Source organism: Lates calcarifer, linkage group LG21 (genome assembly GCF_001640805.2).
Source record: "Lates calcarifer isolate ASB-BC8 linkage group LG21, TLL_Latcal_v3, whole genome shotgun sequence".
Taxonomy (NCBI): domain Eukaryota; kingdom Metazoa; phylum Chordata; class Actinopteri; family Centropomidae; genus Lates; species Lates calcarifer.
In genome coordinates, this window is record NC_066853.1 from 25,025,418 (window position 1) to 25,169,596 (window position 144,179).

The 144,179-nt window shown below is 39.2% G+C and overlaps 4 protein-coding genes across 6 annotated transcripts; 1 reads left to right on the forward strand and 3 right to left on the reverse strand.

The window, feature by feature from the left end:
• Positions 1-944: 944 nt before the first annotated feature.
• Positions 945-13,456, reverse strand: si:ch211-213d14.1 (protein POU2AF2). The gene is made up of 5 exons (XM_018700228.2): positions 13,271-13,456; positions 12,208-12,308; positions 6,180-6,219; positions 5,633-5,937; positions 945-2,953 (listed from the first exon to the last, which is right to left on the reverse strand). Exons 1-5 carry the CDS (start codon positions 13,278-13,280, stop codon positions 2,519-2,521), a joined length of 891 nt encoding a protein of 296 aa, XP_018555744.1. The 5' UTR covers positions 13,281-13,456; the 3' UTR covers positions 945-2,518.
• Positions 13,457-51,868: 38,412 nt separating this feature from the next.
• On the reverse strand, positions 51,869-72,530 carry zbtb44 (zinc finger and BTB domain containing 44). Of its 3 annotated transcripts, none has more exons than XM_018701791.2 (6): positions 72,066-72,487; positions 67,194-68,294; positions 66,541-66,625; positions 65,861-66,012; positions 63,486-63,786; positions 51,869-56,464 (listed from the first exon to the last, which is right to left on the reverse strand). In XM_018701791.2, the coding sequence occupies exons 2-6, from the start codon at positions 68,254-68,256 to the stop codon at positions 56,035-56,037; spliced, it is 2,031 nt and encodes a 676-aa protein (XP_018557307.1). In that variant the 5' UTR covers positions 68,257-68,294; positions 72,066-72,487; the 3' UTR covers positions 51,869-56,034. The 3 variants fall into 3 exon arrangements, with proteins under 3 accessions (XP_018557307.1, XP_050934874.1, XP_018557317.1); XM_018701801.2 differs by having other exon boundaries at positions 56,303-56,464; positions 63,703-63,786; positions 72,066-72,483; XM_051078917.1 differs by lacking the exon at positions 67,194-68,294 and having other exon boundaries at positions 72,066-72,530.
• Positions 72,531-76,615: 4,085 nt separating this feature from the next.
• On the reverse strand, positions 76,616-94,179 carry LOC108900626 (A disintegrin and metalloproteinase with thrombospondin motifs 8). The gene is made up of 9 exons (XM_018701781.2): positions 93,123-94,179; positions 91,109-91,348; positions 86,234-86,366; positions 85,863-86,030; positions 84,690-84,982; positions 82,305-82,491; positions 81,392-81,564; positions 79,710-79,885; positions 76,616-79,050 (listed from the first exon to the last, which is right to left on the reverse strand). The coding sequence occupies exons 1-9, from the start codon at positions 93,861-93,863 to the stop codon at positions 78,306-78,308; spliced, it is 2,856 nt and encodes a 951-aa protein (XP_018557297.1). The 5' UTR covers positions 93,864-94,179; the 3' UTR covers positions 76,616-78,305.
• Positions 94,180-94,939: 760 nt separating this feature from the next.
• LOC108900611 (A disintegrin and metalloproteinase with thrombospondin motifs 15) lies at positions 94,940-112,682 on the forward strand. The gene is made up of 8 exons (XM_018701767.2): positions 94,940-96,718; positions 98,768-98,900; positions 100,788-100,955; positions 103,484-103,767; positions 103,859-104,036; positions 104,859-105,034; positions 105,957-106,132; positions 108,673-112,682. Exons 1-8 carry the CDS (start codon positions 95,747-95,749, stop codon positions 109,448-109,450), a joined length of 2,865 nt encoding a protein of 954 aa, XP_018557283.1. The 5' UTR covers positions 94,940-95,746; the 3' UTR covers positions 109,451-112,682.
• Positions 112,683-144,179: the final 31,497 nt, after the last annotated feature.

The following is a 144,179-nucleotide window of genomic DNA, read 5'->3' on the forward strand; positions in this document are numbered from 1 at the left end:
CTGAAGGCTGCAGGGAGACCACTCTGCAGCCCCACGCTTCTCTAACATAATCTTTTAGAAAGCTTTTACGATTAAAAAGACAAAAAAGAGAAAAATATATATATATATCCATATATATATAATAAGGAAGATTTTATTGGCAAAACAAGATGTTTATTGCTATTTCAAAACACCTTTTTAATTCAGAGCTGAATCACTTCCATTCAAATGTATCACAGCTGATTAAAAATAAAATATATCTGTCTTAATAATTTACAGAGGGTTGCGCATCAGACAGTACAGTGTAATATATTAACACCAGCCTGAACAAAATGTTGTAATAAACTTACAGTATTTTTTTTAGAATGTGGGCCGCACACTATAAGAGATTCATTGATTAGAAACTACAGCAAAAAAAAAAAAAAAACAAAAAAAAAAAAAAAAAAAACATTTTATATATTTTAAATGTGTCACATTCAGCCAGCTGTCTGGAGCAATGTAGTCTCCCGAGCTGGTCAACGTTATTCATTTAATCCTAGTGTTAGTATTGTTGTTATTATCATGACTATTGTAATTATTATTACCACAACTATATGACTATCATTATTAGTTGCAGTAGTAGTGGTAGTCTCACCACACCATAAAGAAGATGGAACATTTTGACCAGTGTTACATGTTTGTGTTGAATATTCGCCCCTTCAGAAGCTCTTTGTGGTCATCTCAAGCACTTTACACAATGTTCCCCCTTCACTACAAGACACACATCAAGACTTCGTCATCTCTGTTCTCTCGTCTCCATTACAAGCTTTTACTTCCTCTCCTTGCAGCTCAGCGGCTCCACTCCCGCTGCAGCAGCGGTACAGGGGCGCCCCCTAGTGGTTTAAATCAGGCGGGGTTTTCCCCTGCAGCCCTTCATAGCAGCATGACTTCAACCTGGACAGTTTAATGTGATGAACTGACCAATATTTAAGTCTTCTTCCATGTTTGCTACAACTTTTATTTCTTCATCAAACATAAAATTTCTATTAAATTTAGAACAGTGGCATTTTATAGAAACACACACAAATACAGTATGTATAAAACTATGGAATGATATACAATACAAAGACTGTTAATTGGTATTTGCCTTAACTTTGCAGATGATTTCGAGGTAAGAAAAAAATGTAATGGAAATGAAAAACATTACAGTCACTGACAAAGACAGTTCTAGACATGCTGAACATGACAGAAGTGTGTGTTTAGACAATAAAGGCGATCCAATCAGATTTTTTCTCAGTTATTTGATTGAAAAATCTTGATGAAAAAGAGGGAAAGTCTTATGAGCAACACTTTATTTTAACCCCCATTTTAAACATTTATAAACAACTTATGCAAACAGCTGTGAAATGGAATAAACCTACTACACTGTAAGACACTATGGAGTAGTTGTAAACATATTTCTAAGTGTTAAGGATACTTATAGCCTAAGTGTTTATTAATGTCTTTGTTAACAGTGAAGCATTCAAAACTGATGTGTAAGGAATTACTGAATGTTACATATAGATTCATAGTTGTTTTAAAATTTATCTGTGAAGGATTTATACATATATATGTGTAATTAATAAATTCATTGATGCATGCTGTATTTTAAGTCAGTATGTAGTACAATTGGAAATTCATCAAAATTCTAAATATATAACAGGATGTTATAAAGATTTAGAATTATAAAGATTTTTAAAATTCACCTAATGCAATCTATGATAAAACATGTGTTATAGTGTGTTATAAACCATCTGTATTTGTTTATATAGTACTTTTTGATTTATAAATGAAGGAGGTTAAAGTGAAGTGTTACCATAAACTACCAGCTACAGCAGGCCCAAATATATGTTGGTAACCCCTGCGATACAGTGTCAGCTGGGATTAGCTTCAGCAGAGGTTACATCTGGTCTGCTGTAGTTGGTAATTTATGGGTTATTTGGACAGTAAATACACTAAAGTTCAGCTGCACACCAATCTGAAATAAACACAAATATGTAGACATATACACATTACATTTTACTATATGATAATTTTTGTTTTTTCAAAATCAGTTGCACTACTCCACAAATTTACTAAAATACACACTGGTGACTGCAGAAGTACCCCTGGTGGTACAAGGACCATGTAAGTTTAAAGGTCTTTTTTTGTTTTTTACATGTTCATGTTTAAATTTTTTTTTATAGCAAACACAAATTCTCATCATCCTATCATGATTTTTTATCTGATCAAGTCCATATTCTGCACTTTTCACTTTCCCCACTCTTTTACACATAAACCAAACAAAAAGACACTTTTATCTTTTCTTTTCATTTTTTCTTACAAATAGGTAGGAATTTCCTAACAGATCAGGGTGTAATATGGACAGCTTGATGCTTTGTAAATGCATTAAAATTGTCCTATCAACAAAACACCTCCCAGAATTTTCTCTGTACTGTCATGTGCTTGTTGAGTTCATTGTATAACTGTCTGTGAAACCTCCATCTTCATCCAAATCTTGAAACTCCGGCCCATCAGCCAGTCAGTAGGCCCTCCTGATCTCATAAGACGACCAGGAGCTCACCCCATCCTCCTTTGCCCAGGATGCTTGAGCCTCACCATTGGGTGGGAGGCTGCTGTGGCTGTCGGCCTCCTCTGTCACCATCTTGGACACCAGGTCACTGGCAGGGCCGCTCATGTATGGGGGACAGGCAAAGGAGGAGGAGGGGACAGGGTAGGAGCTGCTGGAGGTTAAGGGGTGGTAGTGGGCATCCTCCAGGGGGTGCAGAGTATAGGGCTGGCTGCTGGAGACAGAGCCCATGGAGGAGCCTCGGCTGGTGGATCGGTACTGAGAGGGGCTACCTGGGGGCTCTGGACTGGGCATAGAAGGTGGGATGCTGACAGAGGCCAGGCTGTCTGGACAGAGACCCTCCACCTGGGTTACTGGCTCTGGAACTGACTGTTCCCATGTGTCCCTCTGACGCAGAAAGGCAAGAGAGGAGGAGATGAATCATCCATTCATGTCACAGTGCCAGGTTAATATCAGAACAGGAGCTCTTTTGTAATTATGTCACACCATTTATATTTGCCCTCAACTTGTTTACACCATTCACTGATTCCCTATATTTCCCAGAATGCCAGCTGCTAGCAGTATCATGCCAGTAGTTTTGGATATATTTGTCCATATTTTTAGCATTGAAACATTTACTGTGGCAGTTAAAGGGCCAAGCTGTTTTCCTCAGATTGAGTTGGTAGACAAAAACAGAGCTAAAAGCTAAAAGTGAATATTACATCAGGTGACCTGAAACATAAATAAGAAACAGTTAACTAACTAACTTAAAAGGTATGTCAGTGGTATGCCCACAAATTCTTTCCAGTATTCAGTGCTCAAGTGGATAAAAAATCAGTTATCACAGGTTTAAAAAGTCACATCAAGTCAATTTGGTTTTTATTTATATAGTGCCAAATCACAACAGAGGTTGTAAAAAAGAATGGCCCAAATCAGATATCCTGACTATCATTCACTAGTAGCCCCTGGATCAGGCTGTGGTGGATTCTACAGTGCCCATCACACAACTTAACAGAGTCTTTCATTCCCCCTTATTTCATGTAAAATGGCCACATCTGTTAAACTCCACACCTCCAGTTGCAATGCAAGGTTTCTACTGAAAATTCTCGAGCTCAAGCTGAGATAAGACAAATAACCTGATTAGTAAAATGTGTGCCCTTTTAAATGAGAAAATTATAACATATTATAAACTATCTACTACTCTACTATTGTTTCGATTTTTTTTTTTTCCAAACAAATCCTTTAATGGCTTCCAGGCACAATGAAACACAACAATTTTAAAAATCTCTAATCAAACAGGGGTTGGAGCACACTTTCTCAAACTCTAGTTCCTAGTGTGCTGACAACACATATGGCTATGCACCTACTCAAAGTCTGTAAATTATAAGACACATTTTCAGCACAGCATGCTGAGAATCCACACGTGTCAAACACTTCCTCTACATACTGTAAGTGTGCCTGTGAGGAGCCAAACAGAAAATCATTGTGCCTGTCCATTACTTATACCACTTATCCTGTGAGGGTTGCAAGAGAGCTGGAGCAAATCCCAGCTGGGACAACCTGGACAGGTTTCCAGTCTATCACAGAGCTGTCATAGAGAAACAAACACACCTACGGGCAATCTAGAGTCATCAATTAGCCTAACCTGCATGTCTTTGGACTGTGGGAGGAAGCTGGAGAACATGGAGGAAACCCACACAGACACAAGGAAAACATGCAAACTCCACACAGACTCCACACAGAAAAGCTAACCACCGCACTATTGTGCCTCCCTAAATGCAAAATGAAACACAAAAAATATTTTAAAAATACTCAAATGAACCAAATGGACTAAGTAATGTGAGGGAGTGCAATACAAATAGTTTTTAACAGTAAAAAAGAAAAAAAAAACTAGAGTGGTGAGCTGTAGTCAAATGATGGCAGATTTGCATTTCAGAAGTAAACTATCTGAAGTTTCAAAACTGACCTCCATTTCTTACTGGGAACTCTGAACTCCATTGCTTTTCTCTACAAGCCAGTGTTGTGTAAAACTTTTGGAGCCCTTCCCAGCATGCACTACATTTAAAGGATAGGTTCACAGTTTTTCAAACCTAACTATAGTCAGGTTCCCATGTGCACTTAAACAGGTTTTCTTCCTGTTCATATGGCTCATGAAGAGATTCCTTCCTAAAGCACATTCGGTTTGCTGGGTGCTGGGAGACAAAATCCAGAGTCTTTGTTCTCTGCAAAAATGTATTCAGTGTTACAGTGTTTCCAGTATAAAATTGCCTCTTTCTGCATCAAGCTGCAGAGGAGGGATACTAACACAAAGAAAAGATTTCTGTACTAAAAGGACAGAAACTTTGGAAGATACCCACTCCATTTGTCTTATTTGGCTGGCTGAAGCCTCATAAACCTAAGATAAACTCAGGACAGATTGGGATCACATTGGGTCGGCAAGGGAACTCTTGATATCCAGTATGGACAGGACACATGTTTACAGCAAGCAAAAGCAGTTTCAATATTAATATGGGCACCTGACTATTGTTTTAAGAAAGGGGCAGACCCGGTGGACTGCTAACACAGAAAGACATTAACATTTATTCCTGGTCAAATGGACAATTAATGTCTCTAGTCAAACTGATTTGAATATCTCTGTGGACTACGCATGTTTTATCTTCATCCAAAAAACTCATATAACCTGCAGTTCCTCTTATTTACTGTGGGGCTCTCACTTAGCACACACACTCCTCACTTACTATACTCTCATGTGGTAAATGAAAAAACAGGTCTACTGTTAACACAGTTATCTCTATATATGTGATCAAACCGAATGTTATTTCATGGTGAACATGAACACATAAATGTATGCACTTGGTGATTAGTCTGTGATCTATTGCAATAAACTTACAGGATGTGTAAGGTTAAAAATGTAAGAATGGAAATGGATTTACCCCTTGCCAAATTCAGTATCTCAAGTATCTAAATCTAAAGAACTATCAATATCTATTAGAGGATAGAGAGGGGCGGTGGTAGGTTAACAAGGGGCATGCATTTTGGCCCACTGGTAATGTCATAAAAAGCACAAATTCTGATCCTGAAACCTACCAGAAACAGATGTGAGGACTCTCCACTGAAGGGAGGCAGCAGGGATGAGAGGGCTGACGAGGGCAGGAAGGATCCTCCAGAGCTGGAGAAGGTGGCAGCGCTGCGATAATCACCAAAGGCCTCTGGGTAGTAGCTGTCAATGAGGGACGAGTAGCTGGTCATTGTAGAGGGCTCACAGCCCAGAGGTTTACCCGTGAGGGTGGAGGAATACATGTCAGGGGAGAACTGCTTGGTGGACGGACAGAAGTCTGTGTCGGAGATGAAGGGACGTCTCATGCTGTAATAACTGGGAAGCATGTGAGACCCTGCAGAGAACAATATAAATCATATGTTCATCTTTGTCTTGGCATAGGTGGATGAAACCACACTTCTCTGTCTAACCACAGTGCTTACACACCTCACATTATTAAAATGTGCAGACAAGTGAGTCAAAATGCTAATTCAGGTCCTCTAAGTCTGATACTGCTGGCTGAAACTGTGTTGACAGATTTATCTTGCGTGCAGTGAAGCATGGATATGTTGTTTCACTTTATTTGCAGAGTCTCACCTGGCATCTGGACAAATGAAGGTGGAGTGGTTGATCCTCCCTGTGACAGAGAAGTTAGATTTAGAGTGAGCCATGTAGACTGGATGGAATCATGTGTGAAAGTGTAGAGTGACAGGAATATCAGAAGAATACTATTTATTTTTCTCTCATATGTTGAAGGTTTGTGCTTTTGTTGTCTTTAGTCATGAGTTTATAGTCCATCATTTTCCCTAATAACATTTATATTTCATGTTAAGTTTTATTTCATAATATGACTTTATGTTTCAGAGTCACCTTGTGTAATAAAACAATGACAACATTATTCTGAATCAACCAGATACAGGCTGCTACTTATAAAGTAGCATGAGTTAAAAGTGGCTTTGGGATAACTGAGACTATGAAAAAAAAAACAGACTTTTGAAAAAGGGCATTTTGAATTTTTGCATTTTCTAACAAAAAAAATATTTAGAATGCTTGAAATACATGGTTTTATTTCATAAGTTGAATTTGAAAACTATTCCACAAATTATTGTTTCATTTATATATTTTACACAATTTATTCATATGTCTTTTTATTTAATAATTACTTATTTATTGATTCAATACTGAACACTTTGGGCTCCATCAGTGTCTCCCTCAATGTACAATGTAAATAAATCCCACTTTGATTGCAGTTATACTCATACTTCCTGTACATACAACATGTACATGTGGCTACAGAATGCAACACAGATGATTACACAAACTCACATGTGTTCCCTTCATATAGTCATATACACAGCTGCTATAAAGCATATTAAGCATACTATATACTCAGTTTTGGACAAAATAAAGAAAAGATTAGGCTGTCTGAAAAATCAAAAAGTCATTGAGGGTGCCCCCAGTCAAAAATAAATAACTTTTTTTTTTTTTTTTGCTGATTTGTTCAATTCAAATTGACAACACTGGGCTATTGCTTATAGTGTAATAACCATAAAGTGCAAGAAAGAGTATTCGCCCTACTTATTTGTGAATTTCATTTTCCTATTTAGTTTAGCTTTTCCTGTGACCAATTTCCTCAAATTAAATTTGAGTCCCAGAAATATATCATTAAAATGTTCATAAAGAAATATGTATATACTCTGTATACTCTGGTAATGTCATGGCAGCGCAGTATTATGAGGTATAAACAGCCCTCTAAGACAAAGTCTATAAAAATCTGTTAACAGTATGTAATGGAGAGGTCACTGGTTTATTCTAGCCATGAAAACTTTTTACAAGATTTTAAGAACTGGGGTCTTGATACTCACACAAGGACGCAAGTTGCATGTTTGTTTTTTTTACATTTTTAGAAACCCACATGCATTCAGCTAAAGTGTACACTGCTTCTTTCAAAAGTTCAAAAGTCAAATGTCTGAAAACCAATATTATTATACACTTATCTGGAGTTTCTCAAGTTGACTCAGTGACATGCAAATTATTATCCTGTTAAAAATGAAAGTTTGGACTTAAATGGAAGAATCCCTCACTTTTACCTCTACTGATAAGAAAACGTATCCATTGTATTTCTCATGATTTGAAAATACTGACACATTGAAATAAGCTTCAGAGTTCATTTAAACTGAGTAATGAGTAGATATTAGATGACTGCAGTGCAGAGAAAGAGCTGAGCACACACCTTCACTTTGGAATGAATGTCATGATGAATAACACCTTTTTCACATGGTCACTTAAAGCTGATCTTAAATGTTGCTGTCATACTTCCCTATAAGCTTTAAGCTTATAGTTTTATTGCTCACACCCAATGGTGACCTGTTTTACTGCTAAGTTTGCTCTTAAATGCATAATTAAGTCTAATTAATTAAATTTTGATAATTGCAGGACCAAAACACAAAGTAACACTAAGACACTGATATTTGTTTAATAATTATTCCTAATATTTAATTCTTACAAATATATACATCATTTATTATTAACAATTTGATTCTGACTCTAGACTCTTGAAAATATGTTTAAAATTCATCCTAACAACTTGATGAACTGGATTCTTTCAGGAAAAATTGTAATGCTAAAAACAGGCACACAGTCCAGAAGAGCTTGAGGAACTATACTAGAATGCATGTTTTTGTCTGACTTTATTGTTTTCTTCTCCACTCTCACTTCCATAGAGTGTGTATCAGCTGGTTACTAATGAAATATCTAACTCTACCACTCTATGTTTTATTTTTCCCTGACATATTAGCTTTTTTTGGAAACTTGTCATTTGGAAATCCATCCTCTCTTCTAATTCATCCTTCTTGTACTATCTTGGATAAAGAATATAATTAATAGTTAACATTAAGATGATTATGTTCTTATTTTTCATCTTAAAAACTTGTTGACCAACAAGATTAACAGTCTGTTTCTATTCTAAAAGCAGATACAGATTCATGCAGTGACAGAGGGAGCAGAGTGCAGAGACCTGCAGCACAGAGACACACAGACAAGGTTTGACAGGATAGGCTTGTTTGCATATTGCTAGCATGAAAGAGTTGATATTAAGCCTGTGTTGGCTGGAAGGCAAGCAAATTTTGAGGGCAGAATTTGAATGTGATTTGCCAGTGCCAAGACTTCCTCATGTGGCCTAGGTATGGCTCAGTGCATCTCTGAAGGCTGCGTATGGAAATCAGCTCACTCAAGCTCAGACAGTCAGACAGTGTGCGTGTTTGTGTTTGTGTATGTGTTTGTGGTAGAAGTGGGGTTGTAGGGTAATGATGGTGGATTTATCAAACATTAATAATAACATAAAACTCTTCCTTCTTGTGCAAAATGCTCTGCATATTCTTACATTTCCACCACCTGTTACATGCTGATATTTCAAAAATAACCACACCTACTTCAAACATTTATTATGTGAACATATATGCATGTTTTGTAAAAATATTTCCACATTAAACATGCATTTGTTTCCTTTTTCTTTCTTGGTCTACTGCTTCAAATGCAACACCTTACTTACTCAATTCGCAATTTGTATATAACATCTAAATTTTTCAGGACTTTGTTTTCAAATTACACATTTTTTTTGTTCCCATTCTTTTTTGTATTTTTATCGGGCCACAATTTCCCTACACAAATCATTAAAGCTCAGAATTCCGAGTGCTTGATCTTTATTGGTTAACGCACCTAAAGATGTATCACAAATAGGCTGATCAGTTTTAAAAAAATGTCCCAGACTTGAGTTTTCTACATCACACACCATTTCTCGCTGTCCTAAATCATTTATGTAATACCAGCATGTTTGGGCAATCCACCTTAATAGAAATGTTTTCAGTAAAGAGAGGCAGATGAAGTGAAATGAAGTAGGATCTTTATACTTTCACCCTGGCTCTCCCTGTTCCAACATGAGGAGCCTCACTCTGTGGTCAGAGTTTGCTCTTCTCTCTCAATGGCCTTTTATTCTCCGAAATAAAAGAGAGGCATTAACTAACATAAAGATGTGGATGGCTTCGGTTATTGTGTGCCTCTGTGCATCATTAGGTCTTCATGCGTCATTTATAAACATACAAGTAAACCTTGCATTGAAAAGATGCTGAATTGCAGACCAGATACCTGCGTACAACCCAGTATGTGAACAGAATACTTCATACTTTATCACAAAAAATACTTTATATATATATTTTACCCTATAAACCAATATGAGATTCTTTGAACTTATTTAAAATGTAAATGTGGTGTAAAGAACAGTTATTAAGTCAGCACACTGACTCCTGTAGCCATAGATATCTAAAGTAATCCATTATGAGCTACCATCATCAGCTAAGGCAAACTAAGGCCTCAACTGTACACCCATGCAGACGTGCACAGCTGTGGACAGTAGTGGTATGTAGTTGTTGTTACACTTATTTCTGTCTGCTTAGAGTCTACTCAAAGAAGTGCACGTGCAGTTGGTGCCCTTGTAACACAGTGGACATGCAGACACAACAAATTTGAGGCTACACAAACATCCACACAGAGCCTTGCCTACACCCTCTGATGACAAAATGTATGTCACACAGACCAGAGCAGATCCTGACAGGGCCTTGCTTACTTGTGGATACGGAAAATATAACACTAGTTTAACTATAACAGCACAGCCCCAAAGTGCATTGAAATGATCAAGGTGTGTTTCATTGCTTATTAATTACATTTTAATTTGTAAAAGGAATATTTTGTTATTTTTTCCTTTTGAAAATTACATAGTGTGAATTACAGTACTCCTGTTTTCAAGAGTAAAGCAGAGGCTAGTTGCTTTAGCTGTTGTTATTGTCTGTGGACTCACTGACCCCTGACAGAGACACTTGTGTCCTCTCCAACCTACTGCTTCTTCCACATGCAGAAACATGTTTGAAAATGGAGTTCATCTGCTCAAAACGAGACCTGGCTACGATGTTTTGCTTTTGCATGGTTCTGGCTTCAGGAGATGCTGCCAAATCATAGCAAACAGCTTAAAAACAGCAACTCAGCCTCACTTATCAGCAGTGATACAAGTTCTCAGATTTGCTCACATGAAGAGGCGGACTTAAAGGATAGAGCTTGCATTTTTTCCAATTTTGTCAACCAGTCCCATGAAAACACCAAAAGCCTATTTGCTCCTAATGAAACAGGTCAGAAATATGCTTTCATTTACAATAAGCTGCTTTCATTCAGTCATGAATATTCAGTAATATGCAGTCATGAAAACAGTATATTCATACAGAAATATTTCAAATTGAAACCAGTTTTTCAGGGCCTTCAATAGTTACACATCAGGCTTTGGATACAGATACAAAACTTCTCAGTATGATCAATTCATTGTTGCTCTTGGTCTTTTCATGAGATTTACTAACAATTAGAAATCTGTAGAATACTGACAGCATTAATCACTTAATGTCAAAGAATGTTTGGTACAAGTGCAAATCTGGACCTAAACTCTAAACAGAAAACTTAATTTGAAAAATCAACATCTGAGATCCTAAGGCTGGCTGACGTGCTAGTTTGAAGTAGCTACCTGCACTCTGAAATGGCCAACTTTTCAATTTTTCACAAAGTTTGTGTTTAAATCTGTCACCAGCCCTGCAGGAATGACCGTCCTCCCACTCACAACTCTGCTACAGTACACTGGCCCAGTGGCTGTGATCACCTTGCTGCCTGCACTGAAATTACTGAACTCTACATAAAATCCTGAGCTGGAAGCACTGTATTAGAGAAGGGTATTTTTTTTTACTTTCTTTGTTACTTTCTTTGTTACATCCAGTGTTTTTTTTCTCCTTTGCCTTTCACACAGTCCCCTCATTACCTGAGTTGTTAGCAGCCTGAATATCTGTAGAGTCAACATGCCGATGCTAAACAGAAACCAAACAGTGAATACTTCCCTGTAAAAGCCTTTTGACAGTCAGTTTGTGGAAAATAAAGAGCCAGTCTTGCTTGTGCATGCAGAAGTCTAATGCAGAGTCTGATTTCTCTGACTGTGTGTGTGCGTGTGTGTGTGTCTGTGTGTGACTGTGTGTTGGCATGTGTTTGTGAGACAACAATAGGAGGTTTGTCTGTGGCCTGTACACAGCAGAGGACAATGTCAGCTGGCAGGTGTGCGTGGATCAAACTTTGCATAGGCAGCCTCCTACACGGCCCTTTTTCTGTCTGTCTATGCTCCATGTCCACCTCAATCCTCCTACCACACCCCTGCCTCCACCTCGGGGCAGTTTTTGGGAGATCATGGCCGTCGCCATTGCGCGCATTGTGTCAGTGTTCTTTTGTGAGGTCAGGATGGGACTTGGCGCTTTGTGTCTCTCTCTACACACACCATGCTCAGCTATTTACAGATTGGCTTTGCAAGCACTCGAGGGAAGCAGAGACAGGGGAGAGGTACAGGTGGTCAATGGAGTACCCATGGATCGTTAGTCCACAAAACAAGCCAAAATGTAAACAAGGAGAAGAGATTTTTAAAAGGCAACCTCTTAATTGTTCCCCCAACAGAATGTCAACTGTGGCTTTACTGTTTGGTTTGGGAGAAAAAATGAAGTGGGAAGAGACAGGACAGGACAAAGCAGAGCAGTTTAGAGGAGGTTATGCTTACACTGTATCTGGGCCCATTTGTCTGTCTGGATCGCTTCTCTGCCAGCAGGTCTTTGACTGTATGCTTGACTCGAACGCCTTGGTACACTCTCTTAGAATATTCTAGGCAGAACAGAAAAAAAACAGCTTGTGAATACATATTTGATGAACATTTAATACAAATCCAGAAACAGTTTGACTTGTAACACAACTTCATACAAATTTTCATCCATCCCCACAAATGTGTGTTCATTTGAATGTTTCACAGTTTTATGCATATAGGTGAAGGACTCTTTGGGATTGGTGTGTAAATGTCATGGAAATTGCCTTTGGTTTGGTCAATGCAAATGGACTGCTAAAAAGACGCAATTTACAGCAAACATTCTCACACTGTGAAGGAAGACTGGAGGGGTTATGATGGTTTTAAAAATTAGTAAATAAAGATTAGAAATACTGCATGCACGAATCATAATTGCAGCTAATTTTGGTGTTATATTAGATGTCACAAATCTCAAATGTGTGCTGGTGTGATTTGGTGACATTCCTGGGAAGCAGAAGCATAAACTCAATGAAAATGCAAACTTTATTATGCAAACGGATATTGCATGCAAAAAACTTTATGTAAAAGATCCCAGCTTTTTGAATGGATCTTTTAGATAAGCCCCTACTTTGCTCAGCCAGTGAGATTCTTGAAAATATGAAATGTAAAAAACAAAACACAATACAAAAAGTAAATATCATCCTGTAAGGTATTATTCCATTTTCAAATATATGTAATGGATGCTATTAATTATTACACACATTTAAATTAATGTACTTCTTATGGGAAACTATTGGTTTGATAGGAAACTATTGGTTTGATAGACACAACTGTCACCAAATAATTGTCAAAATACAAATTACATTGTCATACACATGGTAAAAGTAGCCATTAAACTTCTTCCCATGCACTTTATTCATTAAATTGAAAAAGACAAAAATAGGATTAATAGTTAAAAAACTTTTTGAAGCTAACTCTCTATTAGAGATTACATGTATGTACAAAAATAATAATGACAGTCTGTATATGAATGAGAGTGTCTCACCTGTGTCCATGATGCTGTTGAGCAGTCTGATACACACACATACACACACACAGGCCTCTCTGTTCTCCCTCTGCTGTATTTGCCTACAGTAGTTAAATCCCAGTGTGCAGCACCATACTGAGTGGTGTGGCGTGCCACTATGGGAGCTTTAACCACGCTGACAGGAGGGCAGGGACACATGGAACATGCCACCTCACACTGCAGTCATGAGGAGGCAGCTTTTCAAAATGACCTTTATCTATTTGTTTAAATGCAAATATTTGGTAGGGACGTTTTTTAGACTATTTGCATCTGCAGTCAAGATTAGAGTTGGAAGCATCAGGAGCATGGAAGAGAGACTGGGAGGCAGTATGTCACTCCTCCCTGAGGCCCCTCTCATCATCCAAATTTATAAGGATATATTGTCTCCGCATTTTGATTTGTAGCTGCAGGAGTTTTCTTATGGCTGGTTTGTGGGATAGAGTCTGTTTTTGTTTCAGTTTGAGCTGTGGCAGCTTTGAAATAGATACAATTTTAAGAGGTAACAGTTCAGAATGTACCAAACCATCTTCTTGTATGTGAAATTAGTTTGCATCATCAGGTCCAACAGTTGATAAAAGACTTTGATGCCTGCTGCCAAAAATAATTGTTAAAAGAGAGAGAGATTTTTGCATAAAAGGACATTATTATATGGCATTTTCTACTCAAATTGATCTGCCGAAATTTGGATAAAACACTTTGAGCAAACAAAATACAAATGAATCATCATAACCTTGGGTTGAAAGGAGAGGGAAGAGGAACTGGGGTCATGCTTTCCTAAACAATTTGTGGCTGGTGTTATAACAAAGCTCCCATCTGACGCCTATAGGTCGCTGAAATGTGGGTAGTGTCAATGAAAATTTACATATCAGCATCACACAGTATGGGAAACCCATACTGTGTGATGCTGGTATGATAAAGATTGACCTTGGTTACATTTTGACATGCATGATTTCATAATGACACTGACACCACTGAGATAAACTAGCTAAACATTAAGTGGCACAGTTTATGCCTGCTTTGTTTTGCATGCAGTTTGGTGTGATACTTTTAAAAAGGAATCTTAAAACTGTGTTTCCACATCACAGTGATCATGCATGTTTAATATTCTCTCAGTTAAAAGACTGCAAATTTTACAAGCTGACTTTATGAGTTGAATCTCAATGGTGGTCACCCTATTCGAATTTAAAAAGGTAAATAGTGACCTATTGCAGCCACAAACTAGAACAGCACCACCAAGCTCAGGAGCTGACAGCATACACACTGGATAACAGATTATTCACATGTACATTCAGCTTTCTATTACTATGACAGACTTATACAGACTATGCTGGCACGTGATGAGAGTGCAATAGTACACAGGAACAGCAAGTGGAGAGGCAATGCTTAGTGATAATGAGAACATTTTAATAAAGCCAGCTTATTTGTCAAGCATCAGAGCACTTAAAAACCTTTTATTCTGTTAACAGAAGAAGCAGAATTCAAACTTCAAGTTAAAAAAAAAAGAAATAAAAGGAAAAAAAGTTGGGTAGTGATAGTGTGAGAGAGATAGATCTGTGAAATGTTTTCATGTTTTCACCTGACCATTTATCCAGTGCCTCCACATGGTCAGCTGAGGTTGTACTGTACAGAGAGTAGTACAGGCACTCAGCAGGCAGTTTCTTACCTTGTACTTCTGACTAACTTAGAATATGGTTTCAGTACATCATAAAAGCATGCAAAGAATAGAATTTTAAAGTATGAACCTCTGGCTTCACAAATGCCATAGTTAATATCATTACCTTAAGTAGATGCTTCACTTGCTGATACATTTGGTCTTTTGTGTCATCAAAATAATGCAGACCTAGAGGAACATTCTTTAACATTCACTCTTATTTCAGGCTGGTATGTCACAAAATTTACAAATGTTGTCTTGATGTTGTAGTTGCAGCCATATATTACTAAACCAGTGGATGTTGGTGGAAGCACAAGCTGTTTAACTGAGTTAAAGGGGAACTCCAACAATTTTACACATCATAGTCTGTTTACAGGTCTTGGGCAGTACATCTGCATGTGTGAAGTGGTATAAAGGCTTTTGTGTCTTGAGAGGGAATTGTGAGAAAATTGCCTCAAGACTTGAGTCAATGCGAGCTGGGTCTGAAGACTACAAGTTTGAAAATGAAAACAATCTGGGGTGTGGAGTTAGAAAGAAGTGAGCTCACCACACTTCTCTAGGTTGCAATGTTGGCAATGTAGTTAGGTTTTGACAAGGAAGAAGAATGCATAGAATTTTAAAAACAACAAAACGGTATCTCTGGTTCTGCTTCACTGACTATGATCCTTTCTTTAACTGTCCATCGAGAGTTAGACAATGTTATAGTAGTGCAATGTTAAATCAGTGGAATTAGTTGTTTTATTCTCTCTGCCTCCAGAGTGTGTAGCGAGTATAGGGACATAACAGTTATTTTATTGGGCTAAATAACTTTCCAATATGTAGACACAATACAAGGTGCATCTATTCCTTTACATTTTAGCAAGACTTAGAATTTTCATCACTGGGCAATTAGCATCTCTGTAAGACTATGAGGCATGTCGTAGATGCTTGCATCTGCATGTTAACATGCTGAGGCAGGTATAGTGTTTACTATGGCCATGTTAGTCAGCTAACATTTGCTAATTACACCAAACACTAATAAGCAACATTTGTTAATTAGTACAAACACATTAGGCTAATGGGAATGTCATTTGTTTTGTAGGAGTGTTTCTGCAACCAGACACTACAGTAGACTGCTGTCTGTATACTGTAGGCAGCAATTTAAAAGAATTGCATTTGCCATGCTTATTTTTGCTGTAAGTAGCTAACTTAGCTCTTAATATTTTTTTTTATTTGTTAGGGACCATTCTTTTAAACATAAATGTTGTCATTTGATGTATTGTACCAGTTAGCCTCAGGCTAATTTACATCTGCAGTCACAGTGACCTGCAGGGCTATATGGGGATGCTCACTGTTTTACTTGATTCTTCCCAACAGCACTGAGAAGTGTCCATAGTTCATCAAAGTAAAAGGCCAGGAAGAGAAGCCCATTCTCAAACTTGTAAAGTGTTCAGAGTTTGCCACACACAATGCATCCTGGTAGATGTTAAAGTGAGGCAGACACTGGCTGAGAGAAGACTTATTTTCTATTAATGGCACTTAAGTTGTTAAATTTCATTGGGCTATATAGTCATCTATGGTGAAATTTTCCATGAGCCCAAATGGCTTACACATTTTTATGTATCTGGATGTTGTCTTGTTTTAAAATACTACATACAGTGATACAAAAGATTAATCAGTAACAATTTAAGTTAGGTTCAGTTAATAATTAAAATGACCTATTAAGCACAAAGGATGCTAACTGTTCTCTAAATATTAATTCTAGCTTCATGGTATATTACTATATTAATTAAGCACAAGAGAAAATAACTGTGAGAGAAAATAATTGTTGGTTGCAGCCCTTGATATATAGACACACAGAGGGAGAGATAAGGACTTAATGAGCCTCTGGGCACAGACATGTTAAAATGCCCCCTCTACTGAGCAGCCTCAGTTATTTCGTGTCTCTGCCAGCAACATTTTTCAGGTTAACCATAACTCTCAAGTGCTGCTGTTAAGTGAAGACTAAACCTATTTCGCCCATGCTGGAGATAAAGACAGGTTGTATAATCCCTTCCCAAAGCTTTCTGTGACAGCGGATTTACATATTTTAACAATACTATAGGACACTACAGAGAATATTATGACAAAACATCAAAGAAAATATGAGATACATATTATACTGTCCTAAAACAGACCTACTCCTCTGTCAAACCTGTACGTTCCTTTACTACTATAAGGTTAATATAGCCTTATTGTAGCCTGCATTATGTGCTATGAAGCTCTATTGTGTTGGGGGAAAAAATTACACAAAAATCTAATTAAATTTTGATCAGGACATACCTACTTTTGACTGAGCTCTTTGACTTTCCAACTTGAAATGTAAACAGTCATCCTATAAAGAGGCCCATTCATTAATCCATCAATGGAAGCACGTAGATGAAGTCCATGAATCCAGTATACTCACATTCACTGTAAGGACTTGTCTCTCACCCATTGTCAGCTGGGATTATTTTGTTAAATTATGTATTTATCATCTAAGTCAAAAATTTACTTTCACACTGATGCTTTCAACCTGACACTTCAAATTTATGTTATAATACCTTTGTTTATCCATTTGTGTGAATTGTGAAAAGGTTCGATCCCTAAAATGAAAATAACCCAACTGTGATTATTAAAGAATCCAAGTATCGGTATTTGTGGACTTTAATAAAGCTACATTAATCCAGTTAGATTTTACAATGGGGAAATAGGGGGGAGTTTAACAGGAACAGACATAATAAACACTTTCCATCCAGCACAGTGTTTCCAAATCAACATGGCACATCTGAGTAAGGCCTGGTGCTTACAGTGAATTACAAGAGCTGACTTCCTTGTCAATAGCAGTACTGTGGCTCCCTGTACTTTTGTAATGAGATGATGTTACGTGTGCCGACTGCTGTGTGGAGTTTTTATCAGTTAATGACTAAGAGATAAGCGGGATGCACAGCTCTCCTCTGCAACGGACATCTGGGACAGAAGAGGAAGGAAAACATCCAACTGTACTGTACAGTGTTTCATTCTGCCAATGAAAAGATGGGGCAGAACAATTCGACTGTCCAGATGTGTTGTTATGTCTCAATTATGTCTAATTCTGTGTGTGCAGTTAATGCAACACAACAGTGATTACACCTTGAAAGCTTTTCCATGTGATCTTTGTAAATAAGGTTCAGTTTCTCTGCTAGCTTTTTCTAGGGAAATTCCTTTGGTGAACAGTAACTGATTTATCTCCTGTTTACAGTTTGGTATACTGACACAACATTGACTGTGTTGTACGTAGCCAGTATGTAGAAAAAAATATGCCCAATCTCAGCTGACACTGGGCAAGAGGCGGGGTACACACCCTGGACAGGACATCAGTCTATCACAGGGTTGACATATAAAGGCAAACAACCATTCACACTCACATTTACACCTACAGGAAATTTAGTTAATCTAAGCTGCATGTCTTTGGACTGTGGGAGGAAGCTGGAGAACATGAAGAAAACCCACGTGGGTACTGGGAGAGCATGCAAACTCCAAACCAGAGTTTGAGCCCAGAATCTTCTTATTGTGAGGCGACAGTGCTAACCACTGCACCACTGTGCAAACCAGGTTATTTAAATAAGCATAAGAATCTTGAATTGCGTCACATATTCATGGTAACTGACAACAAGAAATTCCATTTCATCAGAAGTTGAGTGGTCAAAGTGAAACTGTAATGGCCTGTGGTGGACGACTGCTTTTTACAGATTATTTCAAGATCCATTTTTGCAAATAGAATTTTGCATCGTTAGAGCCCTTGTCAAATTAGTGCTTGAAAAGAAATGGACACATTTTTAAATTAGGAGTGATGACAATATAGTTTCATTTATTTAAATGTGTATGAAACATGAAAGCTTCACTGGGGGTGTATACTAACAGGCACTATAATTAACTGATTAGAATTTTATTTGATGATTTTTTTTGCCTCCATATACACTATGATATACTTTGGTCATTATCATTGCACACAAGATGTTTATTTGTATTGTTTGAAACTGACATGAATAAACCTAAGAAAGAAACAAAAGATGTTTGTTATGTATTAGGTTTAATGATAATTTTTACAATGCCATGGTTCTCACCAGAGTAATGTCTTGTGTATCCATCAACAAATGTTGCGTGTTTGTAAGCTGACCTCTGGTGGAATCTGTTAGTCATGACAGCTGAACTACTCTGCTTTTTATCCACTGGAGGGCAGTAAAAGACAACTCAAATCAGAAAAGAGTTTGACTGTGACACAGCAGTGAGCCTTAGATGTACAGATGGACTGGAAATACCTTAACATGTAATACATCAAAGCAGTTCAGAAAGAATAATTTTTTTCTAGAAATGTAGAAACACAAGGATAAAGAAACACATTAGATCATACAGTCGATAAGAGATAAGAGATTGACAAGCAGACAGATAGGAGGAGCAGAAATACATTCTCTCTCATCTCTCTGTCATCTGGGCTTGTTCAAACAGCTTTTACTTATCATACTATACTGCTGAGTCATGATTTATCACAGGCTTGGTCTGATCACACATCTCCTCCACTGCTGTTAGTCTCCACTGTCAACAAAGAACAGACTGTGCTCACGTCAGGCTGATATATCAGCCTGAGCTTTTTATTGGAAACTGGATATGAGCCAGTCACTGTCTACTCACTTCTCTCAATGTTACTGCTGCTGCTGCTATACCACTACTATTACTGCTGCTTCTAAGACTACTGTCATCATTATAACATCTCCACTACCAATAATGATCACAATGATGGTCCACACAATGATTTTTAGGGGTGTTAAGAATCAGCAACAAACACTGAATACAAAAGTGTTAGAAAGTATCAAAGTAACCTACATTTACAGTTAAAAGAAAAACTTCAACTTAAGAAGAATGTTGATTTGTTTATTCAATAGTACAGAGAGACATCAAACTTTTTACTCCAGTTGTTTGGTAATTAGTTAGGCCTACTTTGCATATATTTTTTATTTCAGCTCCATCTCCAGTATATATGAGCACCTTATAAAATATGATTCACTATTCTAGATTACACTATTCAGCAATATATTAAGCAGACTGAGGAATGGTTCAACATACTGTGAAATATGTGGGGGCAGTCAGCTTAGCTTAGCATAAATATTGGAAAGGGGGAATCAGCTAGCCTGGCCATGTCTGGAGGTAAAAACAATCCGCCTACAGTCCCATCACCTCAACAGCTCACAAAGTAACACTTTATATTCTGTTTGTTTAATTTGTACAAAAACAGAAATGTATAAATGACAAGTTGTAGTTATGCAGAGCTAACAGCTGCAGCCTCATGATTAAAAGAGAGATATGAGAGAGGTTTTGGTTTTTTTTATCTAACTCTTGGTAAGAAAGTGAATAATGTTTTTTTAAATCACTAGTTTATTAGATTGCACTGGTAGAGAGAGATGACAGAAAATGAGGGAGAGAGGGACATAACCAAAGTCCCCATCGTACTTGTTATTACAAGCGACACCTTTCACATTCAGATGATCCATTGTTAATATAAAAATATTGATTAAAGTAAAATTGTGAATACAAAGTTTTTAGTTGTAACTGAGTATTCTTACATTGTGGACCTGCTACTTTTATCTAAAAACCTCTACCACTCCATATAAATATTGATTGGACAGATACAACATTTCTATCTAAAAATATTCATCTTAACCCTCTGAAAGCCATATAATTTGAGTACTAGACGGTCTACATTCTTTTCTCTCTTGTTAGAAAGAGACAATCCGGTGTCCTCCCTTTTCCACTGCTACCTCTGACATAAGAAATAGTTGATTTTGAGGAACAACAGTCCTGCCCACTCCAAAAGTCTGACTTCATTCTTTCTGAAAAAGACAGAATATCTATGTAAATGACTTACATTCATTGATTTCTATGATAACTTTTTAAGCAACACTCAAGATAAAGTCAGTTTATTGTGTGTCTTTTCAGACTCTGTGACCTGTCAAGTCAGGTTAGAAATAGCTATCATTTACAGATCACATTTAATGCCAAACTGGCAGAACCTTTTAAACTTAGAGCTCATTTTGGATTTTCAGCCTCATAAAAAATCCCAAACTACAATTTTCTCTGTCACCATCATGAAAAACACGTTTCTTATCACAGGACATGGTCTTGGACCGCTGAATGGAATTTTCCAGAGGACAGAGTATTCTGTCTCGGACAGAGAAGGAAGCTGTATTGGAGAGGATTCTTTGTGGGTTCCCATGTGTATCATGCACATATAGGGATTATTCTCATAAAACTAAATTCCAGCTTGTAAAGCTTTGGTATGTGTCTGAGCCCCAGCCATTTGCTTTTTCTTGGAAATTATAGTGCTTCGTCACACTCGAGAGAAATACTTTACATTTTTCAAAGAGTCTGGAAGATATATTTTGCTGAGTGGGGTAATATAAATGTTTATTCAAGCCCTGCCTGCACAGATATTCACATCACTGCAACACAGGGAGGATAACTCACATGAATCTCACATTATTATTTCCAAACCCAATCATTTGGGGAAACTCTAGAAATCTACATCATATTGCATCTCTGCATTAATTATCTAAACTTATGGCCGGTAAAATGGCCAGTTTCTCTAGATATGGGGAAGAGTAATAATCCATATTGAGCTACTGAGCCAAAGACATAAATCAGTGAGCCATGATAAGCTGACATCACGCTTTTCAATCTATAACACATTTTGACACACTGCAGTAAAGTGGAAATGTACTGATTAAACCAAAAACAATTGAATTAAATTAAAGCAAAAGAAGAGCTCTGGCATACTCTTAAATTAAAGTGGTGATGTATTACAGTACCCAATTCTTGGACAGGCACATGGAAACATATTAAGAAGGGAATCTAACCCTTTTCTCTGGCACTTTATAAACAGTTTCTCTTTTTAAATGTGCAGGAGTGAGAGTGAGCAGGACACGTTATTTAGGCAGAGGAGGAGGAAGCAAGAGATGGAAATGAGGTAAACCAGACTGCTGGAGAGAACCTTATCAACCTGGTAAGCTAACACTGACAACACTGGTAACACTGCACATTACCTTTACATTTAAAGGGACTACATGATGAAGACATGATAAACTACTCTTTGTTTTTAGTTTTATTTCCTCCACAGAAGTCATCATAGCAACAAGATGCGCAGGAGTAAACAGAATAATGTAAACTCTTCATGGAAAAGGATTTGAACTCTGAGGCAATCACAATAGCAAGACGGCTGCATGAGGTAATGAACACACGTGGGGGTTTATCTCCTGTGCTCCAAGTACAGGTGCAGCAGTAAAAAAAAAAGAAAGAAAAAGAAAAGAAAAAAAACTGCATGTCATTTGACCTAATATGACCCCATCTTTGCAATAGTGTTTTCAATAGGGATTTAGTTACTATACAAGGGACATCAATGAGCCCATTCCCATCACAAGAACACACTTGGACAAGCCTGCCTGCTGTTTTGTCAGTATTGGTTTAACAAGGGAGTGACAAGGGAGAAAGGACTAACTGCTTGGTTGGGCAAACACATGTCTGGTTAACCTTTCTTCCAATAAAAAGCAACTCACAGTTGCTTCCCTATGCTATGGTATTGGAAGCATCCAGGACTGTCTCCCACAGAGTGAATGGGGATGGGAGACAATCAAAAACATGGCTGAGTTAAACCTAGTTTAAGATTATAGTTGCTTTTTAAACTAGATTCACATAAACTGACTTTCTCTGAGCAGTCACAGATTTAGTATATACGCTTTTGCTTTAAGATGTGGTCAGATGACATACCAAATCTAGTTTGTTGCAAGCATACTGAATCCTCAAGACAGTTTGTAAACCTACCAGCCATCAACAGAACTGACAGGAACAACCAACTCAGTGCATTAATGCCTTTATTTGATGTTTGACAGGGATGAGAGACATGAGATATACAGGGTGGCAAGGTCATGAAATATGGATGCTGCAGTAATTATAACTTGTCTTAAACCACTAGGCCACAGTCTTGATGTCTCTGAGAGTTTTTAAATATGAAGAAAATGCAGTGGAGATCATTTTCCCCTGGAGTTTATATATATATGTTGTGACGGAGGAATACCTGCTTCTCTTCCTGTGCCATCATTTTAAGGTTTTGGTACCGTCCTCAAGAACTGGTTATTTTTTGTGCATCCATTGCTATGTCTGTTTTTCCAAATTACAGGCCTTTGTGATCAGTTCCAGCTTTTTTAAACATCCTTGGGCAAGAGAAGTGCTGTGTGCACATGCTCTTACTAATGAGAACTAACATAGCTGGTACTCTGTTTTAAATTAGTCCACGACTCCTTAGTCAAGAGGTAACCTGTTGCAAATTTATAGTTCCACTACGCATTATAGTTTATATTTATGTATGACTAGGTTAAGCAAGTTAGCCATAACAAAATAATAATAGTATAATGTCACAGGCTTTGTATTTGTCAGCTTGTTTTGGGAATTTTCTGCCCTCTGTAACAAAACTTATTTAATGCAGGAGCACATCCAAAACCCACTCTTTATTCAATATTAACCCAATGCAAAAAAATGACCCCTAGTAATTATATTATTTATTCTCACTTTGCTCATCTCATTAAATTCCTGTGGCCAAGCTGGATCATCCGATACTCATACATCCAGTTTGGCCTAATTAGGGGATTAAAAGTAGAGGCAAATGTTTATATTCACCCCTCTAGTCTGGATCACAGTGTACTATACCAGCCAGGCCCGGCTCACAGAGAGAAGCTTCCATCAGTTCACAGACAGGCCAATGTGCTGTCAGGCCCAGAGGTCAGCATGTGGTGCGGCTAGACATCAGCAGACAGTGCAAGTTCATCAGAAAGACGTAAGCAGAATTAATGTCAGAACTGTAGGAATGTGTAAGAGCGAGAGGTTATGTGTTGGGTGTTTGCATAAAAAAGGGGGCAAGAGTGGGAGGGAAACATAGAGAGGTAGAAAGTGCAGTAAACAGTTCACTCACACACCATAAATCTTACCTTTTCACTTGATGTGTGAATACACACTGCTTTCTCCCAGTTCCTATGGCAAAACAGTTTTCACAGCTTCAGTCTCCTTGAATGGAATTACACACCCTTGGCGAAGGCCTTTGAAGTTCTGAGTCACACACACACAACACATACACACACACAGTGCGATGAGGACAGACAGTAGCATGAATAGTGGGTGCATTAATCCGTCAGGCCACCCAGTGTCCAGTGTTTTAGTAGAGCCTGAAAACAAAGCCAACCCTGATCTGTTAACCAGGACTTGTTTCCACTCGGTGGAAAAGATCTGAAGCAGCACTGAAGAAGTCCTACTAATGAGCTGATCACAAGGTCCCAGTAAACCTTGGTTCAGTCGATGTCTTGCTCTCTGCCACAGGGTCTCTTTTGATGGTGCCACTGAGGGGCACTAAAATCAGAAGTTTTTCAAATTCTACACACATAATATGCATAATATGAAGGGTGTCAATAACAGTGATGAACCAACACAGAACTGGACTGGATTTATAATCATCAGTTGGACACAAACACAACATCAAATGGATGCTGTTGTAGCTCTGTACCTGCGGGATGAGTAAATAATAGTTTGCTAACAGACTTACTTTTATTGGCTAACACAGTAACCATGCTCTCCCCAACCTACTAACCACAGAATGTAAAACAGGGTGCAAGCAATGAAAGAAAGACAATGTATGTTGTCTGCTGCTATTTTCAAGATTAGTCCAGAGTTTTATATTCATTTTTATCTATCCTCTATCCTGGAGATCTTTGAAACTACTAATATTGATAAACCACACTGCTCAAAAAACTTAAAGTAACACTTTGAAAACACATCAGATCTTAATGGGAAAAAAACATACTGGATATTTATACTGCTATGGACTGGGTAATGTGTTAGGAACAAAAAGATGCCACATCTTTTGATGGAAATTAAAATTATCAACCTACAGAGGACTGAATTTAAGGCACCCGAAAATCAAAGTGAAAAAAATGATGCGGCAGGCTTGTCCATTTTGCTGAACAGCAACTCCAAATGGTACTTAGTAGTCTGTATGGCCCCCACGTGCTTGTATGCATGCCTGACGACGTCTGGACATGCTCCTAATGAGACGACGGATGGTGTCCTGGGGTATCTCCTCCCAGATCTGGACCAGGGCATCACTGAGCTCCTGGACAGTCTGAGGTGCAACCTGGCAGTGTCGGATGGACCGAAACATAAAGTCTCAGAGGTTTTCTGTTTGATTTAGGTCAGGCAAGTGTGGGGGCCAGTCATTGGTATCAATTCTTTGATTCTCCAGGAACTGCCTGCATACTTTCGCCACATGAGGCCAGGCATTGTCGTGCACCAGGAGGAACTCAGGACCCACTGCACCAGCATAGGGTCTGACAATGGGTCCAAGGATTTCATCCTGATACCTAATGGCAGGGTGCCGTTGTCTAGCCTGTAGAGGTCTGTGCGTCCCTCCATGGATATGGACATGCTGAACGATGTTACAGGCAGCATAACGTTCTCCTTGGCTTCTCCAAACCCTTTCACGTCTGTCACGTGTGCTCAGTGTGAACCTGCTCTCATCTGTGAAAAGCACAGGGTGCCAGTGGCGAACCTGCCAATTCTGGTGTTCTATAGCAGTGCTCATCCTGTTCCTCCTTGCAGAAAGGAGCAGATACCAGTCCTGCTGATGGGTTAAGGACCTTCTACAGCCCTGTCCAGCTCTCCTAGAGTAACTGCCTGTCTCCTGGAATCCATGCTCTTGAGACTTTGCTAGGAGACACAGCAAATCTTCTGGCAATAGCACGTATTGATGTGTCATCCTGGAGGAGTTGGACTGCCTGTGCAACCTCTTTAGGGTCCAGGTATCGCCTCACTCTACTAGTAGTGACACTGACACTAGCCAAATGGAAAACTAGTGAAAAACAGTCAGAAAAGATGAGGAGGGAAAAAATGTCAGTGGCCTCCACCTGTAAAACCATTCCTCTAGTGCACTCGTTGTTAATTTCATTAACACCAAAGCAGCTGAAACTGATTAACACCCCCCTCTGCTACTTAACTGACCAGATAGATCAGTATCCCAGAAGTTTAAATGACTTGATGCTATACTCTGATCCTTTAATTTTTTTGAGCAATTTTTTTTTTTACTTGAGCTAATACAAGAAATAGGTCTTTAAGTCTTGATTTCACTTTTGAATTGAATACGTAAGCGCTGGAACACTTGAGGCAATATTAGACCTAATAGTCTGTCGTCAGCAGCTTTGCATCTGTAGATGAGGTTTTGTTCATTTGATGCTATGCAGAGCAGCTGGCCAGAAGAGAAATAAAATGTGGAAAGCAATGACATATGAAGTGAGGCCTGCAAGATTGAAAAAGAATATGTCCAAACCAAACTGATGTACAACGTGTGGTCCATTTGAGAAGCTTTGTGCCATGGGCACTCTGAGGCCTTATGTTGATTTCCAGATGTGTCCTCAGGCCCTGACTTATGTAAGGTAAGGAGTCTGCACAGTGGGGGCAGGTGTTGGCTGTCTGCTCTCTTGATTGAAGAAGTTCAAATGTTGTTTCAGTCTCAGTACACTAAGTATTTCTCTTTTCACTGCAGCAGGCATCATTAACCTTCTCCTTATTCTTTCCTCTTGTGCACAAGCTTGGATGTTTGCTTTCCAAACTGACCTCATGAATGAAAACATGTAGGCCCTTGATGACTGTATTTCTTAACGTTTTGGCTGTCTGAAGCAGCAAGCAACTTCAATTCATTTGTTGCGCGAAAGCACAGAAAGGTGGGCCTGTTAGCTTAAATCACTCCTTTATGTAAATTGTCATTTCCCAGATATGTGAGTTTGGTTTACTCCCTGTGTGGACCTGCAAGTGGTCCTAAACAGGTGTTTCTGTGGTACAATGATGTAACTACTTGATTCCTCAGTTCTCTGTCAGTTGGTGTCATTGACGCATTGATTTCTTAAAATCATATTGTATGTATCGTATTGTTGCAAAGTTTATTGTTATTGACACACTACCAATACACTGCTCAGAGTAGAGGGACGAACAGCTACTTTCTGGAATTGTGAGCGAACAGTAAAAACTTTGAAATAGCCTCAAAGTAAATGTTAATAAGCTACTTAATTCAAAGTGATATTGTTCTATGTGAGCTTTCCCATCTGTAGATAAGACAGAGGTGGTCTTCCACTTCAGAGACCCAGGCAATTATTTATTTTTCCAAAAGATGAACAGGTTTATTTAGACACCTAATAAAAGATTTTGACCTATAGATGACACGGAGATATTATCACCTCTGTTAATATGGTGAACATATTTACTGAATATTTACTATCTCCTTTTAGCTTTGTTTTTGGTCTCCATCCATCGTCAGCTAAGAAAAATATCTAGCTCTTTAGCTATAATTGCTAGATGCTGTCTTTGTTTTGGGTGGGCTGTGCAGTAGAATGATTTTCACTGAAAACTGCCTGCTTCAGCCAGAAATTTGGTTGATGTGAGCAGTGAAAGTGAATCAAACAAAGAAAACAATAAGCTGAATCAGGATAAAATGCTAGAGAGCTGTTGGCCATTGGGAAATTTAAGAATTTTAGGTTGGTCTTGTGAGGGCTTTAAAGTATTCAGCACTTCTTATGGAAACATGGATAGAGACAGAAACCCTATGGCCAGCAGTGCAGAGAAGGTGTACGTCGAAAAGAAAAAGGCTTTGCTGGCTGAGGCTGCAATGTGTGCTAAGGTAACTGATTTTTTGATCAGTCTGCAGATGATGATGAGGACAGTGGCAAAGAGGTAGAAACATCAAAGAGTGAGAGAGAATGAAGCAGGTTCTTGCCATGTTTACATGCTATTTGCTGTGAACTAGGTAACTTAAGTAACAAAAGAACACAATGTTCTTTTCAAATATGTTAAATTAGGGTTTTAATGCTAGTGTCCTGCTGCAGGTTTGACCATTCCCTAGGGTTTCCTAGGGTTTAGACAGATATAATACAGATATAATAAAAATATAATGCTATAATATTGACTTATTATTGCCTCCTGCAGCGTAAGCCTCTTCCACTCCACTTTGAAGCCCAAATTAGTAATTTACTGTGATTTATATGATTATATAAAGAAATAAGGTCTTGCCAGAAAGAAAATCCCCCAAAGTTTCTTGAGAAAGTGTCATTAACACTCTATATGATATACAAACAGAGCAGCAGGTCTTTGAAGTCAGAAAAAAAAAAGATTTTATAAAAAAAAAAAACAGAAAATGGTTCAAATTTGATGAAGATATCACAAAGTATGACAATTCTACAGGGTTTTTTTTCATGAACAGTTCCAGGCATATTTCCAAAAACCTCTCCAAATGGACACATGGTAACTATGATGAATTGGGAGCTGTTAGTGTTGTTCAGTGCCTTTTTCCATTAGTTTTGATAGATGGCACAAGAGATTAAGGAGTTTGTCTATGGTTTCATTCTCTCAATAAAGTTCCCTGATGCAAGTTCAAGCAACATGGCCTCGTGCTCTTCTTTCTAATATTAGATTATATGATTTACAATAGTGGAAATGTAATTATAACTGCGGGAAGTTCTTACAGAAGTGGCAATAAGTGTAGTACACTCAGTTGCAGGTCATTGCCAGACTGCAGCGCTCTGCTGGTGCAGTCCATGCAGGCTAGCTGAACAGCAATGTTAGCATCAGTTGTTTGTGACTGCTGCAAATCAGCCAGATAGGACAAAGCTGACATACACAGGTAGGGAGACTGTCCCAGTCGGAGTCATACCAGATACATACTAGATTCAAAGTGAAAACAGGGCACATCTCCCCCCTTATGTTGTAAAGGGAAATGCACTCCCACTTTTTGGTGGTGAATGGCTAAAGAAAGTGTGGCTGAATTTGAGTACAATAAAAACTGTGCACCACATTAAAGACCTACATAGAGGAATTTCGGTTTTTGCATACCTGTGTTTTGCCTTATAAAGTCATTTTAATAGTATCATCAAGTATTACACATGCCAGAATAAGCACAACCTCAGCTAATCATAAATGTCACTCAATAAGGACCCCTGCACACTACAATAGGGGATATAAGCATATAATTCAAAACAGCAAAACATTTATGTTGAATTTTTAGATATTGTCTTCAAAAAGAGCACTGTAAATCATAATACTGAAACCATGATATAAACAAAATTAGACATTAGATTGCATACACTTCTTCAGATTGTGCTAGATGTGATTTAAAGCTTCTAGCTTCTTCTGTCCATTCTTTTGAGAAATGTCCAGGAGGATTTTTCTTTTTTGCAGGAGTTTTTTTTTTCCTACTTGCACATTCTTTAACATAACATGAATCATGGTTGTTCCTGTCCAGAATCACACACACAGGGGCACCTGACATGCCTGACAACAGTATATTTTAATAGGGCTCATAATCACAGACTGTATGTAAATCCTAGCCTCTGAATCAGTGAATATTTTATATTATAATATTTTAGGAACAGGAATATTGATGTCATCAACTCAGATGGTGGATGAAAACTGATCAATATACACACAGTTGGAGTGCAACAATGCCTCAGGCTATAGGTGAAACAATCCAAATCTTTTTCAACTTTACTGATAAGTTTATCGATTGACATAAATGACATGGACAAACAGACCAGGAACACTGAGGGGTTTTGAAGCAGTACTGAACAGACCAGGACACCTAAGTTCTATCAAGCTTGGGTGGTTCCCTGTATACTCAAACCCAAGGTTGAGACTGAGTTATAGAGACCCCAGCAATTAGGAGTGATTTTCCCAGTACAGTTCATTGAGAAGGCCAAACCTATGTGGGACAAAGAAAAAAGTGTCAATCAATCCTACTTTCTACTGAACAATACATTATCCCATGCATAGAAGATATTTTTGCCTCCTGGATGGGCAGCAATTTATCAAACTAGATCTCTCACAGACCAACTTGCAATGTGCAACCAATGCACACTGTTGAATGAATGACATTCTAGTGACAGGGCATTATGATGCAGAGCACCTAAGAAACCTTGAGCTTGAGAAATTAGTTTTTCAAGAGCTCACTGGAGTACTTGGGACATGTTTATTTATCATTCAGGCCTCCACAACTCAGGACTATTGCAAAGACACCTGTCCTGACTAATGAACAATGGCTTCAGAAAGTATTCAGTCCTCTTCACTTTTTGGTAAATTTATTGTGTTAATGATTTTGTTTTAAATGTATAAAATAAATCTAGGACTTGACTGGAGTCCATCTGGCAAAACATTGCATATCAGAGCAAAGACCTCACCATCTCATCAAAATTTAAGGAAGGATGGATGCAGTTAAATACATATAGCTAAAGGGGGCCTTATGCCAGGCACTGGTGCTCAGCAGATGCTCAGTTCACGCCAGATGAATTTGAAGCATTTCATTTCAAAGTGAATGCAGTGAAACATGAAAGCTCTGCACCATGTCACCAAGCCATGAATGGTTTTGCAGAGCATTTTGTGCAGATATTTAAATGCTCCTTGAAAGCATCCAAGGGATCCACTACAATGCAGCAGGGATTGGACTCTCTCCTCTTTACTTACTTGCTTTATGAGGTGGGGGACAAAGCCAACAGGACTGTTGTGTATTTACTGGCTAATGGCTGCTAGGTGCCTAGCTGCTAGTTTGGAACATTCACATGCCATTCTATATTACTGCTATGTTGTCTGGGGCAACAGCCCCTGGTAGGGTCTCCCAAGACAAACTGGTCCTTGGGGAGGGGCCAGACTAAAAACCCCTGATGATACAGAATGTTCAAGAGTTGGCCACCTTGCCCTGACAAGGGAAACCGGGGTACCTTTCGGGAGCCAGATTTGGGAGGGGAGCTCGTTGGCGAGCATCTGGTGGCCGGGCTTTCGCTCATGGGGCCCAGCTGGGCTCAGCCAAAAGAAATTATATTGAGCCGACACAATGTGGACCCTCCACCTGCGGGAATAAGCATCGGAGTCAGGTGTTTTGCCAGCCAGGTGGCAGGCAAAGGCAGGGCTGAGTAAGACTGTGTTAAAATGTCCAGTCATTGCTCTTTCAAGGTTACTTTTTATTTAGTCTTGTGAATATTTATTGTCATAGTTTTTGTGAACAAAATGAACACTGGTTTTAGTGTTCCTTCAAATGCAGCCATAATGGAGAACCATTTGAATGGTTCACCCTGGAGTCTCCCATTCTCTTCCTGATTGCTGTAAACTGGATAATGTGGAAGACAACAACTGACAGACCCAGGGGAATCAAGTGGATGTTGTTTTCCCACTTTGAACATTCAGAACTGGCTGATGACCTTGCTGCTCTTTCCTCAAAGCATATCCATCTGCATTGGAAAACTGACAGAACAAACAGGCTTGAATATGAGTGCCTTCAATATAAGTGATGTGCAATAATTCCATTCCAGATGCGACAGTTACAGTGAATAGGGACACTGTTGACTATGATGCTTACCTTGCTCGGCTTAAGTTTATCTTGAAGTCAAAGCAGTACAGTCTAAGAACAAAGGTCTGTTGTATGGCTCAGAATGCTGGAGAGTGACGATGTGACATGAAAAAGCTTGATGCTTCCTGGATCCCTCAGGAAAATCTGCCACATCCTCCAATCTGGGAGGATCACAAATGGACAGCTATACAAAATGACTAAGTGCACAAATAGTGTGGTGCTGGAGATCACACCCCATCAAATTTGATGACTAGGCCATAAGCTGGTTTTAGGACCAGCATTGATTTAAAAAAAAAAAAAAAAACATTTAGGAGTCAAAGTTGTGATATGTTGGATTCAGCATTAAGGTTATAATTCATGTACTACAAATACAGCAGAACTTCCACACATACAATTAATTCATCTTAATGAGACTGATCTGACTGTATCCTTTAGACTTTTTATCCTTATTTTTTGTTGTATCAGACTGAAACCATCAAAACAATAAAATGTTATTATATTATTATTCTTATATTATATATAGCAGATGAAGGAAACATCCTCAAGTGCAACAGTGTGGCTCTCTAATGCATTTTTAATACCTCTGAGCAACAATGGAGTGCTATGGCAAGATATATCAGGCTTTGGATACACACACAATACTTAAGATCAATTCATAGTTTGGTCATTTCATGTTGTTGTTGTTCATTTGTTGTAATAATAATGTTGTAATAAGGAAACAACATCATCCGCCTTTCAGTAGAAAATTGATCCAAAAGAAAACTGTTCACTCAGCCCAGGTTGTTTTCTGGGGTTTTAAGGAATTCTAGGACAGGCCACTAGATGGAAAATATTAGTTGAAAGAAGTAATGCATTTTTAGGGGATGGGAAATGGGAGTGCAGACAAAAAAGAGGGAATGACACTTCAATTCTGAAATGCACTGGACATCAGTGATTTCCTAAACTTAAAAAAACTCTAATCAGTTACAGGGACAACAGCATCAACAAATGTCTCCTCCCACACTGATAAACCTCATCTGGAGCTGCTATAAAACACACTGACATTTAAAGCCATTGTTCAGACCTACAAATAAATTAACTTATAATATAATGCCTCAGTGACAGACAGATTATTTACACAAGTAGTCTATTAAAGGATATACTTAAATGTTGTTCTCGAACCAAACAAATGGCTTTGCTCTAGAGGACATACCTGAACTGAGCCTTTAAGTAGATCAGCTGTATAGCTCAGCCTATCTGCTCATCATCTTTATTATAAACTGGCTGTTTTTAATCCAAGGCCACTCCTGACGTCAGCACTTTTGGAGAGGAACCTGCATGCATTCCTGAGATGAGGAGGGATCCAGACCCAGGCTCATTACCCATCCTCCTCCCCCTGCACTGCACTTATCACCCAGGACAACAAGCAGAGCTCTTTACAGACAGGCTGATTGATAGATCAATTTGAGCAAACCTTTTTTTTATTTTTACTCCTGACTGCCAAAGAATGACACAGTGGCACATCTTCTGTAACAAAACCATGTGACATTATTAGCCAGCAGCAGCCAGGTGATCTATGCATGTCACGTGAGGGGAAAAAAGTTTATTATTTATGAGGTACACCTGTTGACACAGGTAACACAGGTACAAACATGCTTAATCACTAGACCGCGTGGACCATGAATTTAGAATACAGTATTTGCTGTAAGGCATACATACTATACAAAACATTTACTCTGAGTGTACTCAGTGTCAGCTATCTAGGCAAGAAGCAACCTTTCTTCCAAAGAAAAATCATCCTTTCGTTCTTCTTGTTCTAAAAGTTTTTGTTCTTCATTTAATGTGGTTGTAGCTCAAACATCTTTTAATGTTCTCTGTCTTCCAGCTCTCCTCCACGGAGTCGGCTGCTGCCCAACATGACCCCACCCCCCCTCTATGTCAATGGATTTGGATTCATCTGACTCCAAGAGTCCAAGATGAGTTTTCATTTCATGATTTTTAGGCCTCCAGCTGGTGAATGCATAACCACTTGTGGAGCACTTTTGCCTGGTCCTGACAGACCAGCATGTTCTGATCAGGACAGACAATTCCTACATAAACAGGCAGGGAGGGACAAGCACACTTACCCAGTTGAAACTGTCTCACTATCTGTTACTGTGGTGCAGTGTTCATTTTTTGTCTCAGAGCCACCCATGTTCCAGGCCACCTGAACCTGGGAGAAGATGTTCTTGCTTCTCTCTTGTGAGGGAGTCGGGGCTGCATCCACTGGTGGTATCTTAAATCCTCAAGGATAAACACCGTCTGTTCTTTTCCATGACGGACCACAGTACACCCCTGGGGATGGATGCAATAGCACACCCATGGTTTAGCAAAACCCTATGTGCGCCAATGGGGCCTGATCCTGGTGTCTCCATTCTGACCAATGAAGTTGTGGTATGCCAAGATCATAAGGTTGCTGGCAACGAGGCCCTAGCAGCTACCCCTCCGCAGGAATCTCCTCTCTCAAGTGAGAGATGATTCATCTGCACCCAGAACTGTGGCAACTGCATGCTTAGGGGTCCAACTTGGGATTGCTACGGGTCTGCACCCGAGTGTGGTGGTGATGGAAAAGGACCGAAATGTATTCCCATTTCAGTGCTATTGGTGTGCTTTTATCTATTGGTGACATTTTCTTGGGAGCTCCTGGGTAAGAGTCTCTCCTTCTTCACATATAAGATTTATATGTCAGCAAGACTTGTTTGTTATGTTGGCTTTGATGCGGTGTGGGGCACACCCTCTTATCATGGTTCCACCAGCTGAGGCCCATGATTAAGTCCAGTGTCCCCTCTTGGGATTTGGCTCATATGAACCTATTGTCTTTCATACAATACTGCACTGCTTCTTATTGCTTTGTTCTCCAATATTTTTGTATGCCTAGTATACTGTGTTTCTCTATACAGCTGTTCAGTACTTTTGTGGATTCACTTAAATTAGTTTAGAGTTAGTCTAGTTAGTTACTTTAATCGAATTAATAATTGGTTTAATCTGTCCATCCTTTTTCTGTCACTTATCCAGGTTCAGGTTTCATTACTTGATTTAATTATATAATCAGGAATTATAATTGACTTGTATGACCATGAAAGGACTAGTAAATATCACTAAATGTGATATTAAAAAGGTCTTTAAGTCCTACTTTTAACTTCAACATGAAGTTTGAATGGTGTCTATGTTTGAAATGAAAACAAGCAGAAGTAGCTGAGGGGCAAATACAGTCCATATTATTCTTGTTGTCTTTAAAAGAAAGATAGCCTGCAAATTAGTGTTTGTCGTTGAGGTAGAGGAAAGTGGTTAACTCTACCTAAGAAAGTTCCGGTTGATGTGTAAACTGAAAAATAAAAAAACATATTTTACTTCAGGTTTTGTTGTATTCAGCCATGTGTGAAGAATGCATGGCGAATACATTCTTAGTAAATTACCACGATGAAAAATGCCATTCCATGTTTTACTGAAACTCATATGCAGGTTCTAGCCTCCACAAATTGGCCACATGTGCTGGCTGACACCAGGACTACTGGAAAATGTCACAGGTGTCAGAGGCGTTTTACTGTCACTGCTGTCAGGTCGACTTTTCCATGACTTCCCAGAAATGCAATGGAAAGACTTTGCCATGAAAGAATGGAAAAAACTGCTCCAGACCCTTTTCTGATGGTTGGTTGGTGGGCTGGAAATCACTGCATTGCTTTAAGAAATCCCTTATATGTTCCAAATATGAGTCCTATAAATTTCAACCTTGTCTCGAAATGAAGTGCAGCCGTTGCAGACAAAGGCTGTGCACTAATAAGGGAAAAAGTGAAACTATGTTTTTCATATCTGCAGCACGTGCCTGATGTCACAAATCTGTCATCCTAAGAGCCTGCTTTCAACACATATGTGAACTGGTTGAGTCACTCACAGCTTAGGTAAGTAAACACGTCACAGAATATGAATGAAATTATGATACTACAGAGTGAAAAAACAGACCCTCACTTTGTCATATATGCCTGTGCTGGATAAACTATCCAGGCAGTACCTGTGAGATCTCTGGTAAGATTATTTGGGAAGATGAGACCATTGTTTGACGTCAGATTCCCTGTCAGGCAGAGATAGTGTCCTTAGCAACAGCTGAAAACAATAGATCACAAATACGATTTTGAGAGCAGTGCAGCCAAAGATCTCATCCCAGTATTGTTACAAGAATAACACATTCTTGGAAATTACGTTGAATAGCTCAGTTGTGAGTCATCAGTTTGATCCCTACATCCCACCACCCACCCCCTACACTGGAAACCTCTGCTGATCAGAGAAATGCTAACAAGTTCCATTCTGGTGAAATAGACTATTTAGATTTTATTGTCTTTTTTGGAAATCTGTTGTGATACCATTTACTGTAACTTTAATAAAAGCTCTCTGTCTATGACTTCATGGTCAATTCATTCTTTTCTGTTACTCTACACAAACTTTCTGACAGCAGATTAGGTTAGCATAACAAAACAATACATGCAATTCAACATAGTGAGACTACATACAACCCTGATTTGTGAAAAACTATATATATATATATATATATATATATATATATATATATATAGTTTGTTTTCACAAGTCATAAGGTAAGGGTTTAAAGTGAAGAATAGAAAAGACAATCTAATGTTTCTATAGTTTTCTGAAAAAAACAGGGATAGTGTTTTACAATAACTGGACTTCGATCAGCAAAGGCCCTCAACAGCCATCACTGGCTATAATGGCAGAATAATAATGATACATTTTCTTTCAATGGTACACAGAGGTGGACCATTACAGCTAATGTTTATTTATTTTTTTTATTTTTTGTTATTTTGGTCATTATTCCTGTCAATTGCATCATCTTGCTAATTTCTTTACTGATCTCAGATCATCAGACAGGTCACGTGGTTTAACCAGATTACCTAAAACAGTGACAAACTGTAGTTTGTTATGTTGTTTTTTGGGGGGTGGGGGTGGGGGTTGGCCTATTCATCCACTTGGCCCAGATCATTGAGATGAAGCTGGAATTTTATGATGTTTGCATATGAGCAGAAGGCTTGAGAGAAAATGAAGTGAAACAGTGAACCTTTGTATTTCTCTATAGATTTTCCTCTTTAGCTTATGTGACTTTATATTTTTTGCTACTCACTCATACCTTTGGACATTTTCCGTTTGTCACTGGTTATAACAGAAGTCAGGATTGGATGGAGGTTTTCATTTCCTTTAAATTTGACTTTTATTTTGGGTCCGTAATTTAATTTTGTATCTGAGGACACAGCTCCTGACAAGCAAATAAAAATGATCAATGCCATCTTCTAGTCATGGAATCAGTTATCCAAATGCTGAGCATCTACAAAATCAACTTCAGTTTTTTTCAGGGTGAACTTGCCAAAAAAACAAATGTCATTTTTTTTTTCTTTTGCATATCAAGGATGTGACTGAATACATGCAATTTATACTCACATGGGTAGGTGTGTGCCAGCTATCTCTTGTTAAAATATGTGATTCATTCTCTCCAAAATACACACTGTTGTGTTAACTGCTTTAACCTACCATGAATGTTTTTAGTTGTCAAAGTCAAATAAAAGTTGTGCGTGTGTATGTCCACTTTCACATGCTTGCTCTTTATCCAGTAAATCTATTAGTACAATGTGTGTTCTCAAAACTGAAACACTGTTTTGTCAATGCAGCGGTTTTACATAAATGTAATCATTTTAGATGTATTAAAGATACAGACAGTGGGGAATGTTCAAATATCCAACCTTGTTGCCTAGAGATTACACATATATACAACTAAACTGCAGCAGTAAATTTGTATTGATGGAAATGTAATTGCAATCTTATTACTATTTGTAATGAAGATATGTTGTTCATTTACATTTTGGCAGGTCACAAATGTGCTGATAGAGAGTATATCAGTTAAATGTCCACAGGCATTTGTTTTCCCCTAAAATATCCAATATCTTGCAGTGCAATATCCATTCCAGGATTATTAAACTTTTTATGGTTATGCTAAAAGACTCCGAGCACTTGGTTAAGGTCAGGGAAAGATTGTGGTCTGGTTTAATACAAAAAATGTTCACAGTGACTTCACACAAAATGTGTTTATCGATATTTAACCAAAACCACGGTATTTTCCCTAATGCTCACCAAAGTGCTTTTGTTGCCTAAACCTAACCACAGATCGGAGTGTGGATTTGAACCCCCAATCTCTGGTTTCACATTTGTACGGCTGCTGTTAATAAATGACCAGCTTCATTCATCCCAAAACAAGCGTTGCCTCTGAACATAATTCAGCCAGCAATTACATTTCCTGCAAAACTAACACTCACCAAACACTGCTTACTTGTGCAATTATCAGCTAATAATGTAGTAGCAGTGCAATTCATAAAATCATTCCGAAACAGATTAGGAGCTACAGTTAACAGCAAAAGAAAAAAAGAAAAAGAAAAGCCTTTGGCTTGATGTGTTGATGTGAGATGTCAGAGAAGAATGGCCAGACTGGCTGGAGCTGACAGAAACACTATGGTAACTCAAATAACCACTCTTTACAATTATGTGGGACAGAAAAGTATCTCAGAATGCACAATACATCAAACCTTGATGTGGATGGGCTACAACAGCAGAGGACCACGTCAGGTTCCACTCTTATCAGCCGAGAACAGAAATCTGAGGCTCAGCTCAGTAGGCACAGGCTCAGCAAAAGTGAATAGCTGAAGACTGGAAAAACGTAGATAGGTCTACTGAGGCACACAGATGGCAGGGTCAGAATTTGGCAAAAACAGCATCGATCCATGGACAAAACTGGCCTTTTGTCAACAGTTCAGGCTGGTGATGGTGGTGCAATGGAGTGGACAATGTTTCCTTGGTAGACTTTGGGTCATACCAGTTAATCATCATTTGAATGACCCAGCCTGTTTGAGTGTTGTTGCTAACCATGTGCATCCCTTTATGGCCACAATATACTCATCTTCTAATGGCTGCTTCCAGAATCTCAAGGGAATGGTTCCATCTTTTATGCAAGAATTCATGCAGGAACTGAAGGTGTTATGAAACCAAAGGGAGGCTCTACTCAGTGTGGTGTTCCTAATAAAGTGCTCAATGAGTGTACTTGCTGGATTTCAAGGAGACATGAATGGTTTTATTACATATGACATTCTTTCCTCTATAAAGGCTTGACAATTTTTTTATTGTATGATTTATCAGTACCTTCCCCTGGTCATCTGTAACTACTCAGAACTTTTGTGAGACATCATTTACTAGGCTGTTTAAAGCCCTCAGCTTTAGGGAACTAGATAAATGGAGGATGAAGACCAGGATCATTTACCTTTAAACAGAATACTAAATGTTTCTACCAACAAAAGACTTGCAAATGCAAATGTGACCATTCAGAGTGTGTAGACCCCATATAGTACAAGCCTGACATATATCCCCATTTGTATGCCCATGCCCATTAGATTCATTTAGTTCTAGGAGTCTGTTGGCAAAAGCAGGTCAACCTTGATCTGTCTTTGTGTCAGTAAAGACCATCCACATCCAGCAACTGCTTTTCTACTTTATTCTGTTACCCTCACTCCCACCTCCAGAGATCTGCCCCATAATGTGCCATTCTGTTTAGAAGCATTAACATTAATGGGATACACTGCTGGGATACAGAGTGCTGAGCAATAAACTCTTTATAAATCTCATCTCTGTTCTTCAATGTAAGTGATACTCCAGAGTAGGGGCGTGGGTGGGGTGGTTTTACTGGAAAAGCCTTTCCTTACACATTGGATAACTGTACCATAATGGTTAAATGAGGTTTACATTTACATATCAGTGAACATGATTGAACACATATCAGGGGCTCATCATTCAACGAAGGTCAATTGTTAAATGTTTTAGAGAGTTTCTATGGATTGAGCTGGGCTACCAGTTTAATAAAAAAAAAACCTTGTCTAAGTTCTAAACTTCTGTAAACTAGATTCTAGAAAGAATCAAAGACAGACATGTCTCAAAACATTGGCTCTCAAGTCAACTGATCTCCATTGCTGAGACTGTGTAGAATACATGCACACAAATACACATGAACCTTGTAAGGCTTTTACCAAAGTTTGCTCTTGCCTGCAGAATCATTTAGCCCATTCTGGTGAATGATCTACACTGATTATGTGCAGGACTCTGGAACAACTAACTGACAGATAGTGATGTAATGCTACAGTATGCAGCCAGTGCAAGTTTTGTAGAGGTCTAATGCTGATGATTTGACACCTTGACTGTGTGAATCCCATCTATGTAGAGTATGGCGTAAGCAGGCAGGCAGACAATGAGTCTATAACCTGATGATGAGAGACAGGCAGCAGTCTGAAGGAATACATGGCAGGGAAACCCCGCCAGTTAACACCCAAACACTCACCATACACATGTTTGTTATAAAACTGATGTCACTACTTTAAGTCCTGCTAACCAAACTGTGCAGTGTGACAGCAGAACTTTATACAAACGAAAGGAACCTTAAGATCCAAATTATTACTAAATCAAGTCTAAGTAAATACCTAAGAGTACAATTAGACAGCTCCATAAAGCATGCCTTACTCTACGAAGCAAGAACATCACTTTCCTGTTCCAAAGATACATGACTTTTAAGATGCTTAAAATTGACAAACATCTGCAGAATAAAGATGAAGTGCAGCAGTAGTGATGTACAGTGTATCATTTTAAGCTATAATGCCCTCAATCTCAAATCTTAGAGTCACCAGGCTTGGCACTTATCCTATTATGTCTGTTTTCAAGTTTCTTGGGAACGCTTGGTATTTCACAAAGTAGTATTTCTACAAATCACTCTAAATAACAAAACAGAATAAAAATGAAAAAGACCAATTAACTGATACATCATAGATTATCCTTATATGTGATAGCCAGTCTATCACAGGGCTGACATACTGAGACAAACAACTGCTCACACACAAATTAACTCCTACAGGTAAATTGGAGTCACCAATTAGCCTAACCTGCATGTCTTTGGACTGTGGGAAGAAGCTGCAGAACAGAGAGAGAACCCAAGCAGGCACAGAGAGATCTCAGTAAACTTGATGAGTGCTATGTTGGCTAAAGCCATGAAAACAAGATGCAAGTTGTGATGAACCAAAATTATTCTTTAGATGTAACTCTCAAATCAGTGTTTTTATGTTTTATGTGTTTATGTTTGTTATGTTTGTTATGTTCACCTCTGCAGTTTTTTTAAAGCATTATTTCAGCTATTTGTCTTTGGTTTTCTGGCCCACAACTTTACTGTATCTACAACAGAGTCCTAGAACTGTATCTACTGTATTTGCTGTATACTGGATCCACTGTTGTTGTAGCCAGTCCACCTCAAGGTTTAAAGTGTTGACCATTCTCCTCTGATATCTTTCATAAACAGGGCATCTCCATCTGCAGAACTGTTTTTTGTTTTTTGCATCATTCTGAATACACTCTAGAGACTGTTGTGCATGAGGAGGTCAACAGTTTCAGAAATACTTAAACCAGCCCATCTAGCACCAACAATCACACTGAAATCACATTTTTCCCCATTTTGATGTTTCATGTGAAGAATAGCTGAAGCTCCTGAACTGTATCTATACAGTGTTTTGAATTGTGGTGCTGCCACTTGATTTGCTGGATAACTGCATGAATGGTGTAAAGATATTCCTAATGAAGTGCTTTGAGTATGAGAGAGTATGTTGGCATCACCATTCATTTCACAGAAAGAAAACCGGAAGGAAGCACAATGCTAAATAAAAAAGTTAACTAAATAAAAGGCAAATTTAAGATTCAAATTTTGGGGAAAAACAACAGAAATGGACACATGATGGTCAATATGAAAGATATATGGTACCTGTACACAGTTTTTTAATCATGTGACAGTAGTTATCCTCTGTCATCCAATGACACAACTCTTTGGATGTAGCTGGAGGGGTAATGCTGAAGAGTTACTGCTCCTTTCTGTGAAGACTTATTTAAAAACACTGAAACACATGGAACTATTTTGCCCAATCGTAAAGGTCAATTACAACAGTCCACACAGAACGGTTTCAAACTGATTCTTTTAAAACAATAAATCTGTGTCACATAAGTTAAAGCAGAGATGCTTGGCTCCACATAACATAGTAAACTGCTGTTTTGACAGCCCTACCTTCTGTATGTGAAACAGCTCTCCTTTCAAAGAAATGAGTCTCAGGGCAGCCTCTCAGGACTTAAATAGGAAGTCAAGGTTGAAATAATAGAGAGAGAGTGTGTAGAGTGACCAAGACATGCATTAAAGGTTGATTTTATTATATAACTGACTGGATTGCTTGCTGATACTGTTGGAAAATGTGTTCCTGGCCTTAGGATAGACAGGTGGGTGGATAGATCTTGGAAACAGTAGCAAAAAACATTTTTCACTTCAAAATCTGGAACATTTTTCATATAAATAAATATGTTTTACTACTTACTATCACTCAACAGTAATTGAAAGCTTTTACATAGACTGTTGCAAATGCAAGCCATCTTGTCTTTCCTTGCATACAGAAAGTGTTTTGTAATATTGTATATCTCTGTTTAGTAAATGCAAGAGAAAAACTGGGTAGTTTGAGAAGTAGTAATAACTCAGGGGAAAGAGTGCTGCCTACAGAAATGCAAATTACAAGTGGCAATAAGCCATCCAAACAGTACCCTATCACCAGACAAGAGCACTGACAGTTCTGCAGATTACATTACACATTACTGAAACATACATGTTTCAGTGCATGTGTCTTTATAATAACTTCTTTCTACAATATTTATGCATGGCAACTACGGTGTGGTTAAGCCAGAGGAAGGATCATCATGACAGTTAAAAGAGGCTGTTTTCACAAATAACTGGTTTGGTTTGCCTGTACTAACCAGGCAAATGAGAAAGATGTCAATCAAAATCTTATTCAATTCAATTCAATTTTAATTATATAGCGCCAAATCACAACAAAAGTCATCTCAAGGCACTTTTCATATAGAGCAGGTCTAGGCCATACTCTTAAAAATATGGTATTTACAGAGAGAGACCCAACAAATCCCACCACAAGCAAGTACTAGGAGACAGTGGCAAGGAAAAACTTCCTTTTAAGAGGCAGAAACCTCGAGCAGAACCAGACTCAGGGTGGGCGGCCATCTGCCTCGACTGAAGTGATACCAATAATGCAGCAGTAGTAATGATAGTAGTGATATTTAAAGTAGTAATTGCAAAAGCAGTAGTACTACTAATTTCTAATTATAACGGCAGGTGTTGAGTGGAGTTGTAGGAGCAGCAGGAGACTTGTCATCACAGATCAGACTCTACAGCTCCAGAGGCAGAAATACCTGCAGAAAGAGACAGAAGAGGAGACAGAGACGGAAGAGCACAATACTACAGGAAAGAGAAGATACTGAGTTAGTAACATGTATTTATGGGATATGTATCCACACTGTGGAGAGAGAGAGAGAGAAGCTCAGTGCATCATGGGGAATCTCCCAGCAGTCTAGGCCTATAGCAGCATAACTAAGGGATGGTTCAAGCCCGAGCCAACCCTAACTATAAGCTTTATCAAAGAGGAAAGTTTTAAGCTGACTCTTAAAGGTACAGAGGGTGTCTGCCTCCTGGACCGAAAGTGGGAGAAGGTTCCACAGTAGAGGAGCCTGATAGCTGAAGGCTCTGCCTCCCATTCTACTCCTGGAAACCAGGAGTGCAATGTCCTAATGGGATTGTAGGGGACTATGAGATCTTGACTATGGGAGAGATGAGGAGGAGGATTTTAAATTCTATTCTGGATTTGACTGGGAGCCAATGTAGAGAGGCTACCACAGGAGAAATATGGTCTCTTTTTCTAGTTCCTGTCAGTAATCATGCTACAGCATTTTGGATCAGCTGCAGAGTCTTTAGAGACTTGTTGGGGCAGCCTGATAATAATGAATTACAGTAATCCAGCCTAGAAGTAACAAATGCATGGACTAGTTTTTCTGCATCTTTTTGGGACAGAAAATGTCTAATTTTGCTGATATTATATAGGTGAAAGAAGGCAGTCCTAGAAGTTTGTTTTATGTGTGAGTTAAAGGACAAAGATAACTCCAAGATTCTTTACAGTGGAGCTGGAGGCCAGGCCAATGCCATCTAATCTAACTACATCATTAGATAATTTATTTCTGAGGTGTTTGGGACCAGGTACAATAACTTCGGTTTTGTATGAGTTCAATAGTAAAAAGTTGCTAGTCATCCAAGTCTTAAGGTCCCAAAGGCATGCCTGAAGTTTGGCTAACTGATGGAATTCATTAGGCTTCACTGGGTAGATAAAGTTGCGTATCATCTACATAACAATGGAAGTTTATTAAGTGATTCCTGATAATGTTGCCCAAGGGAAGCATATACAAGGTGAGTAGAATTGGTCCAAGTACCGATCCTTGTGGAACTCTGTGTCTAACTTCTGTGTACGTGGAGGAGTTGTCGTTAACATGTACAAACTGAAGCCTATCAGATAGATAGGACTTAAACCAGTTTAATGTGGAACCTATAATGCCAATAAGACTAGTACAGAAACAAGTCAGTTGTCTGATGCAATTAGGAGGTCGTTTGTAATCTGATGTGGACTAAACAGCCCATTGGTCTCAGCACACTTCCAAGACTCCAGTATAGTTCATTTGTGGTCTAAAATATAAAAATATACACATCAGCATGAATGCAGAGATTTTACCCTGATCAATCAATCATACAGTTAAAAGCAATTAAAACTGTGGTCTGTTGTGCTTGCACTTCCCGTGTATTTTATTAAAAAACAATGGAATCCCACAGGAATACTCCAAAACTTTCCTGCCTCGTGTCTACCAGTTTCCCATTATTCATAACAGGTGGCAGTTCAGCAATAATGCAATGGGGGCAATTTGGGGGTTCAGTATCTTGACCAGGATACTTCAGCAAGTAGACTGGAGGAGACAGGGATCAATCCACTGACCTTCCCTCTAGTGGATGACTGCTCTACCTCCTGAGCCACAGACACCCCTGATAATGATGCTAAAGGGAAAGTCAGGAATTAGAATCAGAATTCATTAGAATGCATTGTATGAAGAACATGAATGTCTGTGCACATGGTCACAAATGACTTATTTTGACCATACATTAATCAGACACACAGCACAAAGAACAATAAAAGGTGTTGTGTAGAGAAAACATGACATTACTTTTAATTAGGCACATGATCCTCAGTGTATATTTTTTGATGTGTCTGTCATTCTAATGTTTGAGGTACTAGAAGCTCAAAAGACATAGCAATTTACTTTGATGCATGGTTTTGACCACTGAAAATACTATAGCACAAGTCAGTGTAATGTAAATGTGTTCTAAGGGACAATTAGATTATCAAACAGCTTTCCTAACAGTGATCACATGGGCCTCCACCGTCAGCAGAATACCTGAATTTTGAAAACACAAAGTATGTGGTTATTAATCTTTAACAGCAATAAATACAAGATGAAGCAACAGAGTAAGGTGTTGGTTAATTTGTACAAGCCCTAAGAACAGTCCTCTCGTATGTTTACTTCCTCTTCCTTCCTCAATCCACAATACTGAGAGACGTCATCACGTGATTTGAGGCAGTTTACACTGGAATGAAGGCTAGATGTTCCATGTCTGGGTAAAATGAGAGCATATTAAATTCTGAGCTGTAGTGAAAAGAATCAAACATCAAGAGAAGTGTTGAGAAGCTCATTATAAATTAATTGGAACTGACATAATGTTGTAGGTGGATGAACTGATTTTCTTGTTGCTTCTGTTAGCAGGTATTAGGTATTGTGGAGCTACTGGTGGACAGACATGAACTGTGCTGTGGAAAAGGGAGAAATACTGGTCAATACTTTTCAGTCAGCTGTCATCACTGTCCTTGAATCTTGGAAAATAACAGAACAAATGTATTCATTTTTTGCATAGCTGCAAGATGTCAGCTGCATGACTGGCCAGTAACATTACCCAGGTCCTAGGGTCACTTTTGAAATTCAGAGTTTGAATAACTATTATTTTCTGTGGATACAAAAGGCTAATGAATCTGGCAAGGGCGTGATTTGCGGAATATTCCATTGAATCCAACCCCTCCATTGATTAGGAATGTATGACGTGTATTAGTCATGCAGTGTGTTTTATTTTTCCTGGCACGAAGACTCACCACAGCATTATCACTCTCCTCACAAACTGCTGTATCCGGTTTGTTTAAAATCCCCCTACAGCTGTGCACGTCCAACAGATAAGCCCAAAATGTAAACAAGTCGTAAATGCATCTGCAAAAGGGCTCTGCAGTAAAAGTTTACAAGGAACAAAGAGCCCAGCATTGCACAATGGGGCTGTAATGGAGGCAATACAGGCAGAGAGAAGAGGGAGGTGAATGATGGATTCCTTCACCCAGTAATTCATATTCATCCACCCCTCTTTTCCCAACAAGTTGCACCTCTGTTTTAGTCTTTTATGAATAATGATTAGATTGCAGTTGTTGAACACTGCAGAAATGTTCTGTGTGTATATATATATATATATATATATATATATATATATACACACATCATCACCCCCCAAACAGGAATATATAAAAAATTGATTGTGAAACATATTTATAACAGGATTTATGCCGCACATGTTAATTATGCTCCCTCAACTAAAGATTCCCTCATAGTTCTTTATGAGATAAATGTTGCTTTTAAAAAGCAATGAATTCTTAATATCTCGATTAATGGTTCAACACTGTAAATTATTCCAGAGGACTATTGAAGCAATCAATCAATAAATGTTCACATTTTTTCCAATGTTCCACAGGGGAAAAACAGAAAACACTTATCAATGACAATTGTTAATCCAAAGAATTTAAAACCAATTTACACTCTAGGAATTTTGTTCAAACCTCACAAACTTTTTCAGTGATGAGACAGGAGCTTCTACTTCTGCTAGTCCTGTCCAGTGATGACCTGCACCAATACATCCATGCTGACAGCAATGGAGGCAGTGTGCTTTCAGAGACAGAAAGAGCTCAACTAAAATCTGGATGATGTTCCAAACAAAGGCTGAGAAAAATACTCCCCACTGGAAGGATTCTCTTTAAACTCTTTTTAAGGATGACCGCCTCTGCTTTATTGGTTCCCTCTTAGTGTAACTACCCAATCATAACATAATCTAAATCTAGGTTACTTTCATTGGCAACATTTTTTAAATGTCAAATGCAAGCATTTCAAAATATTTTGCCAGCCTAGCAAAAGTAAACTGACCTACCAAACAGAGAACGAGAGTGAACATATACATTGGCTAATCAGACCAATTACACAGGATAACATAAAACACTAACAAAGTTTGTTAGTAACTAACCACAAAGGAAACAAAACCATCTCAAGTAAGGATCTGCGCTTTCTCCTAGTCTGCGGAACAGGACATGAATTAGTAGCTTAGACTTTCTGAATTTGTGGTTTTACTACCTCACCTCCAATAGTGAAACAAGGGTACTTCTCTCAGTTAGACCAACAATGTCCATACCAAGATGTTCAGACCTTGGAAGGTTGTAGGGGCACCACCCAAATGGCAGGGCTTTAAGTTGGAAAACTGGTAAATTGGAAAAGCCTCCAAGGAGTCCAAAAGGTAGTCAGCTCCCTGCTCCCTCCTTGCTTTACCAAGGCAATGGGTGAGAGTCAAAACTTTGCACTACAGAGTCCAGATATCTGAAATCAATACAAAACAGTTGTGCCATCCCTCTTTAGCACCAGAACTACTGAATTATACCACTCACCTTTGGACACTCAGTGATACCCAGAGACAGCATTAGGTCCACTTCCCTTTCAGTGATTGTGTTCAACAGTAGTTGTGCGACCTGGCTGCTCTTGAAATATTTGATAATTACATAAAGCTGAGCTGACAGATGGCCCAGATCAAGTTTAGTGGAGGCTGGTGAGGGCAGGTATTGATCATCCACAGCCTCTTCCTCCTCCACAGCTCTGATCAGCAGGAACCTGATCGCCTTGGGGTAACAGCTTGGAAGGTGGTGGGTCACAGTTGTTTCTTTAACTCAAATGGTCCTTGCCATTTTGCCACAAGCTTGCTGTCATTGGTGGACAGCATGATGAGGACCTTCTGGCCTCAACAAAGGTCCTCTGCCATGCTGACTTATCATGCCAAACTTTGGTTATCTGGTACTGCTAGGCCTCCACCATATGCTGCTGGCCAAGATGAGTCATCTTTTGTAGCCTCTCACTCATCTGAAGATAGGAGATAATGTTAACAGCCCTCTCCTTCCCCGTTCCAGGCCTCCTTCAGCTCATAACATGGAGAAAACTCTGTAGAAGCCTGGGGTACCTCCCAGTAGGCAAAGAGGAGGTAGGGCAAACACTAATCCCAATCAGAACTGGTGTTTCTGACAAACATGCAGAATTTGAAAAAGAGTTTGGTTGAACCTCTCTGTCAGTCTGTCTGCCTGTCTGTGGGTGTAAGGGGTTGTTTGTATGCTCTTGATGCTAAGCATGTGGTGAACCTGTTTCAGAAGTGTGTACATAAAATCAGTAAAAATCTCATAAGGGAAACCAACTCTGGAGAAAAAAGGAGGATGTCACTACCTTTGCTTTGACAGATTTCAGGGGAAGAACCTTAGAGGGTCCTGCTGTCTCCTGGCACTGAGGGAAAGTCCTACAAAACTGGGCAACATCTGCTTGCACACCAAACTAGTGAAAGTGTCATCTAATACTTGCCAAGGTCTTGTGCTTCCCAAGGTGGCTAGCGTAGGGAACAGAGTAGGCTAAGACAAGCACTATGTCTCAGGCTGCCTTAAGAACCACTAGCTGCTTGCTGGTCCATGCTGACTGCAGAGAATACCATTTTGAAGGAAAATACTCCTCTACAGAACTGTGCTAAAACTCACTCTTCACCTCTCTTTTAGCCCTTTGAGACAAAGAAACTAAGCTAGGGTCTTTCTGTTGCATGTGTTTGAAGGCACTCTAGCCACTCTTACCAGTGTTAACCCTGGGGCCATATGATGGTTTTACATCAGTGCTCTGGTATCTCACTTGCCTCCCAAGTCTGCATCATAAAAAGGCAGGGCACTGAGGGTTATGGAGGGCTCATCTACCAGCTTGGCTTGGACTCAGGTTATTGCAACATTACAATTTTGAGATTGGTGTGACAAATCAAAAAGACTGGCAGGTCACTACCCAACACCACCAATGTCCAACTGGTAGGATTGCCCTTGTACTTCAATGTAAATGTCAGCAGTGGGGTGATATTAATAATTAAATAATAAATGATAATTGGGGATGGTCTCAAGAGTGTAAATAACATTAGATGGTACAAATTGGTGGTTCAGAGCTTTTCCATTACTTTTGACAGTTGTCATCTTCAAAGATCGATCATTATTATATTTAAGACCAATTCAACAAGGTACACCACACATTCGAGACAGCTTAGGAGGGTTTTTTGGGCACACTGGTTTTGTGTGACCTTCCTGTGCACACAATGGAGTAAATGGACACTTCTAGACTGGACCCTCATGGGAGACTTATCCACCCCTGGTGCTGCTCTCTGGTTGTGTTGAGAGGATGTAGACCTACAGGTGTCTTTTGCAACCTTCCAGATGGTGTAGCTCCATGATTGTCCTTTTTTCAAGGCAGCTACAAACACATCAGCCAGCAAAGCAATCCATGCAGCTGATGAGGAATCCTGTTCCCTGATTCATTCCTGAAGTTCTGGGGATAAAATATGCAAGTACAATCTAAGGCCACGGGGTCCCTGCAAGTCGTACAACACAGTTCTGCAACTGAGTGATGGCCAGACACAGAAGGAGTCAGAAGTCCCTTACTGCCCCCATCAGGTGGTGCTATGACTATACCTGAATATTGGCAGGCCATGACACTTAGCAAACTTGTGAAGTTTTGGGCAGCTGGAGTTACAACAACTTCCTGTTTAATGGCGAAGCATCGAAATTTGCCATGGTGACACAGCAAGGGTGTCTCATGAAGACTCATAGCACTATTATGACCTTAATGCTTGTCTGACCACATTTGAGTTAATCAGATCAACCTACTTAGATAAAACACATAATTTCCTGTTGCCAATAGGTGGTGCTATGATTATATCTTTATATTGCAATGTAGATGTATTCAGGACAGGTCTGTTGTCAAACCTGTGAAATTTGGGGCAGATCGGACAAAGTATGTGTGAGTTACAACAACTTCTTGTTTAATGGCAAAGCATTGAAATTCACCATGGCACCACAGTACAGGCGAATATATTTAAGCAATATTAACCGAGAGGGTGTGCTTTAATGTCATTTGAGTACGACAGTGATGTCGTAATGCCGCAAGTGAAGTGAACCCCCACTGTGGTTGGGACTTGTTTTTATTGTTTAGGCCCACTGCTTCCTGGGGCCCATCCTTTTGCCCAATTCTGGCCAGTTGTCCTCAGCTACAGAACCAAGGAGCCCCCAGAGCACTGGTAAAACAGAAAGAGAACAACTTAGGATAACCTGACTTACCCTAATGTTGAATATACAAAAGTTTTCTAAATGTGCACACTACAAATATAACTAATGTACTTCCAATATACACAAAATAAACCAAAGGTATGTTGTGTAAAGTATAAAATTAAGACATGTGTCATAATTTTTTATATCTCAGTTATTATATTATAAATACATTGTATACATTATGTAACATCTGTTTTGTTAAATACCACAAGGGATGGTACCTTCTATGTTTACAGAAACAACAACTGTGGTTTTTTGTTATAAATTAAAGAAAAAATACAGTAGTTAGCTCTGGCAGCAGCAGTCATCAGAGAAAAAAAATCACATTTCAGCAACAAAAATCAAAGGAAGAAGAAACAGATGTATTGCTCAGAGGCTGCTCACTGTGACAGCACATGATTAATGGTAAAAATATTTTGTACTGGCTGAGCCTTTGTTCTCTTGGAGAAGCAGTATGCCACTAAACATAGATTGCAGCATACTTGGGTGCTATGGACTGCTGAGCTTTTTATGCCTTATTGTGAAAATATCTTAACTAATTTTGAATTTTACAGGTAATACCACATTACAGCAGTGTGCTAAAATTGGATAGTGCATGAATTTGGAATCTTAAAAATTTTATGTCTTCTTTTTTGCCAATACAGTGTGTGACAAAGGGAAAATGTAGGCCGACAGTGCATGTGTAATTTCAGTGCACTGAATTGCAGCATAGGCTGTACTTCTGTCATTTTTTCTTGAGGATAGCAGTACAGAGGGAATTCTGATCTCTGGCACAAACAATACATCTGTTTATTCTTCCTTTGATTTGTGTTGATGAAATCTGAATTCTTTCTTTGTCTTCATAGCTAAACTGAAAGTAACAGCCATTACCAACAGAGACATATGGATGTTTGTATGAGCTACATTCAACAGTTTATGTAAAACTGAGGGACTGCCATGAGGTACTGGGGCAGTAGCAGAAGCACAAGCCAACAGAAAACAACAATGCCTTTTGCACACTTTATTGTGTTGAACCTTTCTCAGGTTCCTGGCCAGAAGACCTTTTAATGTTTTATATTGGTTTGATGGATAATCATGTAAGCAGGTGTCCTTCATTTTTTCCTTAGAAACTGATTGTTATTTATAGATCATTTTATATTGTCCTATTTACTGTTTTGCATTAATTTTGTTTTGGGGTTGTCCAGCTGGAAGATATTTTGGTTGTTCATTTCTTGTTTTGCTTCACAGTTATTATTAATAGTTCTGTGTTTGTATTGTGTTTGCTGTGGGTAATTTTATTTTTTATTTTTTTGCCACAGTTGAGGGAATTGTTGGTCCTAAGTGGACGGCAGCCTGTACTCTAGTATGCTAGTACTGAATGTACCCTCGACTCATGGTCAGACTACACCTATCTCTTTACCTTCAGTTTAATCTCAGCCACACACCTGTAAAATTTCTGTATCTGTATCTTGCATGGTTCTGATGTTATTGTGGTGACAAAATCTGTCCTTTACTGAGTACAGAGTACTGATATAATAATGTAATAATAATTACTGAGTACTCATGGGTTCGATCGTCAACATACTGATAGGCGTCATGAGTGGTAACCTTTTTAAAATTAATCTCAGTCTTTATACTTTAACTTGTCTTGTTTTATTGTCTTTTAGATGCAATTTAAAAGTCTTCTTAATGTATTATTTTTTTTGTATTTCTATGCCTTTGTAAAGTACTTTGAACTTGGTCATGTTGACAGTGTAACTGTATTGGAAAAGGATCGTTTTATGGACAGTATAGACAAGAGAAATTATGACATATAAATCTGAATCTGTCCTTTAATATTGCTTAAAACGATCTGAAAACTGCTTTTTTTTGTATTTCTTTCTTAATGACAGTTAATGACAGAACCTTTGCTTTGTGATCACTTAGAATATATTAATAAAGTTATGTTTTACCAAAAAATTACATGTAAACAAAATTATATTACAGTGGGGGGGAAAAAAAGTGTGACAACTTCAGACAAGTTTTAGACTTACTCTGACTTTTGGTTTTTTTATTTACATTTTATACTTTTACAAAAACGACTCTTTTAATAACAGGACTGCAAAGCCAGAACACTAGTAAAGATTCAGAACAACCATAAACCCTAAAATACAGAGTGGTCTTGTCAGTTTTTAAAAGCCAACTGTGGAATATGATCCAGTTAAAACACTCAACACCACAAGCATTAGTTCTCCCTATTCAATGTGCAGGTTGCGTTACTATTGGGGATGTTTTTGTACAGTCTCTCCAAACTACAGCTTAAATACAGTATCAAAGACACAAAATACAACATCTGTTTCAAAGCAGGTTGTAATCAATTAGCCTACACTATAAAGAATACGCAACATAGTATGAGTGCAACATAGTATGAGTGTACATACACACACATTATGTGTGTGTGTATGTACATATGCATATCTAACTGTGTGTGTGTGTATTTCATATATATATATATATATATGGCTACCACAGACGGATGACGAATTAAAGGAAAAACCAACAAGAATTGTCTTAGTAAGCTGTTGGGCCACAACAAGCCACTAAAACAGCATCAGGGAGGGAACACCATTCTTCTAAAAGGTATTCCCTCGTTTGCATGGTGGTGGTCAAAAATCTCCCATTGGAGTTCAATTGGGTTGAAGTCTGGTGACTATAATGGCCACAGTATAATTTTCATACTCTTCAAACCATTCAGTGACCCATTTTACCTTTTGGATGGGGGAACTGTCATCCTGTTTCTCCACCAAGTTTTAGGTTTTTCCTTTAATATGTCTCCTTTATGTGTGTATAATATATATATATAAAACATATAGATGACACACACGCGCATATATGTGTGTAATATGTGTGTAATGTGTAACACACACACACACACAGTCACATATATAGACAGTCACAAAGTGAAGACTACCAAGGCCCCCCATACTCCTGGATTTATCTGTTCTATTCACATTTAACAAGAATATCCAAAGATGCCATGAAACAGCACCCATACAAAAGTCACCAAAAATATATATGCCATTATGAAGAGCTACCATGTTTTTTACTTATATTTTCCTACTTTTAAATAAACCATTAGGACTGGAAAACGTATACAACATCAAGTGTACATTGAAAAGGCATGTCCTGTATATAATCAAGATATTTTAAAACATTGCACATAAAGGGATAACATATAGAAAATAAGAGGGCATGCTGTACAACAGATCAAAGCTATGCTGGATGAAGAGTCATCAAATAATAAGGCCTTGACAGAATGCATTGCCAACTGAAGACATGCTCTCCACTTCACAGAACAATATGAACATGCATCTTTAGAAACAAACAGAAAGGAGTTGAATAGAACCAGTCATTTGATATCAAAGCCTTGTTCCTTGTTTCACAGATCAAATGGGGTCCTTGCCTGTTTGATTCACCTTCAGTCACATTTGAATAAAACAAAATGATACATTCTTTTTTTAATATATAATTCATCATTCCAAAGACAAAATTAAAACTTTTAAAACACCACCTGTCTATTTATTGCACACCATTGGTTCACAAAAATATTTTGGGCACTTTGCGTTTCAACAAACAGCAGCATTTCATTATAAAAACGTTTGAATACAGACACCAACACGACAGATGAAAAAGCATGACATACAAATGGAGATTAGAAAACGTTTTTAAAATTTTGATATTGTGCAACTAGAGTTAATAGGTCCATTTACTAAGGCTAGCCTCTTAAATGCACAACATCATACAGTGTTTTCAGGGGTGAAACAGCGAAGCCCCTTTGCTAAATAGCATGGACCACTTAAAATGATTATCTCTTTATTCTATTATGTGCAGTTACTGATTGCCATGGCAAATCCCCAATGAGATAGAGGACATTTGGTCCTGTAGGAAAAAGCTTGATTTGTACCCAGATATAAAGGGCAAATGGCACAACTTTGAAAAAGTGACTGATAGGATGGCACAGGGCCACAATAGCTCTTAGTGAATTTCAATGATCAGATAATTTTGATGCCCATATCACAGCAATATTCATCTTTACATTGACAATCGACCCTGTGCATGAGGGCTTACATCCTGTTATGTGATAATCCTAAATGTGGGCCATTAATACTATTTTCAGGGAGCAACAGAAAATAATATTTCTGAACAAGAAACCCATTCACAGTCAGTAGCATTCAACTCATGGATAGTCACCATGGGTATCATTATCTCCTCATCACAGGCACAACAATGCACAGAATTACAACCATATTGGCACAACATGGATAACAACAGTTGGAGGTTTGACCCAAATCAGAATGAAAAAACTAAATGAAATTAGTAACATCAACTGCCAAACTGAGTTGTCAGTTTAAAGTGAAAGATAAGCTATTGTCTAACACTACTTATTTAAGTTACCATTTAGAATGAATCAACTCACAGTATTAGCATTCAGACACAGGCACACTCTCACTGCTTCCAAAGCAATATTATCGTGTAACACCCAACATCATTCTGTTCGGACTGAAAACTGACCATCACAGACAGCAATCATAATCGGTATCGTTTCCTGCTTCCCTGGCTGCAGGCGCACAGTCATTTTTTAAAAACATTTCATCAGGGAATTTTCTGCAAGGTAGCTTTTCTATTTTTAACAACTTAGGTAAAAAAAAAAACAAGGTAAAAAACAAAAACAAACAAACAAACAAATAACTAAGAGAGACTGCTGGTGGTTAATCCACAATCTTGGGGTAACAAAATATTCTTGGGTTATCACCCACCAAGTCACATAAGGGTTTAAAAAAAAAAAAAAAAAAGACAATCATGGTGTACCTAAATGGAACATCACTTCAACAGACATGCAACATCTCAGAATATCAGCAGCGTACCTTGGTAAATCAGGATGGCCATAATTCGATAGCCACATCAGATATCATTATCTATAACAAACTGTTTAAAATGGAAAAACCTGCCATTTGACAGGCAGCAACTTTAACTTGGAGCTCATTTGGGACTACAACAATGCAACTGTGAGAAAATCTTTTAACTTCAAATTCAAAATTCTCATTTTACATAAAATTTGGTCATTTTTTGCCATTTTCTGTTTGGATTTTGAAACAAAAGAAGCATCAGTGCTAATATGAGTTTTTCTTAACTCCTGGAGTTTAGCTTTAGATTAAAACAGTGTTCATTTAAAAAAAAAAAGAAAAAAAAACTTTTAACAGGTCAGAAGAATAATATACTGCGCAAACATCTAAAGGGAATACTCTGTCAATATAATTTCAAGTTTTAAACATTTAAAAATGAAATGTACTGTGTTCATATTGATAAAAAGAAATGCATACACACACACATCTGACATATCACATTTCACAACATCCAACTTACACAGCATTCAAACAGTAAAACTACAGTACAAGCTATTGCAATATAGATAATATTGACATTTAACAGTTTGCCTATAGCGACGGCACTGAAGGATTAACACAGTCTCTGCCCATACAAACTAGCATTATCACTACAAATGAAATACAAGTATTTTTTTCTTTAGCTCAGTTTGCAAAGACTTGATTTGTCCCTGTTGGCAAAGTCAAGACCTCTTCTTCCTCTACAGGTTACTTTGTTAAAATGGGAACTCAGGCACTTTCCAAAAATAGGGCAAGGCTTGGATTTAGAGACAGAAATTACTTTAGCTAGTGCTGCATTCATGTCATATGGGAAAAACAATTGTCTGAAAAATTACTCACTAAAAATACAGTTAATTTGCTTATCTATGTGATAAATATTTTGAAATTCAGGTTTGGAGATGGACAAATTTTTTTGATCTACTGAAATCTCATGTCACTAACAAGGAAATTGCTTCAGTCAAGTTTAAGGAATTATACTGCAGTTGCAAAGAAAACAAAAGAAAATTATCATTTACTTTGCTGGATTTGGTTTTATGTAAAATATTAACTCAAATAAGTGCATCTGAGTTGCATGTGGAAAGCAACGCTAAGGCAACTGAAGTCTCCAGGTAACTTCAATCATGGTGTCTTGATGGTTTCACATGATGAAGTTTCAACATGTACATGTGTCCAAGTCATCCCGTTAGCCGTCATGGTGTTCCAACAGGTATTCCCATATGACATGGCTGCAAAATAAGACATGATGGGCAAGTAAAAGACTTGAATCATTCTATGGTAATGGAAACAAGCTCCTTGGCCTGGGCATGCTGCTGCTGCTGCTGCTGCTGCTGCTGCTGCTGTTCCTCTTCAAACACCTCTGGAGAACTGCCCCCTACACTGTTGTCCACCTTGGTCTCCTCTGTCATAGTTGCCATCTCATCAGCGTCCATTTTGAGGGAGGCTGGGGCTTCCAGGGGATCCAGGGGCTCAGGTGAAAGGAAGCCGGAGGAACTCTCACAATTTTGGGTAGAGGAGGAGACCTGGGAGATGACAGGCATCTGGACTGAGGAGGAGGATGAGGCAGCAGTGGTGGTTGAGGTGGAGGTGCTGCCTGGGTAGACGGGGTGATGCTGGGACTCCTCCAGCTCATACTGGACTCCCAGCACCTCCTCCTCCTCCTGTACCTGGCTCAGGTAGTCGGGCACGAGGAAATCACTGCAAGGATTAAGAGAGCATGTTGAATTCACTGTCCCTTCATTTGGTACCTTTACATATGTTTTTGAATTAAATCATACATGGCAAGAATGGACGATTTCATATTAGGCAATTTAATGATGTAATTTCAATATACATTGCCTCGGTAACAGTGTGCTTATTGTCGCCTTGAACAAAACAGGAGTGAAATTTATAGGGTGTATCTTCGAGGGAGACGGGAGATAAAACTGTCATATACACTGAGCACTGCACACTGGTCTGTAATTACTAGACGACTTATACACACACTGAACGCTATGGAATTATCTGGTTTTCTGCAGCTAATGGTCATAAAATGTGATCTGATCTGAATCTAAGAGAAATACAGACAAACACAATGTGTGCGTATATATTGAAGTTAGTCAAACCTGAATAGAATTGATCAGACATCTGGCCTATCAGGTTACCCAATGTCAATCATGTGATTCAGGAAAGTGAATGCCAGCTGGACCTGGTTCAGCTGGTGTCTGTTATGGGTGCTTTACCACTTCACATTCACATAATTGTAGATACATAAGATACTAGCTAGTTCACAACACAAGAGTTGGGGATGACACCATCACACACTCACTGTGTGATGGTAGTCTTGTTGTGTGCATGAAGTTATGGAGTTTTCCTGACCAGCCAAAGAACACCTAAATAGATAGATTAGATGTAACAGTATAGCTAACTTTTAGCTTCCACCGATACCTGACACAAGCCATGCTAGCTGGCTGGCAAACTAGGTACCTGACTGTTGTGGCAGACTAACAAGCAGCTGTTTCTTAATTTTACTTGTTTTATTATGGTCTGCTGTTCTGCAGCTCAGTGGGTGTTTGCTAATATAAGGGTTTTTCTGATGTTTATGGCTCATGAACTTCTGAAAGTCAATAAAAGAAAAGATTTGATCTTAAATGTTAGATATCATGACTTAAGTTTATCTTAACTGGCCAAATTATCTTTATCCACTAAAATTGGAAAACCTTAGCTACAAGTAATAACCAAAGCTAAAATTCCTATGCTGTTAATCTGTGGATGTAAACACCCTCAAATTCAAAAGGACCCTCAACCTTATAGTTGTGATTTCCTTTTTTAAGCTAATGTGCTGAAACTGTTGCAACAGTTTTATTTATCAGTGATGGATTAACTGTTCTGTAAGAAAGAATTCTCCATGATCCAGACAGCTTATCAGTTTGACAAGTCAAACATGTCAAAGACAAACATGTCAATATAAACAAGTGTGAACAGGCAGTAAAAAATCCTGAGGCCTGTGTATAATGAAATGCCTTTAATTTTATTTTTCATTTAAATAAAAAAATGTATGTATCAAATGTATCAGAGTACACCAATTTAGTTTTATATTCAAATACTTTCATTTAGTTTGTTGGATGTTTAGGTATGTACAGTGCACACATTTAACATGTACTGTAGCTCATACTGGTCCCATAAATACATTAAACCTTCATCATAAACTGGAGCACTGATTAATGGTAATGGTGGTCACCTGGTCATACAGTATTTAGTATGACAAAATATTTAATGTGACTATGGGAAACAACAGAATATTTCTTTGTCTTGTGTCTGACACCTTCTTAATGATTCTTAGTAGAGCCATGGAAATGAGCCAGGTAAAGCAAATTTGAGTGGAAAATTAATTGTATGGTTTCTGATATATTTAAGTAGGATAGTACTGAACTTGCCACATTTCTCTGGAAAGTAAAAGTAAACAAAACCCAGACAGGGGTAAGCAGAGGCCTGTACTGAGTGAGGTAACTTCAGGTTTAACCCTGGGTTTTCATTATTCCTATAGGATCCCTACATTGACAAAATAATTTAGAATAAAGTGATAACTAATTAAGAGCAATAGAATATTTTTAGAAATCAGCTGAAACATTTTGCTGTTCCAGGCTTTTCATGTGTCCACTCTGGTTTTAAAACAGAGCATCTAACAATGAAGGGAGAGTTTTAATCACACTAAATGAATAAATTACTATTATAGCTTCATTTCATAATTGAACAAAGATGCTTTTATCCACACACTTAAATATTTCCCGTGATTATAAATGAACATTTCAGTAAGAATGACCTCATCTGGCTATAACTACTTCTCTCTGCTTTGGCAGCAGAAACAGTCTGACATTACTTAAACTTTTTTTAATCTGCATCACATGTGCGCAGCACTTTGTTCATCATCAGACAAAAGAGCAAAAGAACTCACTCAGTAAGAAACTTAATAATAATTCCAGTACGTACTTACAGTATATTCTTAGCCTGACTTCACTGATTGGAAATATTTTTAGTGGGTTTTTTTTCTATTCCGTTGTACATTTAGCCTTATTTAGCCTTATTTATTTATTTAGTTAGTGTCATTGTGTGACTTTCAGTGGTGGAAGGGCTATTCACATTTACTGAAGTAAATGTACCACATGATAACTTGCAAACTAACAGATCGAGGCAGCTGTGTTTCAGCAGATCCTGTGTTCTGCTTAAATGACCGTTTTCGTCAATGGAGTCTGGTTGAGGAAAAAAAGCAGTGTTTCTAGTGAATAAAAAGACCTATCTCTGTAGGAATCCTACCCATAATGTCGTCAGATAATTGTAATAACAATCTGAGCCTGTCAGTGACAAAATGAACCACTTTGGCAAACTACTGAGGACTTGTGCATTGTTTGTTTACATGGCAGCAGCTGTTCGCGGTGTCCAGGTTCACTCTTCCTGATCAATACTGCACTGATTCCAAAAACGCTTGTCCTTATTAATAATTAACACCAGAGTCAGAAATAACGGCGCTACACCTTTTAACATATAAACTTTTATTTTTCAAAAGTTTGGTTTTACCTCAGCTGTTTCACTCACTCAATGTTTGATCATGTGACTCAGCTTGACTCGCATAATAACATTTAGCACGACTCTGACGTGTCTGAGCAGACATCCCTCAGAGTTCAATCACTCTGACTACTTTAAATAAATTTCATTTGTTGGATCATAACGTTTGTGCTTTGTTATTTAAATGTAGGCTGTTATATGACTGACCACTGTCATATGACCACTTTGCAAGATTGTGGTTGTCAGGTTTAATAGAGCCAGATAATGAAAAGGTATCATGGGTACGCTAAACTTACTCTGTAGACAGGCCTCAGGTCTAAATTAGGGCTATTTTACCTTGTTTGACTTACAGTAAACTAAATATGTCCAGCCTTAGCCTTCTGCCAGACAATCTCACATTGATGAATCTTGAATAATCATAGGAATACTGCCTGTATTTCTTGGTCATGTGGTTATAACTGACATTATACATAAAAACCCCAACCCTAACCCTTTCACTTGAATGAGTAACCATGCACATACACCTATCAGGAACAACATTAAAACCACTGAGAGATGAAGTGAATAGTATTGTTTTATCTCATTTCAAATTTTGGGTCCTGGAATTCATCTAGATGTTATTTTGACACTTAATACCCACCTAAACATCATTACAGACCAAGCACACCCCCCAGCAAAAACACTCAATAAAGCCAGGGGCCAAGAGCCCAAGGTGTCAACCTGGCCTCCAAATTTCCCACATCCCAATTTGATCCAGCATCTGTAGGATGGGTTGGAACAGGTCAGATCCATGGAGACCCCACCCCACAACCCACAGGACCCAAAGATTCTGCTGCTAATATGCCAGTACCAGAGGTCCAAATTTCATTTTCACTATGTCAGGACATTTCCTTTGCCACTATCTACAAGATGGTGAGGTGGCAAATTAATGCAAAGTAGTGACTGCTAAGTGAGCCATATCAGTGCTTAGACACACACAAATCTGTAAATGAGAATGAGGCAGAGGTCTTGATAAAAAACAAAACGCATGACAGCACTTACATCTTACACTAAATCAATGCACTCTAATGGATTCCAATCTGTGCAGGAAATTTTGATTTAAATGAAAAATAAAACTGAAGACATTTTGTATTGATATAACACATCTTGTCAAACTTCGATAAGATGTCTGGATCACTGCATCCCTTCTTACTAAACAATTAAGCCAGGCTGTGTATGCCATTACTGATTAATACAAATGCTACAATAATTTATTATTCACAAACAAACAAATTGGAATGTAAATTCTTTGTACCATTTACATGCCAGCAAGAGTACCTGGATAACAAACTCAGCTCTAGTAGAGCTGCATGTTAACTTTTCATCAGCAAAAGTTTAATAAGGGAAGCATAATAGACCAAAACTGTGCAGAAATAATATTTGCAGTTGCACTTTTTTTGGTTGTCATTGCTCTGTGCTACAGTGTTTTAGCAGCACAGTATTTTCTTTTTAATTTCAGGGTGATCATATCCGCAGAAAAACAGGGTGAATACATGAAAACGAGCGACTTCAGCAAACATTTGTTTGCAAATTACAACAGTTAGAACTACTTAGTTTACCTGCCAAGCAAGTGACATAGCATCGACTAACTGTGGTGACTAAGAGTTAGTTATATTGTTGGACAGGAGAACTGCTTAAATGCTCTTTGGCTGACTAGGCAAACTCTATAAAGTCATGCACACAACAGGACCACCATCACACACTTATTGCTAAAATTTTAACTCACTTAAGTGATGATCTTGGTAGCTGTGACCATATATTCATTTAGAAAATCAACAACTTGTCATCCCATGAGTTTCAACACATCAAGAGCCACGTCAGAGTGTTTACTGTTTTTGCCCAGACAACCACTGCATTGTGAACTAGCTAGTATCTTTACTCATTTACAATTATGTGAATATGAAAGTGGTACAAGGAAAAGCACCCACAACTGACACAGACTGGGTCCAGCTGGCATTCAGTTTCCTGAATCACATGATTGAGATTTGGTAACCTGATAGGCTGGAGGGCGGATCACTTCTATTCAGGCTCAATAGCTTTTACTTGGTGTGCCGATATTATGGTCTGTATTTTATATATTTTATATTCTGTATTTTATCATCTGAATTTGATTAAATATATTTGAATAACCACTACTTGAATTTTTAGATCTTTTAGATTACTGAAATAGAGCAACTGGAATAGTGTTTGAATATTAGGCACATTTATTTTCTATTTGAATTTGACACACCCTAAAATAAATATATACTGGAAATACAGTTTTTGAAATTGACAGCTGAAGATTTCACCAAGTGAAATGCAGACCTAATAAACTCAGAATGAGTTTTCAAAGTCAGATATTTCAGTACAATAAATAAGATGGTATTTAAATTTCAAGACTTGTATTCAGTAGTGATTATATTTCAAAATTTGTTATTCAGTTGCTAATTTAATTCAAATTATTATGGCCATGATTTGCTCAACACAGGCAAACCAGAGGATCTGACAATACTAATGACAACTACTAACTACTACTAACCAAGGCAAATGTTGGCTTAAACTCTTATTTTTAAATGCAGCAACATTTGATCTTTGCCCAAAAAATCTAAATATGGCTGGATTTTCATCACAAAGTACACTTGCATTCTTATGAAAGAAGTTTTTTAAAATGTTTGAGTGCACAGTGTGAGCATGATTGTAAACTAAATGCATCCTAAGTCCTAAGTCATGTATAGACTAGATTGAGTACAACTGTCCCCAGCTGAATCTGATGAACTGGTCTGGAAAACAGCAACTTAGAAAAAAATACAGTGTGGTAACATATCTCTTTATGTGAAGACTGTGGATGAAAGGTAAGAGACTGCCTGGATTGCCAGAGAATTTTCCATACTGTTATGATCTCAGGCGTGGACTTTCTACTATAAATTTTTGGAGGAGTCAATGGCCCTTTTGAGTCCTGCTGACCTGTGAGGACTTGAGTTGATTAAGAAGTGGAAAAGTTTGGTAAGTAAAAACACACTTCAGCTTTATAAAGACACTTTAACAAGGCTTTGTGGACTAGGCTGCTGATAAAAACAAACAACCCACTCTATTTGGTTGGGGAAAAACCATTCATATAGAAACAAAGACATGAAGGAAAAAAAAAAATCACAGTTGCGTTTCACAGGGATTGTATGACTAGACGTTTGAGCACACTTTTAAAGTTTTCAAGATGGTTCTCTCATGAACAAAGAGCAGGACTGTGAAATTAGTGATTTTAAACAACATTAAAGCAATCTAAGGTGTTATGGAACATCGAGTTTTAATTTTGGCAGTTGGTCAATGTATTCAGAAATCTTGTCTCACTTAATATTGTATACCTGATTACCCTCTTCATCGTCACATCAGATAGAATTTCGTCAATAAAAGAGAGCTGGTCTGCTTGAGGTATTTTCCATCTCATCTAAATGATAAATATTAAAGGAACGGTTAAGAATTTTGGAAAATACATTTATTTCTTGGCAAGAGTTAGAGAATAATGATGTCACTCTGATGTAGGGCAAATATGAAGCTACAGCCAGAAAAAGGGGGAAATAGCTAGTCTAGTTAGTCTAACAATCACCTCTGAAGTTAACACGTGATGACTTGTTTGTTTAATCCAAAATCTGAAGTCTAAAAACTCCAATTCACCCAGCCAGGAAATAAGACACATAACAATGTATTAGCATTATTACTCTTAAGTTTGTGTATGGTTTAAATAAATTAGATAAATGTTAATTAGTGAACTTTACAGATGCTGGTAGGCAGCTTGTGTTACCTTCTTTTTTGATGCTGCTGCTGGCTCCAGCTACATATTTACCATACACATATGAGAGTGCTACCAACCTCTTCAAATCACTCTTGCAAAGAAAATTATTGAGCATATTTCCCAAAATGTCTGACTATTCCTTTAAGTAAGTGAAATTAAAACTCCCCCAAAATACAGCCAAATACTTCAGGTACACTTGATCTGAGCATTGAAATCAAATGCAATAATCTCAAAAACAATTCTGCAAAACCAAAGTCATAGAAGGAAATACGATCAAATGAACCTCAGGTATTAGAATTTAAACTGTAGTTATTTTCTGATCCAGGTGAGATCTGAGTAAATGATGGGGATCAGTGCCCCCTGACTCCTCACCTGCTCTGGAAGTAGTTTGCTAGTTCGGATGCCTCATGGTTCAGACTCCTCAGGTGTACAATTAAATTGCCAGAGTTGGTGAACATGGCGCCGCACGTTTTGCACTCGTAAATCCGCGGCTTGCGGATTATGTGTCGGGAGACCCTCATGTGATGCTTATATTCACCGAAGGACGTGAATGTGGCGCTACAAATCTGGCACCGGAAACAGCGTTTACCTTCGTGCTTCAGCCGATGCATCTTTAGGGAGTAGGCCCGTGTGAACTTTTTCCCACAGCGGTCACACTGGAAAGGCTTAATGCCTGGGAAAGGGGAGAAAACCAATGTTAAGATGATCCATAGTAAAGCATCACACAAGTGTTAGTAAGTGAAATTGAAACTCCCCAAAATACAGAAACTGCTTTGACTCCTGTGCATATGTTTCTGGGTTGCTCTCTATATAGGGTTTTGGTGAATTGCAGTTCATGTGTAAATCTAAAGTGATAATATACAGAGAGTCTATGAGATTGTCTATAAATCTAATTAATCACTTATCAAGTCTTTCATCTCAAATTCAATCTTCCACATGAAAAGATAAGGAACAAAACAATGAGGTGATAATTTGGCTAAGTCACAAATGTGTAATCTATCTAGTATAATATGGATTTAACTTCTTTGACTGTAAATCTTTACATTTTAGCTAAGTCTTATTATGAAGTTAATTTAATAAGAAATACTATGTTCCACAAACTATCAAAATAGATTCAAAGAGGGATACTTTTAGCTTTTTAGATGACATTTTGAAAAACAAAATATATATTCACATATTTTGTAGGCTTTCCATAGTGTTGCATCAGCTAATCACAGTCATGTTAAGTGCATCACACTGACTCATGCTTCACTTTATTTAAATCTTCTAAGTCTTTCCCTAAAAGAAAGTACTCTCCCATCCTTTTTACTCAGCAGAGTAATATTAAGAAATATTCTACTTTGTTTTGCAAAACAAACTGCTTTGTAACTTTGACTCCTATTATGAATGGCTTCACTGCCATGCTAAAACACTACCCATATGATATTTATTCCCCCTACACAGTCCTATGCTCCGGCACTGTTTTGAAAGGTCTGCAGAGAGTTCTGCATATTTCACGGCTAGTGTTTTGCTGTGATGTGCACTTTAAACTTTGTGGCCTTTCATAAACAGGTTTGTATCTAACAAAGTCATATAAATCACTTCCATAGATAGACTCCAATTAAAGTCTATAGACATCTCAAAGATGATCAAAGGAAAATAAGTACATGTAGTATTTACCTGCTTGGTTGCTTCCTTTAACTGAGCCCAAAGTCACTAAATTGCTCATTTGGGGTGTTTCATATGTAAAGCATAGAAATGCTGCCTGTGATTTATCTACAATTCAATGATACCACTATTCATAGATTAATATAATTTTTCTACAATGGATTACTTACACATTGATCTGGATATTGCTTTCCACAGGAATAACAATGCAAACAAACAAAAAACATAATAGCCCATAAATGCAGGGATATTAACAGAGCTAAAAGTATAAATCATACTTTTTTTAGGAACGGTTCTTTGACCTGAGTAGGTTTTCATTTTGCACCTTTTCTATCCCTAGCTACAAATGCTACAAATGCTTTTTACACTCTCACTTGACGTATGATGTAACTCAACATCTGAAATGCAAGATTAAATCCAACAGTGTTGTCATAGGAGTTAAAAGCGCCAACATGGTGATCTGTACACTTTCTACATGACCTAAAAATAAGAGAGAAAAGAACATCCAAAACAGCACGGACAAGTTCAAACATGTCCGTTCAATGTCCTACTGTGTGTGATACATTGCTTATAAACTTTGGAGTTGTTTTTTCTCTCCCTCCTCTTACTTATTTTTTTATTTTTTACAAATTTGTCTAAATAAATATGAACCTAAGGGCCAGAACAACTCTTACTATGATTCACCTTAAAGGCAAACTGATTTTACACATCAACGGGTGTTTTAAGTGTGTTGGGCAATACTACTGCATATGTAAAAGAAATTGTATAAAGTCTGTTTGGCTCCATAGAGAGCAGCGCCAAATTTGACGAATTTCCTCCAGTGATTACACAAAAAAAAAAAAAGGGTGTGGAGTTCAAAAGAAGTGAGCTTACCAGACCTCTGTAGCCTGTTCTTCATCTCTATCTGAGGCTAAATTAGATTTTCTAAACATTTTGTCAGCCAGTTAGTTTTAGAACTTGCACAAAACCTGACTGAATACTTTTTCTGTTGATTGGTATCAAAAAAATGCTCAATTACATCAACTGTGAATCAATGTCATAAAACAATAAAGCACAAAATTGTGTTAGATTCCTGCGTTTCATTTCCCCATTTCACCTACCGGAGTGTATGAGCATGTGCTGCTTAAGATTTTGAATGCGTGTAAATCTGACTCCGCAGGTTGGACACTGAAAGGGCCGGTCCGGGCCATTGGTGCCAGGTCGGGCTGAAGGGCTGATATAGAGGTGATACGGATACTGAATACCTTCCAACCTGTGACACAAGGGAATATCAAAGTGATAATCAACCTGGTATGTGTTTGCTTACTAATATCAAATAAATAAGTCCCTATATGAATAGCTGTATAACATCCACTAGAAGTCCAAAAGTCTAGAAGGAAACTTCTTTGCCTCTTTTCACATAAAGAATGGTACAAAAAGTACCATTTATAAAGTCAAAGTGAGTCTTAAATACTACTCATGTCAATGTACTGGCAATTTAAAGATTCCGGTTGTGGGATGTTTTTGGACATGTCAAGGAATTTAACACTGAGATGTAAGTGACGATAGTGATGTGTGCTAGATTGTTTAATGTCTGACATTCACACATTTATAGTTAGAAGCCTTGTTAGACTTGACATAAAAATTCTTCATATTATAGTGCATCATGTCTTTGCTATTTCAACGTCTAAATTTATTGCCCTAACAGGTGTGGCCCAGACACCCAGTTATGAGGTTTAAGTCTATATATTCTTTGCTGCCTATGATTTGCCTAGCTGCAAGTTGTAACAAATCATGACACCTTTCATCATCTTCTGCATGTCCTCCAGCGTTAGATGTGCTCTGCATTGACGGCAAGCCCTCAGACACTCCCTCATCCATCGACCCTGAAAAGCAGAAGAAAAAAGAAAAACATTCATATAGTAGTTGTCCACTATATTAATATATTTCTGACCACAGTATAAAGACTACAGCATGTCATCTTGGATGGGGTTAGACTAATATACTTGAAGGCTAATCCCTTACTTAAAGACTGATGCAGCCGGACACCAATGCACTGTGCTATTCAACACTTTATGAAAAAATGACCAGTGTTTCCATTTTTGTTTTATTTATGGCACGGCAGAAAAGCCTTTCAAACAACATTTGGATCACCAGACAATAAAACTTCCACTGACACCAATACAAATAAAAAATTCTGCAGGCAGGGTGAGGCAGGTTTGACTGCATGTCTTACAAAGCAGCACTGTGTTAACTGGGTCAGGATACTGCCGCTATTGTAATAGTGAGAGATACAGTAGCACTGACATGATGATATGTCATTTTACTATGTCTTTAAATATACCCATATAATTTAATAAACTGATGGTGAAGCCTTTAAACTATAAGACAACATTGAACATGCAGGAATGAGTCTAAATGCTGTGGATCAGTATGTTAGGGAGAATAGCCCACCTATAGAGGAGGACTGTGGACTGATGAGGAGCTCCTCCTGGACTTGTTCACTCCCTGGCACCGTCTGCTGGTCACTCAGCGAGCTCTGGGAGGCACTGACCGGTTGAGAGGATGCCTCCTGGACCTCCTCATCGCTAAGACGCTCCACCTTGACCCTCACATCTTCCTCCTCTGCTGTCACTGGCGATGACACTGCCTTGGAGCTCTCGCATGTCAGGAAGTCGCTGAGCCGCCGACCAACCACCACCTCTGAGGTCCCTGGAGTGCCCTGCTCTAAACAACGAGGGCTCTCAGGGAGCTTTGATTTGTCCGAATGGAACCTCCGGTCAATTCCAAATGGGAAAGTCCATGGAAAGGCCAGGGAGGACTCCACAGGCTGAGCTGTGGTGTCTGAGAATGAAGGGGATGGATTGGGGATCTGAGGGGACGTGGTGACAATCTGTGTAGTGCATTTGAGTGGACTCTCAGGTGATGCCATTGTTATAAAGCTCTTGCGTTTCCGTCGTGATTCACGGCATATAGGAACGTTTCTCTCCATCACGCTGCAGTCTGAAGACACAGGTGACACACTGCCGTCCAGTGGCGTCAGGGCACAGTTTGATGAGGCGCTCTCTTGTGTTGATTCATGCGGTTTATCTGCTGCCATGTTGTTGTTATTGTTGTTACCCGGGCTCCACAGAATACTTGACTTCATGAACTCTGAACATGTGCTCGCCACAGCAAACATCTGCATATAACTTGCAGCCGCCAGGACGTCAATGATATTCTCAGTGCTGATGGAGAGGGTAGACGTGTAAGCATATTCTAACAGAGGAGCAAAACCACTAACAGTCACATGATGAAGGTCCAACACAAACTTGTCCTCTTCCTCCGGCCGGCCCACCAGTTTGGAGCGGAAGAATTCACTGCAGCAGGCAAGGACCACTTTGTGGGCCAGGAAGAGCTTGTCTTGCACACGGATGGTGACATCACATAAGTGTCCCTCGTTACGTAAAGCATTTAGCTTCTCCAGCATCTCCTGGCTGTGGGAGGTCGAGCTGTGGGTGAAGGTTTTGACCCCCATGTTGGAGTCAGTTCCTGACTCTGTGCAGGAAATGTGTCCTGCAGGAGGAGATGAAAAACCAAACAAAAACAACACTTCACTTCAGTTTCCAAAGTTAAACCATATGAACTGTATCTCAGAAGTCAAAGAGATAAGAAGTCTTAGGAAAAGGAAAAAAAGAAAGGGTGAAAAAACTCAAATTCACAGCGGGAGGCAGTGGGCATAGGTGGAGAGACATACTAAGGTGTTCTCTGAGCTCTAAGGGGAAGGAAAGGTGGGGGTGGTGTGAGGGGGTGGGGGGCATGAAGGACAAAATGCCAAGTTATGTAACAACAATCAAAGCAGATGCGCAGCGATGCGAGCCAGACCCATGTGGAGGCCAGTGCACTACAGGATGCTCAGCAGCTGTCTGCGAGACATGTGGATTCTTTGAGGCATGAGATTTTCCATCAAACAAAAGCTCAAGTGAAGGGGCTCTAGCAGGGAGAGCGCACTCCCCTTGACTCACACACACACACACACACACACACACACACACACACACACACACACACACACACACCAAAGGAAAATACTCTTGGGCTATGTTGGCCCAGTGAAGGCAAAGTGAATTATAGACTTGGGCTGCGATGGTGCAACAGGAGAGTGCATAGTCTGAACCAGCAAACAGGGCTAATAGAAAAGGGCTTCAATTCACCATGGTGTTTTCATATAGCTATGTCTCCTGAATGACAATTATTTAGCTACATGATCTCTATTAAGTTTTATCTGACAAAAAGGGATGTTCTTTCAAGTACATGAACTTGAGAGAGGTTGATGTATAAAAATCAATTCTGTCAGAATTGGTTTTCAACAGATGTTGAGCTCTGACATAAATTACATCTCTAATAAAAGATTATACAATTCCTCTAAAAAAAGTTAAAAAAAAACAAAAAAAAACTTGACTTTATCTTTTGATCTAAATTGGTGTCTTATAACTTGTTGACAAATCATTGGTCTAGTGCTTAAGTTAATTACTTAAATCTTACATCTTAAAAAAGTTGTGTAGTAGCTAAAATATACACAACTGATTAAATTTAATTTAAATTTAAATTTAACTCCTACTCAGTATAAAGCAACAACCATAGTTTGATGGCCAGAAAATCCTGACAATTACTATTTCGATGATAATTTCATCAGGAAATATAAAAACCTTTTCCTGATTGCAGCTTCTCAAATGTGAGAATTTGTTGATTGTTTCTGTTTGTTAATTGTACACCGAGCAACTCAGACCAGATATGCTATTTGAAGACATCACTGGGCCATTGTATACACTCAATGAACTCAACTAATCAATGGTTATGAAACTAAATGACAGCAACTACAGTAAAAAAAAAACAGGCTGGCACCTATGCCAAGAAGTGAGATTAATGGGTTATCCAGATATCTTTGGGCTTCTCTCTGGTCATAGCCAACTCACTTTTAACCAAATTATATCACCACGGTAACTTGCGCTGCAGGGATAACCTGCTTCAGAGCAGGTTAACTTTAGTGGATCAGAAAAATACCTGTCAATGGCCCAACTAACGACATATTAGATCACTGGAAAAACTGAGTCACAACTCCTCAGGATCCCAGCTGTGACAAAAGACTTTACAATAAAGTGACAAATAAGAGTAACAATAGATATTTTTATAAATTAGTCTAATTGTTTTGCTGTCCACTCTGGTTTTAAAAACAGAGCTTCTAACTAACTTAGCAATAGTTAACCACACTAAATAGCTTCATAATGACAATTATAGTTGCATTTCCACAACACAAAGATTCCTTTACAGTATGTCCTTAGCCTTTCTTTAAGATTTGGAGATGAGATCTACTGCTTCTTCTTGTTATTACAGCTGGATATTGCCACTGATGGGTCCACACACCAACTGTGCGTGAGCCCTACTGTTGTAATTCAGTGGATGCACACACCACCTTTTTTTTTTTTTTTTTACTCTCCCTGCTTTTCTTTTTTTTATGTTTTTTGTGCTAAGTATAGCAGTCAAAGAGCTTTTCCTCTTCTTGCATGGATGTTGCCATTTTGACTTGATTTGTAGTGGGCATTTGCAGAATGCATCAATTTACTGCATAAGTATGGAACATGTCCTCCAAGCAGAGTTTAAATGAAAACAACTATGCATTCGTGGTGTCTACACCTGTCTGTATAACTACAGCTTTACAAGGACTTCATCATCATGCTTATTTACCATCCCATTGATCATCATGCTTATTTACCATCCCATTTTAAGTACCATCCCATAGAGCTGTGCATGCACTGTCAGTAGATGCTTCAGCAAAGTACAGCACATGCACTTACATTATCTCCACTGTTTGTAATAAAGAGACATCAGCCAAATGATGAGCTAGCATTATCTATTAGGCAGGAACAGGTTTAATAAAGCAGAATCATATACACTGTTCAGTCAAACTCTGTAGCCTCATATATTACAGCCAGATATAGCATCTCTTCAACAAACACAAGAGAGTTTAGATTAGTGTGCCTTTTTTCAGAGTATCCCTCTCGTAGATGGGATCTCTTGAGTCACTAAGAGATAGCCAAAGTCAGTGTGTGGATTACTTTTCTAATAAAAAATAAAATTGTAAGGCACAGTTCTTATTTCCAATTATCATCACAGTGTCTCCTTATGTTATTTTGAGCTGCACTGTCAGGAATCCTGACAAGAATTAAAGAATTTTAGCATATTAAAATACAACTATAATCCTAATTTTATGTGGTAAACTATCATTCTCTTTGTTGAAAGTTCTGTTTTTACAAAACATATAGAGACAAAGTCTGGAACAGAAAATCAACTGTGCTGATGTATATGAATATATATTGTTCTTTATTATTTGTCACTTTTGTCAATTTTTGTCACCTTTTGTCTATGTCAGGATTCTGTAAGAATAATGACTCAGTTTTCCAGATAAATGGTGCCAGAAAACCCGAGTTAAGCCCAAAGATAGTTAGATAACCCACTAATCTCGCTTTGTGGTACAGGCCCCTGGTACATTTACTCTGTTTACATCACGTATTAGCAAGAGACCACAGACACTTAACAGAAACAAATTAGAGAGAGCTGATAGTCAAAGTGAAAGAAGTTATATGTATATAGGGCATAGGGGCTACCTATGTAGCGATCAAGCAGCGGAACAAACATGTTTCCAATAACAATCACAGTTTAGCAAACATTTGCTAACTGTCAAGTTGATAGGTCAAGTCAGCTAAGAGAAGAGAAGCACATCCGATTTCAACAGTCAAAATAAAAGTGAATATTCCAACGCTTTTCAGCTTAGTTTTTCATTTTAGTCTTTTATTGAAAACGCAATTGAAGATGAAGCTGTTAAAAATGATTTCTATGGAATTCAAAATTAAACATGAAGATTTCACCTATCATTTGATCTCACCACCTACCAGTTGACTCATAGTGTTCACTTTAGAAATAACTTTTTTCTTGTTCTGTATTATGCTCAATATTTTTCTACTACGATTTATTGGCACTCACCATTACAATAGACACACATATACTTTATTTATGACCAAGTGTCAAAAAATTGTCCTCCAGCTTACTACATTTATTTTGAAGCCGATTTACCCATGTTCCTGGTTTGACCGTGGATAACCCAGCAAACATCGACACAACTGCAGCACATTAGCAAACTACCGTTAGCTACCAAGCTAGCGCTAGCCAACGCAACACGGTGCTATTAGCTGGTTCCTTTGCTCATACCAATGCTTAAACAGGGCAGCCCGATACAAACGCATGCAATGGGGTTACCGTAATCAGACAGACTGTACGAAAGGAATTTACCTTCCGGGATGAGGCCTGTGATAACGGCTGGGCCTCGGGATGCAAACAGCTCAGCTGACAAAAAGCAGCTATAGTCGGAGACAGCGGAGCGCCGTGCTGCTCCACACCGCTCACTCACATTCCTTACGCTTCTCGGGCAGTTGTAAGCCTGCCATCCACCGAACCTCGCAGCTTAAATAACGCTCACGTTTTCACATTACAACGCGTTGGCATTTAACGTTTTCGGGGTGCTGTTTTGATTCCTTTGTGCTCCCCGCTGTTCTTTCTGCGCTGTATTTGTATCCCCACAATGCAACGCGCATCCCTCGCTGTACTGTACAGTAAGAAACAGGAAGTCTCACATTTAGCGAAATGTACAGATACTGATCAGGGATTCCCATTGCTTATATTAATTCACATGCAGCTATTATGACCTTCTTTTGATCTCTTAATCTAATCAAAACGTAGAGAAATCTGGTATGTGTGCTGTGAATACATTTCTTTCCCTCATATTATCACATACTTTATCTTCAAGTTTAAATTTTTTTAATAGTTTCTGAATTTTATATTATATTATTTTATTTTATTTATTGATTTATTTTGTCTCTATCAACATTTTGATACCCCAGGTTGTCCCTTAGGGTTCTTATTTTTGTCATTAGGATATTTTAATTCTGGTAATTTTTGGATACCTATCATTTCAAATGTAACTTTATTCAAATCTGTGTCATGTCTTCAACTTCATCTGCCAGTCAGTGGCAGAGCCATGGGTGGCCTGAGGTGACTGGATACAGTCTAGCCCACTTGCCACCTGACATAGCATCTCTGGAGGGGGCTGTAAACAGAGAAGCTAAAATTTATGAAAATAATTAACAAAGGAACCAAATAGCAGAGATTCAAAAGCACTGAATGTTTTTAATAATGTATAAATAACAATCATAGAAAGAATAATAAAAAGAAAAGGACACAGCATTGTTTCTCTCATATTTTCTGCACATTCACAAACTTTCAGGGACATTTTATTTACACACTTTCTGACCATAACTAAGCCAAATAATTTAACCCGTGTTTTAGGGCTCATTCTGTATAAGGACCGAGAAGTAGACACAGAGGCTGGTTGTTGTAGTAAAGGTAAGAGATTTCATGGAACAAGGTAAATGGACTGAGGGAGTAATGAGGGGTGATGACTAGACTCCAGGTCATAACTGTAAAGTAACTGATCTGCCAACACTCCGTATACCATGTATGAGGCAGAACAATCTGATGAAGAGTGAGAGTAAAGCCAGGGTCCTTAATCTGGTGATGATTGATTGATTAGGTGGTGAGTTCAATCCACGCCCCGAACATACACACATACACAGACACACAAGGGAGGAGGAGACACAAGGGAAGATGTGGGAAAAAAAAACACAGTGACACAAGTAAAACCTGGAGTTGTGGCTCCAGCTATGGTAGTATCCCCATTAATACCTCCTGGCGGTCTGCCAGGCTTGTCTGGATGCTCCCGATTGAAATCCAAAAGAAGAAGCACATCCAGAAATGAAACACTGAGGGATCCAGGATTGCTCCTCTCGACCTCATCCCTCAGCAAAGGATATCCAAAATTCACCAGGCCAAAAAGGCAGGGTTGTCATCAATAATCCACGGGGGAGGAGGGGGATCAGCAAGAGGGCACAGAACGAACATAGGGTAGCTCTTTAAAGAGGGAGGCGATTAGAGCCTGACAGCAGGGGGATTTATGATCTTTTCAGTTTCAAATGGTCCAAAATACCTGGGTGCCCTAGGAGGTGGGGTGGTGAGCTGTGACACATTGCAGGGCTGCTGCCAGAGAGGAGACTGGCAGAGGCTCCCAGAGCCTGACAAAAAGCCTTCCATACCTGGGAGGAGAACTACGGACCTTGGTTGAAGACAGTATCCAGTGAAGCAGCATGAAATGAACAGTCTCATGGATGTCTTGTGACAGAGTGGGCCAGCAGAGGTGCTGCTTAATAAAAGCAAGGGTGCAATGAACTCCAGGGTGACTTTGGAGTGAATTTGGAGGAGCGACCCCACTGGACAACCTGAGACCTGACAGAGTCCGAAACAAAAATATCATTTACTGGGTCAGAGGTAGGAGAGATTTTAGTGCTCAGTTCACAGTATGAATGGCTGCTCTGCCCCCTCCAGCCAAGAGGCCCAGCAAGAGAGAAAGGTATAGGGATGCAGCTTCTGATCCTTGGGCGAACACTGGGAGAGGATGGCATCCACCTCCATCACAAACTGCAGAGAAGGGTCAGGATGAGCAGATGTGAAGGCTGCATCGGCCTCTGGGGACCAGGAGAAGAATTTGGAGGTTTATGTGAATAAATGAGCAGAGCTGCAACTTTGGTGTAGCCCTGAATGAACTGCCTATAGAAACTGGAAAAAACTAGCAACCGTTATAGTTACTTACAGAGGTCAGGGTATGCCATTCTGAGGAAGGGGGCATTTATTTTAGGCCATTTAGGCCTCTGTCATCAGCGCATGGATGGAGAGAGTGATCTTTTTCTTTTTCCAAAACCCCCCTGCTCCTAGGGGAGAGGAGGAGGGATAGATGAGATATTCCATGGCTGTATGTTCTGAATGGGACAAATAATACAGACTAGAGGTGAGTGCAGAACCAGGGAGCAGGTTGATTACACAATCTTACGCTCTGTGAGGGGGCAATGACAGAACATGCTGCTTGCTGAATACATCACTCAAACCATGGTATTCTGCAGGCATGGCAGAAAGGTCAGGAGGCTCACATGAAGAGGATGCAGTAAGGGTGGATGGAGCTAATGCAAACTGGACGCAGTGGGGGTGACAAAAAACTTTTGACAGTATTAGTAGACCAATCAAACTGGCGTTTATGGAGATTTAACCAAGGGACCAAGGTTTAACCATATACAGCAGAATAGTGTGGATTACTGGTCTTGCCATGATTGCCAGAAAGGAGTAGTGCAATGGGAAATGTATGGTGAGTGATATGGGTGAGCAGCTTACCATCCAGTTCACTTACTCTCCTGGGAGAGGGGAGAGCTTCAACAGTTTTAGTTAATGAAGCATCTACTCCAGAGTCTATAAGGCAAAGGAGGGAAAATGAATAATTGCACATCAGGAGTCCAGTCTTTTGGCGGTTGAGGGCATGACATCCTAGAGAATTTTATGTTGACCAACCAAAACACCTAGAGAAATGAGGGCCTAACTGAAATTTGAGTCTGCTAGAAACATGGGTCCAGATTGTTCCATCAACACTTGTTTTGTATAAGGACCCAAACTGAAGTATATCTCAGAGCTGCAAAGTAACTGAGCAGCCGATAATCTGTATGTCACATAGGCGGAAGAGTGAGAGTGGAGCCGGGGTTCTTATACTGGCACTGAATGGGTGATGAGTTGCAAGTATAGAGATGAGCCATGTGGCAATTGTCCAAACACACACACACACACACACACACACACACAGAGAGAGAGAGAGACACATACATACACTCACGTGCCACTTCATTAGGTACAACATATATATTAGGTATATATATGCTTTGATCTTACATAGAAGTATCCACCAAGCTTTAAATAGCAGTGTGACACAAGGCAAAAAAGAGCAGGCAAAAGGCAGACGAAGCAGACAGAGAATTAATGAGGAACTGTATGTGAATGGACTGTGGCTGTAGTGTGTCTGTGACTGTGTCTGTAGTCTCATCTCGGTATAAGGTGTTTAGTGCAGTGTTAGCTGTGTTTTTAACAATGTAAGAAGTGAATTGGATGTAACAAATTTCTAAAAGCAGCCAGAAGTAGAAGTAAATCTTGTAGTTTCTATTTTTTTTAACATTTCTTAATGTCAGACATTAAACCCCTTTTTCCATGTTGTATTTTAGCTATTAATATATATTGGTACATACACAAAAACCCAAACCAAATTCTGTAAATGATATTATGGCCATACTGGTATTTGTAACCCATTATGATTTTAACATCTACAAAGCTCAGACAGCTGTGAATAGAATAAGACTGGAATTAAAAATAGGATATTGTTAAGTTACTGTTGTTGCCTATTAAATGGAGGTTCCTCCCTAACCACAGCTACTGAGTATTTATTTATTTATTTTTTTTACAGCTCTCTTCATTTCAAATGTCTGGGCAGAGCAACTATTTCAGTGTGGGAGGATTTTACTGAACATCTTAAGGGGTTTCAGTTTCTAGACATGCAGTGAAATCTGCCCCACCCAGCTTTAAAAGCTGTTGACCCACCTAAAAGAATTTCATTACTCTGGCCTTCAATGGTGCCTTTTAGTGTCCTGTAATAGTCTAAGAGAGTGCTGTGGGAAACATGGAAAACTTGAAAATTTGTTTGCAATTTATGGGTCATTTTGAATTATAGCTTTTCCTGATAGTGGCACTATTGTTGATATGTACTCACCAGTCTGGAAACAAGAATCTTAAAGTAATGAAGCTTTTACACACAATAGAGAAGAGAACTAACCAGAGGGTTTTTTGGATGCAGAAGGAAATGATTTGAAGAAATGTTGCTTTTTGGTTTTCATGGAGAAAAAGATCAGTAAAAGAGAACAACGTCTTGACATAAATGTGTTTATTTGACAATTTTTATGACAAAAATCTCAAAGACAGCAGCATTTGCCATTTTATTACAAGTCCAAGGTAAAAACTTTACAAAAATAAATAGCTTAAAAAGGAAGCTGTAACAATAAAATAGTATGGTCCTTCACTGAAGGGATATAGGCCTAATACTTCATTTCTTTTGTTTTATAATATACTGTAAATTAACAACAGGAATGAAGAAATCAAATATACATACCAAAGTCTGAAAACAACTGTTAGGGTTTACAAATAAAAGTCTGAAAATGCATAAAACAATGTTATTTTTCATATACATGATAGATAGTATGCTAATAACTTAACTTAGTAACAACACCTCCAAAGAAACATTTGTTGCATTGCAAATTGTTTGTACCACTGTTCCTCTCAGCTGCATTATAATGTGCCTGGGAAAAGGCGAAAATTAAACTATGGGGCAGAGAGAAATTCTGTCATGAGTTTTTCTGGTCAGGAATGACCAGTCATTATCTAGGCTGAAAACTTTACACAGCATGTGAATCTAAATTCTATTAATTTCTACCAATTCTACCAATACATGTAGTTTGTCACTGAACAGAACAGAACAGTCCATTTCAATGAAGCTATAACTGGTACAGTTTTAAATCCAAAATATTACCAGGTGTAGTGTGAGTGAATGGCTTTCCCATAGTTCAACAATGCTAAGTTTCAGGATGGAAAAAATGACATCTCCATTACAATCACATTTTTTGTATGTGTGCAGAAAAGACAAGGAATCAAACAGGTGTGCATTCCCACAGGGCTTGAATCCCAATGCCTCAATCATGGACCTACCTCAATAATAGGTAAATGGCCTGATCAAAGCTTTATAGGGGACTGAGTGCTGTAGAGGATAATTGGAGGTATATTTACACTGTGCTGGTGTTTGACAGCAGGTTTCATGCCATTGTTCTAGCCCCACTTTAAATGACAGCTAACTCAGAAAAGACAAATTGCAGAACAAACTTTATCCATGAAGTTAGTTTCTGTTTAAAGCAGGACTAGAAAACTTCTCATTCTGAAGAAAACACACACACAGCACCTTCATCTAGCATTTATACATACATCACATGAGGTAGATTTCCATTGTTTCAAATTTCAATAGTGGTTGTCAAATGTCAACAAAGAAAGAGGAAAATTCAGGCAAATGCCCTTGATGTGACTTGATGCGCCCAGTTGGCACTATGGACAGATTATGAGACAATGGGCCCTTGAGCACAGACCTGTAAAAGGGTAGCCCACCCCTCCAACATAGGACCCTGAACTGTCAGAATCTCAGAGACACAAAAACGACAAAGAGATCTTGTTTGTCATTTTGCATCTCTTTATAGTCATTTTGTGTCTCTTTTTGGCCAATGTGTGTCTCTTTGGAGTCATTGTGGTTGATTTTTGTCTCTGTGTTTGCTTTGTGTCTATTTGTAGTCATTTTGGATGTCCCTGGAGTTATTTTGGATGTCATTGTTCTTGCTTTGTGTCTATTTGTAATTGTTTTGAGTCTCTTCATAGTTATTTTGTGTCTGTGTTTCTTGTCTCTTTGTAGTTATTAAGTCCCCTGATCCCCCAGGCCTATGCCCAGTATGACTGTTCAATAATCCATCCATGGTTGGTAAGTGCAGTCAAACCAAAATGGGTTCACTCTACTCATGTTCCTCATGAGCACTCCTGGTCGAGACATTCTCCGATGACTGGCTCTGGAATTTTGTTCGGATCGCACTTCTCTGGCTCAGCAGTCTTCCCAGTGTAGTCTATGCAGAATACACTGCGGCGGCGCTGACCCTGGCCACAAGTTCGTGAGCAGGTGGACCAAGGTCCCAACTGCCATATGGGACATGGCAGATCCCCACAAGGCCTGATGTCTACAGGCTTCAGGCCTTTGTCGCACTGGCTGGAGGTGAAGCCTGCATTGTCTCGGCATTCAACGTTCCTCCTGGACCATCCAGATCCGCAGCTCTTGGAACACTCAGACCACTCACCCAGGACCCAGTCAGGCATACCAAAGGGATGGATCATATGCAAAGATGGTGTTGAGCCCTTCTTCTCCTTGGATTTATTGAAGGTCACATCTCTAGGGATGAAAAATGTGTATTTGACCTTAGGAGGGTTGGCATCCCCTGCAGTGGCCAGGAGTTGGATAGTGATGGCCTCCTTCAGTTGCCTGAAGCTCTGGATCCTCTCCAGTGTGGTGGAGGAGCCACTGTACTTCAGAACAGCACCCAGCACAGGAATGTCCTGCTCCACCGTGGATACAGAATAGTTTCCGTTGAGGATGTAACCACCGTTCTCTCTCTTTATAGCCAGGTAGTTCCCATCGTGTTTGATTCCTCTGTGACTCCGCTGTTTGATGTCTATATTAGTGGCGCCAATGGGAATTGTGACAATATCACTGTATCCATAGCTGGTAGAGAAAACAAAGAACTTGATTTAGATCATGTATATTCTTTGTTTTGACTGAAAAAGCCTGAACACTTTTCAAAACATGCTTATATGTTGTTGTTTTTTTTAGGAGACAGAATTGAGGATGGATATGGCTCTCATGTGGAGCAGGGAAAAAATTAGGCCAACTTAGCATCAAGAAGACAGCAACAAAAATACAGCTACAACCCAATTCAGTCCACCGGTAGTTCAGCTATGAAATAATCAGCAATACTTGCTTCATCTGTGAGTGGTAATTATGTTTTGGCTCATCTGTGTAAATAGTATTGTAGTATTTTGCCTGATTTTGCATGCATTTTGTCCATCCAAATTAACAATTCTCATAGCTTCAATATTTTGCAACCAAGATGACCAAACAAAGGAAAGTGAAGGTTTTCAATGCTACAGTCTCTGATTCAATCAGAGATTGAGTGCTCTCTCTTTTCACCACAGCTTGATTAGCAAACCCCTCTGTAGTCTTTACTCATTATACAAGGAAATGCAAATATGCAGCTCAGTGAATATGAACTTAAGTGTAACTATATCCACTGTACATCTAATTGTCTCACATGAAACAGATTTTCAGTTTAGATTACATATGTATGTATGTTTTTTGTTTTTTTTTTAATATATACCACTTACATTGCTTTGTTGTAGGAGCCTGTGATCTTTCTGCAGGTGAGCCCACTTCCTCCACACATTCCACACTTATCCAGTCTCTTGTTGGATCCAATCACCTGGTCGCAGCCTGCCTTTACACACTGGCCTTGAACACACACTGATGTGGTGTCGGGGCCACAGGTTGTCCCATCAATCACCTGCATTGACAACGTAAGTGGGTGTTTATCCTCCAGTTACAGGTGTGACGCAGATTCACATTCACATTCAAATTCACCTGAATGTACGGTTTTGTATGTTTGTTCATTTCTAGAGTGTAGTTGATATAGTTTTAGCTGCTGTCACGACAACTGGGTGGCAGAGTGGTGCAGTGGCTTGCATTAGCCCTTTGGATCCAAACTGTTCAATGTTGCAGTTATTCCACCTTGCCGTTCTGTATACCAGATATACCAGGTATTGTTGCAGCGGAGGTAGTTATAGAGTTGAATCAATATCTGTGTAAAAGGGAGAGCCAGTATGGTGGAACAGAAACCAACTTATGGTGAGGCTGCTCTGATTATGTGATGCCGCCACACTAAAATTACACACCTGGCGGCATTACACTGGCTTTGGGTGGTTCAGTGTAAACGAGCAAAGGCAGTATAATCAATAATCTTCACAATGCCAATATAGTGTGATCTCTGTGTAAAAGAGGCAACTGTTGCCTCACAGTAAGAAGGTTCTGGGTCCAGACCTGCTGGCCAGCTGGGGCCTCTCTGTGTGGAGATCGCATGTTCCCCCCTGTGCCTATGTGTGTGAGTAACCAGCTTCCTCACACAGCCCAAAGACATGCAAGTTAGGTTAATTGGCAGTTCCAAATTGCCTGTGAATGTGGGTGTGGATGGTTGTTTGTCTCTATAGCCCCTTTTATACAGCCTTTCAAGGTGGGAATATTGTGCTGTGGGGGGCCTTATTGCCCTACCTTTAAGCCAGCAGCAGAGGTACTGAGAGAGCAAAATCAACTTCTGTATAAAAGGGAAAGCTGGAATAGCACAACAAATGCTGACCAACCAGAGGCAGCTGTGTTATGTCACACCACTGATTCCACAATGCAGGCATCCTGTATAAAATCACACACTGGGACGGCATTATGCTGCCTTCATGTGGTTAAGTATAACCAAGCAAAGGTGGTGTAATCAATGATCAAAGGTCCTCTTAACACCAATATTTCACAATACCTGCCTATGATGGGCCTATGTGTCAGTCCTGTGATATACTGTCCAGGGAATAATGCAGGTTACAATGTGTAACCTCCATCCACTGATGAAGACCATGGGATGCAACTGAAAGTCTAAAAATTCTCCAATTCTAAATATCTGGCTTTTCCTCCACTGCTGTGACCATGTATCCTCCATGTGAACATTAACTCAGCTAACTGTCAGATTTATGTTGTGTCATATAAGATTTACATGTCATTTTAAAACTGGTGCACATTGATACTCAAAGATTATTAAATTGCTATGCTTTAGGATACAACTGTGTTCAGAATATTCAAACATTACACAAAATTCTATTTCAGATTGAATTTGCAGAAATGTATTATTCCTTGATTGGAAAGCATCAGTATCCAGTGTCAGAATGGGACATGTTAGCTGTGGTGTGAACATAATGACTTGGCAAATGGTTGCATATGAGCTGTGATGCTGAGTGAATACCGTATACTGTACCTTGGATTCAAACACCTTAAATTCACTGCTGCCTCTGGCCCTGCAGAACAGCTTACATCTATCTCTGGGAGAAACACCAGCATACTTTGGTATCCACTGTTTTATATTTCCATTGTAGTCCAGGTACTGGGGGCTGTTGTACTTCTCACACTGCTCCTCTCTAAAACTCTTCCCTATGGGTTAAAGACAGAAATTGTACCACAGGTGTAATCCACTCTTCTGACAGGGAGCTTGTGAAAACATAATAATCCCCAACAAGTTAACTCACTAAATAAAGCTACCCTACCAAAATATTGTCTCTATAAAATAGCCCTACCATCAAATACATTTGAAATACTTACATTAATAATAAGCTAATAATATAACTTAATAAGTCTATATTTATATTTCTAAATTGGTAAAATATTTCAGTGATGTTGCATGCTTGATTGTTTGCAGTATGCTGTATGTCAGGCTGATATTGGCATTAAAAACTAGAGGTCCAGTCTAAAAGCTGAAACAATTAGTCAGTTACTTGATGAACAGAAAACTTATCAGAAGCTACATTAATAAAAATAGCATAACAAAAATACCAACATTATGTAGTTCAAGTTTCTCAGTTGTGAGCTTTTTAATACTGTACTGGTTGTCAAAATGTGTAAAGTTAATTGATTTCAGAAGGATATTTTTGGTATGAAAAAGTTCCATGTGCAATGATGATGATGACTGATGAATGATGTCATCATTAGACAATTTGTAAATTATCTCAGGGTTCTGTGGAGTTAGTTTGTTTCCCCACCATGTCAAAAAATAAAAGACTGGTCAGAACATTGAATATTTGTATTTGGTTTAAAATGACCTAAATATATCAAAACACTAGCTCTCAGCAACCTTAAGCATTGGGTTTTGAATCCTGTGAAGTGCTGATTCTTACCTTCACTGATGTCACAGGGCTGGGTGTTGCAGGACTGATATTGGACCCTTTGTCCTTCACAGTACTTCCCTCCATTCTGAGGCACAGGGTCGGTACACTCCCTGTAGGAAAACTCCACTCCACCTCCACATGTTCTGGAGCACTGCTGCCATGGTCCCCATGAGCTCCAGCCGCCGTCCACAACCACCTGCGGTTAAACATGAGCAAAAAAAAAAAGAGGGAAAAAAGAGCAGTCAGAGTATTCGGTTAGAGCTCAGTGCCAAAGGCAATCTCAGCTGTGCAGTCCAAACCACAGTCTGGGCTTCTGGGTTTGAGGCTGCAGTGTGTTGGTGTGCCACGACTCCAGTCCAAATCTGTGTTGAAGTTCGGCACGCGTCTGCTGTCTGCCTCTACCCATGTTCCTGCCACATATGTCACTCACTACTAGTGGAACCTGCCATGCTGCAGCTTTGTACGGCAAAACTGAAATTGTTTGTGTGCATGTATGGGCGTGTTTGCTCTTGTGGGTGTCCCCTCCAAAGAACCTGGTATACATCCTAATTCATAAACAGATGTATGATTATAACACAAGGAAAAGATATCATGTATATATCTAGTATAGATGTTCTGTGGGAAATATAAAAAGGCATCATGAGGCAGCTGGATTTAAACCTCAAACTATGCAGTAATCTGTATTTTAGCCTGTACTTTTCATTTGTGTATTTGTGCTTAAAACAGCATTCAGCTGCAATTCTAAAAAAGTATCTCCCCCAGCTAAAACCTCTACAGAGTTGTGTATTCATTACTTTTTTTAGTTTAACCTGAAAGTTTTTTCTTCTTAAATTGCAAGTTTTCTAATGGGTATTTTGTATTGGTGTATAGGTATGTTGATTAACAATGATATAAATAAGGTCTAAATCAAACAAATTTGATGATTTGAATTTATGATTGGTATACTGTAACTTTCAATTATGTCATACAATCTTCTTCAGCATGGGGATTTTGCCCAGAATGAAGGGTGAAAGTTTTAATTTCTTTTTTTTCCCATTTCTTGGCAGAGTAAAGACTTTTCATCCGTACTGGCTTAAAAGTTGAGCTTGAAAGTTCAGTCTTGACCTTAGAAATAGCAGTCTTATCTCAAGTTCACTTTCAACCATATTCCACAACTTCTTCAACTGCTGTTTTCAAGATCAAGAATGAAGTGTGAGGCCCAAAACCTTATGATTTTGTTGAGGAAGAAAATTTACAATTACAATTTCAAACCACATACTGAGAAAGGTAAAGAGTTGACAGTTAATTTACGATGATAACTGGTGTCAGTAATGTTGAAGAACAGAACATGAATCTGTGTAGGGCTTCACAATCACAGACCAAAGTTTGTATGTATATCAACAACCCAGCACATAAAAAATACAGCCAATCTGCTGTGCACTTCGAAGGAAGTGACTCATCAAAACCTGTGGGAAGTTCTAAGCAGCAAGCAAGTGCAAACAAAAAACACACTGTCAGCATGCAGCATCCAACAAGGTGTAAATGAGGTCCACAGAATGCAATCATATTACATGCTGTCAAGATTATTGTGGTCACAACTACCCTGACAGCTGACAGCCATTTTGCAGTTGTGTGGCCGCCTATTGAATGAAAGTCCAAAATTCACTCTCCCTCTAGTTCTATTTTGCTTTCCAACAACTCATGAGAAAAACGTCTGGCTCATTAGCTGCTAAATGTTCCATTATGTTCCCCAGCTAGTCACTATCTTTGTCCGCTTTTTGATAGTGGGCAAGTAGTGTACAATTATAACAACTGTTTTTTTTTTTTCTGAAAACAGCTGTCTGCTATTGCTGAAAAAGAGGATGATGAGAGCTGTGACAGTCAACCACAACAGAAAGCTGCTGGCTGTAAAATAAAAGCAATGAGCTGAGAGATGCTAAAACACTGTGAGGAACTGCAAAACTGGATGATACATCTCAGAAGGTTGACCTTTCACATTACACACAATCATTCAACCCAAAGGCCATATAGAAATATTGAATAGTGCAAGTGTAAAGCAAAAAACTTTTGCCTAATGGCGGCAACCATGTCCACAACTGAGAATTACAGAAAAACGGTAAATACTAAAATGGTAGCAATGATAGAGGTGAAGAGTCATAAAATCTGTCTCAGTGAACATTAGTTAACACTACTGACCCTTAGTTATTAGTCATACCAGACCAACAAAGTCTGTAGTAGCAAATCCCTGGCGTCTATGGTTCAAACAATGTGGAATTTCATTGCAAACAAATTAAACTTTTGAACTGCAGGAAGAAGAGGATGGTATTTTTTTCTTTTTCCCTCAGAAGTTATACAGTTTCAGTTTAAGGCTAGCTGATGTAAAGCACAATTTTTCTGATAAGGATGCAGTCTTACCAGTGGCTGCATCACCTCATCGGTCAACATGCATGCTCCATGCAGACAGGTCCTGTTGAGGCCACAGGGGGTGCCATCAGCCCAGGGCAAGCTGCCGTTCTTGGTAGTGCACTGTGGAGTCCCATCCTCTTGACACCAAAGCTGGCTGCAGATATCACTATCTGAGGTGTTGGGGCAGTGGATAAACTCTTCTCCAAATATCTGCTGGCACTGTTGGTCCAGACTGTACTTGGTGCCTGGAAGCTCTCTTGGTAATGGCATGGTACTCTCTGAGACATCCAGCAGGCAGTCCCCTGTGGTTACAATACAAAGCAACACTGTATGAGACTGATTAATTTGTGGTTTATGGAGATTATGGATTTGACAATAGCAGCACTGTGACAATGGTGTTGCTCTTTGTGTGTGGCATGACAACAGTGGAAAAATATTCAGGACAAGTTGTGTCCTGACTATAAAAACGAGTAATTTAAATTTAACTAATGCAGTGCACTTTTATAGGCAGCCTAATGCTCTGAACCTGGACGGTTGACAGCTATTCTAAATGTGAATTTATTCATTGTTCCACTAATGATTCTTTATTACATTCAATAAGCTTTTGTCTGGAGTTGTCAATGACATCCACAGCTTGGAATGAACATTCTCAGCCACATGAGTTTTCGTTGGAGACTTTTTCCAACTGATAAAGAACATATTTTGCTGACACCAGCTGTTGCTTTTGGCTGAGGAGGTGGAGAACAGGAAGAAGTCCATAGTATGACTCAGTGGGAAAGAAGGTTCACTCATAGGTCTAGCAAGGATACAAACAATACAAAATGCACAACATGAGGTGGGGAGGGGGAGCACTGGGGAAAAGCAAAGAGAAAGAAACAGAAAGAGAGCGAATGAGAAGAAGAGGATATGGAAAGAGAAGTTGTGGAACTCTTGGGCAAGATAAACTATCCCTATAACCCATAATTTGAAGGGTGTAACATGTTTAAGCAGGAAAGCCATAGTTAGAGCATGAGAGGAAGAACAGTATGTTTTATTCATCTCTGAATCAGCCCTAATAACAGAGCCACACTGTCATGGCAGACATCTATGCTTCCAGCAGGTCTCTAATGGGATGCACACACTCTGATTCTCTCAGTGTGTAATTTTTAACATTCTGAGGTGACAACCTGAAATATTTCCTACCATGTCCATTGTCAAAGAACTCTGTGATGTACAGAGCACTGCAGGGAGACCAAGGTGCTGTCTTGTTGAGGCTGACAAACAGAGGAGCCATCAGGTAATGTCCTCCCAGATCTCCAAACAGCCTCTCACAGGTCTTGGAATCATCATGAGGCATACTCAACACATGACCTGCAGTAAGACAGGGTGTGATAATAGCAATGTGATATTTTTTAGGGTTACCAACACTCAAAACTGTAGTTATGAATGACTGAAAATGACTTTAAAGCTATACATAGTAGAACTTTCTAACTGCACCACATTTGACATATTTTTTTTTTCATAAATCTCACACCTATACCAGCCCACCCATATGACAATACATGTGATCTAACCAAGCTCATGAGCAGCTGTGAAGGCAGCTTGCAGGCCATTGTCTTCAATAACGGAGCAGCTTCTCTTGGGATCACACATTGTCCCAACATCGGCCACACCCAGTGTGTCACAGCTCTTCTGTCCACAGATGTCCTGAAACACAAAGATAGCAAAACATGGAGCACCAAGGTCAAGTTGACAATGTGAACTTTGAAAGGCTGATACTAATAATGAAATCTTTTTGATAAAGTTCGCTCAAATTGAATGTTTTCAGGCCAGAAAACTCCTAACGTTTCGAGCAATTGTAGCTCCCAAAACTGTACTATGTATCATACTGTATGTACTATACTAAATAAACTATGTATTATATCTTATTCCAGCTAAAAAGCCTCTAAAAAAAGAATGATGTGAGATTGAAAAGTGGCTGACTGCATGCCACTTTTTGTGGCATATGCCAATTCTGTTACTGCTGATTATGAAATGCTACTGTTGTTGGTGAGTTTTAAAGGGCTTGTCAACCTTAAACAGGTAGAGACCACTTTCCAAAATAATGTACCATGTGCTACATATCTTATTATGGTTAAAGTGTTTTGGTATCTTATGTCAATTCTATTCTTTTAGGACAGCAGTGGATGATGCATTAAAACTGCAGACATACAATAAATGTAAGATAGCTTAATGTGCGTTTTTCAGCCTCAGTTTGTGACAGCTGATAGAGGAGCAGACTTTGGATGGAAAATATATCATGTTGTCATGCTTGTAATTTTCCAGAGGAAAAAAAAAAAGGCATGCAGACTCTTTATGTGGTCCTTTGAGGCTGATTGGTGATACTGATTAAATTCTGTATTGATACATTTGTCATTTGTCAGGAGTGAAGCTCTGCCTGTTTACAGTGCAGTCTGCTCTAACAAGAGTTTTTGTATTAATATAACACATCTGGTACATATCCATGTGACAGGTACATATCGTGAACAAAGAACAGGATTTTCATACATGCTAATGCTACAACTATAATAATCAGTAGGCAAACAACATGGCAATGTTTTTATGCTTAACTATGCTTGAATTGTGTGAGAAAGCTTTGAGCTGACACTGTGTATCCAGTGCTTTAACCAGCACTGGATACACAGTGTCATTTATTGCTACGAATGGAGCTAACTTTGTGTACAGGTTCATTATCATTGCTACAAGCTAACGTTCTCACTGAAATATGTATCATTTGTCAGTCACCTGACAGCTGTCTATCAAAGGTGGCATGTGGTTCAAAATAAAAAAGGGATGCAATGCCATGATGTGTGCTACATACAAATCTGCCTCTGAACAGTAATGCCCACAAAGAAGCGACTATGACATTGTAGAAATGTGTTTTCTACCACACTGCTGTACGCTCATTCTCACTGGACAGAAGTGACACACCATTTATACACACACATCAGCAGTCAATAAGAATTGGTATATGCTAGTGGGACATGAAGTATACCATTAATTGTAAATGCCATAAGTCAGAAGGATGGCATTCTAATTATCAATGGTGACATACCACTCAATTAGAAAATGCCACTTGAACAAGAGTTGCAAAAATTCAAACAGTTTTTCATCTCAGCACTTTACTTCACTGTAATGTCATGGGAGACTAACATTTTCCACTGAAACCAAAAAAATGCATACTTGTAGTGGATCTAATCAAACAGTTTCATTCAAATCAGTTCAGGTTGAACCTTATTATGTTAAATCGGTGTACTGTTGACCAATTCCAAAATTAACCTGTAATTAAGGAATTTGCAACAACAATCTGGAAAATAGAAATTATACACAGTTCAATAGAAATTCAGTGACTATTTGCTAAGAAACAGCTGGCAGAGTGGACTCTAAAAGAGTTAAAGACATTATTCTGTCAAATAATAAATATAATAAGACTGCCTGTTATTGTAATCATGTAAGATGGCAAACCTTCACTGTCTATTTACTGTATATCTGATTGTTTTCCTGCCATTTTTAAAGGAACAAATCAGAAACATGTTGTTCAGTGTTTCCGTCATAAAACAAGGCAAATAAATATTTGCAGAATGCAGCTATCCAGACCTGTGATGTGGGAAAATTAACAGTGTGGTATATCAGAAACATTTCCCTTTTGAAAAAATGCCTGGCTGTGTAGGAGATGGACGTGTCCATGGCTTCGCCTCAGCCCAAAAAAAAAAAAAAAACAAAAAAACAAAAACCACCACAAGGCAGAGCCTTCTGTGATTCAAAACACATCTGGACCTGGAGTTGCAGTTGAACACATCTCAGTGTGTATTTGTACACCACGTTCCGCAATAGCATCTGTCACTCATATATGCAGACACACAAATGTATGGGTCAAAGCACAAGCCATAGTACTGCATTTGCACATAGTGCAGACAGAGAAATGCACACATATGGTATAAAACCACAAAAATCCATGAGAAAAATGTTTCCACTACATGCAACAGAGGGTAGATTATGAGAATCACAACAGCCAGTACTAGCAGCAGCCCTCTCTTGTGACCATGGAATACATGGCATATATTTTCAACTACAACCCAGCTGCACACTCAAGCCCTGGCCATTTCATCATGTCGGGGCTGATTTGTGGGGGCACTAAAGTTAGCTCATCCAGAAGGAACCTTCTGTTCTCTAGATTTCAAAGCATATCTCTGCGGAAATGGAAAAACAAACATAGACCAGGTTAGCATGAATGATGGCTTCCCCGATCAAGCATTGCTTCAAAAAAAAAAAAAAAAAAAAAAAAAAAAACCCAACACAGGACTGCAATAGCCCACATGTTCTATTCATCATTTTCCCTGATTCAGAGTCAGATTCATCTGCTAACATCAGTCGGTAGCTGAAACCGAGGCTTTTATGAAACATTAAAAATAGAGAAGGTACTCGCCTAATGTATTGTCTGCTAACACCCTGTCAACATGCACATACCAGATGAAAGAAGGCAGCCAAATGCAGCAGAACAAGACAATCAGAACTCAGACCCTAAGGACTTGTGAACTTATTTCCTGTTGAAGCTTCCATAAAGCAGTTTGTTTGGACTCTGTTGACATTCCCCCTGCTTGCAAAAGATTACAACTATTCCAACTCTACAATCTATCATCAGTGTCCTTAGTTTACTCAAAAGGCTGTAACTGTTTTTATTTAACTAAACTTGTTTCATCTTCTCTTTTCTAATGTTGCATGCATTCCTGAGTTGCTTTGAGAGCAATATATTGTATGACAACAACTAACCCCAATCAAAGGGCAGTTCAGGGACCCTCCATATTATAAGAAACTGCTCCTAAAATGCACCTGTGTTACTGTAAAACACTTTGGTTTCAAGAAATTGTTGTGTGGTTGAGTGTGGTGCCTCTGAAACCACAGTATGTACCGCAGCTGGCCTGAGACTGAATTCCACCAGGGCTTAATTCATGACTCATCCTTGCTGGGTTATTGCTTTCTGAATGGAGAACATAGTACACCAGACTATCACGGGTGAGTGGACTTTCCATTCTAATAATGTATTGTAAAGTACTCACAACTTTGTACATATTGTTTCATGCACTAAACAGTCCACACCACACTCTGAAGAGAGGCCTGACTATCATAATCTAATATAACTCACTGTCGCTGTGATACCAGTGTTAAGATATTTTGTGTTAATACTGAGTACTTTTCTGCACTTCTTGCATTAATCTTTTTTTTCTTTTCTTTTTCTACTCTACTAGAACTCCACAACAAGTTAACAAGTTTTTATAGCTAACGTGTTAGTCAAACTAAAGTGACAGACACAGAGAAATGCTAATTTAGAATTACTTTTCTGGTGACCAGACAGATTTAAGTCCAATATTTACCCTCCTTTGAGCTCTGTTTCATTTTCCAGCAACTCAAGGGAAATATATCTGGCCCTCCCCTATGTTTACCAGCTAGTTGCTAAGTCTGTCTTTCATTTGGTGCTGGCAGGTAGTGTACAACCAGTTTTTTTAGAGCTTTCTCACAAAAAACAGGTTTCTCCTGCTGCTGGAAGTGAAGTTGATGAAAGCGATGAGACAACCAAACCAGTGCCTTCCAATGAGTGGAATTTCAGAGTTGGTGATAATTCTGTATTGGTTTCTTGCTACAAGGAAACCCCTTTGACATTAGACTACTAGATACTTAAATATTATAAGCATTCAGCAATTTCTGGAGCCAAAACTCTACATTAGAACCTTTCATACTGCTGTTACTTATAATACAAAGGGTGGTGTTCCCCAAGGACCTGTTCTCAGACCACTGCTGTCTTACATTTGCACATTTCTATTCTAGCAAATTTAATTCGTTAACTGTTTTTTTTCCAGATATTTCAGCTACATCGCATAGTCTTCCTCCAAAGATTAAGTCTGCTCAGCTGTCATAGAGATGGCTCAGTTAACCTAAGTATGGAACTCCAATCGCATGACAATAGTTTGAGGATGATGCTGGTTTAATGTGAATGTTCTTTTACTGCCATCCGCTGACTATTGGTCAATGACCTTTGACCCTTTCCCAATCAATGCTGTGATCCGATTTGGTCTGGTATTTATAGTCAACTGATGTTGTCAGTTTCCAGTGTTCACTCAGTCCCTTGTCTAGAGTCCCTGTTATTTTAGTGAAGTCTGACAACTGAGCAAACTCCATCTGCTGAGGAGGACTGTGAATCACAGATAAAAGTTCCAAAAAAAAAGCTAATAGGTGGACCTTGAGTTCAAGTTTTTTTATGTAGCTGAACGTTTATGCTCAAACTCTCGCAAAAATATCATACATCACTTATTTACAAGATTATATGCAGATGATGCTAGGTTTATTGCAGAGACCTCAACAACCATTCTGCAGCTTTGTGAAGAAGCTAAACAAGATCTGTGCTTGTCCCTCACCTCTCTAGTGAACAGCATGGCAGTGTCATAGTGCTCTGGGTGCCTCTGACTTGGTGGATTGAACAGCTGCTGCCAAGAGCAAAAATTCCTCAGAGCCACGCCTCCGTTGCTGGAGACCTCTGGGCCAACCTCCTCGTCCTCCACTACTAACATCTTCACCACCACCATGTTTACTGAGTTCTTTATGCTGGGGTGCTTGTAAAGCTGGGCAGCCATGGACATCAGGATCAGAATGTAATGCTGTGGAGAAGAGACGGGACAGGACATTTTAAAACTTGAACTTCCATGAACACGATCTTCTATTCACAAGACATTTAAAGAGCTTGTAGCACAATGACGCAGTGGAGCATGGACAAAAAAGAGCATGGTATCTATTTTTGCATTAAACTATGCTTGTGTTTGTGTCTGCAAAGCAAACAAAAAGAAACATTTTTCTTTGTAAGTATGACTATGTGACAGCCAACATTAAATCCCATAAAATAAACAAATAAACAAAAATAAAAATAACCAAGTAGTTGAGCAACACGTTACTTTGTACTACATGAGTCATAATCCAAGAGCACAAATAAAATTGTCTTCAGAAATAACTGTGTATCATTAATCATGTGGAGGAATTTCTGTGTCTCCTAAAATGGAAACCTGACTCAAAAATGATGTCATTGGCCTTTAAAGCATGAGGTGCTGCCTATCAATATTATTTTTGTCTTGTATTGTCATAGTTTTTTAGTATTATGATGTATATTTATGCCATGTATGTTTGTTCCTGCTGAAGACGAACAGTTTTCTGCTTGTATTTCTCTAATAATGTACAGTACTGGGACACTTCGCCAGAACAACGCATGAGTTTAAAAATGACAAAACTCAGGTGGACACACTCACTTGTATTTTAAACTTAACCTTGTGACCAGTTTCACTGGAAACTGGGGGAATTATTTTATACCCCATTGTCTACCCCAAGTGAGGAATTCAGTAAGAATTCCCTTTTGACTTTGTTTACGTAATGAGCTGCCTCCAAATAATTTTGTTCACTAGCAATAACTATGTCGTGGGAGGCAGGGATGGTAGGTCTTCCGTCAGACTCACTTAATCTTTTTTCTAGGGTAGGATGACAATCTCCCATAGAAAGATTTTCCACACATCCTCAGAAAAACATATGGACCTTATCCTGGGGCCTCCAAATCACTCAAATCCTGCTCATAGAAAATGAAGGCAATAGGAATGGAAATTGTGTGTCTGATTTGTCATGAAATGCCAATATGTGCCCAATTTTTCAGAGCAATTTTTGTCCACTTGACTCTGGTACCTGTTTGCGTGTAACATACTGTGGTATAAGACTGTTTGGCAGTTGGCAGGGCAGTTTAAGAGCAAACAGACTACAATTTGGCTGCTGCAGATTATGACAGGCTCGTGGATTGTCCTACATTATCTAAATAAATAAATGCCTTTCCATCAGCTCTGGTTAGAGCCAGGACTGACATTAGTTATGGGAGATGATTTCATGTGAACTTTCATATATGAATCCATTGTATTAATTTAAATACTGGATGTTTTGTATAACATGCAGCAGGAAAGGACCAATTTAATGAATTTGTAACATTGAATAAAGACAGAATAGAGCAGAGATTGTAAGTTTTGTCAATCTTCCCTGGATGATGCTGAAGATGTGCTGCCAGTTTATGACCAACTCCTGAGGAATGTGGTTCAGCATTGCTTGCATTTCTGTTCTCTGACCTCTTTCTTAGCCTGTGGAAAACAGGGAGCTCACTGATTTCCTCCCAAGCTCTCTCACTGCAGAAAGATTTTTATGAAGCAGTGCAGAAAAACAAATCCCTGCCACTATATTTCCTGGGCAATGAATCCTGACTTAGCGCAGGATGGGGAAACACAGAAGAAAAAAAGATGACGTCCTCGGGATATTGTTTATGGGACAGTCTAAAATGCGGGGTTAAATTAAGGTTTGTTTAGGTCTCTATCAACTGTGTGTGCAGGAAAGAATGAGTTCATCGTGTCTGACCTTTATTTCATCTCCATAGAAGTGGGTCATGGTTGAGTCAGCTACCACCAGGGTTTCTATGAACCGTGGCGCGGAAACAAAGCGTCTCCGGCGAGGTTCCCTCTGTGCGTCACTGTAGTCGTGCGTAAAACTTTCCCCGTTGTGCTTCTCCGCTCGGTGCTCCTCCGCCGAATGATCAAACAGGAGGGAAAGACCGCGGCTTTTGGTGAATGTCCTTCTCTTGATGACATGCAGCTGTTCCGTAGAGTCTGGCCCTAGTTCGCCCTTAACTTTTGGCTCAATTAAATACTCTTCCCCCTCCGTTATAAAGGAGCCAAAGATGCCGGAACACAAACTGACAGCCACAACCGAGTTTTGATCGTGACCTACGTTCCCAGAATAAAAGCAGCTCCTCAGCTGTCCTTCATTGTCTTCTGTCTGGTTCATAAAATTCTGGAGATCTGCTTCCAGGACAGCTTTGGCACCTGAATCGCTGCGTAAAGCGCCAACATCTCTGGCTTTGATACGCTGTATGGTGAAGGAAGGAGCGATAAAGCTGGTATCTGGTATAAGATCTAGAGTCAAGTCCTTGCCAAATGCTCTGAGGACAAATCTCGGCTGTTCCTCGCTTCTTTTCCAAAAGCGACCGCTCATTCTTGCATTTATCCGTACAGGTACAATATCCTCTGATTCAAATGGAGTGGAAAGTGCCGCGTTCATTACGCACATGGATAAAAAGATCAACTGCACCGTGGAATACATCTTCAGCAAGGGAAACTGCACTCAAGAGTGATAAAAAGTAAAGAACTGATTACAATGTAAATCCTTTTTCTGGTAAGTGGCTCGTCTTCTCCGATCGAAAGACTATCTTCTCAAAATGAGAGATCTTTTCAAATGAAAAGTGGTTTTAAAGTGCTGTAAAGGCAGTCTTAGTTAAACTGTGTCTGGCATTTAATTTCAGTCTGAGTTGTCGTTCCCAATTCCCAAACCAAGCTAAGTCTTGTTGTACCACTCACCAGCACCGCTGCAGTCTGGACATATCGGTGGTATTTATACTTTCTGCTCTTCCTTAGACTTGAGGGGGTTTATTTTTTGATATCCTGGAAATTCTCCTCCCACTCGCACTTCAGGAGAAACTCGCGGATAAAACGGATCCAATGAGAATAGGTCGACACTCCCCCCTTCCGAAATACCCTGACAACCGCGTTCCTATTATTAACCCAGCAGGCTATATGGCAGCGGCAGGACATCAATACTATGCATAGCTGGAAGTCCGCTACTCGAGTTATTTCGGAGTCATGTGTGAGTGGCATGCCCCCCCCCCCCCCCCCCCTCCCCACCTCAACACCACCACCACCCACGATTTACTTCATCCCCGCACAAAGGAACACCAGAGAGAGAAACTGTGCGTGTGCTGGAAAACTGAGAAATGTTTAATCACAATTGTAGAGCTATAAGAATAATATTACATTATCCTTTAATTAATATCTGTTTCCCCATGTGCTCTTTACGCACAGGACGTTTTCATTTGAAGTGTATTCATTTAAACCGTAGCTCACAGGAGCAGTCTGTCAAACTTTTTTTGTTCAATTGTTAGATTAAAATAAAGAACCCAGTGTGCCCTGTTAAAAAAACAACAATAAAACAGCATTATAAAGGACGACTATAGAATCATTTTATTCAGTGCCTTAGAGACTTCTGCTGTACCATAACCTTTGAACACATTCTGCTGGGAACAATGTAAATAACTTTATTAATAAGAATGCCAGTAGTTTAAATGAAAAAAAAAAAAGAATCTGGGGGCGCAGTGGAATACATCAACCGACAGATCGCGCCAGAGCACAACAAACTGCTCAAGCGAGCAGACGCGCTGACGCTCCAGTCGATTTCAGGTACAAACAGGTGTCGCTCTTTGCCCTGATTCAAGTTTGCATTTCTCTTTTATATTTCTCTCCTGCTTGAGGATATGCAGAGAATATATTACATATTTGTTTGGAGGGCAGTGTCTACGCTTATAAAAACGTGTTTTTGGTCAAACGTTTCATGGAAAAAAAAGATAAAGAAGAGGAAATATCGACAAAAAGGTAATGGTATGAGATTTTTGGGTGTGTTACTTTATTTAGTTCACAGTTTTAAGATTATGGAGGAAACACATTCATTTGAGATGAATGTCAAAATGTCAAAAAACCTCCAAATTAGACTAGTCCCCGTGTGTTGTCTTTTGTTCTTTGAGTTGTGTCCGCCTCGCAGTGAGTCTGGGCTGTGGGAGGGGGGATGATGTTCCTGTCACACATGCTGTACAGCAACAATAATATTTGGAGAGTTACAAGTGGCTGCAGTCTTCACCACAAACCGAGACGCATCACCAATGAGCTCTCTCCTCTGCGCACAATCAGATTTCAGAAATCAAATCAGATTTGACCGTGATCATCGGTGTGTAGCGCGATTTTAAGTACAGCTGCTCAGAGAAGTTGGTGACCAGACTGGAAACGGTGCAGAATGGGGAAGAAGCTGGACGGCAGCGCTGGTGCTTAGCTTTCTGAAGACGCACAAGCGGCGCTCCCTGCTATTGCGCACAACTTCTTATTGGATGCAAACGTACCGCAGCCGAATTACAGTGTGGACTTTCCTGACCAGGAAGAGAGATGGCTACATTCATTCATTCTTTGCTTATTTTTGTGAAATTCCTTTTTTATTTGAAACTAACATGTTGTATGGAGGTAGATTTCTTCATACCCGTTCGCGTGGATCAACAAGAGGATGAAAAGCATTTGCACCGGCGTGTGGAGCAGATGAATGGAAGACAGATTGTTTTTCAACTAAGCGCTTTCAAACAAGAATTTTACCTCCACCTCACGCCGGATTCTAGTTTCCTTGCACCGGGCACCTTGCCCCCTGAGAGCGGCTCCTTAGCATCCAACGCTTCTGAAACGGCTGACCTCAGGGAATGCTTCTACTCTGGTGATGTCAACGCAGACCCGGACTCCTTTGCCGCGCTCAGCCTGTGTAAAGGTCTCCATGGGGGGTTCCTCTATAACGACATGGAGTATTTCATCAGCCAGGGCAGGACTGAAGACGCAGCAGCCGCATCTGGATATCGAAACTCCTTCGACAGGACGCATATCATCCGTCGCAGGAGACGCGCAGCCCACTCAGGCGGCAACTTCACCAGCAGGTGTGGAGTTACACCGGATACCGGCTCCACCATTTCCCTGCAGAAATACAAGTATATGAATGAACTGGATAATGATGGCTTAACTGAAACTGTGTTGAAAACCTTAGGGAGGTCCAAAAGGTTTGCCTCCATCCCGAGATTTGTGGAGGTGCTAGTGGTGGCAGATGAATCTATGGCTACATTTCACGGGGATGACCTGAAGCATTACCTCCTGACCCTGATGTCAGTGGCAGCCAGGCTTTACAAACACCCAAGCATTTTCAACTGCATTAACATAGTGGTGGTGGGATTCATGATGATAAATGAAGCAGAGAATGGACCTAAGGTTTCCAGTAATGCAGCCCTGACTCTGCGCAACTTCTGCTCTTGGCAGAGGAAGTTGAATAAACACAGTGACAAGCACCCTGAGTACTGGGACACTGCCATACTGTTCACCAAACAGGTAAGCAGGAGAGAAGTGAACTATATAGTATAAAGCCATCACTAACATATCACTCTGGTGGTGCAAGGAATAGAAAAGATATGCTTTTCACGGGGCAAATGTTGAAACAGGGGGCACTCTTTTCCTCTATATAAAGTCATTGTGAATCTAACTGTAGTTCACTTGTGTCTCTGCAGTTATCTGTGTGACTTTCCAACAAGAAATATTAAATGTTCCTTCATATGGAGGCTTTGGCCTAGAGGCCCCTTGACCCTTTTGGCCCCTAGGCCTGTTTCTGGTATAGCTTTTCAATAATTCATCCTTGACCTTTTGTGTTGGTGCAGTCTATTATCTCCACAGCTGTGAAATGCCCTTCATTTGGTTCTGTGTTTGCTGCTTTAGTGAGTCACTGGAAAAGATCAACTGAGCCAGGTCTTTCCATGTAAGACCTCAGCTCTGTGTGTTCCTACAGAATAAGAACTGGATCACTATCTGTCCACATAAGATCAGAGCATTTTATAAAATGCCTAAGAGAATCTAAATTACTCCTTCATTCTAGGTGTTGTAAACAGACACCATCTCAAACATTCAACATAGTTACAACTGTCAGATAATCCCATGTATCCACAATAGCTGTGACCACTGATTAGTAAATCTTATTCCATAGTCATTAACTTCTTTCTGTCTCTCCCTCTCTGATATCTGGTTGTTGCTGCCTGCCTTCAATTAGGTCCAGTTTAGCTGTGACTGACCATTGGATACACAACTGCTTTCCCTCACTGCAGAACAACATATAAGATTACTTCTAGGTCAAAAAGAGTGAGCAGTCATTCCAGTACAGGGAGAGATCCTTTATTTACACTGAGGGCACTTATATATAGGAAAGTCCAGGTCCAGTGTTCTTGTCCATGTAGGGCACAATGAGCACAGCTGCTGCATTGGAAAAAATTTTGTAATAGGTTATGGAGAGCAAGTGGTGTGGAATACACATGGCTGGCAGAAAGTGCTTCTGGCATCATTGGGCCTTGCTGGGTTAACAAGTTCATCGTCCACTGCGTATTAAGATGTACTTTGAACAACACAAAAGCACAGGAAAGTTACTTTAATGAAACATAATGACATAATCCCTGACAAGAAAGATCCAAAAAGAAGTGTTAGATACTGACATACCTATCCAGTAAGCCTCAGGACAGAACAAAGCAACAGTCATCCTGAAAATGAGTCATGAGTCATGGCCAATATTCCAATAATAATGACTTGTTCTAGTGGGAAAAGGGTTGTAACCTTTCCTGTAATGTTGAGTGACAAGACTAAGAGTCTACAGCCATGCCAGCAACTTGTGATTTCATGGCAATCATACAATAGTTAACAAGACACTTCAGTCAAACCACTTATGTCACCATTATGCTAGCCCTCGAGGAAAAGAGATCACCTAAGTCATTGGGATTCATCATCTGGGGCCAGTGAATGTACAGTATGCATGTATGTATTTCATGGCATTCTGTCCACTGAGATATTTAAGTCTGGACCGAAATGGTGAACCAACCAACGGGCATTGCTATCCCAACAGTCGTGCTGCTGGGGAGGCTAAAAAGCTAAATGCAGGGCCATGTCATGGAAACTGGAGATGTTTTTTAGGAGAAACCTGGTTTTGAACTCAATGTCTCAAAGACACTACCTCAGCAGCTCAATGAGAAAACACCAAGAATTAGTGATTAACTGCTAAAGAAAAGACTGTAGTGGAGTGGCCATGGTTTTACTCTGGGCTGTGTGCAGCAGGACTCATTTGGTCCTCTCAAACTATCTTTTTACCTCTTATCCAGACAAGGGGGATCTTAATGGGTGCTCTCCCCTGACCCTCTGCCTAAATGTATTTTGAGAACAAAGAGTTAATAAATAATAACCAGAGTCCCAGTACCATTAGTTCATAGTCTATTCATTATGTACTTCAGAGCTCAATCACACAAAATTTGTTTGGAACATGGCTTGAGTCGTGTCTGATTTTCCAGCTTCCTATGAGAATGAAGAAAAAGGCTTTTATAATTAACACTTAAGTCTCTGTGCCACCAGGATCTTTGTGGGGCCACAACCTGTGATACCTTGGGGATGGCTGACGTTGGGACCATGTGTGACCCGAAGAGGAGCTGCTCTGTCATTGAGGATGATGGCTTGCCCTCCGCTTTCACAACTGCCCACGAACTTGGTTAGAAAGTTGGTCTAATGTTGGTAGCATGCATCTGAATCAAGTGTAATTGATGACGGTGGATGTTTAATTTCCTGCAAACCAAATCTTCCTACAGGTACAAATAAAGTGGCCCGAACCTGTACCTTAACCTTGATTGGCAGGGACTGAACATTCATACTATGCATTTTAGATTTATGCTAATCAAACTGTAGCAGGCCTCAGAGTGTGATATGCTTCAGGCAAGAGCTGCACATATGCTTAAATTAAAATGTCAAAGAAATTCTGCAGTCCTTTTTGATAGACAGATGTATACACACATAACCAGCATGCAAACTGGCCTGCCTGGAGGGCTTAGCAACTTCCATGATGATCTATATGGCTGTGGTTCTCGGTCCTGATCCCAGAGCTCTGCAGAGTTTCATTCCTCCCAGCTATTTAATTGCATCCACCTGATGTTTGTTTGTAAATCAGTCCCTGATTAGGTGGGCAGAATCAAAACCAGCGGGTCTCTGGATCTTACAGACCAAAGTTTAGATGTGTGCGTGTCTGACATCACAGCTGCACAACATAACTCTGCATACTGGCAGCTGCAAACAGCAAGTGAGAAATAACTGTTTGAAAAATTGTACCTTTAGTCCTTATGAACTATTTCACAGATCACTACTACACTACTACATACAACTAATAAATGTGCACATGCCTTTAGCAGTACAGCTTGTCTGTAATACTTTGGTATATCAGAGCTGTTTCGCACTGCTCTTTAGGAGGCACTGTGTGAGGTTCTCAAATGTCTGTTGTAAAAAAATATGCATATTTGCTTTCTCCCCAAGAATGATAGGTGTCTCATGACGTGTGTTAAGAGAGGAGCTGGAGCCAGGACAGGTTTAACCCAGCTTTCCATAAAGACTGGAAGAGAGGGGAAAGGGTTAGCCCACTTAATCCAAAATTTATAAAGTTAGCATCCTGACACCTCTAAAGCTGACTAATTGTATCATTTTTTGCTTTGCCTGTATAGAAAGACAAATATAAAATGTCTGGTTTCAGGGAAAGTTACATGGCATAAGTATTTCCTTACAATCAACAGTGATGTTTTGTAACTGTGTGCAGTTTACCAAGTCACATTGAGATTGTCAGGTTTGGTTCCAGCATGTCACACACTAAAACCAAAATCACATTAAATTGTTATTTTATTGGTTTCCCCCTGCCTCGAGTGTTTGTGCTAAATTAGGCTAACCACGTCCTGGCTGCAGCTTCTACTTAACCCCACAGACATAGGACTGATATCAGTTCTCTCATCTCACCCTTTGCAGATTTCCTTAAATGCTGGGCAAGTTTTTTCACAAAGTTTCTGACTTAAAGTACTGGTTGATCACTGGTTGAGAAGGCTGTAAAAGAAGCAGGACTCAGGCCTCAGATCAAATGCACTAGTAACTCCTGACGTCCTAGGCATTGATTCACTCTATCCTTTTATATATTAAATCATTAAACAATTTCCTCTCAAAATGAGCCTGTCTCATGATTGAACATGCTGAGACCACAGTTTATGTTTTTATTTTTTCCTTTTGAAAAGTACTCCATGTTCGTATTTGGGGAATGAAACAATTTCCTTGAGAACTGAATTCCCCTGTCAGGCCAGGTTTAGAACATGGACCAATGCCATGCTGTATATTCCCATGCATAGTTGCATTCCTGTCTGCTATGATATCAGCTTCTAATCAGTCCAAACTGAGTTCACTTTGCCTACGTATGTGTGTGTTGTGACGTCTGCTGAGAGGTTTCTATGTATATTAGGAGATTGATGTTTCAGTGTCATCACAGAAACTTCACTGTATCTACCCAGTAACTCTATTTATCGTGTTTTAGATTATGGTATGATTTACCCCACCCTACCTCCTCTCCCCTCAGGCCACGTCTTCAACATGCCCCATGACAATGTGAAGGCATGTGAGGAGGTATTTGGGAAACTAAAGGACAACCACATGATGTCTCCCACACTGATTCAGATTGACAGGAGCCGACCCTGGTCTGTGTGCAGCGCAGCCATCATTACCGAGTTCCTGGACAGAGGTCATGGTTAGTAAACACTTCCTGTCTATGTCTCTGAACTCAGATGGACCACTAATTCTGTCCAGGCTTCATGCTGTCAGCTGGTAGTAATCTAACCTACAAAAAACAGACCTAGGCTCAATTTTTACACAGTTATACTGATCATTTCAGTAGAATGACTGAAGGCTGAAAATATTTCTCTTCTATTTTTCTTTTTTCATTAATATGTCTCTTTGAATAAAATTAACCATTGTGTTTGTTTGGGCAGAGCACCACAGTCACACTTGAACTAGCTGACTGGCTCCAGTCGTTTGCAGTATGCTTTACAATGACTCAATTGGTGGCTCATTCACATCTGTGCAGCTAGGAATATCCAGTCATATTCAATCAGGTCTACATGGCAGACACTATAACCTGACACCTCCTCACTGACAATCACACTCATTCAAACACTGTGTGGCACAGCTGACCTTATAGCACCAGTGTTTCTGATTTCAGACAACTTGAAGGGTGAAATGATCATGGTGTGTCATGCATCCTCTGCTGCCCACTTCCTCAGTGGTCAGTCTTTTGTCAGTCAGACTTTGGTTAACAATGCCACCCGGACAGAAGATTAGTTTTCCTGTGTTGCCAGGTTAGGTACATTTAGTTTAGAATATAGCAGATGCTATTTGCTATTTGTGTGTTCAAGTATCCTGTCTGAACTACCTCTCAGATGAGAGGGGCTTTGCTAGCATTCAAGTGGAATTGCAGTGTGCTTGTCACCTCATATAGGTTAGGTACATTTAGTTTAGAATATATCTCCTTCAAACCACAGCCCTTTCTGCCAAATCTTACTGTATAACCACTTACTGTGTCTGACTGATTTTTTCTCATAATTTGTAAGGTGGCAAGTGTAAACATTTTTATTGTATTTTTCAAAATGTTGTGGCTCACTGGCATCTTGTGATATAGAAGTTAAAGTAGATTGTCTAAGTCAATACACTTCAACACTCAAGTCAATACGCTGCAAGAGGACCGCACCTCATACCAGCATAGTATCAACAGAAATATCATCATGGCTAACTTGACAAGTAAATCAAAACAAGAACATCTTAATTAAATAAAAAAAAAAAAAAAAAACATACTCAAAGTTGAACAAATCAACATGTCTCTGATGGATTAAATGACAAATGTGTGTCGCTTGTAATCACAAACTCAAGGAGAATTATCACTCCACAATGCAGTTTTAACATCTTTTAGTTTGTTGTCTTTGTTTACTATAAGAAGAAGAAGAAGAGCCAGAAAACATAGATACCAGATTTTCACAGGTCTGAACAGACCGCAGTGCATCAATAAGGACTGCCATAATGTAGTCACTGAATGTATTTTTCTTTGCTTTAGTATGCTTTTTGAATACTCCTTTAATACCTTAATTCATAGATTTTAAATTATACAGACCTGTAAAACCTGCAGTCACTATGAACCTCCCTGAACATCCTTGCAATGCATAACATTTTTAAGAGCAAAACTGATTCTGAGATGTGCTATGAGAAATATGATACAGTATATAGGTTCTTTCCACAAGAAAATAACATTCATGTTACCATTTTAGCTGATTCATAGTATTTTCAAATTTATGAACTGGGCACAGTGTATGTCGACTAACACTAACATCTTTGAACAGAAATATCTTACCAGAATACACGAGGAAGAAATGGAGATTGAAAAATCGGGTTAACCGGGTCTGGAACCTGTAGTCTCCAGTGAAAAAGAAAGATAGGAAAAAATCAGTAAGCTGGAGTTATATTCACATAAGGATGATTTTGATAAGTGGACACGAACCAAGCAGGTGAGAGAGCATACACACTGGATACAGGAGATTAACATTGATTTCAAGTCTTTTAACTGATCTACAGTTGAGCATTACTCTTGAACTTTCTGGACCTGATTCTGGCAGTTTGAGCCGCTGACTATCACGCATTCAGCTGGAAATCATACCCGCTCACTAAAGTTACATAAAACAAGAACATGTGTTCAGAGCGCACTGTGAGAATGACAGCGGCACTGTTCCACCATTCTGAGTCAGTGTACCATCAAAATGATCCTGAAACTACTATTTTAGAAGATAATAAATAGTCAAATTAAAAATATGTGGAAATCAGAATGAATAATTATATATAAGATAAATATAATAATATTAATATAATAATATAATAATAAAAATTGTTGCCATTAAATATTTTTAACATTTACATTTTTCTTTTTCCTGAGAGAAATGTCTGGCTCTGCTAATTGATCACCAGCTAGTCACTATCTTTGTCGTTCTGCTGACAGGCAGCATACAGTGGGTTTATTAGAGCTTAACTGAAAACAGCTGCTTGATGCTGCTGGAAACAAGGTTGATGAGGGTGCTGAGAAGTGTAAAGTTTACAAGGTTTAAAAAGGCTGATCAACAGCAACCAAAGGCCACACCACCACACGTTTAGTCATTTAGTCACCTCCATTTTAATATCCATGTGAGGGAATACAGCTGCAGTCTGATTGATTGCAGTGCTGTTGGTTTGTTTCTGTAGGAGACTGTCTGCTGGACCAGCCTCAGAGGCAGCTGTCTCTCCCAGACAGCCTGCCTGGCTCCAGCTACAGCCTGCACCGTCAGTGTGAGCTAGCCTTTGGTTCTGGCTCCAAACCCTGCCCATACATGCAGCCCTGCTCTAAACTGTGGTGCACTGGGAAGGCCCGTGGACAGCTGGTCTGTCAAACCCGACACTTTCCCTGGGCTGATGGAACCAGCTGCAGCAACAACAAGGTCTGCTACCGAGGAGCCTGCACTGATAAGAACACCACCATGCACATTAAGGTGAGTGCTGAAGGGTTGGTTCTTCTTGGTCATTTTTATGGACACAACTGATGTGCTGTTGTACCAAATTTTAATTTTCTTTTGGTGGCAGGTGGATGGCCGGTGGGGGAAGTGGGGTGAATTTGGAGACTGTTCTCGAAGTTGTGGTGGAGGAGTTCAGCTGGCCAAGAGAGACTGTGACAACCCTGTCCCAGAGAATGGAGGCAAATACTGTTATGGCCTTCGCATCAAATATCGCTCCTGTAACCTCAACCCCTGTCCTGAAACAGGTATGCTAGTCTCTGTTTGATGTGTTCACGCTGGAAGACACATATAAAGGGCTCTAGCTGACCATTCACTAAGCCTCTTGCTCAGAGGCGTCATGCATTAAATTTAGGAAGCACAGTCTCACAATACCATTTACTTAAAGATTAAAGCTAGATTAGATCTATAGAGAAGTCCAACAATTAGTCGATTATAAATGAATTAAATGTTGCTGTCCTCACTGGTCAGAAAGGTCACTAATTATCAATATTTTATTAATGTACAATGCTGGTTAACTGTTTCTTCTAAGATGCTAGACAGCCCCCCTCTCCCTGAGCTAATGCCTAATGTTATGAACCAGCAAGTCGGACATTGGGACAGATGATATCTTGTAAAACCAGGGTATTGGGTGTCTTCTTACTTTTAGACTAGTCGGCTATGGTCTAAATTTGAATTTCCATTTCATCAACAGGGAAATTATAATCACACATACATATATACAACAATGCATTTTAAACAAGTTTTCAAAATCTCTCAAAAGTAGATGGCAGGCTTACATATATGGTGGTGATGGTGATGGTACACCTTACAGAGTCCAAAAAACAGTGCACTTCATGACTTTATTATTACAGATAAGTATGTTCTAATCTATTACTAAGTCAAAATTGACTTAAATATTTCTACATGATATTTGTATGAGAACAGAAAGCTTGACTTGATTAGCAATACAGCATAAGGGTGGGCATGGCATAGTACACAGTGAGTGGCAAAAGTGCAACCACATCCTGTACAGTGCTGGAGTAGCTGGAGTAGTTGTCGATATACTGTGTTTATTTTTACATCTTCAGGTAAGAGTTTCCGTGAGGGGCAGTGTGAGGCATTCAATGGCTTAAACCTGAACACCAACAGGCTGGGTTCCTCTGTGGTTTGGGTTCCCAAATATTCAGGCATCTCTCCCAAGGACAAATGCAAGCTCATCTGCCGCGCTAATGGGACTGGATACTTCTATGTCCTTGCTCCAAAGGTATGTATCTAACTTACTGTTTTCATCTAAACATTCCTTATATCAAACATACTCAGATTGTATCTGTTTCAGTCACTGTTTCCTTTTTCTAATCACTGAAAAGGTGGAACTAGTTCAAGAACACGAATTTTGACAACCCAGCTTACTTGATGTGTTATGGCATATTCACTGCTTTCACTTTACCAGCAAGTCATAATGACCTGAGGCTGATTTGGGCCTGATAATTGCTAGCTGTATTGCAAATATGGTTGTCCTGTCTGTCCTGTCATGCTTATATCTGCATAAAAACTGGACAGATGACATCTCTTAATATTCTGAGCTGTTATTGCACTAATCAATGAAATCTGAACTCCTTGTCATTGAGTTCTCTCCTCATCGTGAGTCAAAACCTCATGGGAGGTGTAACTGAGACATTTATTGAGCAGCTATGTTCATAGAGATTTTCAGGTTTGGTTTTTACAGTAACTGTTTACCTAACATGATTTGACCCTTATCTGCAATGCAAGAAGTAACGGCCAGTTCCATCAACAACATAGCAATGAGTGGTGATGTGTTTGTGGCAGCAGAGGGTGGCTGCTGCTGCAGGATGGATGGAGTGGTGAGACAGAGTGACATGCAGGGATAGTATCACTTCACAGCTGTGGCTAGTCAACTACTATTTATTCAACCAGCATGAAAACAAGCTTGTAGCAGCAATACAAGCCCACATCTCATTTACACTACAGGACACTGTGCACTCTCTCTGGTGTGGTTCTTTGTATTTGCATAGTCTAAATGTGAAGACTGGCAGACCACATTTGCAGTAACGTCTGTCTTGATCTCTCTTTCTTCTCTTTTCTTCTCTTTCTGTTGCTCCTACTTGTATATTACCCAATGACATCAGCCCAGCATGATGTAATTTCTAAAACCTCAAACCCTGCAGGTCGTGGATGGGACGCCCTGCTCTCCTGACACCTCAGCTGTATGTGTTCAGGGAAAATGCATCAAGGCAGGCTGCGATGGCAAGTTGGACTCTAACAAGAAATTTGACAAGTGTGGTGTGTGTGGTGGGGACAACCAGGGCTGCAAGAAGGTCTCAGGAATGTTCACCAAACCCATGTAAGCAGCATGTCAGATCCTCATCTACATTACAGCTATGAACAAACACAATCTATTTTAACTAATAATACACAAACCATTGTGTTTTCATTGTTGTCCATAATTGAATACACCATCCAAATACTGACAGTGCTGGATGGAAAAAAGTATGTGAACCCATAGTCTAATGACATCTACAGAAGCTATCTGGAGACAGGAGTTAGCAAACCTGGTGTTCAGTCAATGAAACAACACAAGATATTTTGAGTTTGCTATTCACAAGAAACATATGCTGATGTTGTGGGGCCTGCAGCAGGTGTTGGTCTAAGTGTTTATCTGTGTTTTTGTCCAGCCATCAGTTTAAGTCTTTATGAGAGAACAGTGCAGCATGGAGATTTTTTATGTAGTAAGTTTGGTGGTCTATGAAAACCTTGCCTTAGTCCCCATGCTCAGACAGTCTTGATACGCTGTGTGTTTGTCTTTCTGCTTGGAAAACTACAGTGGATCAGCTCAGTCTTGTACACCGAAATAGACAAAGTGTTTAGTGCATCATTCTGTAAGCAAACAGTTTCATGATCAATGGGATGACCATGGTTTTAAGTCAGGGAGCAGCTGTTAAAGGTCTTGGAACAGGAGACGGGGCCAGAGGGGAGGCATGCACCAACACATGAAGAAACTACAACAAAGTATTTAAACTCCTTTCCCATCTATTGTCTTGGCAAATGTGCAGTCCTTGAGAAAGTAAGTTGAGGAACTACAGGCTAATGTCTGTCATCTTTGGAATTCAAGAATGCCTGTATTTTGGCATTTGCAGAGACCTGGCTTACTTCCATTGATATGGATAGATCTCTGGAGAACAGTAAGGTAACAGGGAAAACATGGAGGAGGAGTAAGTAGGCTCCTTTACCTTCCAAGGAAGTTTCCATAATCATTTGTCACTGTAGTAATTACATCCCCAAGCTTGCCTAATTTATAACTTTCAGTCATGTTCCCCTGAGGTACCCAATATCATACTGAGAGCCTTTAAAACACAATATGTAATTTACTTTTTTCTGCTGCTAGACCAAATGAAATGGACTGTTGCCTTAAAACTACTCATTTGTCTTAGTTTCAAAATTGCTGGAAACATTTAGGATAATGTAAGTACACAACATAACAAAATTATAGGTCTAAAAAAGGCCCTGACTATTCATCAATATGTAACTTGCTGCAGGGAATGTAATACTTGATGACTCCTATGGAGTGATTAAAAACTCATTTAAATCTGATTTTGTAACAAGTTGGCAAGAGGAAAAGATCTAAGTGGCACTGAAAGAGCTAGACTCATTGTTGGCTAGACTACCACTGGGATCTCTGAATCACAACTCTGTGCACCTCCTCACCATACTGACCTTTGCTTAAGAAAGTGAATGTGCAGTAAAGTTCAGATTTAAAAATGTTAAAAGATAAAATGTTAAGATATGGAACAACAATAGCACACTGGCCTTACAAGGCTGCTTTCAGTGCACTGACATTGGGGACTTTACAATCCTTAGGGAATCAGCCGGGAACAGGTGCATTGCATGGTCCAATTAAGCAATTAACATCTAGTCATGTTCTATGTCATGTACAACAAATTTTTCACAAAGGCTGCCCAACTGGCTGGTGTTTCTATACGAAACAGTGGCTAAAGAGACACCTGTAAATGGGGTTGGAAATTGTGGTTGACAGTGCACATTTAATGTGTCTGTGCATTAGTGTGATATGTAATGAAGAACACAGGAGCAACTCAGGTCACAGAAAATGTCAATGCAGAACATAATCACACTTTGTCAGCAAGAACAGCCCATTGACAATTATAGAGAGATATTATAAAAGAATTGCAGTGCATAAGCCCCTTATTACAAAGATGAATACACATTTGAGAGTTCAGTTATGCAAAAAAACAATATTAGGTTGTTGTTAATAACTCCTATGGACTTCACAGGCTTACACCATCACCATTTACAAGCAGTTTGTCTAACTGTGGACTGATAAGTATCTGAACTCTTTGAGATGACTCTATAATCCTTGGCACCTCTTGGAATTCTCAGAAGTCTAGCAATCTTGTTCCACTGACTGGACTGCAGGTTTGCTAACCCCTGACTCCAATTAGCTGAGGGATTTACATATTTTTGCAAACCCATTATGAATTTTTGAATGGGCAAGAACAACACAATTATTTGTGTGATACTAATGAAAATAGATTGCATTTCTTCATAGATGTAACTTTGATGAGGATCTGGTCATATTTTAAGACAAATTTATCCATACATGAAAATAATTTCAAAGGACTCAATCTCTTTTTCTGGTACAATATACACATTGTATATATATATATATATATATATATATATATATATATATATATATATATATACACATATGGAAATGATTTAGTTCTTTGGCTGCTCTCAATTAAGTAAAAAAGAATGAAAGAATAACAGCTAAAGGCTCAACAAAATGCTGCACCCAACTCTCTTCTGGATTTGTGTAAAAATATTAGGAAACATAAATAACCATTGTCATTTCTTCCTTTCCAGTCATGGCTACAACTTTGTGGTGACGCTACCAGCTGGAGCCTCCAACATTGACATCCGTCAGCGTGGCTATCGAGGAATGGTCAGTGATGAAAACTACTTAGCAGTGAAGAATCAGCATGGCAAGTACCTCCTGAATGGCAACTATGTGGTGTCAGCTGTGGAGCGTGACCTGCTGGTAAAGGGCAGCCTGCTGCGTTACAGTGGCACGTCCACGTCTGTGGAGATTCTGCAGGCCACCAGACCCTTGCAGGAGCCTCTGATTGTGGAGGTACTCTCTGTGGGGAAGATGACCCCTCCCAGGGTCCGCTACTCTTTCTACATCTCCAAGGAGAGCAAGGAGCAGAAAACTCTGCGGAAAGAGGAGAGAAGTCACAAAACACATAACAGCATTTTAGTAGATAGCAACAAAGTAGAAGTCAAAAAGCAGGTGATGGGTAAGAGGCCAGCTAGTCACTGGGTGACAGGAACTTGGGATTTATGCACAGTGACTTGTGGCAATGGTCTTCAGAAGAGGCTGGTACAGTGCCAGAGCATGGAGGGGCGTCCTGCAGTGGACTGTGACAGTGTTGACAGGCCTGTAGCAGTGAGAGCATGTGGAGATCCGTGTCCTGTGTGGGATGTAGGTACCTGGTCTCATTGCTCCAAGTCCTGTGGAAGGGGCTTTAAAAGGCGGCCAGTGCGTTGCCTAGCCAACAATGGTATGAATCTACCCAGAGATCACTGCTCTGGAAGGAGGAAGCCTCAGGAACTGGACCTCTGCAACCTAAAGCCATGTTAAAGCAGAACAGACATAGCCTCTAAACTTATTTTTGATTATTCGACATGACCCTTAGCCCAAATCACCATGATAATGATTCTGTGGCTGTGCTGGGTGGAAATACTCTCAACTTCAGTCTCAGTGTGTCAGCAGGGGCATCTGTTCTACAGAAGAAAGCCAGTGGAGACAGAGAGGATCCTCCTTCATTGTTTGAACAAACAGAAATCTGTTTACATAAAAGAAAAGAAGGAACGTGTCACTACCATTGTCAAACCATCTATTCTAGGTTTGACCTTTGGTTAGTCTACCTCTACCAGGAATGGTGACACAGTGCCTGTGTAAACTGTACACAGACAGTAACAGAGAGAGATGCAGAGATAGTGATCATGCACATCTGCATGCAAACAGAATTTCCTGGTATAATTGAAAGATTCACACTGTGCTGTTATCACAATCAGATATCTGTGAATTGACATTTTCCTCATTTCACTGAGGAGCTAATCAATATGTGAAACACAGTACTGTATCTGCCACATTCAAGACCTGATTGGTCCGTGCAGTTCATACATCTTGGTCTGTTTGTTTGTTTCATTTTTATTGATTCAGTGCTTTTCACTGTGGTCTGATGTGGAAAACTCAATTCAGAGTCATTTTATCTAACAAATAGCTTTTACAAGCTTTATATCCTTCCAAAATTAATTATATTATAACATTATATCCTACACACTTGAAACAGTCTTTATCGGTTGGATCATTATCCCTGAATTTTACCAGTGACCAAAAACCTAGAAATATTTTTTATATGAGGAAAATTAGTTTAGTCAGAGCTTTTTCTGTACAGTGAATGTAGGCTGTGTATATGGTGCAATCGTAATATGTCTCTCTGTTTAGTGCAAAGCAAACCAACAACTGCTCTGCTGTTTCTTCTATGTTGCCAAAGAGTTCTAACCTTCAACAAAGCCTTAGTGTTAGAGAGACACCTCTCGGCATGAGCTGGACAGAAGCATGGCTTGCTCAAAGAACCATAACTGTACATTTCTGTCATCACCTCAAAATTATCTACTGACAGTTAAATCACTCACCTCCAGAGGCTTAAAAGGTGGCTGGAAAAAATAAAGTTGTGGCAAAAATTAATTTGCAACAACATTAATAATCAGTGGATGGTTTTACTAAGCAATGTACATACTAGTAGGAAAAATTTTCAAGCAAAAAACCTCACTGGTTCCAGCTTCTCAAACGTGAAGATTTTGGTGCTTTTGCCTCTCTTATGTAATGTTTAACTGAATATATTTTGTTTTTGGTTTGTTGGATAAAACAAGCAATTTGAAAATGTCACATTGAGGTCTGGGGAAATTGTGATTTTTCACTATTTTCTAGACCAAGAGCTGTCAAAATATCCATATAGATTTCTCAAACCACTCATGCAACATAAACCATTTTACTGAGATTTTACATGTTCAGTACGCATTTATTATTATTATTATTATTATTATTATTACTATTATTATCAATAATAATAATAATAATAATAATAATAACAATAATAACTACATTACTAGGAGTTTAATAGAAAATGGATCAACAGTCTTAAAAATATTTGGTGGAATCAGACATCACAAAATGATGATAGATATCTCCTTATACTTAGGAACTGTTCTTAAAACCGATGAGCACAGTACTAACATGTCCTTCAACAGAAAACCTATGTCAGTCTTAATTTGCAGTCTGTTTTGGTTCAGAGGGATCAATTATACCATCTAGAAGATAGTTTTGTACAGTTATTTTTTTTCTTTCTCATACTGTACAGATAAAATTTTTATCAGTTGTCTTTTGTATTGTATACTATGTATACATTCATCCAGCAGCATAAAATAAAATGTATATATAAGAGTAAAAAAAAAAAAAAACATACGCTGAATCATGATTGGTTGTCCAAAGCTTCAGGATTTTAGGTATTAGGCAGATATTTTACATTAAGACAATAAGAAAATATTACTTTATAAATATCTGTTCTCTCTTGAATGTCTCCTTTTGCTCCTGCAGTATCTGTTACATAAGATTTCTGCTGTGCCCACAGTCTTCTATTACATGAGATGAGACAGTCTTGATATCTCAGCTCTTCTCCAACTGAAGCATGGCAGATGAAAACACATTCATTCATCCACTTTGGTATTCTGCTGATTCAAGCTCTGTTGTCCCAGCTGTACTGTAATAACACACCCAGCTTGGCCAGCGTCTGTCCAGTAAGCCTGATGCATTGTTGAATAGATGTCTTTCAGACTTGGACACCCTCACCACAAGGATTTGACCCATGTAAGGGTTTAAAAGTGCATACTAAGATCTGTATTTTTGGATAGAAGATGTGGATGGTGTGAGTGATTTTCTCAAACATGACAAAGCTCTCCTAGTGCCACAGAAGACGTACATCTGTTATCACAAGCTACAGGTTACTAATCATTACAACAAACAGATCAGTAAACAGAACTTCATGTATAAAATAGACGGGGTGCATCTTTAACTTTAGTATCCCTAAGTGAAAGGTAATTTAATGTGAAATATATATGTATTTGCAAAATTCTGAATTTTGTATAACACCATCTTGTTTACATCATCTAAAGAATCATTATAATTATTATAATAAAATATGTTGATGTATGGTCAGGTAGAAGAAAAATCTTTATGCTTTGCACAGCATTGCATCATCAGACACACCTAAATGGACACACACCAGATGAACCATTTATCCAGAAAAGTTACTCAAGGTACAGTAGCGACATGTGTTTATCCATATTTGCTGTTTTTCTGTATAGCTAATATGCTGAAAAAAGACTCCGATGGGTGTCAATCTGCAGGAGGGTTTTCTAATCTGCTACCTCTGTCGTTTGGTTATGTCTACTTAGTTCAGCTTGGTCAGATGATCAACCACCAGGTAAAGGTTAGGAAAATGTTCTTGTCATGTTAAACAGAAAACAGAACTGTTGGTAGAAGACGGGATGTGAACTATTGTTTTCTATGTTGTTGTTATATACTTTGCTGGCCAAACCATTTATTCTAACCTCTCTGTCTAAAACATTTTCATGGTGCTTTGTGGCAGCATAAGACCACTTCTGCCTATGTGCACTATATTTGTTACAATGTTTTACAAAACTGTAGATCGCAGCATACTGGCCTTTAATAGTGTAGCTGCTAGTCTGTCATCAATCAGTCATTCCCTCAGCAAAACAGAGAGGCTCACATGTAGCTCATTATACAGAGCCACCACAGCAGTCACCAGAAAGATAGGGACAGAGAAATTCACAAGCACATACAGAAGGCTTTAAAGCTCATAATACACACATGTAAAAACACAATGTAATCAGTGTCATGACCCAAAAACAATTGCTTTTCAGATAACCATACTTAATTATAAATGTTTCCGCAAATGACCAAAGCTGTTGTTTCTCAAAAGAGAAATGGGATGAGTTGGGTGAGGAAACATACAACCTGGAGTGATTAGGCTGAAGTTACACTGTGCATTTTAAATCCTTTAAACAATGTCAAATATTCTCTATTGACACTTTTAATACTGATAAAAATAATATTTGACAAAGTGATTTTTCTTCATAGATGGATGACTAAACACTGATTTGAAAATTGTACATGTCTGCAACTTGCTACAACCTTTTCACCTTAAGATGACATTTTCATTTTCTGAAAACTCTGAGGTTGGACAACATTTAGCTACGTAATGTGTTTAGAATTTTTGGTGTGGAAGGGTACAGTAGGTTCATAGAGTCAGGATTCACACAAGTGGTTTGAAGTAATCCTATCCATGGAGAGGCATGAGAAATCAACACTACATTAATAAAATGACTGACTTGATTCTGTCTGGAAATTATATCAACCCAGTTGAGTCAGCCATGACTATTCTGTTCCACTGGCCTACAAGGCTCCTTCACACATTTCATCTTCACACACCATCCTGTATTAAAAAGTTAAGAAACATAGACCTGCAGTGTCTTCCTGCATTATCACTGTTTGACTTTTCAATGCATGTAATGTAGCATTAATGTAGAATGTGAATGTGAGATCTGGTCCAGTGTAAATCACACTGTTGGAGTTCACCTTAAGGGGTTTTTACCTCACAGTAGGCTGCTACTGTGTGAAGAAAGACCTTGTTCAGAAATCACATTACTTGATTTACACAACAACACAGCAGTTGACGCCAACCTTTGCCAAGAGCTGAGTGGATTTTGATTGGCCCCCTATAGTCAGAGGCCTGTCCACCTATTCAGAACCCACTCATGTGGCTAATAAGCATGAAGGGTCAATGTTTCCAGTCCATGGGAACCTCCGAGAATTTAAGTTGGTCTTTCTTTACATTGACTGAGCTGCAAAGTCAGAATGACCAGCGTTGCAGAATTAAATGCATGTGGAGGGCTGAAAACAAGTTCATTTCCTGAGCCAAGGCATCAAGAAATATATCAAGATCACCATTTGTATTACAGAGGCCCTCTGTGGGGAAAAACACTGAATTTTACATAAACTCTATGCTCAAGTGCTACGTAGAGTAAACCACACCACATTTACTTACTTTTTTCAGTCTGTCATGTTAGCCTAATTACATTCAACATATTTTTTGACAGCACACAAGAAAACTGATGATAGATTCTAATGCATCATGTTGCTTTCAAAATTTGCCAGAAGGGATATTTTGCAAAGTTTTGTTCTTCAACATGTTTAAGTATATTGTATATTATGTGGTTTAACATAAAACAGGAAATTAGGAAGAAGAAGGGCCTTTAATGTTCAAATTTTTATTATGTTATGGGTAAGCCGAAGAGCTAGAGGTCCACTTACTAGTATTTAAAGCAAGTATGTAAAAATTGCTAACAATTAAAGATAATAAATGGAATTTAGGTTTTTTATCTTTCTTTCTTTTTCAGAAACCTAGGCAAACTCAGGCATTGGCTCAGGCCTTGATTAAGAACTGAGAGGACTAATGAAGAATACCACTACTTAGCAGCTATGATTTACAATAACAATTATCAAATGACAATGTGAAATGAGTCCTTTATAGTGATAAACACATGGAGAATTATCACCTGAATCTAGAGCTCCCCTTGACTTTATGGAGCTTTATAGGCATGATTGTTTACCTACTGTATACATCTTACAACTTTACTGTTCTGGTTCACTCTCACCACTCTCATAGCAAAAGAGTTAAGTTCAACAGTTGTCATCAATGAAAACAAACATCAGACAGACACACTTAGCAAATAGTTGGTGATCATTGTGGAGAATTTAGCAGCTAAAAAGGTGACAATATGTCAGTGCTAGAATCTTTATCTAAGTAGAATGATATTGAATTATTTTTATGTACATTTATTTTTGTAATTATGTGATAGCAGTGTCAACTATTCTGCTATTGTAGGCTTGCAGCTTGGGCTTCGAAGTCAACACAAACTGCTTTAGCTCATTTGTCTGGCACCTGTGTCATCAGACAGGAGTCCTTCCTCTGGAGGCAGAGAGGCTGAGGTTTCAATCAATACATCTAAAGTATCAGGGTTGTGAAGACTTCAGCTGCAAGAATTTATTGTCCCTGTACCAATCTCGTATTAAAGTGATGGATTTTCAACCAGAGATTAGATACTGTGAGATATGCTCAGACCACAGCCTGTGCAATTTCAGCAGTGAGTGGTTTTAGTTGTGTCTTATCGCAGATAGTCAGGAGCAAATCAGGACAATCACTGCCAGTCACACACATGCACACTCAGTTCAAACATCTATACCACAAAAAGAACCAGTTCTGTTACCTTTGAAAGCATGAGTATTTTACATAAGGACACTCACAGTGTAAGCTGTAGTGCAATTGTCAGCATTTCCCAGTTTAACCTATCCTTTCCAATCTGATCTACACTACAGAGATTATGATAATCACAGGAATACAAGAGAAACCCCTTTGACAGCCTCTGGGAAAGGCTCAGTTAATGTATGTGAGGCATTAGAAATATGTAGTTAATTATATATTTCCATTTGTATACAGTTGGTTTCCTGCTGGATACAAGAATTAATCATTGTTGTTTTGATGTTATTTTGTGTGCTGTATAATGCATGGAGCTAACTGTGTGTTTTAAGTGTTCTACTTGTACAAGTAGTGTTTGCTTCTGTTTGTGTCTATTAAAATGATGTTTTTATGTTTGAGGACTCTTGGAAGAATAATCCAGTTAGAGGAGATTCTAATGAAAAATAAAATATTTTTCCTCTCACTTCTTCCTTCTCTTGAGTCCCCCCAAAGAAAAAAAAATTAATGAGGACTAAATTGGGGTTTTTCCAGCACCTACGTAGTTTATGTTGCCATGGAAACTTTGCAAAATAAGGGTTGGGCTTAGTTAGCTGCTCAACTAATGTTTCAGCAGTCCTCTTGGCTGTAATGACAACCAGCATGTTGAAAAAAAGGCAGTTTCAGCAGCTCTTCACAGTTTGCTCTTCTAAGTATTATAGTTTTTCACAACTGTAAACAGTTGTTCAGTGTGTGTTTGGGCTATTAAAATATGAATACCACAAGGATGGAGGAACTGTCTTATCATGTTTTACAAGCGTTTCTAAAATAGCTAGTTTTCTTCATGTTGCTGCTACACAGATTATGACAAAGTTACATTACAAATTCTACACTGAATCCAGATTGGTTAGAAAAGGTCAAGTTGATGAAAAGTTAGAGCAGCATCTTTGGGACACCAACAATGAGTGACTCACTTGCCCACTGAGATTTTGCACATTTTAAATGCTCGCATGCTCTTGCACAACAGAAACGCCTTTTGTTATCTCAAGGAGATGGAATCAATGGATGGCAGGAATCCGCTGAAGATGCCAATAGGCTTTGATCCCAAAGAGCGGCCTCTGCTCTGCTTTGGCCAGCAGCCATAGCACTGTCAAACTGTGAATTGGGCTTACGGGAGAGAAAAGTGAGTAAAGAGGAAATTGGGAGAAATCAAACAAGTTAAAGGAAAGGAAAAAGACAAAAGAATCAGGAGACCAAGAGCTTTTCCTCAGCTGTAATAACGTTGACTGTTGTTATCCTGTAAAGGCGTGGTGTGAGACAGCATGGTTTTATTCACAACACACTGTGTTTGTTTAACAAGTTCACACTAGAGTGGTTCGCCTCAGCTCCCTCTGATGAGCTTCTCTGAGGGGAGGCAACTTTTCAGAGGACGGTCTCACAGCAAGTCAGTCAGGTGGAGCAGAAGCAATCTGTAGGACACACACACACACACACACACACACACACACGCATAGAGAGAGAAAGAGAGAGAGAGAGAGAGAGAGAGAGAGAGAGAGAGAAGCACTGACAGAAATAAAGTAATGAAATTTCTTCTTGCTTTCCATTCCTACCTCTGTAAAGTTTTCTTTTCTCACACTGCACATATGCAGTTAAAATTATAATGGTACCAGATTTATCACTGACATTCTCAGTATTTTATGAAACAGTGGGGTGATATCAGACAGAGAAGCAGGCCAATCATTTCTGTCCAGCAACCATTAATTTTACTTGCCTAAATGAAAGATGTCATGACGGATTGATCAGCTGTAGCTAACTAGATAATTAGATAATGTGAGTTGGTTAAAAATGCTATTTTCTGCTGACTTTTTAATATAGCTAAGCTGCAACTGCCATCAAAAAGTTAGCATGCATGAATGTATAATCAGATGTACTTAGGCCTCCTTGTTGACATAGTTGTTCATTTAAACTTTACTAAGACTTTACTAAGATGGGAACTGGCCTACAGAATGGGTTTACCATGCAGAATGTTATCTTGAGTAACACTAGCTGGAACTGTTGGAGTATTTTCCCAAATTCAGTGATAAGCAGAGCTGCCCTAAACTGTAGGGAAATACTAATAAATGCAAGTCCTGATCATAACTTATTTTTTTAAATAACTCCACAAACGGATGTACTGTAGTTGCTTAATGATTTACTCCTAGGCTTGGCTTGCTGAGCTCTCTAATCACTCTGTTCTATCCCATCTGTCCACTCTATCAGGACCACTCAGTGAATATGTTCTGTTTAATTGATAAACTAGGTCTTAACCTCAGTTATCTTCAGTTCAAATAAACCCTGGTCATTGATTTAGGAATTGTTATGGTTAAAATCAGTCACAATCACATTTACAGCGACTATCTTTTTCTCTGCCTGAACATTTTCAAGAGAGTTAAGTTGTATTACATAATACTTTATTTTTTCAACTACAGGAAATGTGCACATACAGTACAGTGCAGTCATGTTCATACCATAAAACTACTGTGTGCATGTGTGTGTGTGTCTGTGTGTGAGGTGTGTGCAAAAGCATTTTAACATCACGTTGGAGGAAAAACATGTGGTCAAGCCTGCATATGCACAAGCAGTAAAAGGCTCTTTTTATGATGGGTGTTGTCATGCTATCCACAGAGTCTGTTTTCAATGTGACAGCATTTCATCAAAGACCACCATTCTAAAACATATGAAACACTACACTATGTTGGTGACATGATCTTTTCAGTTTGACAACGTATCAGGTGTCATGTTGGAGAGCGCGAGAGAGAAACGGAGAGTGATGTCATCAGCACAGCAGTAGACTTGAACACAGACCATTAATCACTAAGGTCTTCAAAGCAGTCTCATGCCACACACTGGACCACTTATTCAATCAGGATGGGAACTGAACAGGTTCCAAAGTAAAACCATATACAGTAACACTGTCTGTGGCAGGTTCAGCTTTTTCTATTGTATAGTTAAATTGATGCACAATTGTAATTACATATTAAGGAGTGGTCAAAAGTTGATAAATTTAAACTGAATGAAAATGTGGGTAAAACTTGTTTGGGATAAGGTTCCTGACCCAAAACTGCAAAAGACAGTTTAGTCTGGATTAATGTCTGTAGGAGTAAAGATTATAATTTCTGGGAACACTTTTGTGCATGTTTCTTGACTACAAGATTACAGACAAGCAAAAATGAAGTACTGCTTGGCAAGTTGCATTAATGGCTAGAAAATACTGTATATGTGGCTGTTTGCTTACAAGCAAACTTCTTGCTAACAATGTGAGAAGTGGCAGAGGCAGTGTCACTCAATTTGTTTGCCTCTAGCAGATGCTTCTTAATCAAGAGTTGGGTTGGGGTGGGGATGGGGTTGGGGGGTATTATTATTGAAATTGCAGTATGACCAAGAGCAATATCCAAATTGCAGGAGCAGCATTTTTTTGATAAAGGTGAAATGTGTTGCAACATGTCATTATAAATTAAGTAAATAAGTGTGGTGTTACAGATCCTACAAATCATATTCTCCGGATGTGAAGGAACATTCTTGTTTGGGACAGACTCCAGCAAATATCACATCATTATTATTTCTGTATTTTTTTCAGTAAAAACGAAATTGAAAAAATGTCACTAAAATTTAAATGTATTTTTAGCCAATGAGTTAGCCACCAGTAAGCCAGTAAGCCGTCGATTGTCAGTCAATATGTTTGTACTGTATGCTGGCTGTTGGACCATGACATTACGTTCACTGTTTTTTATTCAGATACATTAATACAGAGAATGACATGAAGTTGGGATGAGTAACAGTAAATAATAGAGAGTAATAGTGAGTAAGGGAGTATATGAAATATATAGAAATTCTAGTCCATGCCTTTGTGAAATTCTAGTCCATGCCTTTGTTTCCTCTAGACTGGATTATTGTAATGTTTTGCTTTCAGGACTACCGCGTACTAGCACTAAAAGTCTGCAAATGGTTCAGAATGCTGCAGCTAGAATGCTGACCAAATCGAGAAGGTTTGACCATATTACCCCAGTTCTAGCCTCCCTTCACTGGCTCCCTATTCATGTTAGATCAGACTTTAAAGTTCTCTTAATGACTTATAAAATTCTAAATGGGCTAGCCCCCTCATACCTGTCTGATCTTCTTAACCCTTATATTCCCTCGCGTGCTCTGCGTTCTCAGAGTGCAGGGCTGCTGTCTGTCCCTAGAGTCAAAAAGAAGTCAGCAGGCTGCAGGGCCTTCTCCTATCGGGCCCCCTTCCTCTGGAACAACCTCCCTAGTGATATTAGACAGGCTGACTCAGTTGAGGCCTTTAAATCCAAACTAAAAACTCATCTTTATGCCTTAACTTTTAACTAGCACATTATTCTGGTTCCTATTTCAGGATACCATTTTTCCCTTGGCGGGTTGGGTCAGTCTCAATGCATCAGTTAAGATTAATAGTTAGTAAATGTTGTCCATGATGTCCTGCCGACGAGATTATTATTAATTGTCTTAATATCACTGCATCACTTTAACTGTGTGTTCTTCCCTCAAGCACATCAGTGCCCAGGCTGTGCTTCTCTCTCTCTCTCTTCTACTGTCTCTCACTGCAGGGTTCTGCCTCCAAAGCTGGAGAGTCTCCTGCTGCTCCCATGATCCAGCTCAACCCATGATGCAACAATAATTAAAACATTTACTAGTGTTATTGATAGTGTTAGTGCTATTAATGTACCATCGTTTGTCATTATTATTCCTTTAGCTGTAATAATAATTATTACTATTATTATTATTATTACTATTATTACTACTACTATTTACACTTTGACTTAGTCTGTGTATGTGCAATGTTGTCTTTCTCCTACCCCATCCCTCCACCCCCCTCTCTTTCTGTCTAAACCCAACCGGTCGAGGCAGATGGCCGCCCACCCTGAGTCCGGTTCTGCTCGAGGTTTCTGCCTCTTAAAAGGAAGTTTTTCCTTGCCACAGTCGCCTAGTGCTTGCTCATGGTGGGATCTGTTGGGTTTTTCTCTGTAAATCTTATAAGATAAAGAGTACGGTCTAGACCTGCTCTATATGTACAGCGTCTCGAGATAACTTCTGTTGTGAATTGGCGCTATATAAATAAAATTTGACTTGACTTGACTTGATATGAGTGAGTGAATTTAACGGCTCCATTATGCTACATATAATGCCAAACAACATTCATAAAAGGAGTCTCAGAAGTCACATTTTTACTATATTTACTACACTTACTAGAATCATGTGTGAAATATTGTCATATTGTCTTGTAGTCTAAATGTTAAATTTGAATCTAAATGAACAATTTAAATTCTAAATCTGAATATTAAATCTAACTCTAAATGCAAAATGTGAATATTATATTCAAATATTTGATCAAAATCTGAATGTTATGTTCTGAATCTAAATTAAAACTAACACTAAATTTTACATCTTAAAGCTAAATAATAAATCTAAATTTGAATACCCGAAATCAAAATCTAAATGTTGAATCTAAACCCTGAACGTGGTGATTAAGGAAACTGAATTTTTGCCAGTATACAAATATACTACTGATCAGTGGAATTAACAAAGTAACTGAACAGGGTGTTCACCTGATGGCCCTGCTGTGATGTGTAATGCTCAGGGTTAATTTTAATAGATGCAGTAGTTTTATTTAAATAATGCTTGGTTATAAACATTTATTAGGTATGCCCATACACCTGTACAATAGATTATATCATTGCAGTATCCCCACAATAAGTCCTGTGTTTATTTTGATTATTATGGTCAAATTATCATGAATCCTTGCACTGCAGGAAGTTACCCCAGGAAGTTACCCCAGACAAGGCCTTCATATTAAACTGTTCTTGCTGTATTTGCAGTTATCAATAATATTAGGAACCTAAGTCAAACTATTCTTCATTCAGTATGTAGCTGCATTGGGCTGCATTATACTGAAAAATGTCCCTACATTTGTGCTGACCTTATGCAGATAGGTTACACAAAACCTTAAAACAAATTATGAAACATTAATTTCCATTTGATTTATACTTGTCTCTTTCCTAAGTTCATGAATCCCAGTGCCTGGGATGTGTGTCCAGTGCTGGACAATGACAATGACCTTTCAACATGCATGTTGCCACCAGTGTGAACATACACTATGACCATGAGGTTGCAGTCTCTGTGTGCGCTGGCTTCCCACAAATGCATCACATCACCTGAAGTGTTGCTGAAGTGCAATTCTTGTGGCAGAGGGTGCTTCACTGCTCACCAGTGAAGAGTCATGTCTGTATGCACACCTGAGATGAGTGTGAGAATTTAGATTTAACTTTAGCTTTAGAAGGTAACATTTACATTTATATAGACTATTTAATAAAATACTTACATTTAGGATTTAGATCGACCATTTAGATTTATATTGAGTTTTAATAATTAGTTAATAAACAGTTAACATCACATGTGTTTTTATTACAATAAAAATAGATATGACAAAGTTCACAAATATTGTTGTAAATACAGTAAAAACATGACTTAAAGAATTTCACACTCCATTGTTTGGTGCTAAATGTGGCAAAATGGAGCTGTGGAGCTGTTCAGTATGCACCACTTTATGATCAGCACCCTTCAACACTTCAGGAGCATGAAGACCTTGTAATCTGTGATCTTGTGTGTGCTCAGGTGCTGGAAACAATAATGGGGGGTGTTTCTGTTATGCTGGGTCTCCTTTTTTTAAAGCTTAGCTCTTGGGAATCTTCACAGTTTTTTTTTTTTCTACACTACCTGTGAACTCTGCCAAACTGCATCAAGTGTGTCTGCTTATGAGAAAGGAAAAGAGGGTGAACAAGCATCTGGATCCACTTCAGTATTATCAACAAATTGGTGATCAAAGCTAAATAATCAACCAGTGACTTATATGACATACAGGAACATGTTATTTGGATGGACTCTATTTGCAGACATGGTAAATGAGCCATGATAAGAAAAACTTACACTGAGGTGAATGCCAACACCAAATATGTCTTATGGAGGCACTGTAGCTACATTCAGCACTAGTTTACTCAAGGATTCAGGGATTTATTGTCAGAGGTTTTGCCTCTGAGAGACAACTTCTAAAGCAGAAGTGAACACAGGAACAAGGGGTTCTAGCTTTAGAGAACTGGGCAACAGCTGGGGGTCCAAATCATAGAAACCAATTCTGTGACCGCAGCAGGGCTCAGATTTCAGATGACGGCATAGCTGCAGCTATAGAGGCAGTTGAACTTATTCTTTCATGCAATTAAACTTACTGGATTTAGGTTTGTCAGTGGCTGAAATTTGGCATCTTCTGTTGTGTTTTAAACTAGAGCGGTCAAATATATTTTTAAAGATTGTCAACTGCATGACATAGGTATCAACTTTCAGTCTCAAAGAAGCAGATTTCCCAGAATGTTCCTTATGTCTAAAATATGTCAGTCTGCTAAAGGGACAGCTGCATGATACTACATTAACTGCTGGATGTCACCAGATTAGAAATGATTTTGTAAAACATATGTAAATCCATTTCACCATGTTGTGCCTCCTTTGTAGTAAGCAGTTAGGGTTAGGGTTAGAAAAGACTTAAAGAACTAAGAAAACAACTCATAGCGGGCACTGGACCAAGAAGATTTCAAGAAAGGGGAGTTTTCACTCAAGACCAAGAATCAGCTCAAATTTCGAAAGCAATGTGTTACACCATTGTTCCCCTATCTGTCCACAGAGGTTTAAAATGATTAGAAGCAGCAGAGAGCTTCACACGTGACTCCTCTGTTCTATTCTTCTTAGTAACTTTGGATGAGTTCAACACCATTGCATTTTTTAGTACCTACAGTGAAATGTAGTTCCTCCCCCAAGCTCTTTCACACTGACCGGAGATGCAGGCTGTGCAACACTAAAGGATGATGTCATGACTGTCAGCATGAAACCCCTTACTCCCCTTAGCCCCACATAAAAACCACAGCACAATTTATCTGTCTGCTCCCTGAACTGTATCTACTCTAACTGACAATGCAAGGGGGTCATGAGCCCTCAGCTTTACTTAGTATTTTTTTTACAGACTTTGTCAGGTTGTCAATAAGCCTGCTGTCCATTACTATGTTAACTGCAACATCCCCACAGAGGCCGGGCACGCAGAATTACCCAATAATTGTGGTATTAAACGTTGAGCCAGTACACGGTGTGTGTGTGTGTGTGTGTGTGTGTGTGTGTGTGTGTGAGTGGGTGTGTGATGAAGAGTGGTACATGTGAATGCATGTCTGTCTACATGTGTGGGAAATCTCAGGTTACCCCCTAATCATTCCAACACATTCTGCAATACATCACTGTCACGGCAAATGTAGCCTTGTTCCAAATAGTTTAGTCTGACAGGGCCCACTTTAATGTGATAGCATGGTCTTGTGTACTGGGATAATCTGTTGAAACAAATGAAGGACATGTTATCTAATCCTACATGTTTCAGATACAATTACTCAATGACACATGTACTTCTAACTCACATTGATTACATTATCCATATAAACAGAAATTAATACATTGTGCAACTGTTGCCAAGAATGACTAATCCATTTGAGATGAGCAGCTGCTTCACATTTTCATAAGAAAACAAACTTCCATTCATTATGTTCTTCAATATATCTTCCAATCTAATTTTCTAATAACCATTGCCCAATCTTATGCAATACATATTGTATTAGATGAGGCTTTTTCAGTTGACTCAGCCTCATCATCGTGTTGCAATAGTTGTGCATTTGTGCATAGTGCATAGTGCATTTTTTAAATATACATACAGCCCAATGTCACAAATCACAAATTTGCCTCAGTGGGGTTAACAATCTTTTTGGCATTATGACATCCAGGAGAGGGGAAGAGGTCTCAGGACAACTGATGGTCCAACACAGCAGGAAAAAAAAAGAGAAGATGGCAAAGAGAAAAAAAAGAGTTAGAGAGAGAGAGAGAGGGATATGCACGCAGCTTTACATTTCAGGAGAGGTGATTTAGATTAAGAATTAACCCATGTCCTAAGTTCACACTACATCTGTCTCTTAGAGGAATTCTTGTTTCAAATTGTAATATGTAATTAATAAACTTTATTAGTCAGTGTAGTTGCCAAGTTGTGTATGCATTCTTGCAGTTCAGTATCTACTTGCAGCAGTAGAGCATGATTAACATTTTAATGTTTTTTTCACACAGCACAAGGTTAAGCAGAGGGAAAAATTGTGGTCTTAGGTACCATTTCTAACATTAGCATACTAACAGGCTACAGTAAAAATTCTAACCAACTTAGTTTAGGGTGTTAGCAAGCTATCATGTTAATCAGCAACAAACACAAAATATAGCCAAGGCTGATGGGAATGCCATCAGTTGTGTAGGTATTTGATCAAAAACCAAAGTAATAGACAAATTAAAACTTGGACCTGATGAAGGTGCTCGATGAAAGGCTTGAGAATCACTAAAGTCATTACAATTCATCCTCAGAGCTCAGAGCTTTTATAGCAATCCATCCAACAACTTTTAAGATAGTTCACTCAAAATCAGAAATGTAAGTTTCCTGGTAGTGCTAGAGGAAAAGTCAAGGGATCACTTGATCCAGTGGGGCATATCTTCTGGGCACCATGAATGTCTGCACAAAATTTTGTGTCAACCCACCCCCCACATGTACAGACTTGAATTCCTCATGCCTAGTTTGAGCCCTGTCTTTATGCTAGCTAGCCTAGCCATTTCTTAACTCCATACTGTATGCAGACACCTGAAAGTGATACTGGTCTTGCTTTGACAGAAGGCAAATAAGCATATTTATAACTTTAATATTAGCTTTAATTAAAATTAATAATAAAATGATATAATAATAGTAGTAATATAATAGTTTTAATTATATAATAATAGCATTATTTCAGTGGAGATCTCTGTTACCCAAGGGCCCTGAAAACAAAATACATACATAGAATACAATAAGACAGTTCTGTCCTTTAAAGTCTCTTAGAGGAATTCTTGTTTAAAATTTTTGCTTTGTAACCAGTCCGACACTGACTAGAATACATCTGAAAAATTCTGGATCAAGACTGTATATCAGACAAATACTACACTACAGACTACTGATGTTAGCGTATGAATGTCAGGATAACAAAATTTGCTTGCCTGCTGTGTTTATTTGCACCCTCAGCTTCATTCTTCTTTGCCTTAACTGCCCCTCAGTTGGGAGAAAGCTAACATCTCTGGAGCAAACTGTGACAATCAAACTTCCCCTGGTCCTTCTGCAGAAAAGTAAGAGGTGACTTTTTGGAAACATTCATCATTGTTCATTGGTCATCACTCTGACACAAGTGGAAATAACTGTGCCATAAATGTCAGTGTTATGAAATACTGTGTTGAAAAGAATAATACAAAAATTGCACCTCCTTGCTGAAAATTACACATTTGAGACTGAGAATAGCATGACATGCTTTCATCCAAAGTACCTCTCAGATCAGTGCTTTCAAATCAAAAACCCATTGTCATGAGAAAACTGACAATTTAGATCTAAAACCATTCTTTTTTTTTTTTTTTTTTTTTTTTTTTAAATGGAGAAGGATTTGGAGTTCATTTACACATTTATATCAGTTGAGTGGGTCAGCTGGCATAGGTTTGATGTCGATGAATGTTCAAGATGAGTTGAGGATGAAAATAACCCACCTCATTACACAGTACAAAAGCCAGACCTGATCCATTATTTGTTCTGTGTAAAGCTACAGAAATGCCTGTGTTAATGCCACACTAAACATCTGGTGCAGCCTGCCTTTATGATATCATCTCACAGTCATCCATATAAGTGTAACTCAATAGGAAAACACAACTCCATAAAAAAGTGCAGGCAACCAAATGGAGACTTGCTCATCAGCAAAGGTATGAGTCCTTGGAATTATCATGGATAGGGTTCATTATTCAGTTTGACATACAAATCTAACAAATTCTGTCTAGAAATTCAGAACTTTTTCAATTGATTTAATTGGTGCATTTTGGTGAAAGAGCACTGCAGCCTTTAACAGTGTTGCTGTTGTATCTGTTCTGAAAGGGAAAAAAAAGCACTGGACAAAGAGAAACAATGACCTGATAAAGATATTAGAAGAGAGAGAGATGTAAAGGATTACTAAAGTGAAAACTAAAATTAATGCCAAATCATTAGTTCCACTGTAAAGCCTTATATACCCTGATCAGCTGTATTAGAGTACCTATTAATTTTCTAGCAATGGGTAATTTCTAACTGGTCAGTGACAATCCATTACAGTTTGTATACTAGGTGCTCCTTAAAAGAAACAAAAACCTCAACACACATCACCAATCATTATTGACTTTAGATCTTTCCAGTGTAAGATGACCAATCCATTTACATTTACTGACTGGAACCTCACTTAACAACAGAGTTGAACATCCATCAGACAGCCTTCATTGACAGCTTCCAGCCTCTAATCCATCAGATGCATTGACTGTAGTGTGGAAATACCTCCATGAAGGCCATCTGGGAGTAGTTCATCAAACCTCTCTTGGGCTGTTGTGACACAAGCAATGATTCAAGCCCTGTTGGAGGAGTGCTGGAAATGCTACTTTAACACTATTACAGTAAAGGCTGTAAGGGAGTGTGTGATTACATAATGTAAAATCTAATGTAAGATCAGAAATAATTCCTTTTCTGGACAGTCACTGGGGTTTCAGTGGATAAAGGTTGTTTGGTGCCAGTGACTATGGTATATTTCAACCTGCTGTGTTTAAAATAAATGTCACCATTGTGACTCTGTGGGTCATCCTAACTTTGTATTTACAAGGTCCATTGCAGAGATTAACGGAAAGGACAAAACCAGTGTTCAGTAGTGTGTGAAGATTTTAGGCACTTGTAGTTGCTGAAAAAAAATGATCATGATCATTTCAACTAAAAATCTACACCATTTCAAGAGTAATTTTGCATCACCAAGGATTTTCACAGGCAGAAATTTCACAGCACATGTGTTTACAGATGTGCTGCCCAAGGTCTACTGATGCACAATGAAATCTGCAAAGTTAAGGGATGGAAATGCAGTGGTCAAGAACACTAAGAGTAGCTCACAAAAGACACAAAGACACATACCATCACAAATTGAAGATGTTCAGTAGTGCCATCAGCTCCAATCTGGCAGAAACCAGTTGGAACCTGATACACCTATCTACAGTTTGGACATACAGTCAGAAACATAGTCAGACATGGTCTTTATGAAAAGATTTCAGCCAAATGCCATTCCACTGATTTGGAAACAAAGCCAAGAAACTCAACCTTTGTATGAAAACACAAAAAAGGCTGCAGAAAAATGACAGCAGTTCTGGATTATGTTTTCAATATTTATCTAACAGAAGGTAGTCTGTTTGCCAAGGGGCTGGAGAGCACTTCAAGCATGAGCGTCTGCAGGTAACAGAGAAGCATGACAGAGGTCCCTTGCAGGTTTGGGGTGGCATTCCAGTTTCAAATGGAGTTGGGGATTTGGTCAGAATTAGGGGACTCCTCAAAGCTGAGAAGTACAGATGCAATACCATCATGGAGGTATCTGATTGGCCTCAGGTTCATTCTGCAGCATGACAATCAGAAAGAACTGTCCCAAAAAGTACCTTGATAAACTGGTGCTGTTATAAAGGCAAAAGTGGGTCACATTAAATATTGATTTAATTTAGGTCTTAGCTGCTTACCATACTTTGTATGAAGTTAATCAGTGCATAAAAACTATTCATGGCATTATTTCTTTAAGTATCCTCACCTGTAAGCATCCTTTTAGCATTTTCTGTGCTTAAAACTTTTACTCAGTGCAGTACGTAGTGTTTTTTTCCTTGTTTTCCTTGTTTTCTTTCCTTTCCTCTGAACTGGGGGTCTAAGGACAGATTGTAAAGCTCCCTGAGGCAAATTTGAGCCTGACTGAAAGTCAGAACAGATAGTACCCACCTGGAATGGCAATTACAGCTACCTGCATGAGGACCACACTGCGTGTTCACTTGTGCACGCCTATTTCCATTTGTAAGGCTTACGCCTGCTGTTATACAGTCTTCTAAGAACCTCTGACTGCAGTGGTGGTTTATCCTCAGATTAGTTAACCACACCACAGAAAAATGTGCTATTAACCACTCAGCCAAATTTGAATGGTTAAAAAAAATCAGCAAATATATAAAATCAGGTTTCAAAATCATGAAAAAATAAGGAGCTCTCTGCTCTGAGATGCTGGGGGTGTGTCTGCTGCAGGTGCTAAAACCACACCCACTCAGTGCAGCGCAGTGATCCTAGCATCCTGTTAGCTACAGTTTATGGTTAGCTCCCTATTCCAGGTTTGAGCCACTGAAGCATTTTGTTTTTGTCAGTTGTCAAGAAGCACTCAAGAAACACGTTGCATTGCTTATGCATATCATATTACTGATGTTTATTAAAACAAAGTACAAAAATTTTACACTGATACTAAACTGACTTCGTGATAACTAGTGTGTTATTATGGCAACAAGTGTGTTACTCACTCTAACCAGTTTGACTACTTGGATACACACGGTAGACACACACACAGACAGTGAGCAATATTTGGCCTCATTCAAAAGTGACAACGGATTATCAGTGAATTCCTGTTGTCTTTGATGAGAGTTTGTAAAACTAACCAGAATGAAACGGTCACTGCAGAGACAGGTGTTGGTGGTGGTCCTCAGTTCTCCATCAGTGTGTCTGTTCACAAAATGAATCCACCTCCTCTTACTGCCTTTGAAAATTTTAGTAAGGCCAAGCTGTTCTGCAAACTCTGGCATCTAGGGAAGATGTATTTGTGGGATGATGGCATAGCTAGCTAGCAAAACCTGTAATAGTCGAGTGGGAGAAGAACTGATGCTAATGCAGCTCTGCTATTTATAACAGTCACTGTCTTAGGGGCGGAATTATGCTGAGTGGTGGCTCCAGTGTGTCATTGAGCCACCGTTTCAGACCTGCCCATAAAATTCTGAGAATAAAACGATGATCTAACTCCACAGTGGAGTAATATAAAGTTTACAGGCTTTACACATGTTTTAAGGAACTGTTTTCTAACATAAATAATGTGTTTAAAGAGAAATCTCTGAATTTGCTTTACATAGACTTTAATCCATTGGAAGAAAGACAAAGAATGAAGCAGAGATAGAAAGACAACATACTTCTGGAAATTGGCAGTGTTTTGACCTCACTGCTCTACTGTTATGTTGCCTAAGTATATCCAAGTGCGTACTTGTAAATGTGTTGAGTGGTGTTGCACACACACACAAAACTGCAGGGCACACTAACAGAATGCACAGGTATTGAGTTGAAGTAAGGCAGTATGTTCAGTTATCATCTGAAAACATGAACATACAACATAAAGCTGATAACTTATTATGGAGAAATCATGGACTGTCTTAGTTTAGTTACAGTGATTATTGTGTTGATCCTAAGTTTTTTAAAACTAAATAAACAAACATTAACCAACTTGTATGTACTGTATGTTGTATTCCATTCTGTGGAACTTTCTTTCCATAGATGCAAAGACAGCGGTCACCAACAGTGAACTGCCCCATCCTTCACTTTGTCCAGTAGGTGTTACAGCCCCCTCCTCACTCTCTCTTCACCCAAGCCTGTCTCCCTTGTCTGTGTCAGATGTTCCTTCCTGTATGTCCCTCTCTTGGGCTACCCTTGTGTGTGTGTGTGTGCTTCGTTGAAGGGGCGTAGCACTCTGCTGGGTGCCTGGCTCACCTGCTTTCCATCAGCTCATCACTGTCTACCCCAACTCTCCAGTCACAAGCTGCCAGATAGCATAACACGGGTTACATGTAAAAAATGTAAAGTGATACCAGTAATACAGTAGTAGTAGTAGTAATGATAGTAGTGATAATTAAAGTATTAATTGCAAACAATTAATAGCAATAAAACTAGTAGCAGTACTTTCCTGAGGTGTAATACCTACACCTCAGCCCTGCCAGGTCCAACACAGCTGTCTGTCCACACACACACACACACACACACACACACACACAACATAACCTTGTTTTCACCTCAGAACTGGGTCTGTGTCATGAGTCTGCCTTTTGGAGTTCTAGTACAGTGTTCAGCCTGATCATGACAGGGCTTCATCATCTTCGGGGCATCTCTTACAATCTGTTTGACTGTGTGTGGTGCTGGGTCCAATTCAAGCTTTGGTTTACGTTAGCTGCATTATCACTAACACAGCAAAACACTAAACTAAAATCCAAAGACAGGACACCATTTTACAATGTTCAACAAAGTGACATGTAACAGACATGAAGGAAGTGGTGGCTATGGATGTCCAGCAGTCAGGCAAACTGCTGTACCCTTTCAACCATTTCTTGCAGTGAAGCACATTCTCTGTCATACATTCTTGGAATGCTTGTTTGGGAGAGTGTTTTCTGCTTGGAAGAACACACACTGGCTTGAAAGCATGGGTGTAGCTTCTAAGTCCTTTGTCCTCCACAATTGTAAATGATTGGAAACCATCAATCATTCTAGCCAGTTCCTCATCAACTGTGTTCTGATTTGCTGGGGTCATGACTTTTGGCATAAACTAGCCTATAGAGCTCTGGGCTGCAATAGATTGTGGTGTCCCTGAGAGGAAACTGTAGACACTGCAGCAACGTAGCACATACTACTCCATGTTCAGTAGCAGGTACACTAGCTTGCCTTTTTTCCCCTCACACTGCACTGTTGGATTACAACTTGCCTGTGAAGCTTGTTAGAAGACCCTGCTCAGTATGATAGTTTTATATTACAAATTCTAATTCTGTTGTCTATGTTATTAAAATGCATCAAAATGCTACCTCATTGGCAGCTGAAATTCATCTTTTTCTTTTTGGCTGTTCACTCTCCTCCCCTTTTAAACCTGGTGGTATGATACATGTCTATCATCAAACATGATTGGTTGCACAACAAGATAACATTTAGTTAGTGCCTGTGGCCAAGCAGTGTGGCAAAAAGCTCATCCTATTATTCTGTATATTTATATTAATTTTTAAAAAGTATTTTTTTTAGGCAAGGCAAGTGTCAGAAAGAATCAGAGGAGCTGAGTCATAGAACCAACTTATTTGCGACACATCACTGGTGTTGAGTGCATTCAGCTATGATAAGTCTAAGGGGAAAAACATGCGTCAGTCAGGCAATGCCTATACTTCTTTAAGCAAGGTTAACTTTGTCTTTCAGTACTGAGTCTGTAACACTACTTAAAGTTTATGTTTCCAGTCATATGGCAGGTAGTCAGCTTAGCAACATGTAAAAGTAGAGTACAGTGGAAAAGCATACAGCCGTCTCCTGGAAGCAGTGTGTACCAGTGCAGACTCAGTACAAATCAAACTTGCAAAAATTTCAGTAGATAAGAATCATTGATTTATTTTCAGCCAGCACTAGCTGATGCCAGCCTTGGAATATTTAGAGAATGGTGAGAATGATCCCAGTGGTTTTACTAAGTTACAACAAATTAACTGCATCCACCAAATTCACCATGCTGAAATTCTATAAAATTCTTTGAGTAGAACATAATAGAAAATGTCAGAAAAACAGTACCATGTCTGATGCAGCTGTCTCTAATCACAACATTTTTTAGTAATGCATACTAACATTATCCTGTTGAAAGTTATGGGTGGTACAGAGGAAGTTTGGCCTGGTCGATTTGTTGCCACACATATCTAACTATTTGCAAAAATTTAAGAAAAGGTCTATCTAAGAGAGAGGTCTAATCTCTCTCTAACAGCTGCCCTCTTGTAGGGGTTGAAAGATAGAGACCAGGGCTGTGAGGATGTCATGAGGAGCTGAGATTAAGAGGTGTGGGTGTGACAGGGGTGTTCAACTGCCTCACAGTTTCCTGCTCTATTTATCATTCTCAGATTCTATATGTACAATTTGTTAGAGTCAGGGAGGAGAGGAGGACCAGCCCTGACAGACTCTGATGGATTACCTGCATAGGAATAGAGGATTTCTGATTAAATCCACTCCAGAAGAAAAAAGTACTGGTGTCTTGCTCTCGTCTTCTTATAGTCTACTGTTATATATATATATATATATATATACATATATGTGTGTGTGTGTTGAACACGCTTACTGAAATTTATTTAATACTTGGTACAAAAGCCTTTGTTGGTAATGACAGCTTCAAGACACCTCCTGTATGGAGAAACTAGTCGCATGCATTGCTCAGGTGTGATTTTGGCCCATTCCTCCAAACAGTCTTCAAATCTTGAAGATTCCGTGGGCCTCTTCTATGAACTCTGATCTTTAGTTCTTTCCATAGATTTTCAACTGGATTCAAATCAGGTGATTGGCTGGGCCATTCTAGCAGCTTTATTTTCTTTCTCTGAAACCAGCTGAGAGTTTCCTTGGCTGTGTGTTTGAGATCATTGTCTTGCTGAAATGTCCACCCTCGTTTCATCGTCATCATCCTAGTAAATGGCAGCAGATTTTTTATCAAGAATGTCTGTTCATTTTTCCATTCATCTTTCCTTCAATTATATGAAGTTTGCCAGTGCCTTATGCTGAAAAACAGCCCCACGCTATGATGTTCCCACCTCCAGACTTCACTGTTGGTATGGTGTTTTTGGGATGATGTGCAGTGCCATTTGTCCTCCAAACATGAGCATTATGGCATCCAAATAGTTAAATTTTGGTCTGATCAGACCAGACTATATTCAAATGTTATGTAGCAAACTTTAAATGAGCTTCAACATGCTTTTTCTGCAGCAATGGAGTCTTGCATAGTGGGCGTGCATACAGGTCATGGTGGTTGAGTGCATTATTTATTGTTTTCTTTGAAACAATTGTACCTGCTAAGCTGTTCACAAGTGGTTCTTGCCTCTTGGACAACTCTTCTGATAATTCTTTTCACTCCTCTATCAGAAATCTTGCGAGGAGCACCTGGTTGTGGCTGGTTTATTTATGAAATTATGTTCTTTCCACTTCCGGATTATGGCCCCAACAGTGCTCATTGGAACATTCAGAAGTTCAGAAATCCCTCTGTAAACAATGCCAACAGTATGTTTTTCAACAGTAAGGTTGCAAAGGTCTTGAGAGAGCTCTTTGCTTTTACCCATCATGAGATGTTTCTTGTGTGACACCTTCGTAATGAGACACCTTTTTAGAGGCCATAATTTGGGACTGAACCAGCTGATATTAATTTGCACTGACAAGGGGCAGGATTGCTTTCTAATTACTGATTGATTTCAGCTGGTGTCTTGGCTTTCCATGCCATTTTGCACCTTCCTTTCTACATGTGTTCAATACTTTTTCCCTGTGTCATTTCACATTGTTATGGTTTAATTTCTTTGCATGTGTGGATTGCATGGGTTGTTACCAACATCTGGTGAAATTTTCATGTCAGTAGGACCTTTAGAAATATATTTACTGAGAAAAATGGTGACGTGTTCAATACTTATTTTACCCACTGTCTGTCTGTCTATCTATCTATCTATCTATCTATCTATCTGTCTGTCTCTCTCTCTCTCCCTCTATACATTATATATATATATATATATATATATACACACATATATTTGTGTGTGTGTGTGTGTGTGTGTGTGTGTATTACATTTGTCTGTCCAGTTTGTACCCTGCCTCTCATCCAGTGTTAGCTAGGGTAGGCTCCAGCCCCTTACCTTTGATTGATGATGACGACAGGATTGTGCAGCTACAGGGGTGCAGCCACATCAAAGGCAGCACCATTTTTGTCCAACCAGGGTTTCTGGTTTGGGAATACCCTGATGCTTTTGGTGGTCAGTATCGCCTCAGTGCAGAAGTTGATGTAGTCCAGGACACAGGACAGCAGAGGCATACTCCCCCCGGGGTGAGCCCCCGAGAAAACACTTCCCAGTCTGTATTCCCAAAACAGTTCTGCAATGATGCAGCAGCCCCCTCATTCCATACCTGCACAGTCCTTACAGCTGGTCAGGTTCTGCAGACTACAGGTTTAAAAGACGGCCACATCATAAGAGTGATCTGATGAGTCGAGGTGCACTTATGTGCTCCTGAGATGTTTGCCTACACCTGGTTCAGAGTGTTTCTGTCTCTGGTAGGAAAGGTTATTTTTATATGTTGAGTGAATGCTCTGCACATTTCTTAGGTGAAACCTGTTTGATCCAGTCCATTGTGTTCCCCTCACACCTCCCCCAGACTGTGGGGATATGGGATTGCCACTGGTTGAAGAATCTCATCTCGATATCTCTCTGCATTGAGATTGCCTCCAATGATGACAAGCCTCGTTTTTTCCAGTGAGGGAGATGCCGCCCCACACCATCACACTGCCTCCACCAAAAGATGTTACTCTATCAGTGCAGCAATCAGCATAGCGTTCTCCGCATCTTCTCCACACTTTGACCCTATAATCTAACTGCCATAGGCAGAATCTGGACTCATCACTGAACATAATGTTCCTCCACATGTTCAGGTTCCAGTACACGTGTTGCTGACATCAGCGCAAATGGGTCTGACGGTGAAGGGCAGTCATGGCAGACCTCCTGGCAGCCCTATGAGACTGGAGATTGGCTGTGTGCAGCCTGTTCCGGATCGTCTTGGCAGAGAGCCGTTGGCCATATTGTCCTGCAAACCTTGACTGCAAATCTGTAGAGGACAATCTATGGTACCTAAGTGCTGACAGGGTGAGAAAACGGTCTTCTTGGGGTGTCATCTTCTTGGGATGCCCAATTCACGGCCTGTTTACATCCCCTGTTATATGAACTTGGCCTTCAGTTTGGAAATGGTACTAGGGCTCACTCTAAACAATGCCGCAACTTGGTTTTGCGGAACATCAGCTTGAAGTTGCCCTATCGCACGGGCCCTATCCAGTCAAACGCGGCATGCAGATTCTTGGAGCAGACACCTACTGACCACTGTAGCAGGGTCCATGCACACAGGTGCTGCCATTTAGCACCTGGGGGTACCAGAAGCTCAAAACAAGAATCAATATCCCAAAAAAATCTAATCCCAAGAGGGGATGCTGGACTTAACCACAGGCCTCAGCCGGCGAAACCCTTTAAAAAGAAAGTGAGCATCCGGCATCACCCTGTCAAAGCCAACATGACAAGCAGAAATAGCTGCCAACTAAACCTTAATTGTTGAAAAGGAGAGATCCTTATCCAGCAACTCCTGAAGAAACATCAAAATGTCTACAATAGAGCACGGAAATGGGAGTATGGGAACAACAGTTTTAACACCACTGCTTAAAGGCCCGCCACTTATAGGCATAAAGCTGGCTAGTGGACAATACTCTTGCACTCGGGATCGTTACTACAACAGATTCTTAGCAATCAAGTTCCTCTCAACAGGTAGGCATCCAATTGCCACAGTTCCGGGTGCTGATGGCTTTCCCTCCATCTTGGGGGAGAGGGAGATGAACTGAGGGAGATGAACCGCTACCCTACTGACCTGCAGCACACTTGGGGGGAGATCTTGCCCTCTGGCATAGTGGAGGGGGATGGCAACACCTGCCTGCCCTCAATCACAAGCTTTTGATTTGTTCTTTTTATGAACAGTATGAAATTTAAATCGGTTTCAACATGCAAACATTTACAACATGTACATTCACAGTGGTATCCTGAGAAACATTTAAAGCACCCAAACTGGGGGCTACAACTTGAGACAACAAAAGTGCATTTGTGTGTATGGGGGGCATTGTGCTTGGGAGACTGTGTTAGGGGAATGCCGTTTGGGACTGGGCCCCTGAACAGAACTTGGCAGCCTTCTCTTCGGCGGCAACAGACAAAGTAGAGCAGTGTCTCCATGCTGCTGGAGCCCCTCTCCACTTAGACTCAGAGCTTGGAGGAGTGTGTTTTCTTCCTCCTAAATGCTGGATCCTTGTGAAAGCCCGGACTGGTTTCACATCACACTTCAGGATGATGCTGCCCAGAGTCTCCGTCTGTTTCTTCCTCAGCTCAAACTTGGCCTGGATGGTGTCGAATGATTGGCCAAACAAATCCTCCCCCGACACTGATTCATCTAAATAAACTGTTCTCTCCTTGTCTGTCAGAGTCAGGATGTCAGAGAGAGTCAACCACAGGTGCCTCTGTGCCACCACCATTGATGCCTTCTCGCTACCCAGGAAGAGTGCTGCACAGCGGAACACAATATACTCTCAGTGGGCATCTGTGCTCCCAGCACTGCCAAACACATCACTTGATATGTTTGGAGCATGGTGACAGAGCTCAGTGCACAGACCTGAGCTCTGTAAATTTTGTTGAGCTGAGAAGCAGAGAATCTGCAGTGCTTGGAGGAGAAAGTTGTGGGGCCACCCATGCCGTGGTTATGAGGCGGGGCCAGAGTGGACCAAGCCAGCCTTCTCTGCACCATCCAAATTCAAATACTGTCCATAACTGGGCATCATGATGCGAGTGGACAACGGTTTGTTCCAAGTAAATGTCAATTCTGTGACAAAATCTGGGAACATAGGAAGTTATTTTTTTTACCATCATCAGCTTGGGGGAAGGAAGAAGCCCATAAACCATGATGGTTTCTGAGCTGGTAGAGGAGAAGGCCACTCCACCTCCAGCTTTTCAGCAGCACAGCGGTACAGCAAAAAGAAGGATGTGTCGTCCAGGTTATTCGACGCACCAGCACCTGGAATCCTTGTCATCCTCCATGAATGTCCAGACTGATGTCTAGCATGTCATCATCATCATGATGAGCGGCTAGCTCAGGCTGCAGCTGGCTAGTACTCTCAAATTCAGCTAACCCCTCAGCATACTCCATGTGGTCAACCCAGTTACCAGCGGAACTTCGACTGAAAAATCTTCACCATCAGACTCAGGTGAAGCCAGGTCCCTTGGCACGGAGTGCAGGGGATCATGTCAGGCAGCAGCCAACTTTCCCACCATCTTCTCAACAAACGCAACCCGCCTTTCTAGTGTCCTTTCTAGCTGACGACAACTGTCACACTAACTTCAAGCTTGCAGTAGCCTGGAGAAACAGAGCCAACTAGCAGCAGCTAGCTAGCCAGACATGTAGGAGGTGTTCTCAGCGAGGTGAAGAGTGTAATAGCTGAGAGATGACTGTGCTGACAGGTGTTTTTATGTGCAGGCGGGGCCTCACATATACTGTCATAGATCATCTGCCTTGACCCGCATGTTCTAAAAGTGTGTGAATAGATGCGTCTTCAGCCAGGCCACATGGAGACATGATATCCCAAACTTCATGTATTGTACCAAGTGAATCGACTGAATTAAAGTGTCACAACTGCATCAGACTCTTCTTCACCTCCTTATGCTGAAGAGCAGGAGACCCAAAAGCCAGTGTGTCGGCCACGTACCGGGCCTTACAGTACCGCAGAGTGCTGACCAGCTCCTCAGTGTCAGGTGAAGGGGAGCCTGGTGCGGTTGTGACACTTAAAAGTTATATAATGTTAAAAAGTTGCATGCAAACTGCCGCAGTTACCTGAGGTAGACGAAGGTAACTACTGCGAAGGTAAATACTCAAACTAATGTTTTCTTGTTAGCTAATAATCAGCCTAACACTGATATTTGAAGTAGGTGCAGTGCACTTCATGCTTAAAAGAGAAAGCCTTTCTGTTGCCATGGTTCTCTATGTATACACTTATCTTGTGTGAACAAAATAATAAAACGTGCACGTTTACTACTTCATTTGCACGTTTTACTATTTTGTGCGCAAGATTTAAAGACTTTTTTTTTTATCTTTCCTGTCCATCATCTTGTTTCCCCTTCCATTCTTGTTATCCTAAATCTTACCCACTTCCCTTTCCACCCTCCCTCTCCTGTATCTTTCTCCTTTTACCTTTTTGTCCTTTTTGACATTGTAGTGACAGTGTCAGCGGAGATCTTCTCTTCATCATCTTCACATCACCATCAAATATACCACAACATCCCTCCATCTCATTCACATGTCCTCCCTTTCTCTTTTTGTTCTTTACATTTCCATCCCTCTATCCTTCATGGCTGTTTCCCATCCATCTTCGTCTTACTTCCTTTAATCATCCACCTCTCCTATACTTCACCATTCCTCCTCTTTTCTCCACCTCATTTTTCATCTTCTTTTATTTACATCCCCATCCTTCCTATCCTTCCTTTTTCTTGTAGCCATACACACACACACACACACACACACACACACACACACACACGACTCCATGATTAGCATTGTGGTCCCACAGAAAGAAGATGCTCTTTCTTCATTCTTCTTTGTGTGTGGAGTTTACATGTTCTCCTTGTGCTTGCATGGGTTTTCTTCGGGCACTCTGGTTTCCTCCCACACTACAAAAATGTGAAACTCATGTGAAATTAATTCAAATAAAATTCAATTAAAAATAGAATAACATTTTTGTCTTTGTGTCAGAATGTAGAGACAATTTTACCACACCCTTGGTTTGACGGTTGGTTGGTGTAGAATTTCCATGTTTTAATCTATGTCAGATTTCCACATAATACACTGTATCATGACATAACAACATAGCTCCTTTTCAAAAACAAATAGTGTGACACTTATGGAGACACTGACCTGTTCCTGAAGGGAAAGGCAAGAAGTCAGCTTGGTAACACTGTTACTGTATATGTTAAAATATGTATTAAATGTATAACAAAAGGGACCATGCATGGCAGCAAACAAGGCAGGGATATAACCCATGAAACAGATACAATGAAGAAGAATCCATTTACATGAATACAAATTTGGGTGTTTTAAATTTAAGTCGTAGACATTTAGAAAATTATTATAACAAAAACTGAAAATTAGGGTGATAAAAGTAAATTAAAAGTCTTTTTCATTTTGTTTGCCAAGGACATAGTTAGCACGTTAAATCAGTACTGGGGAAAAAGGAAACACAATGGATAACACACAACATTTTTAAGATGTATGGGAGTTATTACCAGTGCCTGGCCTAACTTACTAAGAAAGAGTCTTATCCTCTGGAGCTTTCCATGGTGCCAATTTGTGATTGATGCCATCTAGATTACAAAAACACCATATGCTAAACATCCTGCATGTTCTAAAAGTGTTCAGCAGCTTGTTTTACTCTGTTGTAACAATCCAATATGATTGTCAGCTTTTTTTGAAGTATTTAAGTAGATAATATCAGCTCTACCTCAATCAGATCACCATCTGACAATCTAGTAATGTAACATAATCTGTAATAATATATCAGTCACAGCTGCATGTGTCATGATTTTGACTCATGTCCTGGCAGTTCCATGCTTCCTGGTGGTGTGCAGCAGATTTGTGTACGCTGTGTTTTCACTGAGCAAGAAAATACACACACAATCACTTTCATTGTCTTTGATGCAGTTTGGAAAACTGAATTGAATTGAATTTGGTTCAGTTTGATGGCAAAGGGTGTCAGAAATTTCAAAGATAGTGTTTTTCAGGTGATGGTATGCAGACAAAAAACAACATGGGCTGAGTGAGTGCACAGTGGTGAACTGCAGATGAAACAACTAAAGTATTTAATTCAGGATATTTGGTATCCCTATGACCAGTATTTTTGTTAATTTTCTCAAATGACAAGATTATTTACAGTTTGGAGAAAAATGCTATGTAAAATGACAAAAATTATAAATACTGGACCTTTGACAGTTTTGTGAAGGTAACACATGATAGCTGAGAGTTTTGAAAAGGCAAAACAGTGCTAGGCTGTTTCCTTAAAAACATTGCTGGGTTATTGATGCTGGGTCCAAGGAGCTGTAAGGAGTTCATTCACTGCTGAACAGCTGGTTGGGTTGTTTTGACCCACGTTTATTCATTTCCCCACACATCCGGTGTCACAACCTTCTGCATCCATCACTTCCAACAACTAGTTAAATCCACATGTGACAGTGTGATGAACCTGCAGAGAATTATTCCAAATCTGCTGCTACCCCTGGTTTTACAGAACTTTATAGTGAGTTTCAGCTTGTTGTGACTAGCTCTCCAGGCCACAACTTCACTGTTTTGGTCCACTCTCACTGCTCTTATAGCGTGTGAAAACAGCAGGCAGTTGTTCTCAGGTAATACACTGCTTTCCAGCAGCAGATAGCAAACATAGTGGAGCATTTAGCAGCTCAAGAGACAGATATTTCCCCTAGGAAATAAATAATGTTGCTGTAATTGCTGAATATCTAAATGAGCTCAAATTTGCTCATCATATCAATCATCACTTTAATATTGATGATCCAATGTGTTGGCCACAAGTGTCCTATAAATCAGTTTTTGCAGGGTAACCATACTCTGTTGGTATGCACTTTCATAGTCAAAGAAGAACACTGGTAATTATTCTTTAAAAACACAAAGGGAATCCTGAGTTGTCTGTCTTCTTGCCTGATGGTAGAAGATAATAGGTTTTACTAATTCTACTAGACCCACGAATCATTTAAGCTGTATAAAATTTATATAACGTGAATTCTGCTCTTGTCAGAAGTTTCTTTTAGTCCTGACAAAATAATGATACCGTAGCGATTATCCTCGACAGATCTGCTTTACCTGGAGTCTATAACTCCAGGGAAAGAGTTGCCAGCTGATCCAGCTAGAGCTACCTTTTACAGAGTGAGTGAGAAATGACCATTCACAGTGTGTTAAATTAAGTCAGTCAATTATATTGTACCTTATAAATCTCTCAAATAGTGTCTGAGTGTAACTTCCTTGAAATGCAGCCCAGACTAGAAGGAGCTCTTTGTGCCTGGATTTTATCCAAGCAGGCTTAATGTGCATATGTGTGAGTGGAATGCCTCAGCATACGTTAATGCATGGTTGACACACTCACATTCCCATGTATGCATGAATGACAGCACCTGGTAGAAATTACCTGTTGTAGTGCTGAGCATTGATGTACACTTAAGGCAGGGCTCACGCTTGGCCTGGCCTGCTGGGCTAGTAAACAGCAGGGGGGTGAGCTTAGCAGTTGGATTTTACAACTAACACCTGCCCCTTGTAGGCCTGAAGTAGACTGCTCTACAACCAAATCATAAACCTGAAGAATGAGAGCTTACTTGTGGCACTGCTATGACTAATTCTGTGTTCTTAATACATCTTGTCAGAGTGGTTCATGATCATGGTGATAGTCTACCTAATGAGATACTGTTTAGTCAGTATGTGATTTTATGTACCAGCATGTGTTTACTTGGATAATGCATTCCATTTGGGGGTTATGAGTTTGTGTGTAGTTTATTTGTGTGTTTTGCCTGCTTACCTATGGCATAATATGTGTGCCTCATTCCAGAGTGTGCAATTGGCCATTAAAAACATTCCACATTTTTTGAAAGAACATGAAGTGTATTTGTAAAAAATATTGTCATGTAAAGAAAATATAATTTAATCAAACAAAAATCCATTGTATTTGTATGTTTTCAGTTATTTACACCAGGAGGCAAGTTAACTTCTTCAGTTTCACTCAAATCAATTGCCATCCTTTACTAGGGAAGTAGGGAAACACTGGGAGAAAGCAGGCACACCACAGCCACACATAAGTATCAAATATAGTTTAGGTTAGTTTTATTATTTTTTGTCTGCACCATATGAGGTTGCTAACTTGATAGCAAACTTAGTTCTGCCAGATAAACAATAGTGAGCTAAACTAGGTTCCACAATTGCAGCTACACAACTAAGGTGTTATAAGCACTAAAACAGTGGCTGCTTCAGCTACACGTGGTAATTCCACTGGCTCTGGTGCATTAAATTCTGTTGGATTCCAAGTCTGAACTAATAAGGAAGCTTAATGCCCTTAGAAGCTAACAGCTCATGTACAGAAAACAAACATAAAAGTCATCAAATGGGCTGATGAAATGAAAAAGAATTACTGAGCTAGCTTCCTCTTACAGCTAATTGAGGGCCCATAGTTGGTGGTGTGTGCCTTCCCATGGGAGATTGTACCAGCTCAACCCAGGCTACAGTGCAAGATAAGGCATGGAGTGGGAGTGAAAGAGGTGCCATACTCCCTATTATATGTCATTATAAGTTGTTGTTTTAATGTAAAATAATTGCATGATGTTGCTTTAATGCACAGAAATTCTTAAAATAAATCTTTTTCTGTGGCTGTAAATTTAGATGAAGCTAAATCTAAGATGGGATGTTATTTCACACAGTATGCTACATCTGACTATAAAAGACTGCTGTTGTTTTTTGTTTGTTTTTTAAGATTCAACATTATATTACCATCACAGCAGAACAGAACAGCCAAATGGCTTCACTAGCTACTGCATGGCAGATGTCAGCTAATTATGTGCAAAAACTGCTAAGGCTACAGACCAAGAGAATACAGACTTATTCAATAAAGGTTCATAAAATTGTTGTGTGGCTTGCTTCATATGTTTAGATAAAGTTTTTTGAAAGACTCTCTAATATTGTTGTTTATTCAGTATGTATGTTTTTAGTTGCCTTTAGCAAACACCAGTTCCTTTAAGTCCTAGACATTCATCTGCAGAATACTGTTTGACAGAATTCTGGTGTGGTAGATGGCTCAGATGGTTCAGACTTGTGACAGCAGGACAACTGTGACTGATCAACATTTCTGATTAATCAGCTGTTGGTTTAACATGATCTTGACAGCGTATCGATGAGTCTTAAAACAAGGCCATCAATTGCATTTTTCCATCAGCCAGAATTTCACTAAGCAGACCAGACTTTGAAATAAAATAATAAGCCTATTAGTGTTTAACATTTTCACTTTATTACAAAATTTATGTTATTTTTAAAATTATTGATTTATCTATATCAGTGTAAGCAAACACCCTCCAAAAAACATGGGAAATCCAGAAATGTCATTGCATTGCATTCAGTGCAGTCATAAAAAATATTAACCAACTTAAACTGGTTATTCCTCTGCTTCAGTTTCCACAGCAGCACTAGTTGAAGCCTGGGAATATTAAAAAAAAACAGACTGGATAACTAATCACACTGCACGCAGTGTTGAGCTTACGGGTACTATGTGTTCCTACCTCTGGTCCAGACTGCCTTTGCTCATCCTCAGGACAAGCCTTTTAACATATGGATCCGTTGAGTATGTGAGAGACAGAGTGAGACCGAGAGGCCTGCAGGCCAGTTGATGATAATTGCCTTAGAAGAGAAAAAAAGAGAACAAACCTCAGGATGATGAAAACATAGCCGCTACTCTCTAAGAACATAGTGGATGTGGGATCCTGATATATGACTGATATGATATGTCGAGGAGAAAAAAAAAGTTGAATTACTGTAAATGTATTAATTACAATGTTTAGACCTAAGCTGAAAATGCTGACATGATCAAACTCCCATCCTTTCTCCCTGTAGCCATTGTCCCTGTGTGTCGCTCAGGTGTTTGTAGTCTGCTATGAGATTTGTTTTCAGCAAGAAAACACATCTACTAATGTTAGGTCAACACAATGGACAGGCTGCTTATAAACTGCTTATCACAGGTTCCAGTGTGTTTGTGCCCATCACAGACTTTTCTGTTTCAGCTGCTCACTGGTCAGTGACTGTACTGAGTTGACATTAAGGCTAACTAATGTCAGCTTTTACTGCCGCTGACTGTCTGTTGCTACTGTCTCCCAAGTAAAGACACAATAATGTATAGTGTCATAGTGTAATAAGTTTTATTCAAACAACACAGCTGTCAAGTGACATCCATCAGTTGTGACTGGCATCAGAAGATGGTGTTGTTAGCTACTTCCTAAACACACAGGGTCCCTGGAAGGGATTGATTTGTTGTCTCCATACTTGGCAAATTTGTGGACTCACTATTCAAGATGGTGTTTGCATCAGGCAAGGACAGAAAACAACAACAACAATACTAAATATGATGATGACTGTATCCCTACAATGAAGAGTTCTATTCATTTTTTTTGGCTGCAAGGCCACTGAAAATATTCATGGGGCAGTAAAACTCTGATCTACTGGCCAAGTGGGGAAAAAATGTTACGTTGGACACTGACAGCTTCTGGGCTGCAGTGGGGAAAAAAAAAGAACATGACACCACAAGCAAGCAGTGCAGGCTCAGCCATGAGTGATTGCAGGGGGACATTGTCTTCCATTGGACTGGGTCTACCACCATACAGTTTTATGTTCATATACAG

Excerpts from the sequence above, each read along its gene's own strand:
- zbtb44 (XM_018701791.2), bottom strand. The coding sequence starts at position 68,256 with ATGGGGGTCAAAACCTTCACCCACAGCTCGACCTCCCACAGCCAGGAG. Across the intron at positions 66,626-67,193 it reads TCCACAGTCCTCCTCTATAG|GGTCGATGGATGAGGGAGTG; the intron begins GTGGGCTATTCT and ends TCTGCTTTTCAG. Across the intron at positions 66,013-66,540 it reads CATGCAGAAGATGATGAAAG|GTTGGAAGGTATTCAGTATC; the intron begins GTGTCATGATTT and ends CTTGTGTCACAG.
- si:ch211-213d14.1 (XM_018700228.2), bottom strand. Across the intron at positions 5,938-6,179 it reads TTCATTTGTCCAGATGCCAG|GGTCTCACATGCTTCCCAGT; the intron begins GTGAGACTCTGC and ends TGTTCTCTGCAG. Across the intron at positions 2,954-5,632 it reads AGTCCTCACATCTGTTTCTG|AGGGACACATGGGAACAGTC; the intron begins GTAGGTTTCAGG and ends TTTCTGCGTCAG.
- LOC108900611 (XM_018701767.2), top strand. The coding sequence starts at position 95,747 with ATGGCTACATTCATTCATTCTTTGCTTATTTTTGTGAAATTCCTTTTT. Across the intron at positions 104,037-104,858 it reads CAACCCCTGTCCTGAAACAG|GTAAGAGTTTCCGTGAGGGG; the intron begins GTATGCTAGTCT and ends TTACATCTTCAG. Across the intron at positions 105,035-105,956 it reads TCTATGTCCTTGCTCCAAAG|GTCGTGGATGGGACGCCCTG; the intron begins GTATGTATCTAA and ends CAAACCCTGCAG.
- LOC108900626 (XM_018701781.2), bottom strand. The coding sequence starts at position 93,863 with ATGTATTCCACGGTGCAGTTGATCTTTTTATCCATGTGCGTAATGAAC. Across the intron at positions 86,367-91,108 it reads CCATGCTGTTCACTAGAGAG|GACATCTGTGGACAGAAGAG; the intron begins GTGAGGGACAAG and ends TTTGTGTTTCAG. Across the intron at positions 79,886-81,391 it reads TTAAGGTGTTTGAATCCAAG|GTGATTGATGGGACAACCTG; the intron begins GTACAGTATACG and ends TTGTCAATGCAG.